The following is a 144,179-nucleotide window of genomic DNA, read 5'->3' as shown; positions in this document are numbered from 1 at the left end:
TTTTAAGGTTCATGTAACCCATACCTTAAGGAGCTAACCCCTTGATGGGAGGAGCTTATTCCTTTGAAGGAGGATTCTATCCCTTCATAGGTGGAGCTGTAACCTCCTCCTCTGCAGTATAAAAAGAAGCATTGAGATGGTTAACTATAAAAAGTTAGAAGCTTAGTATTTTTTGAGGTGAAATGTTGTTGGAACTTAGTCTTCTTTAGTTGAGTTTTTATGAGGAGAGATTACATACCTCTATGTATCTCATTTGGAAGAGTGCAAGACTTGTCAAAGTAAAGGAAATTCCTGTTTCGGACCCCAGGAAGAACTTGTTCAACATCAAGGCTGAAAAGGTTGTAAAGTTCTTCTACTATTCAAAGTTAATACAAATATATTTGTTTTTCTCAATAAGTTGTTAATTCATTGTTTATTTTATGGATTCCTTGATCACCATAATAGGCATGATTTATAATATTTGCTATGCATGTGCTATTTAATGTTTGCTTATTTGTGATTGCAGGTCTTCAAAGATAACTCTTTCAAACAACTAGAGGATGACTACTACGAACAAGCACTGGATCTAAGGTAGGATCTTAACACCTTCGTAGTATTTACTTATAAATCGCATATGTCTAGAGAAAGATAGGTTTGTTTGGCTGTTTGTTGCTAGACTATCTTTTGATACTAGGGAGATCAGTCTTGTCCGCAAGATCGATTTATCCGGCCAATAACTGCCATTTTTAAAACATGTTCAAAATTGAACCTAAAAAAAACCATCGTTCCAGTATACACACTTTTCATTTTTAGCACTGTTTTTGATGTTTTTCGGGTTTTTTGGCCAGAGTTCCCTTTTGAGTTTATAGTTCCCGTTTCAAAATTTACATTGTTATTAGTGTTTGAAAGGGGGATTGTACAAATTGTTAGGATGTCCAAGAATGTGCCAGATGATCGAAAGAGCTTCTAGTTTAGAGGGAGCAGAAAATCAAACAAAGTGGAAGGAGAAACCTCCTAAGAGGACGTCATGGGTTGAGATAGTTAAACTAGATGCTCAGAGACGCTAGGTCTCTAAGAGTAGTATGACTTCTATGAGGGGACCATGCTATATAGTAGGGTATGTTTCAAAGGGAGCAGAGGTGGTAAGAGGACTTGCTCTGCAATGAAGGGAGCGACCAAGATTATTACAAGAATATCTACTTCAGTATCAAAGGGAGCACACAGTTAGGGTGACTAGAAAGAAATTGTGGTGATGGATCCAGTGAAGGAATATAGTCAGTGTATGGTTGAGCCAAGGCATGCGACAAAACATTTGTTAAGGTACCTATGTGATACAGCTGGATATGGCTTCATGAGATATGTCTCAGGTGATGAAGTAAGGCTGCAAGGATATACCGATTTAGATTGGGCTGGGAATGCAAAGGACAAAAAGAGAACCTTGGGGTGCTACTTCAGCTTTGGATTAACCATGATATCCCGATTTTGTAGGAAGCATAATTTTTTCATATTTAGTACAACAAAGGCAGAGTATATCGCAACCAGTTTTGCAAGTTAGAAAGCAGTGTGGCTTTGGAATCTACTTGCATGGTTATTTGATCAAAGTTGTGTCAAACATTCAGAGAATCTTGTTTTTCATGACAATTGAAGCACATTGAGATCAATTATCACTTCATCCAAGACATGGTGCAGACGGGAGCAGTGAAGCTCTAATTCATATCCACAAATAAGTAGATAGTGGAAATTCTCACCAAACCTTTATCTAGATTGAAGTTTGTGTGATTCAAATACAAGATTAGTGTGATGCAGAATGTCTCCCTCATTGAGAGGGAGTGTTGATATTTCTACAGCTTGCAGAATAGGGCAGAAATTATCCGATGGGGTCATGTTGATTTAACTAGGGGAGAATGATACATTCACCCATTGGGCCATGCTAATTTGGCTAAAGTTGAATGACCCAAAGTATTGATGTAGGCAGGATCTGGCACATATTCTCCCATGGGGTCATGTTGATTTGACTAGTGGAAGAATGATACATTCACCTATGAAGTCGTGTTGATTTGGCTAGGGGTGAATGGCCCAAGGAAACTGCAGCATAGGGCATAGATTCTTCCATTAGAGGCATGTTGATTTGGCATCCATAGGATCATGTTGATTTGACTAGGGTAGAATGATGCATTCACCTAAGAAACCATATTGATTTGGTTGGGCCATGCTGATTGGTTGGGGGTGAATGGCCAAGGGGAAAACCTTCTCCTAAGAAGCCATGTTGATTTAGTTGGGTCATGCTGATTTGATCGAGGGAGATTGATGCATTTACCCATGGAGCCATATTGGTTTGGCTAGGGTAAATGGCCCAAGATACTCACACTGCCTACTCCAGGATGAGGCGATCTATATCTATAAATGTGTATGTGAGGAGACGCTACATCAACATAGCAAGCTCATGAAATTTTCTAGTGGAGGAGGAATTTTGGCTAAGGAGAATATCTGCCTCGCTAAGAGGGAGTGCTGATTTTTGTGCAACTTTAGGATGTATTCCTACATGGATAAAGTGCCTTCAAGTCCGCCCTAGATGCACTATGTAAAGAATTATATTGGAAAAGTCAATTCGGCCTGGGAAAAGTCAAGTTGGATAGCCAGTGAAGGGACGTGTGCCTTGGGTTTTCATAGCCAGTGAAGGGACGTGTGCCTTGGGTTTTCACAACCCCTGGACATGTATAAACAAGATCTTGAGACACCTCATTTGGAGACCAACGAAGAGCAAGTCTAAGCAAAAAGGAAGAAGTGTGATTTTGGAATCTATTTTTTCTTCTCTTCATCATTTGATCTCTCTTGGATAGCCACATGTGTGAAGAAGGAAGATGAATTTGAGCAGCTGCATTGACTAAAGTTGACCAAGCTACAAACTGAGTTGAGCAAGAATTTGACTAATTTTAAAGGTCGCGCGTGCATATTTGACTACAGTTTAACTAGTTGCAGGGTGCACATGCGAAATGTTGACCGCACACTGTGGGGTTAGCCGCAGTTATTTGCAAGGTCGAAATTTTACCAAGCCGAGTTGACCACCATTGAATTTTTTATTTTTTGGTTGGTTTGACCACCAGATGTTTTGACTAGGTTGACTGGTATTTGAATCAGATTATTGGCACAAATTTCTAGACAAATTGATGATTTGTGAACCTTGCTAAAGAATAATTTCTCCTATGAAAATTTGTTGGGTTTTCTCACAAGGTTGGGTTTCTTAGGGTAAAATTATTGTCTCTATTGTGCATGGCTATCTTTTTGTCATCTTTACTATTTTTGATATATTTACTGTTGAAATTTTCTGAAGTGTCATTATTCAATGATAGCAGTGCCATAAAATATTGATTTAAAATCATTAGGAAGTAATTAAATGACAGAAAATTGTATTCTACTGCACTAGCCTTAGATTTCAACGTAATATGCAAGTGTGCTTGGAAATTTGATATATGTAGTGGTATGTACTAGATCAAACATTGCAAATGCAGTGGGAGTTCCAAGTAGGTATATGTCAAAACTAGGGAAGGAACATTAGGCAATGGTAAACAGAGTTTATAGATAGTTTCACGGTACTACTGGTCATGGATTGTGTTACCAAGAAAGACCAAGATTCAATAGAGCGTTAGACATACATGGCTTTGTTGATGTAGATTGGGATAGGGATATGGATCGTTGAATGTCTACAAGTGGGTATATGTTTAACCTATTTGGATAAAATATTAGTTGGATGAGTAATAGATTGTTTGTAGTGGCACTCTCAACTACAAAAGCTAAACACATGGCAGCTACTCATGAAAACAAGGAAGCAATATGGTTACAAATATTTTGTTCAAGTATTGGGTTGTTACAACAAGTTGTAATGATAAATTGTGATATTCAAAGTGCAATATTTCTGGATAAGAACTCAACTTATCATTCTAAGACAAAGCATATTGATGTTCAATATCACTTTGTGAGAGATCAAGTTGAAAACAAGAAGGTAGTGTTGGTAAAGGTGGGCAAATTCGCTAACAAATATGTGAGCATTGAGAAGTTCTCGTGGTGTAGAGAAACAATGGGAATTACTCCCCTAGATTATCGATCATTTACTTCTACACCCCCTATATGCAAAGAAAACAAGCGAGAGAATGTTGGGTATGTCTTATATTCTTTGCATGGCTAGTTGCACACACAATTTGTTGTGTCAGGGGGAGTTGCAGGGGGGATAGAACCCACGAATTTTATTTTTTATTTCCAACCTTTTTTGGAAAATTTTAACACATGGTTTTCACTTTTGCATTTTTGGGATGCATGGTGGTTCAGTCCATGGTTTTGTATTTCAAATTTGAGGAACTACGGTTTTATTCTAACCCATGGTTAATGTATTGAGGGTTTATAGATAACGTGGGATTTACATATTATATTGTAACAATGTAATATGGTCCACCTTAATGCTCTTATAGTTTTTGAGAGATCAGGTTGAAAACAAGAAGGTAGTGTTGGTAAAGGTGGGCAAATTCGCTAACAAATATGTGAGCATTGAGAAGTTCTCGTGGTGTAGAGAAACAATGGGAATTACTCCCCTAGATTATCGATCATTTACTTCTACACCCCCTATATGCAAAGAAAACAAGCGAGAGAATGTTGGGTATGTCTTATATTCTTTGCATGGCTAGTTGCACACACAATTTGTTGTGTCAGGGGGAGTTGCAGGGGGGATAGAACCCACGAATTTTATTTTTTATTTCCAACCTTTTTTGGAAAATTTTAACACATGGTTTTCACTTTTGCATTTTTGGGAAACATGGTGGTTCAGTCCATGGTTTTGTATTTCAAATTTGAGGAACTACGGTTTTATTCTAACCCATGGTTAATGTATTGAGGGTTTATGGATAACGTGGGATTTACATATTATATTGTAACAATGTAATATGGTCCACCTTAATGCTCTTATATTTTTTGTACCCATGACATTGATCTCACTTGGTTCCTTGAGTATGTGTTAGATGATTCTTCCAAGTGCAGCCAGTATCCCTTGAAGGATAAGATGATGCCTCTTCGGCTTTTCATAGATGATGTGCAACCACTTTGACAATGACGTGGAGCACTTTGACAAAGGACGTTAGGCACCTTTTGTTGAACATTGACTTTGACGTTGACTGAGCATAGTTAATGAGACCCTCCCTTAGACTCAAGACCTTGGATGTTGATGATCGAGGCTTGGACACTACTTCGATATCAATTGTACCCATGAGATGACAGGATGCCCCATGTTGGCATTTTACCTTCTTAGTGGATGTTGCTCTGCGCTTGATTATGATTCATGATGATAATGACTTGAGATCCCTTTGGAGGGGATTTTACGCCTTCTACCATATTGACATCATGCCCTAGTATGATGATTTCACCGTTACGGGGCATTTCATGATGATCTGGGATTTCTAGAGGATGACATTGGGCTTGAGAGGGTTTGCCTTGGTGATGAAACGCTATTTGAATGAAGAAACATGAATTATGGATGAGAAAAATTGATCCGTAGACTGTCGTGAATATTCTACTAGATAGATAGTCACAACAGATATGATAAAAATACACTAAAACCTATCTGATGAGGATTAATATCCTTAGATTATATATTTGTTAATTATTATTGTTATGCTTACACATGTAATAGATAAAATGCAGAAAATAGAGAACAATAAAATACAATCACATACCAACTACAATGAACACAAGATATGCTCTAGGAAACCTTTACCAGAGAAAACCCCACCAAAATGTGAAGTTGTTTTGCTCACTCTTTCTTTGAAAGGGAAATAATGCGAGTACAAAAAAGAAGGCACTCTTTGTGGAGTTACTTGAAACCTATTGCTTCATATGCTACTAGAGACATTAAAACTCCTCTATTATGCTCTCCCACTCGCACCCTTTGTTGCTCTACTCTACTATGGAACAAAATACAATTGAAAATGAATAAAACCCATTTTCCTCTGAATGGCCTAGTTATAACATAGTGTGATAGTCAACTAAGGGTTAAATTTGATTCCCTCAAATCTCAACTAGACTTACAACTTTGACCCTTCTAGATTCTTCATCATAATTTTCACGTGGCTAGCCCAATTTCCATGAGTAACGTCGAATGACATGGCATCCTTTCAAATTATGTTGGTCAATTACGATAAGTCAGCTTGTTAGAGGCATAACTTTTGCATACGAACTCCAATTGATGTCTTTATTGCACCATTGGAAAAGTTACTAAGTGTATAATGGTGTTATGGGATCTGACATTTTATAGCGTTAAAGATGGCATTGCCCAAGTTAAAAATACATATTTGTCACATTCTCAATGGTGGATAAAAACTCATAGTTAACCATGGTATACTCTTAATACTTTTAAAGTTATAAAATAAAGTATTCATAATAAAGCTCATTTCACATTTTTTTAATAAAATAATATTATTTTCATTTTCATGTTTTTTTAAAGAAACAATACATATCATTGCACAATCTTTATGTCTTTATACACTTTTCAATAAATATTATATTTGTACATTTTCCTATTTTTATTTTTAAATTATATATTCATCTCATTTTATTTAATATTACAATTTCAAATTAACTATAAATTAATATAAATACATATATACTATACATATAAAATCAAAATAAATGAAAATATGAAATTGTAATTTTAGGATAAATCAAATATATGAATAATATTATTATAATATTAGTAACAATACATGCATATTAAAATTAAGAAAAAATCTATATTAGTTTTGTATGATTTATGATATTTTTTAATAAGTCAAACTTTAAACATTGGCTTATAAATTTTAAACTATAAAATAACTAGTTAATATAATCAAAATTATATGTTTATATTTTTTAATAATTTTATTATAAAAATTCATTTATGCTTAATTTAAATTATAAAATAATATATTAATTATGTTATTATAAATTTTTTAAACTAATAATAATAATAATATTTATTATTATATTGCGAATATAAATAATTGATCCTACAAATTCACAATATCAGTTGAAATTATAAAATATATGCTAATTGTATTATGATGTTTTTCTTAAAAAATCAATAATAGTGATTTTTCATACCTATATTTTGCATTTAAAAATAATAATAAAATGTAAAATACTAATTTAAATAATGTCATAAAATCAACATTCTTTCAGTATATTACCTAAATTATATATTAATTTTACTAGTCATACCTATATTTTGCATTTAAAAATTTAAAAATAATAATAAAATGTAAAATACTAATTTAAATAATGTCATAAAATCAACATTCTTTCAGTATATTACCTAAATTATATGTTAATTTTACTAGTTCTCGGGTGGTTGTAAGTTGTATCATTCATATTATTTTAAAATATGAAATGTGTATTTATTTAGATTATAATATATATTATTTAAGTTAAGAATCATTGACAAAAGATAATGATTTGTATTATAAATTTTGTTATTCATATTATATAAAATATGAAATATTAATTTGTCATTCATATTATATAAAATGTTATTTTAAATATATAAATTTAATGATTTGTATAAAATGTTATTTTAAATAATATAAATTTAATGATTTGTATGGTAATTTTTATCATTTATATTATATAAAATATGAAATAATAATTTAAATAATATAAATATAATCTTAAATTTATAAAAAATGTTGTAAAATATAAGTTCTTAATTTAAATAGTATATTCCGAAAGTAAATAAAAAGTGTCATTAAATAAAGTATTAATTTAAATAACTGTTACATATTAGCTAGTTTTTATAGTTTAGTTTAAATATAGCTAATTTAAAATATATGTCATTGTTAAATATGTTGTTTTTATTATTAATTTGTAAATGTATATGGTGAGATTTTTTAACGATGTAATAAAGATTTGAGTATAGTTAATAAGATATTTATAATGACCATTTTCATATGATGTAAATGTGATTTACTATGATGATTTAATAAATTAAAAATTAAAAGATCAAAATTAACATGGATAAAATTGATATATTTTCTATGACATCTCTCATGAACTTAAATAGTCCACTTAACACTCATTATCAATTAATTCAACATTTTTTAAAAGAAATGATAAAATGTTATTTCAAAAATTATGTCACACACACAGGAAGATAAAAACTCAATAAATGAATTTGTATGTCAAATTGCATGCCGAATTAAAATACCAAAATTTGCAAATCTATCCAAATTCTTCTCTAGATAATATATGACTTTTATCTCTCTAGAGAATATATAAAACAATGTATAAAAACAAAAGGCTTATCACTAAGCCAAATTAACATAAAGATCATTTTCCTAAAATAAATTACAATAATATCTTATGTTATTTTATGTTGGTGAATGGAGGAATCAAACCACTGTTGTTGATATCGTGTTTTTTTTGTTGAGATAGTACCCTTTAAAACATAAGGGCAGAGAGATTTCATTGATCTCCCTAGAATTAAGAAAACAATGCATTTATTAACCAATGACTCTATACTTATGCTTTCCATTGTGTATCATTTATTATTGTGAGCCAAGCGTACATTAGTGGCACATCCAGATTTCAGAATGTTGAAGTTGTGGCTAAGTAAAGATCCAGTAAGCAATTAATTAAAATGCATTTATCTTAACACCATTAAAATGTTAGAAGTGGGTACATTTTAGTAGTGGACGAGGACGACAGGACGTGAACCATCTCATTTAATACTTTTTCCTTGCATTTATATGTTTCTAAATTTTTGTCTTTCTGTCAAACTGAGAAGTTTGATGAGGATTATGTTTTATAGATTTTATGTGCCTGCAACTCTTAAACGTCAAAGTTTGAGGATGGTTTCCATAATTAATGATAGCAATGTTGGCTATGCCATTCAATTCCTCTGTAAATGTTTTACAATGATCTTAATCTTGTACCTTGCTATCAGGTCAGGAGTGATCGAGAGACCGCGATAATAATGGTGATATGACAGTGAGGAGCATAGGTACGAAGAATTGACTACACGTCATGTTGCACACCACGAAAATCACGTGTTACGAGGCATTGGCCAATAAGATCTCCAAATTCACAGCGAATAGCATTAGAATTAAATGACAATAAAAAGGGCAAAAAATAGTAAAATAATTTCTGAAGTTACACTTTGTTAAATTGAAAATTATTTCACATGTTTGACTAGATTAATAGGTGTTCAACCTAATACCCAATGCATAATATGTGTCTCATAGCAAGGATAATAATAAAAATAATATAGCTTTATAGTAAATAACAAGTAAAGTATTAATAAATAGAATGTTTTATCAAATTGAATGAAATAAGTATTAAATAAAAAGTCAATATAAATTACTTTTGAATAAAAATACATATTTTATTATTTAATTTCATCTCTAAGTCCAAGACATATAAATGTTCAAGAACAATATATTTTGGGCATTTAAAATAGATTCTTGAACTTATCAATGTAGTTTTTCTTATTATTATTTTTTCTAGTCAATTCTTAAATAAAACTCAATCATAGTTATTTAGAGTGTACATTCAAAGTAGTATAGGAGGTGATTTGTCAAATATATCTTCCCCATGAAATTCCCAACTCATAGTGTTTATTATATCTTTTAGAAGGCCCGTATTTTATCTCAAAATATCTCTAAAGGAAAATTTCACCCCAAAAAAACTATCATTTAAGGCTTCAAAATGCCCCCAAAAGGTTTTAGACCTCAATTCTCCAAACTAGGTCCTGCCAATAAAATTTCTCTTGTAAATTGATTCCTCTAATTTTCCCACATTGAAAGCATCAAAATGGATGACAAATTATATGGCAATCCAATCTAAATCATAAACCCCTTTGGTCATTCTTGCACCTTTTCATGGAAAAGCATGCCTTTCAGATGATGACATCACCCTTAAAGGCTTTTATACTCATAATTGTGGGTCAAATGAGGCTTATTTTCATGTTATTTCAATATTTTGGTTATCTTTGGGGTTAGCTTGATGACCTATCCACCTTGCATTATGGATAATTGGTTTTTAAGGGCTCTTAGAGAAAATTATATTCAAATCAACATGGTTATCATAGTCTAAATAAAGAATTCAAGTGTCTCTTGGTCCATTGTCACACTTGGATCATGTGTTCAATTGATTAGTGGTTCTTCTCTCTTGTGTGATACGGACGCCTAGTTGAGTCACTTTTTTTGGGTGGATTTGTGATGTAATGTGATCTCTTTTCAAGGATGCTTATGGTGGATCTTGGATTTTGCATGGTGAAATAAGTTTATTTGTTTTTCTTGGTATTATGTTCCATGGGATGAATGTTCTTATGCTAAGTTAGTTTAATTGGTATTTGCTTCATTGCCCCTGGTTGAGTTAAACCTTCAAGTATTTGAGGAATAGATATAGGTTTTTCTTTCCCTTAATCATCCAAAAATTGAGAACCTAAATCTCAGATCCTACGGTAAGTTTATTTACCTTAGTTTGTTTGGATTAGTATCACTCCAAGGAAACCCTAAAATTGTTTGCATCCTAGACTCCATATTACCTATATTGTAAAGACATTAGTCCATCTCTCTTATGCCATTCTTTCAAAATATAAAAATCGTTTTTCTTTTCATTTCATGGTAAACCAACCTAGATCCATCTTAACTCTAGATCTACCAAGCTCCGAGAGAGATCAAATCTCTTTTCACTCTAAAAGAGGTTTGCATCTCAAGAGATTTGATACCTCTTGGTGCTTGGTAGGATCTAGGTTGGTTTAATTTCTCCTTTTATATAGGCTATATTCCACATGAATACCATGGGTTCTCAATACCATGTGTCAATACTATGGGTCATTTTTATTTTTATTTTATTTTTATATTTATATTTTATTTTGACTGAGTTAAAAGGTTTACATTACATTACGTTAATATTTCTATTTTTTTTTTTTTATGTAATGTGACTTGTTCAAAATGTTAATTACATTACAACATCTCTACCATATTGGGTTGAACAGCGCCTCTCGGCTTAATTAGGGTTAAATTACAACAAAATCTTATATTTCCAACAGTTAATGACTTGTTCATGTATGTCCTAGGGTTAGACAATGTGTGAAAGTGCATTAGAGAAGCAAAATTGAAGCTTTTCATGCATGTTTTAGCCTTTTTATAGGGCTGATGTTGAGGTTTTATTTTTTGTTTTATGCCTTATTAACCATCAAAATTTTGTATAACTTTGTCTCTAGTTTGCTACCAAATTAAGCCTTCACTTCACATATGTTATTCGTAATTTTCATGGCTAAAGTAGATGTTGTCATGAACTATTGTTTTCACGCAACCTGTTGATATAAACCCTAGTTTATAACAACCTTGAGCATTTTCTTGATTTGGCATGTTTGAGAAACTTATTGGAGACTCTTTAGGCCAACTATAACTTGTATATTGACCCATAGCTCTCTTGAACCCAAATCTAGAATTTATTATGTCATCCACCTCAAACCCTAATTTGTCACGACTTTATTTGGAGGATTTATGATATAGGATCCTTAGGGGGCACTTAGCTTAAGATATTTGGGCTACTTGATCCCTAAACCCTATCAAGGAAACTTCTTTTGTGTTAGATTGTGTACTTCACTAAAGAGAGGGGAGTAGATGTCGGGGTGATAGTGATGACACTCTCATGTGTTGCACATTGTCTAGGTCACCTGGTGAGGCTTTGTGCTAGGTGTTAGATTTTGTTGTAATAGTCCCAAAAATATCATTCTCCATGATAGAGGTGTACTCCATCATACCCTTTGGTCTGCTACCTCCTAAAAACTAGAATGTAAACTTCTTCGGAAGTATGCTCTATCTAAAAGTGTACCTAGCAGTCTTAACATGTTCTTCAGTATCCCTCAATGTCTGTTTAAACCATCGAGGTCTCCTAACATAGGAAGAAGGGGCTCTCGTCTTCCCCTCTTCACTTAAAGGCTACTGTACTTCCCTGGAAATCATTAGTGACCTTGGCTCTACCATCAAACCTTCCTACTTATCCTTTGTCACTAGAATAGGCTCATAGGACTTCTTAGTTGCAAAGTCTCCCTCAAATTTTACATCACAACTCACTTTTGTCTTCCTTTGCTCTAGAATATAGACCTTATAAGCCTTTTAAGTCTCACTATAACCTACAAATAAATCATTCATGTTGAAGGGCTCCAACTTGGTCCTCTTCTCCACTAGTACAAGGATAAAAAATGGACAACTAAGGATGTGTTGTGCTATATAACAACCCCCCCATTTCAAAATTTTCTTAATTTTATTCTAAGATGCTAAATAGGAAATAGGGTCCCTTTAGTTTGTAAAAAAGCAATAAAACCTTTACATAGAAATCAATTTCTTTGTTTCTTGCTTTTTAAATAGAAGTGTTTCAAAAAACCCTCTAAAAACAACACGCATCGCAAATCGCAATCACTTAAGGTTAAGGAACATACAATCTGTATAATATTGTTGCGATCTGAAAGTCTCAATCTTAGAGCTTCTTAAGCAAATCATTGACAAACATGCGATGCGATAAAGCAATCACATATCGCCTATTGCATCGCAAATTCCAAGTGATAGGTTTAACGGAACATTGAAACTTTGCGATGCAATAAGATTCTCGCGTCTCGCATATCGCCGAAACCAAGAGAAGCCATACCCGAAAACCTACGATGTGATAAGATTCTCGCATCTCACATATCGCAATCCTAGCAGAAATAAGTGATAATCACCCCAGGGACGCACGATGCGATGTTTTAATATAATAAAGTGGTTTAATGATAATACGGAGAAAACATGATACGGGCGATTAAATAAAGATTTTCCCAACTCTATGTGTCAAGTCATCACTGATCGCAATCGCAGAAATTCGAAAAGACTCTTAGAACATGGCGCTTACACCTCCCGATTTGCGATATGCAATGGCTCTTTAAAATAATATATTGAAATCGCTCATCACAAGATCGGAAATTTTACGGCACACATTCTAATTAGGCCTTAAGAAAAATGCAATGTGATCTATTTATTGAAAACTTAAGTTTCACGTCATTAAGTACGGCAAAACATTAAGAACAGTAATGACTTCAATCCTTCAAGATTTCATCGTTCGTGTTAATATTATTTCATAATATGAAATCTTTCACACCAAATACTCCTGCCCTAATTTTCGACTGTACTATTATCACCACTATCTGTTCAAGCATTAGTTGCTCTGAAAGTTTAAGTTTATCGCTCTTCTCTGTTTCATATAATTGCAGTTTGAATCTGGAAGTATGCAGCCAGCTAAAATGACAAAGAAAGCCCAAAAGACGAAAGCTTCCCCTGCAGTAGCCGAAGGAACAAAAAAAGTTGTGTTGATCTCAGATACGACATGCCAAGACTGTGGGAAAATTTCATGGGAAGGCATATATGATATGATGGAAAAGGAAAATCCTAAGGTAACTGAAGGACAGGCAACAGCAGATGGACCTGCAGAATCTGAGAATACACTTGGTGATTTAGCCGACTCTTTTCTTCATAGAATAGCGGCTCGACCAAAGATTTTGCCATACAATGACATGGTAAAATGGGTAGTTGAGGGCATCAATATAACAAACAGGACGCTATTCACAGCCGACGGAAGAATGTTTGGATCCTTCAAGCCTGAAGACTTGAAGAAAATGTATCATTTTCCAGAGCCTCAGAAGTGCTATAACAAATCATTCCTTGAAGCTTTTGCAAAGGAAAACGAAATAGAGTCGGACCCCATCAAACAATGGAGGCACTTCCCTAACAAACACAAGCACAAGTCATCCGATATGTATTCTGTGGACTCTCTAGCATCTCCATATTGTTATGTTGCCGCAATGATGTGTAGACTATTTGGAAGCCCCAATTCTGCTAAGTTTTCCATTGAAATGGTCTCATTAATAGAAGCAGCATTGAATTCTTTTGTGATGGATTGGGCTACTATCCTATTAGACAAAATCACAGTCCAAATACTTGACTATAGGAAAAATAGGTTTGTGACCACTCGAGTTGTTCCCCCATTCTATATGAGTGCCTATCATGGGATGGAAATGCACTGTTCAGGACCCAACCCCTATCCATATTTACCATAAAGACCTGTGGCAGAAACAATATAAGAAGCATTTTACAAGATTTGACATGGCTTCATCCTACCCATTCACGAGCCATTTTTAATAGACCAGCCTCTCGGCTATCTGAGGAAGCTAGCATCGATTTAACTTCAATTGGCAATTGGTTTGGGGAAGAGCTATTTGCATACATTAGGGTTTTTGGCAGCATTACCAACCCGCATGTCCTTCCTCTATATGTCCCAGATAGGTTATTGGCTAGGGAAATAACCTGTCAGACAATTGAAAAAGGGCTTACAAAAAATCTCAAAGATTCCAAGAAACAGTTATGGCCTACCCTTCTGGTTCGTTGCGGCATTTATTCATTACATGATTATAAGCACGCCCAAATTGAAGCCGAGAAAATAGGGAGTTTGAACCTAACGGTTATTCCCAAAAGGCAGTATGACCCGAATAATGTTGCTTTTAATTTCACTACTCAGGTAAAAGTTAAACAATTCATCCATGAGAAAGATGAATTCGATGACTTCTTCATATCACCCGAGACGTTCTCACAAGTTCATCACCTGAGACAAAGATTAAGCTAGGACTAGGGAAAATGGATCAATTCATCCAATACAGGACGCAAAGGCTTCAAACAGTACCACTGGACTTGTTGAGTATTGCACCAGTCATCCAGCAAACAGTGCAAAGCACAGAGCAGGAGAAAAATTTTGAGGCGACCGAGACAAGCGAGAAGGCAATGGAACAGTTGGACACAGATGTTCACATTGATCCGATATTGATCAAAGAATGGGAACAGTTTGATCAATAGATTAAAGGTCAGAGTAATACCCAAACTGTTATCACACCAAAATCTCCCTTAAAACAACAACCCCTGATTCATGAGCCTGTGATTGATAGACCATCTGCATGGACTCACCTCTAAAGGAAATCGAGGTAATCCCTGAGTATCCTTCGTCAGAGATTACACTTAGCATAGAAGAGATTCCACCGTTGGATGTGTTCTATAGCCCTAAACACAAAGTTGTAGTCAAAAGGCAATGAAAAAAGAGAAAGATAGATCAAGTATCAGCGACAGTTCCTCAAAGTGAATCCATGAATATCATTTGGAGAGACTCAAAAGTTAATCCCTCTGAGGACTTGACCAAATTATCTCAGTTTGCAGGAGCATATACAGCTGCCACAATTGATAAAGCAACCAAAGTTAATCAATTGCTCAAGGAAAAGGATCAGAGGATTAAACAACTGGAAGAACAGTTAAGGGAGGAAAAACAGAGGATTGATCAACAAGCTATTGAAAGACAACAACACCTATCTCAGGAATTCGAACAGCTAAAACTGGCACATCATGAAGAGATCAAGTCTAAGGATGAGCAAATAAAGCAGCTACAACTCTCAATGGATCAATTTAAAGACAATCCCAAAATTGAAGAGTTTATAAAGGAAGCCTTAGAAGTAAATAATTTCTTGTCTCAACAGCTAACCCAACTCTGCCAAAAGATAGCTCTCATTCATCCGCTATGTATCAAAACCAACATGCTGATAGATCAAGCAGTCAATTCTAGGTTGGAATTCGAAGATGCAGATGACAAGATTATAGATTACATCTCTTGGCAGAACACAGGAAAGGGAAGGGCTACTAAATCACCAGTAATTGAAGAATCTCACAAAGAGATATTATTTTCAAAATGGGAGACACAACTGATCAAAGCAGAAAGAGCAACTTCCAGGGCCAGGGCAGTGAGGAATAATATCATTGAACTGATTAATGATAACTTACACAGTGCCAATTTAATTTTTGAATGTTCCCCAAAAAACCTTCCAAAAGCAAAAGTGTTGGAAAAACAATGGAAGCAAGATTTGAATACCAGGGAGGAGCAAATCAAAAAATTAAAAAGACTCAATTGGGATGCACATTGGTTCTACTTGGTCAAACCGCATAGTCAACAAATGACAATCAAATGTCTTGCTAATGCAGCCGATCGCATGATGCCAAAACTCTCGGATGCAGTGTACACAGGTCAGTTGCATGCTAGGATGAGTCATCCACCAAAAGTCCAAACTATGCTCGAGATTTGTCAATTAAAGCTGCAGGAGGAATGATAGATGCGATGCATCTTTTTAGAGTTATTGCAATTCCATTTTTATCATGAAATCCCATATTTTGAGAGAGGTTGTTCCAACCACTTCAAGTATTTTTTACGAACAATTTGTTTTATTTTTACTATAAAGACCCTTTCATGTCATTTTAGAAAGGTACCTGAAATCGTATTAAATTAGATTTAAAATGATAACACTTCTGCTCTTCTGGATTTATTTTTGTAGAAAATAAGGATCAAGGTTCAAACTTGTTATAAAGGAGAATTCAAGAAGACTTGCATTTCTGTATCTTTTTGGGAGTTTTCGGAAATAAGAAGAATGAGCCAGACTGTTATTCTCATAGCATGATTCAAATATATATGGTACTTTTATCAAATGTCTCTTTGTTACATGTTATGCAAATAAACAGTGTTTTGATTCGATATTGGTATTATATGTGAATGTTCATACAGTTCTGCATTACATCACTGTTGAGTAAGTTGGAATTGGTATTCTATAAGCACATATGCTGACAATTGATTTTATTATGAAATGCGATATGTTTTATATCACTTTGTGATCATCATTCATGCTTAACTTTCTGTAGTCAAGTGACTGATATTTATCAGCATTTGATTACCAGGAATCATTATAAATCGCATTGATATTGTATTACCCGGGTTATTTATATATAGATTTATTTGTATATTTTCGTAAATTTGCAACTCAAACCATCTATCATCTTGTTATATACTCAAAACACTCATTCATCAAAACACATTTGATTGGGAAACTGGTCCCATATTATCCAGTCGAAGCCACCATCCCAAACGGAAAAGGAATTGTATTAAGGGTCGGACCGGGTGGTTATCCCCAATGCTGGTGCAACGATTTTAGAGGCATCAACAAGATGCGAAAATTAATCACCTTTGGCTCCACACCAATGAATGCCTACACTAGTGTCTTATCCTGTAAGATCATGTGAGGGCACTGGTTTTGGATGTAGACTATTGTGTTGCATGCCTCTACCCAAGAAAACATTGGCCATGTATCATAGCTTTAATAGCCCCTATGATGGATTAATTCTTCTACTTTGCAACCCCACTTTGTTGTGACTTGTATCAAATTGTTAGCTCCCTCTCGATTCCTACCTCCTTCCAAAAACCCTCGAACTCCTTGGAGGTATATTATCCACCATTGTTTGATCTTAAGACTTTGATCTTCTTTCTTTTCTGGTTTTCAACTAGAGCCTTGAACTCCTAAAAATTGCTAAAGACCTCATCCTTTGTTGTTAAAAAGTAGATTTAATTATTGCAAGAGAAATTATCAATATAGGAAACATAATGCATGTTTCTTGTTATTGATGCTACTAACATCGATCCACAAACATCTAAATGTATTAGATCTAGAACCCCCTTAAACCTTCAAATGTTTGTCAAGCATGCACCCTTTGCAATATGCATACACCATGTTGCTCAGTATTGAACTCCAAAATACCTGTGACTATCTCCCTCAAAATAGGAAATGTCCTATGATGCAGGTGTTGAAAAATGTGTAAATAGTTTCGAGCTTCATAAATATGAAATGTACTTTTTATTCCTGTATTTGTAAAATGAAAGAAAAAATGTTATTGTTATTTTTGGAGCATGGGTTGTATGTTCAAGGTCTTTTATTTTAGAGGTCAAGCACCCATTAAGTGCTTCTAGGGTTTGTCCTAGGTCAAGAAGTCAAAAGGGTCATTGTCATAAGTTGAAGACCCCATCGGGTACATTGTAACTTGTAAAGAAAATTATTTTTGTAATTAAAAGTGTCAAAATACCCTTCAAGACCAAGTCGACTTGGAAATTGAGAAGTCGGCCTATTTTGAGGAACCACGTCCACCTTAAGAAGCCTATATAAAGGAGGAAACTCGACCTCCTTGAGACACATTCAATTCTCATCTCATTCAAGCGAAGGAGAAGCAGAAAAAGGCTAGCAAAGAAGGAAGAGGACGAAGGAAAACGTTTCTAGGCTAATTCTATCTAACATGTATGAAGAAGTTAGGCTAGGGTTTGCTACTTCAAGGTCGAGATTCTCTATTTGCTGAAAGAGGATCAAAGTTGTTGGAAGAAGGGCTTATTAGGTCAACTTCTGGCCCTAGATAAGGAAGCAAAGCAAGCGAAGTTGTTGGGAGGCCTTGAAAGGCTAAGCTTTGCTCACATGTGTAGATGCAGTAGCAATTGTAAGGGGGTGAATATTTTAGACCTGCAGTAGAGGACAAAATTCTGAAGTTGGGGGTCGAAGTTGTGATGCTAGAAAAGATTTGACTGGGTTTTACTTGGACAAAGGAAGCACATCATCAAGAGCGGTCGGACTTGGTCTTGGAAGGGTATTGGTCTTGGTCTAGAGGTCTTGAAATTCATTAATCGAAGAATCTATAAGAAGAGATGAGATTTACGGGTTTTTCTCTTAAGTGGAGAGGTTTTGGCCCTGCCTTGCAGCCTATATCTTGTGTACTTGTATATTATTGTTCTTCTTGTTTCGGTAGTTGTTTGATGATAAACGAACATAATAATAAGAGAAGAAGCTAATAAGTAAGAGAATATATATATATATATATATATATATATATATATATCACAAGCAGTGATCATAAAAAGAGAAATCATCCTAACTACTACCCTCTAGATTTCTCAACATGGTCTTAAAGCGAAGGTTGGGTAAGGGCATGATGAAGATCTATACTTACATTGAAGAAGTTTCTAAAGAAGTGTACGAAGTTGGCAAATCAACTCAAGAAGGGCATCAAAGAAGTATGGGATCTCTTATTTTCTTCTAAGAAGGAAGTGACCAAGACATCTACACAAAATGACATTAGGGGAATTTTGACATCTAAAATGGGCCTCCTAAGGAAATTATAAAATAATAGTGGAAATAATAAGATTAGATTACATCATCAAATTTTAGAGGGAAAAAAAAAAAACACTATTTTTTCAATTCGTATTTTCAAATTATCTCCCTATGGGTTTACTCAAATTTCGATCGGAAACACTCATTGGATGAAAAATTTAATTCCTCATCCAATGAGTACCCATGTTGCATACTTTTAATGGACCCTACTACACGAAAATGAGATATACATGAAAAACGTGATTGCAATCACGTTTTTTCATGTATTTCTCATTTTTCGTGTAGCAGGATCCATCGAAAGTATGCAACATGGGTACTCCTTGGATGAGAAATTAAATTTTGCATCCAATGAGTACTCCTGCTCGAAACTTGAGCAAATCTTTAAGGAGATAAGTTGAAAATACAAGTTGAAAAAATGGTTTTATTATTTTATTATTCTTTAATCTTTATATTTTTTTACTCCAAAAATGGTGAATCGTCCCCCATGGTTGACATCGTCATCTTGAATCATATTGGTCCTTATAAAGTTTATTTTGGTTGTACATTTTTCTTAGGAGGCTTATTTTAGACCTCAAAATTCCCCTAATGAGGACTATTCTCAGCACTCACTGACACATTTCAAGATGAGAATATTTGGGTGATCAAGAATGGAGCATCAATACATATGATTAGTCAGCAATTAAAGACATTATCAAAAGGAAAGTTATCTTACTCTGTATAGCTTGGTGACAATAAAAGCTACCCTGTGAGAGGTATTGGAACAACTTTAAGGGAGTTGGAGAATGGAGGAAACATTCATCTCAACAATATCTTATTTGTTCCAGGTTTGCACAAGAATTTGCTTTCCATTTCATGTCTAGAATACAAGGGTGATAGAGTTGTTTTCATTGATGGAAAGGTTGTAGTATGTGGTAAAAACTCAAGCATAGAAGATGCAAGAATGATTGGGATCCGTGAAGGAAGACTTTAAAAATTATTAACTCCCCTCGCTCAAGCTTTGGCTCACATTGAAGTTAACCCATGTGAGCTTTGGCATAGAAGATTTGATCATATTCACCACAAAATCTTACCAACCCTAAATTCAATAGCGAACGGAATCCCTGAACTGAAAGAAGATCATGAAGGAGTATGTAAGGGATGTGCATTAGGTAAGAACACCAAGAGACCACTTGGAAGCAATGCTTCAAGGTCAAAAGAAATCTTGGCTCTTATTCATTCCGATGTTTGTGGGCATATGACTCTAAATTCACTTGGAGGTCATCTATATTATGTCACATTCATAGATGACATTCAAGGAAAACTTGTGCTTACTTAATGAAATCCAAGAACGAAGTATTTATCAAATTTCAAGAATTTAAAGTTGAAGTATAGAACCTTACAGAAAGGAGAATCAAGATATTAAGGTCTGATAATGGAGGAGAATAGACATCCAAGGAAATTATAGCCTTTTGTAAGGAGTCTGAGATTAAGAGGGAGTTGATAGTCCCATATAATCCCGTGAAAAATGGAGTTGCAAAACGAAAGAATCAATCCATTGAAGAAAGTGTAAAAGCTATGCTACATGATCAAGATTTGCTGAAAATTCTATGGGTTAAAGCTACGAAGACATTGTATACATACAAAATCGAAGTCCCCATAGATCACTAGATAACATGACTCCTGAAGAAGCATTCACTGGGAAAAAACCAAGAGTGGATCATCTTTGAATTTTTGGGTGTTCTATATATATTCATATACCAAAGGACAAGAGAAAGAAGTTGGATCCATCAGACATGAAGGGAATATTTGTCGGTTACAGTAATTATTCTAGGGCCTATAGGATCTACATAAAAGAAGGACATCGAATAAAACTCAATCGAGATGTGATATTTGACGAAAGTATTGCATTCAAGAAATCAAAGGATCTCCCTATGGACTCTGATGATGAAGAACTTCCAGTATTTGAAGAGGAAGTTACTAGGGAGGAAGAAGAATCAAATCATGAAGATGAAGGTCCCAGTGAACCTATACAACCTGTGGTAATCCTCGAGACTAGAAAGAGACCTAACTAGTTGAAATCTACTCTATTAGATGCAGAGGGTCATGGAGCAGCTAAAGGCACATTTAGAGAAAGCAAGAAGCCCAAAAGATATTCAGGGTATGCAGCATATATGACAAAGTTAATAGAAGCAGAGCCATCCACTTTTGAAGAAGTTATCAATCATCAAGAATGGAAAGATGCCATGAATGAAGAATATCAATCGATAATGAAGAATGGGGTATGGGAGATCATACCTAGGGCTGAAGACAAGTTTGTGGTAACTTCCAAGTGACTTTACAAGATTAAACATGCGGCAGATGGAAGTATAAACAAGTATAAGGCAAGATTTGTGGCTAGGGGCTTCTCTCAACAAGAAGGCATCGATTATGAAGATACATTTGCTCCAACATCAAGGTATACAACTATACACTCGCTAGTCTCTCTGGAAGCATCGATGGGATGGAATATTCATCAAACAAATGTCAAGACTGCATTCCTAAAGGGCACAATTGATGAGGAAGTCTAATAGAGCAACCCTTGGGATTTGAAGTCAAAGATAAAGAAGCTTATGTTTACAGGTTGAAGAAGGCACTATATGGACTTAAGCAAGCACCAAGAGCATGGTATGCAAAGATGGATACATACCTACAAAGATTGGGCTTCACAAAGAGCTATGTTGATCTGAATCTCTATATCAAGGTCCTGAAGGATGAGTCTGTAATCATTCTTCTATATGTGGTTGATCTTCTCTTGACGTGTAGAAGATCAAATCCAAGAATGCAAGAAGCAGCTAGCAGTAGAATTTTATATGAAGGATCTTGGGCTAATTCACTACTATTTGGGACTGGAAGTTTGGCAGAGACCTGGTGAGATCAATCTAGGTCAATGGACGTATGTGATGAAGATGTTGAAGAGGTTTGACATGATGGATTGCAAACCTATGACAACCCCCATGATCACAAATTTGAAGAGGTTAAGGAGTTCTAAATCGAGTCTGGTGGATCCAACCAGGTATAGATAATTGATTGGCTCACTGATGTGCTTGGTGAATACTCAACCAGACATATGTTTTGCAGTGAATGTTCTCAGTCAGTTCCAAGTTGAGTCAAAGCATGATCATTGGATAGCAGCTAAGCACATTTTGAGATATCTACAAGGAACAACCCACTACTGCCTAAATTTTAGGAGGAATGATGTTCACTTGATTGGATATACAGATTCTGACTGGGGAGGTAGTGAGCAAGATGGAAGGAGCACTACAGGAGGATGTTTTAGTTTGGGATCCTCCATGGTCTCATGGATGAGAAAAAAGCAAGATACGGTTGCTTTGAGCAATGTTGAGGCTGAATATATTGCAGCCAGTGAAGTAAGCAGAGAAGTTGTCTGGTTAAGGAAGTTCTTGTCTGACTTGTTTGAAGGACCAATGGACCCTACAGTGATACGTTGTGATAATACAAGTTGCACAAGATTGTCTGAAGATCCAGTGTTTCATGGAAAGACAAAGCATATAAACAATAAGTATCACTACATTCGGAAGTTGGTACAGGATGGTGTGTTGCAACTACAGTATATCTCCACTGAAGAGCAAGTTGCTGACATATTGACAATGAAGAGCAAGTTGTTGACATATTGACAAAACATCTTCCTAATAAGAAGCTTGTATATTTGAGAGACAATCTTGGTCTAGTTGATATATCCTCCCTAGTTCAGAGAGAGATAGACACATCATTCTTGTCTTCACTTGGGAAGAAAGAATGGAGGATTGGGTAAACATCTGGCATCTGATACTCTTTGAGGATGAGGTAGGGCATCCAAGATAAGAGTAGTCGAGGACCGATATTCTTTGAGGACTAGTTATCCAAGATAAGAATAGTCCAAGAAGGACATACTCTGTGAACACCTGGGTGGGGTATGTGCCTTGAGAGACAATGATGATGGTGTCTATAAATCATTGGTCTCGCCAGCATTGTGCTCTGATCTTGTGGAGAGATAGAGTTGTTAGTCAAGGCCTTGCTATGTGACAATGTTGGTTGTTATGATGCTAAACAAATGGGTTACCAATTTGACTCTTCTTATGAGATCTCTTCAGATTGAGAATGTCCATGTACCATTTATGAATACCTCCCTAGTTAAGAGGGAATGTTGAAAAATGTGTAACTAGGTTCAGCCTTCATAAATATGAAATGTACTTTTGATTCTTGTATTTTGTAAAATGAAAGAAAAATTATTATTGTTATTTTTGGAGCATGGGTTTTATGCTCAAGGTATTTTATTTTAGAGGTCAAGCACCTATTGAGTGCTTCTAGGGTTTTTCCTAGGACAAGAAGTCAAAAGGGTCATTGTCATAAGTTGAAGACCCCATCGGGCACATTATAACTTGTAAAGAAAATTATTTTTGTAATTAAAAGTGTCAAAATACCCTCCAAGACCAATACGGCCTAGCAGCTAAGAAGTCCTATTTTGAGGAGCCACGTCCACCTTAAGAAGCCTATATAAAGGAGGAAAATCGACATCCTTGAGACACATTCACTTCTCGTCTCATTCAAGCGAACAAGAAGCATAAAAAGGCTAGCGAAGAAGGAAGAGGACGAAGGAAAAGTTTTATGGGCTAATTCTATCTCACACATGCGAAGAAGGCTAGGGTTTGCTACTTCAAGGTCAAAATTCTCTATTTGTTGAAAGAGGATCAAAGTTGTTGGAAGAAGGGTATACTAGGTCACCTTCTAGCCCTAGACAAGGAAGAAAAGAAAACGAAGTTGTTGGGAGACCTTGGAAGACTAAACTTCGCTTACACGTGTGGATGCGGTAGCAGTTGCAGGAGGGTGAAAATTTCAAACCTGCAATAGAGGCCGAAATTCTGAAGCTGGGAGTCGAAGTTGTGCTACTAGAAGAGATTTGACTGGGTTTGACTTGGACAAAGAAATCACATCATTAGGAGAGGTCAAACTTGGACTTGGAAGGGTATTGGTCTTAGTCTACAGGTCTTGGAATTTGTCAATTGAAGAATCTATAAGAAGAAAAGAGATTTACAAGTTTCCCTCTCAAGTGGAGACGTTTTGGCCCTGGCTTGCAACCTATATCCTGTGTACTTGTGTACTATTGTTCTTCTCGTGCTGGTAGTTGTTTGATGATAAATGAACATAATAATAACAGTAGAAACTAATAAGTAAGAAAAAGTAAAAAGATATCACAAGCAATTATCATAGAAAGAGAAATCATTCCAACTATTGCTCTCTAAATTTCTCAACAGCAAGCACCCCATCCTCTTGTGACACAACTCATAGAAGTTGTCACTATTATGCACCAAAGCTCGAATAGATTCACTCTACAACCCATACAAATCACCTTCTCTAACCCCTATTACTTGATTTGCATATGGGATAGAATCCTTTAACCACTTGAACTTCACTACAAAGCCCTTATCCTTTATGACCGAAACTAAAAGCAAACTCTTCTTGAGACATGGAACAAACAAGACATTGTCAAAATCTAAAGAATTACCTAACTCAAGCTAGAAGGGAATAGTACCAACTATTGTTATTTAGTACTAGGCACCATCATTGATCCAAATTGGATCATCATATCATTTGTCATCTATCTTAGTACACTTTAGGTAGACAAATTGGAGGAATCAACTTGCAAAACCATTTTCGCAACAAGTCCCACTTTAGAAAATTGGGGTTGGAAACGATCCAAAACCTATTGTAGCCATTTTGAAGCCTCAAACGACATTTTTTTGTCAGAAAACTCCTTGAATGCCACCAACAATATTCTATACATCAAGACCTTCTAATGGTGCAAGAATTACTTTAATCAAAGAACATATATGAAAGACATTCCTCCCACAAGTTGACCTACTTCGTTGACCACCCTAGTATGAGTGGATGCCACATCAACCCACATTACTCAAACATGAGGGGCTACCCATGTGTGAACATGCAAGAAGATTCTAGCAAGTGCAAGACCTTAACACAGTTATGGGTGAAGGAAGTCAAAACCTTGCCCCTATATGGCTATCAGGTGATGCCAAATATCGAGCTGCTAGTAGGAGATGGGGTTCTAGTTCCATTCTTTAGCATTGTACCTTGTTCTATCGTTGAGCAAAACATCTGAGTGGTATTTTGTAAGCATAGCAAAGGAGGAGGATTATGTAGCGGTCGTTCAAGCCATGACGTCAAAAGGTAACTCCATAGTGAGCTCCCATTCCTTTGTATGTGCATTTTACATTTGAAGCAAAGAAAGCAGAGCATAGACCTCACCTTCTAGTTGGGTTTCCATGATAAATCTTCTGTTTATTTGTGTAGATGGTGTATACTTGTGCCTATTCTTTTGTTTTCGTATTTCAAATATTTCATAAAAGTCAAGCAAAGCTAGTGATTAATTAATCTAGGATCCAAGGAAAATTTAATTTTCATAGTCAATGATTTCAACATATTATAATATTTGTTACAATGAACTATTCTAGTGGGATATCCATGACAACTTATGAATCAATCACCAAGCTCAACCTATACTCCTAAGTCACGCTTCGTCAAAATAGAAAACAATTGTCAAGTTGATGTCATATGTCAAGATGCCCCACTATCCAGATACCATGCATCCCTCAGAATTGCATCAGTAGAAAGGAAAGATATCATCAAAAGAAATTTCTTGAACTTGGTAACAAACTCGTTCATCTAAGTTTTTGCACAGACTATTGCCTGGTTCTACTACTGCCTCCCTTTACCCTTCTTCTTCTTTAGACACAATGATGTATAATGATCATGCTTACAACAAATGCATCACTTGATTTTACTCAATTCCTCTTTTATTGGCTAAGATTGACTCCTCACTCTTTGCGTTACCCTTTTTGGGTCATTTACCTTTTGTCTTATTTGACTGACCAAATATAACTAGGTTCTCATCACCACCCTTCTTGTTGGCCTTTGACTCCATCTGAGTCTCCTCCTAGATACAATCATCCCAAAGCCTCTCAAAGTCAGGAAGGTTTTCCTAAGTGCAAATACCTTTGACAAATGGTTCTCATGAAGTCGGGAAACCATTCAATACCATGTTCACTAGCTCTGCATCTAAAACCTTCTCCCCAACTGCTGTAAGTTGATCATAAATTTATGTGATCTTCATAAGGTAACTGGGGACTGTCTAATCTGGTCATCTCTATGGATCTGAAATTTTTCTTTGATTTCATCTTCATGTTTATGTTTAGACTTTGGAAAAGACTAACCAGGGCATCGAACTTCCTTTTTGTTGTGAACTTCCAAGTCCTATGGATCTGTAGGCAAATTCACAATGCCCTCGACAATATCCCAAAGATTATTGTCTTTTAGTAAGAGTGTAACCCTCACTTTCCATGCTAAGAAATTCAAGGCGCCATTCAATCTATCCTCAAACAGAAGGCATGTTGCTGCCATGTTTGAGACCTATTGCACAAACTCACAAATCAAAAAATATAACTTTGAAATTCTCTTACTGCTGATCTTTCTTCCCTGCAATAGATCTGCTGCTACAAATCCTTGAGAATCTCAAACAGAGATCAAACTCTGATACCATGTTAAAATTTCAAGCCCTAAGTGACTAATGTCCTTATGATCTCAATCAAACAAGTAGATTATTGAATTTAATTAATGCTGAAATTAAATTTCAAACCAAAGCATCAATCACACAATAGTTAGAAATTAAACAATGAAATCATAAAAAATAATTTCTCACACACACAGGGAAGTACTTCAAATCGTTTTGTTGCTCCTTTGAAAAACAACTTACAAGGAAACCTGCACACGCTGCCCAAAAAACAACATTGCACAGATACCAAAAGCACCTTGAACTGAGCTTGTACTGCCTAAGAAAACCGAAAACAACAAACAACTATTGTACAACCTGTGGACCAGACTGTATGGCCCTTCCTGTATGACTATTTGGATTTGTAACGATCTGTCCATATGACCATACAGACCGTTCTCTCAAATTTTGTGCTACCTAGGAATGTCTCTTCCATGGCTGCCTGCACTCTCTCCTTGTTTTGTTCAACTGCTCAAGTGTGTGTGTGTGTGTGTTAAAAGCCTCTACCCTGCCCTGTCTTTATAGTTTCAGGGGAGAATCTACCTTAATATTTCTCCAAGTCTACATCATGCATGAGATACAATTTTAGACTCATCTGCTAAATATAAGACTTTCACTTCTTTGCTAAAGTGAATAAAAAAAAATAGAATAATTTTCTGAAAACAATTTTTGAAAATATCTTGAACTACTTCTCGCATATTCACACTAAACATGTGCAGAAGTTCCTGTCGAAGCTATAATTGTCAACAGGAGCTACCTGTCTTAACTCATCCAACAGTTGGAGATAAATCTATTTGGCTAGGGAAATGATATCCAATAATGGCAGTCTATAAGGTTATGGTACTATCCTATGGAGTAGAATATCTATAAGGAGGTTTGGGTGCAGGCCATAGAGGACTATTATGGAACAAAATTTCACATAGGGATAGAACTTCCCCTCATGCTGTGAGAACATTCACTGAACAGACAAAGCACTGGTTTAATAACAACACACCCTATAGATAAGTAAGAAGGTTTAGCTCAATCAGTTGAACCATGCACCCAAGGCATGTTGGCAACAGGGAGACCATAGGTCACACAGGTCCAAATCTGGTCCATTCCCTCTGAGTTACCAATTACTACTGTCACTAGTGATTGAACCACCCTCCATCCAGAATTTCCAGGGAAGAGGGGGAGATCCCACAAGGTTTTCCTTGGGAAAAAAAAAGTGAGAAGGGATGTATTACTTGCTAAGCCCATTTTACCATTTGCTTCTGTTTGCTAGATGTTTCAAATGTGGAGAACCAAGACTAATGTTTTGTGTACAACAATGGATATATAAAGCAAAAGTATCTTTGAAAAGTCTATTTCCTTGTCAGCAGATACCAGGACCCCAAAAAAATGCACTGGTTGACAAATCTGCAGATAAAAGTTTAATAATTCTTGTTCAAAGAGAAAATATTTTGATGTAATTTCAAATTATAGATGTAGCGTTCTTGAAACTGTTTTGATAAATATTTCAGATGACATATTCTGTTGGTGAGTCACTGGGTTCCGTACTATTCTGTTTTGATAAATTTGGACAACTAGGTCCAAACTCCATGTTCTGATGCTCAGATTAAGAGGCTAATATTTTTGTTGGATTCCTCTTTTTGAGAGGTGTAAAATCCATATAAAAATAGTCTTAATCCGATGAGCAGAACTTATATTTTGAATTTATTATTCTTAATAAATTATATGTGCAAAGGTCAGCCAGTTTTGTAATGTAGGCTCACATGCCCAACAGATGTGTCACACACCCTCATTGATGGATATATATATACAGGAAAAGTTGGAGAGAATTTGAACACAACACAACACAACTCACATCTTCCTCTCTCATCCTAAAAAGTACAAGCTACCTGGAGGACGAATTTCAGCCACACGTGGGAAGGACGAAGAGGATTTTTCTGCTGCTAGGGTTTCTGCTGCTAGGGTTTCGCAGAAGTTTGACCAGCGTTGACTTTGGTCAACGCTTGGTCCAAACAAGCTGAAAACTTGTGGGAAGTTCGATTTTTGAAGGCCATACTACCTGGCACAAAAATCGAGGTCAAAGGGTTGACCGTTTTGCTGCTGCGTTGACTTTTAGCTTGCTGCCCCTGCGTTGACTTTTCAGGACAGCGTTGACTTTTGTAGAACTGACTTGGGTTGACTCATCTACTGGTTGGAGGGTTGTTGTGACACATGCTGGGCTAGCTGACCAAAGGAGACTTTGCTGGTTGAAGCATCCTGTTGACCGCCGAAACAATCACATACATTTTTCTTGTTTCTGATTTGTCTTCTGTAAGATCTGCTTATATGTTCTATCTGCATTTTGCTTATCTACTTGTATGATTGCTGTGAGAAAAGTGAAATTGCTCTTAGCATAGAACATCTACAAAACTTTACATGGTATCAGAGCTGAGGTGAAGACAAACTCTATCTATAGCAATCATCATCGAAGGAAATGGATTCCTCTAAGCTTGAATTCAGGGAGAATGACAAGCTGACTGGAAGTGATGACTTCCATGCCTGGAAGATGTTATTAGATCTCAAATTAGAAGATCATGATCTCCTAGATCATGTGACAGGGAAGATTCAAGAACCTCCATCAAATGCCTCTGCTGCTGTTAAACACATTCTTGAGTAGTCTCCTCCTCTCCACGTCTGGGATTTTGGTGAAGGTGAGAGATATCATGAATGATAGGCTGGTCACTAAAGTAATGCCCTCGCTGCTGTACGTTGCCCCAGCTGTAGATACCTAGCCACAGGTGATACCCTAGATGCAGTGATGCCCTAGCCGCAGTAAGCAACAGGCTTATGAAGAAATATAAACGCAGTCAATGGGTCAATAAAACGTAGTCAACGAGACCTGTTCACGCAACAGAACTTTGCATTCCTCTCTGCCATTCTACGTGAACTTGGGATACATATATACGCTATACAGGTATGGCCATTCTACGTGAAGTTTGGATACATATACATGATATATATATATATATATATATATATATATATATATATATATATATATATATATATATATATACGCCATACAAGTGTGACAATTATAGCCGCAGTTGAGGAATAATGAATCCGCAAGAAATGAAGGAGTCGCAGTAGGGTTTGACTGCACTTTGTTTCGGTTTTAGATACAGTTATGATCTCGGCTGTATGGAGCAGTAATGACTTCGATGAGGACACAACAGTGAGGCAAGTTCTGGGCTAAATACATTCTCAAATTGCAGGTGCAAATCTCGGATAGATGGACCAGAGAAGATCTCAGATGAGGATGCAGTTTTGGCATGAAGTCTGGGCTAATCATATTCACGGCCTAGTAGAGATCACAGTGATCCTGAAGATACTGTCTCAGTCTCGGCATATAATCTCGTTGAAGAGAATTTTAATGATGACTGTGTCTACTACAATCTAAGCAGTGACAATCAAATCAAGAGCTACAGTCTCGGTATACTCAAACGGAGCAGTGACGGATCAACGAAGGTCATCTTGAATATTATCTCTATTTCATATATATTACTGTCTCAGCATAACCAGATTAATGAAGTATGTTTAGGTGATGACATTGATTCTCGGCATCCCTGAAAAAGGAGATATATCATATCAATAGTCTCCATTGTATTCGGATCTAGTGATCTCGACATGAATATGATCTCAGAAGCAGTCACAATGACAAGGGTCACAAGAAGTAGTAACATGATTATTACAGTTGAAGTATAATGAAAGAAGCAATACAGTGAAGTGTTGTCGTGGTCTTTATGGTGCAGAGATCCTAAGGGCAACCATTCTCAACAATAATACCATCCCTAACTTTGATGAGCTTCTGTCTAGATGTATGCAAGAAGAAACAAGGATGAAGGAATTTGATAATGAAAGAAATGCTGCCTATGTTGCTCATTCCCGAAAGAAGAACTCTGGTGGTTCCAAGGACAAAGGAAGGACTAAGACTCAAAAGAAGAAGGGTAAATGTTTCACCTGCCATAGGACTGGACACTATGCTAGAGAATGCCCCTTCCAGAAGAATTCTCCCGATAGTGACGACAATAACAACAACCGAAGGAATGGGAATCAAAGAAATGACAAATCCAAAGGAAAGAGGAAGGCTCACTTTGAAGGAAACCATCCACCTTCTAAAAGGACCAGAAATACCAGGTATGAGGAGTCTAATGTTGTTGATAAAAGAAATGAGTATATTCTAATATCTGCTCTCTCAGCTGCATCTCCGCCCGACACTATGGATGTCTGGCTAATCGATAGTGGTGCCTCAAGACACATCACCGGATTCAAGGAAGCACTTTCTGACATGGTTGAAAGGGATACTAATCTAGAAATTATCCTTGGGGATAATGCCACTTATCCTGTGAAAGGGACCGGGACTGTGACCCTCCACTTGTCTCAAGGACAAGTCCTCCATCTACAAGATGTACTCTATGTACCCAAATTGAAGAAGAACCTTGTGTCTGTATCTACCATGGAAGACAAAGGATTCAATGTAACCTTCTCTGATGGAAAGGTACTCATGTGGAAGAAGAGCTTCAAGGAAGCTATCTCAATTGGTTTTAGAGTTGGTACACTCTACCAGGTTGGAGGGAGTTCGTTGGGAACTATGACTTGTGATACTATCCGTCAAACCGAACTATGGCACCGAAGATTTGGACACCTTCATTACAAGGCTCTTCCCGAAGCAAGGAAGGTGGTGACAGGGATGCCTGATTTTGGAAATAATCATAAAGGTGTATGTAAGGGCTGTGCTGAAGGAAAACATACAAGGGGACCTTTCCCCTCCAGTGTCACAAAGACATCTGAGATATTGCAACTGGTCCATTCTGATCTTTCCGGTATGTTGCCTGTAACATCCCTGGGGGATGTTCTTACTATATGACATTTACTGATGACTTCTCTCGCAAAACCTGGATATACTTCTTGAAGAAGAAGGATGAGGCTTTCATGTGGTTCCGTACCTTCAAAGCCTTGGTGGAAAATATGACCGGAAAGAAGATCAAGATTTTGAGGACTGACAATGGCACTGAATATGAGTCAAATGAGTTCAAAGACTTTTGCAGAGAAGCTGGCATTAAGAGGGAGACTACCACTGCATATACTCCTGAGCAGAATGGTGTTGCTGAACGCAAGAATAGGACTATTGCGGAAGCTGCCCGTGCCATGCTATGTGACCAGGGTCTTCCAAAGTTTCTGTGGGGAGAAGCTGCAAATACTGTTGTGTACATTCAAAACCGATGCCCTCATTCCGCTTTGGACTCCAAAACTCCCGAAGAGGTTTTCTCTGGTAAGAAACCTGATGTCTCACATTTTAGAATTTTTGGATGTCCTATCTATTTTCATGTGCCGAAAGAAAAGAGAAGTAAGTTGGATGCTACTGGGAAGAAAGGAATATTTGTGGGCTACAGTGAGACTTCTAAGGCATATAGAGTCTATGTACCTGGTCAAAGGGAAGTAGAGATAAGCCATGATGTCACTTTTGACGAAGATGCTTCCCTGAAGAAAGTAGTAGATCTTCCTAGATCTAAAGGAAAGCCTCTCATTCTAGTGATGTATGTGGACGACCTCTTCCTGACAGGTGATGACCCTCTCATTCATCAATGTAAGAGGGAGCTTGCTGTTGAGTTCGAGATGAAAGACCTAGGACTGATGCACTATTTCCTAGGCCTGGAGGTCTGGCAGAGACCTGGAAAGATTTTCCTTTCTCAAGGAAAGTATATTGTGAAGCTTCTAGAAAGATTTGGGATGGTGGACTGTAAGTCCGTGTCGACACCAATGGAACTCAACTTTAAGAAGTTGAGTGGCAGCGCTGCAGGGCCTATCTTGGCCAATCCTACTGAGTATCGTCAACTCATAGGAGCTTTGATGTTCTTAGTGAACACCCGTCCGAACATATGTTTTGCAGTGAATACTTTGAGTCAACAGATGGTTGAGCCTCATCATTTTCACTGGGTTGGTGCCAAGAATCTTTTGAGATATCTTCGGGGCACGATAAACCATGGGTTGAGATACACTGCCGGGAGTGTGATACTCCGGGGATATACTGATGCCGATTGGGCTGGCAGTGTGGTGGATCGTAAGAGCACATCTGGATGCTGTTTCAATCTTGGTTCTGCTTCGATCTCATGGATGAGCAGGAAGCAGAAGTCGGTGGCTTTGAGCACCGCGGAGGCCGAATACATTGCTGCTAGTATGGCCTGTTGTGAAGCAGTTTGGTTGAGGAAGCTCTTTAGTGAGCTGTTCCAACATGTGCTAGATACCACTGTAATACTCTGTGATAATCAGAGTGGGATTCGTATGACTGAGAATCCTGTGTTCCACGACCGATCCAAGCATATTGATATCAAGTACCACTTTATCCGGGATATGGTACAGCGAGGCGCCGTAAGGCTCGATCATATAGGAACTGATGAGCAGGTCGCGGATATTCTCACTAAGCCCCTGGGGAAGGTCAAGTTCCTAACCTTCCGTGAGAGTCTTGGTGTCGTGGAAAGACCCTATGATGTGGGTCTTGTTGGACGATGAGCTCTGGGAGCTCTGGGGGGGTTTGGGGATAGCTTCTCGGAGCTATAAGCACTCATAATGCTTCTGCCCCACCCTTGTGATTATTGAGCTGGTTCGCCACTCATTTAATCTGTGCCCCGTATGCATCCTACCCATTGAGTTCAGGGCTCATGGGAAGTACCTCTCATTTGGCCAATGAGGTGTGGAAAAGCTAGAGACTATTAGCAAAGACTGATGGACGCATCAGAGATTGCCGTACTCTCTATCTAGGATGGCATGGTCCAACCACTTGATCTGGGATCAAGATTTGTGAGGTCTGGGACCTCTGGACTGATTATGTCAGTCGGGAATGATGTCTTTGTGACTGACCCACTTCTGTTCTGAAATAAAGAAGCCAGCAAAGCAAGTTTCGGCAGGATGACTCACGATGTTAATTGCACTAATAGATGGAGTTCTCCCTAGTTGAGAGGGAGTGTTAAATTTGGACAACTAGGTCCAAACTCCATGTTCTGATGCTCAGATTAAGAGGCTAATATTTTTGTTGGATTCCTCTTTCTGAGAGGTGTAAAATCCATATAAAAATAGTCTTAATCCGATGAGCAGAACTTATATTTTGAATTTATTATTCTTAATAAATTATATGTGCAAAGGTCAGCCAGTTTTGTAATGTAGGCTCACATGCCCAACAGATGTGTCACACACCCTCATTGATGGATATATATATACAGGAAAAGTTGGAGAGAATTTGAACACAACACAACACAACTCACATCTTCCTCTCTCATCCTAAAAAGTACAAGCTACTTGGAGGACGAATTTCAGCCACACGTGGGAAGGACGAAGAGGATTTTTCTGCTGCTAGGGTTTCGCAGAAGTTTGACCAGCGTTGACTTTGGTCAACGCTTGGTCCAAACAAGCTGAAAACTTGTGGGAAGTTCGATTTTTGAAGGCCATACTACCTGGCACAAAAATCGAGGTCAAAGGGTTGACCGTTTTGCTGCTGCGTTGACTTTTAGCTTGCTGCCCCTGCGTTGACTTTTCAGGACAGCGTTGACTTTTGTAGAACTGACTTGGGTTGACTCATCTACTGGTTGGAGGGTTGTTGTGACACATGCTGGGCTGGCTGACCAAAGGAGACTTTGCTGGTTGAAGCATCCTGTTGACCGCCGAAACAATCACATACATTTTTCTTGTTTCTGATTTGTCTTCTGTAAGATCTGCTTATATGTTCTATCTGCATTTTGCTTATCTACTTGTATGATTGCTGTGAGAAAAGTGAAATTGCTCTTAGCATAGAACATCTACAAAACTTTACATCTTTTGTAGTAGAAATACTAAATTTAGCAATCTTGTGGAAACTTGCCATGCAAGTACTGGAAAAAATGATAATAAACTACAAACTGTGCAAAAAACTTTACACTGTTGAGCTTCTGCCCTTAAAGAGATATAGATAATAGTATATAACAAAAATATTTATGTTACTATTTTTGGTGGGTAGCATCAATGATGACCTTTCATCATAACTTAGCATGTACTTCTAAATAAAATTACCAATGCAGTTCTTACCATAAACAATCTGTGATGTATTTTTGCATGTCTCAGATAGATCAAAAATCTGACAACATTAACATTTTCTTGCGTGATAATCCTTGTGCTGCAGAGCATATTTGTTGTATTAATTTTTCAATAGACATTAGATATCCAGATTTTCCAGGGAAGAGGGGGAGATCCCACAATGTTTTCCTTGGGAAAAAAAAAGTGAGAAGGGATGCATTACTTGCTAAGCCCATTTTACCATTTGCTTCTGTTTGCTAGATGTTTCAAATGTAGAGAACCAAGACTAATGTTTTCTGTACAACAATGGATATATAAAGCAAAAGTATCTTTGAAAAGTCTATTTCCTTGTCAGCAGATAACAGGACCCCAAAACAATGCACTGGTTGACAAATCTGCAGATAAAAGTTTAATAATTCTTGTTCAAAGAGAAAATATTTTGATGTAATTGCAAATTATAGATTCAGCGTTCTTGAAACTGTTTTGATAAATATTTCAGATGACAGATTATGTTTGTGAGTCACTGGGTTCCATACTATAGCTGTGGTCTTTTGTAGTAGAAATACTAAATTTAGCAATCTTGTGGAAACTTACCATGCAAGTACTGGAAAAAATCATAATAAACTACAAACTGTGCAAAAACCTTTACATTGTTGAACTTCTGCCCTTAAAGAGATATAGATAATAGTATATAACAAAAATATTTATGTTACTATTTTTGGTGGGTGGCATCAATGATGACCTTTCATCATAACTTAGCATGTACTTCTAAATAAAATGACCAATGCAATTCTTACCATAAACAATCTATGATGTATTCTTACCATAAACAAAAATCTGGCAACATTAATATTTTCTTGCGTGATAATCCTTGTGCTGCAGAACATATTTGTTGTATTAATTTTTCAATAGACATTAGATATCCACAGCTTTGTCCCCAAGTAAAAAATTCAACACTTGACAATTAGCCTAATCATTTGTAGTCTTCTTTAAGTGAACTATGGTAAAAGAAAGAACTGAGACAGTAATTTGGCTTAACTGACAGGATTTTGGAAATTAGTCTTTTGTGATGGTCAAGCATTGCTGATGTAATTCAAATCTTTGGTCTTCCAAACTGCTAAGGCCAACAGGAGTGGTACTGGCCAAACAAACCCTGGAGAAGAAAGAACCACCTTTGCACCATATGCACAAACTAGGGCTTTGCTTTGCTGTCCAAAACAATAGTACACACAAATAAATGAATAAAGTTATAAACAGAGAGAAAATATTTTAAATTTCTAATTACATAAATGAAACGAATTCCTTAATCTTACTCCCACCATCTGATTCTTAAATAATCAATGACCAAACAAATAAAAGGTATAATGACCACAAAACCTTACCTTCCAATGACTCCATAGAATTAAAAAGCATACTCCTATGAGTGCCTTCCTAATCCAGCGGTTGCAATGTATACAAGATGCAGTGCAAGCCTTTGCACAATGCTCAGAAGACAATGTTGAAAGTCGATTGATATTTACATTATCCAGTTTCAGTGATAGAGGTTTTGGATCATTCAGTTGTGAATTTGTTGTAACACGGTCTTCAGAAGCCCTTGTATCAACTGTCCTTTTCACTAGAACCTCAACTTCTTTCTTTTCTGATTTAAGTAAATAGTGCATTTGACAAGCTACTTTCTCAGCTGCAAGAGATGATACAACACAAAGAAGAGGAAACACTACTAGATAAAGGTGAGGCAAAACAATCACCAATACATCAGGCACACCAATACCAGATTGGGGAATCATAAACTCTGGAAGAATAACTGTCCAACCCTTATGGGACATATAGCCATTTCTGGAATCCTCCACTAGAACCTGTCCGTGGAACCAAGGAAAGAAGATCAAGTAAAATAAATGTAGCAGCTGACTCCACCAGATAGGACGATTTCTAGATGCTTCTAACATGATCCATGATGGGATTTTAAACAAAAAGTTACCAAAACCTTTGCAGTTCATGATATTCGAAGCCCATCTGTTGAACTGATTCTCATTTCCTACATAAAAAATTAACAATTTTGGAACAAGAAGCAAAGCTAGCAGAAAAACAAAAATAAACCAGAGCAGCGGTTGATATAGTGAACCCCAGTGACATCCCATCACCCAAAATTCTTGCCATGTCCATTTCAATGGAGCTGCTTTTAAATTTACAGAGAATGGCCTTATTTGGCTATATGCATGTTTTCCAGAATCCTCAACTGCCTCAATTTGCAACCAATATCGGTTAGGAGATGGATCCATAAACATTTTCCAGTCCCAGTTTGCTATGTATAAATCACCTCTTTCTATTGAATCTGAATGTTTCATCATTTTCATCTCCATAGCCAAATCAAGCTTTCCAGATATGGAATCATAGAGTTTAGCTTTGACAGAGATGATCGAATTTGCCGAAAATACCAAAGCTCGTATTGATCCATGAAGGGATAGATTATTAAATCTGCATTCCTGTGCAACTAAGGAAGACATTCTTTGCATCATGCGTGAGTCTAAAGGAAATGTTGGAACTATGATAGTTGGTGTGGTTACAGATGTATTATCAAGAGGCCAGCTCATCATTTTGTAGTCAACATCAATAAATGACGCATGCCCCTCATCGATGGCAATGATTCGCATTATCCTGCTTTTCTTCCAATCACCCATTTCCCACTCCCAAAACTCTTTAATGGATGAGTTATCCAAGCTACAGAGCTGTTTTTCATTATTGCTGATGGCTATATCATGTGCATTAAGCTGAAAATACTGTTGAAAAGATTTAGAAGTAGGGGTTAACTGAATATGGTGCCTCTGTAAATTTCTCCCAAACTCTGTATGCAAATGCCCACAGAGATATGTTGATACTGCATGCTTAGCAAACAGATCTTCCAGACGTTTTCCTGTCTCTGTAGCTGCGGTGAATGACAATGGGAAGTGCCCAAAGGCAATTTTGCTCACTGGCTCTGATAGTTGCATGTCCCATTGACTGAGCTCTACATCAAGCTCTGATATCAATTTATCTGTGGGATGTCCAAACAGGTTTGTAGGCCCACGCAGACCAATGGTCATAGAACTATCAAACCCAACAAAAAGGTGCTTCCAGCCATTGTTCTAGATGAAAAAAGTATGAATAGATACTGTCAACTTCTTATCATAACTGAGATTCAAGGAACTCAATACATAATCATCAAACAAATTACAAAAGCCTTTGCAGAACAGAATTAATCAATTAAATGATAACAACACTGGAAAGGAAAAACAAAATATTTATTTTTACGATTAAATCTTATCCTGGTAGAATACATGCCATTACATTTCAAATTCCAATAAGAAATTAAGTGTTCAAATCGATCTGTTATCAATCTGATGCAATATTGGGTCTAAAACCATCTAGAGGAACACTTCGTGTGCGCTCCAAATATTCTATGTTTTTAGCTTTCAAGTACCCAAGTTTCTAAATGAATATTTGAAAAAAACTTCACAATTCAAAAATAATAACAGGGAAATTCAAATAAGTAGTTCATGTGCTAGGAAATTCTTAGTGATTTGTAGCATACAGTCATAAGCATAGGAAGCAGAATATATTCTTAAGTTTCATTTGAAATAACATTAGCAATCCAAGTTCTTTGATCGTTTTCTTAGTCTAGGATGTGCATACAATCAGGCTCAGATTTAAAAGATAAGTTGATGACAATTTACTATTAAGAAAGCATGTTTAGAACTAATGAAACTGAATTTGTGCTTATTTTATGCTCGATGCCTTTATATCTGTTCCAATTCATTTGAGAATGCCACCATGAAACAGTGTGTGATACTGTGAATTTTTCCACGGAGTTTGAATAAATTATATGGATTCACTCACCAGAAGTGTGATGCTTTTAACATTTCCTGTGCGATTTAAATATGCACTTATGCTGTACTGAGAAAAGAAATCAAAACTACCATTAGGAAATGGTACTCCAAATTTATCATGGTTACCACGCAGATCATAAAATATATCCTCTGGAAGTCCACTCTTTGCTATGGTATCCTTCATTGTGTCATGATACTCTCTCCACTCATTCTCATCTTGTCTCATGGTAAGATGATCCTTGCTTTTTCCATCTGTGGTCCAGGCATAATGATCCAAGCATAGCAAAAGGGTTCCCAATGAGACAACCAAAATTACTCAGAAATATGAGTGAAACTAACATAATACAAGTCTATTCATGTCCACAAGACCAAAAAAGTAGATCAATGGGACCCAAAAATACAACAAGAAATATAACTGAAACTAACTTAAGATAATTTTATTCATGTCCATTGTCCACACATGACCAAATAAGTAGGTCAACAGGACTCAAAAGGGCAACCAGTAACAACATGCCGTAATCTGTAGGAACACAAGGCTACTCCAGACGACTAGAAGAATAAAGATAAAGATACCAATGATTACAAAAAGTACAAGTAAACAGAAAAAAGACAAAAACCTACTCATCATTAGGCATAACTGTAGAAGTAGATAGAGGAGGAAGAGAAAGAATCTGTTGATGCGTCAACTACTATGGAAGTAGAGGAAGAAGGAGCATCTGCTTCGGCTTCAACCACTTGGAAGGTGATGATTATATTTAAATTGTTCCCCTTGAGTATCTTGGTAATTGTAATTTTTTCCATCATAACGATGAATCCCTATTCAATGATTAGTGAAATTCTTTAGTCAATAAATGTAAGAATATAAGGCTTACATGTGTAGTAAAGTCGCCATAGTGACTTGAACTAAAATATACGTTTTCTGGTTATTATTAGTGTTTGGGGTTTTGGACAAACTTGACCTTTCAAACTCTACATAGGAGACATGAATCTCATTGTAACGGTGTAAAGAATTTTCATAATATAATCTTGTGTTTGTGTTAGATTAGTATCAGAGTGGAGAGATCCTAATAGCCAAGTTCGAAACACCGAGTTAGAGAGTTGATGTTTGCTTATAGCTGTCATTCATGAAATAGCGACCAACCGTAAAGAAGCCACCAGTCTTTAGAGAGAAACATATCAAGGAATAAAATCGTTTCCAATATTAAAGAGCCATCATTTCCAATATGAGAGAGCCACCATACTATTCATCATGATGGATTTATCTGCTAGAGTTTGAAGCCAGTCGTCATACAGAAGCCTGTATGTCATAGTATCATTCACTGTCATATGGAAGTCTTTCCGCCACACACTATTGTACAGAAGCCATTACATTAGCCCATCATACAAAGCCATTAAGTGTTAAATTGCAGAGGTGTTTATCAGTATTAAATTTCAAGCAAAATTTTCTGAAAATGAAAACACTTCTAGAGAAAGTCATTACTTGGAAAGTGAAAATTCAGATGCAATTGACGAACAAAAACCTATGGGGAATAGTAAAAGGGACTCAGCAATTGCCTAGAAATCCAAATAAATTATTGGAATAGTGGAGCATAAATGATAAAGCTAAAGCTATTAGTAGGCTTGCTCCCAGACTTTGAGTTGTATAACGTAGATCTAGAAAAATCATCCAAGGAAATCTAGGATAATCCGAATAAGTTGTTTGGAACAAAAGTGATGAATGCAAAGTTTTTCCTGAAGCTAAACAATCTGAGATCTCTCATCAAACAACTAGCTAAAGTCAAAGCTACAGTAGAGGAATAGGATGCTAAAGCCATTTTTAAAAAATCTTCCCTCTTAATACAACAATATCATCTTTACTCTCAATCAGATGTCTTTACACACTCTAGAAAACATAAATCATCTATCTTAGCTGAAGAAATGAGAACTATTGTACGAGATTCAAAAGGAGATTTTCAGCTAGAGACAACACTACTCAAAGAAAAGGATGGGAAAGAGAATGACAGGTAAGAGTAGGATTGAATGTTGGAATTGAATGTTACTGCTATGGAAAAATAGATCATAGAATAGTTAGTTGCAAAACCCATGCCAATGCCCTTCTCAAAGGAAAGCTTAAAGAATCAACAAATGTGGCAATTGCTAAAGATCCTCGAGATCCTAATACCAGTGATGACCCCACTGTAGAATTAGCATTGTTCACATTTTAAGAGGCCCACACTTTGAAGACAGGGAGTGATACAGTGGAGGAGAGACAGTTGTTCAGTAGTATGGGATGCACAAGCATGAGGAGATTGGCATTCTATAGTTCATGGGATATTCAGGATCTAGAAGTTCAACATGATACCCTTATGAGGGTTATGAGAAATTTCAGGTGCAAATGATGTTCAATGATACCAGGAACTTGGATTACAACAAGGAGACTATAGCTTTTAAAGGAATAGGGAGCATCTTGAAGGAGTTTCACTGGTTCAAGAATTCTTTTGAACTAAGTGTTTGAAAAATGTTTAACTTTGTTGTTTTAGTTTTCAATAAATGTGTTTGCAGTCAAAGTGTGTTTGCTTTCAGTTATTTTTGTTTTCATTACTATAAACCTAGAGAGAATGTTAGAATGTAAGTCTTACATGTGTAATAAAGTCACCATATTGACTTAAGCTAAAAGATTGGTTTTCTTCTTATTATTAGCGTTTAGAGTTCTGTACATATATGACCTCTTGAGCTCTATATAAGAGAGATGAATCTCATTGTAATGGTGTTAAGTGTTTTTGTAATATAATATCATGCTCATGTTTGATTACATATCTCCATTTCAAGTTCAACCCTATCTAGGGTTGCAGCATTACATTTCAAAGTATTAAAAACATAGAAAGGAAAAATATCAATAATAGGTATTAGGCTAAGTTGGACAAGAAGTATGCCTCAGCATGACAGTTATCTTGGATGATTATGATATGTACACAACAAAGGTCTAGAAAGACCCTTGACATAATACTTGCTGCTAAGTCAATTCCAGCTATAATAAACACTTTGAACACCTGAATGCTAAAAACTCAACTGTTTGTGTTATTTGTGTTGAAAATGCAGCATGTATTACATTAGAAATCAATATACATGTACATCAAAATTGACACATTTGGGAGTTGTGGAGCAAGCAGACCATATTCCCTTTAAGAAAGGAGAGATACATATCTACTTTGGCTCCAACTTGAAAAGTATCTATATCTTTCCTAAAACAGCCTTAAACAGATACGCATGTTTTGTGGAATTGTAAAGCTGCCAACTTGCCAGAATGTTTTTGGACTGAACTATGTTTCTCCTCTTTGTTTGAAAGGGTTGTGTTTGGGGACAAGTAGATGATTTGGCAAGATGAAACTCAACCTTTAAAGCACTCCAAATATTTAACTAAATTTAGGATTGTCATAAAGTTAAGTCTAGTAATATTTAGCATGTGTGCTGCTACTCGTTGATATCCTAACTCTATATAAAATTGACATGGTTAATCTCTAACATATCAATCGTCCAAACTTGCATGGACGTTTTCCTATGTTTTCACTTCAATGGAACATGTATTTGAATATTTTTATTAAACTATAATATTCCATATTTCAAGGTTTTATCATAACTATTTATCTAAGTTGTGGCTCCTTTCATGAACATAACTGAAACGTGTATTTCTAGGTTTGTCATTCCAATTAATCATATGGAATCATTTTAAAATTGGCAACTAGGGCCAAATTCCACTTTGGACAGCTCATTTGATGGAGATGATGATTGCAATGAATTCCTCTTTCCGAGAGGACCAAAATTGACCTAAAGATCACTAAAATTGGATAAGGAAAAATATATTTTTGAAAGCAAGCCCACTCATGTGTAACTCATCAAGGTCAGCTTGGGGTTAATTAACCAAGTTAAACCCCTCCATCTCCTATAAAAGTACATGGCCTCCAACCTCATTAGACATCCATATCTCATTCTTCTTCTCTCTAAAATAGCCGCAGAAGAAAGTTCTCCAACGACGGTGATAAGGGAAAGGTTGGCATCATTTTAGACTCCTTCATTGGTCGAGTTCCACAAGCAAGAGACCAAGGTTATTTGGAGAAAGTCTAGGCTTATTTGTGAATTGTTCTAGGCTTATTTATCTTCTATTACAGGTCCGAGTTTGGAGCAGAGGTTGCTGCTTTGCATGAGGACTGATCTAATGGTGTTTTGGGCATAACCCTTGGGGTAAATATCTCCTAGAAGCAGGCCGCATTTGACTAGGTCACCTATAGTCAAGCCGCAGGCCTTGAGTGTTGATTTCTCTAGCATTAGATGTGTTCTTGCCTCGAGATTTTGCAGAGAGGCTAAGACACATGCATTCTCCAAAACCCAGAAATTGTTTTGGAAAATCACCTAGAGATGGTTTAATTAAAATAATTAACTTTTTTAAATGGTTTCCTAAGTCTAGACTTAGGAAATCTGGTTAATTAAAGGGTATTAATTAAATCAAGTGTGAATCTTCTAGAAGAAGAGGAGGATCAACTCCCAGTTAATCCTAGCCCTTGATTATGTTTTAATCTTGGTCGTTAGAGCTCCAACGAGAGATTATAAGGAGTTCGATGGGCACTTGGAGAACACATAGAGTGGGAGATCAGAGATCGAATTTCGCAAGAGTAGCAATATTGAGTTGCCGAAGTAAGATCGAATGATCTTCTTGTAGTGAGGGGCAGGGGTAGTAGTCTGGAGGAGAGTTTTCCAGATCCAAAGAGTGCAAAGCAGAGAAAGCTCTAAGCAGTTTAGAGAGGCAACGCAGTGCCATGCAGAGGAAGCGCAGAGCTTCAGAGGGAGTTTGAAATCCAGCTGGGAGAGTCGAGATCCAGTGCCAAAAGCCGGGGTGTGAGACCGGAGGGCCAAAAGGTCGAATTTCCAGATAGCAAAAGATCAGCAAAGGAGGTGACGCAGAGCCCAGCAGTTGTGATGCAGACGCTGCACAAAGGCAACATGGGGCCAATCAACCAGCCCCTGATCAGTGTCGGATCTCCCGGATCAATGTGACATTTTTCTCACTAACTTTTTGCCAGTCATTCTCTGTATCGGATAGCCAGTTTTGGCATCCAACGATTTGTACTCAGATTTACCACTACATAATAATTAAAACTCTCAGTTGTTGCTCCGGTTTCCCCACATTGGGTTTTTCCGGGGACATTCGTCCAAAAACAATAGTGTAATGTGTGTGTATCTATTTCTCTCCTGCACAGTATTTAGTTTCCACAGTATTTATTTTGTGTAGGCTGCAATGTATGTATTTCGATATTTGTTGTAGAAAACTGCAAGTAATTTGTTAAAGGAAATTAACAAATAGGAGAAATATCATCAGTTTGCTGCAGTAGGAATCGGGTAACCGATTTTTCACATGGTATCAGAGCTCAGTTGCAGAAAGGAAGAGGGAGTTTGAAATTACTGTGGTGGCAGCAATTCGAAACCCCAAAGGCAGTGCAATCCTTGGGCCAAGGAGGTCGAAGTTTTGAGAAATCGATTTCTCTGAGTGAGTCAACAGAGAAATTCGATCTCCGGATAGAAGCTTTCCTGAGGCAGAAGGGAGGAGTGTATTTTTCCTTTCAGAGTAGATCTTTAACTGGGACGCAGATATTTTGCAGCAGTTGCTGGCAGAATAGCGTTAGTGGGAGAGAAGAGCACATACGGAGGGAATTTCTTCCTCAAAGGACTTCCAGCCACGAAGTCCGAATTTTTTCTAGCAGAGCAGTAGTAGTTGTGTGCAAGATTTCTCACTCCAGAAGGGAGTGCGAATAGATGGGCAGTAGCTGCGCAGAGGAGAAGAGGGAGCAGTTCAACTTTTTTGAGGAGAAATGGCATCAGCTGGGTTGAGAGATCAAGATCGCTTGGATGGAGCATCCAACTATGTGATCTGGAATGCTAAGATCTCCTGCCTTCTAGATGAGCATGATCTCAAGATGTATGTCGATAGTGTGGTTGTACCTACCAATGCAGATCCGCTCAAGAAGTACAAGACTGAGATGGCGAAGACTAAGAGGATCATTCTCGACGGGGTTCAAGATCGTGTAGTATCCCATATAGCCGGCAAGGACACTGCCCGGCAGATGTGGAAAGCCTTAGCTATGCTATACGAAGGATCTTCCAAGCAGTGGAAGATGTACTTAGAGGAGAAGTTGAGATGCACAAGGATGCAGAAAGGGGAGCGAGTAGACCCTTTCCTCACGAGGCTTCAGGATGTCCGAGATTAGCTGGCTTTAGTAGGGTCAACGCCCCAGCCCTCAGAGTTTGTACGATTAGTGCTGAATAACGTTTCTGAAGAATGGAAAGTTTTTGTCCAGAGTATCCTAGGCAGAAAGAAACTGCCAAATTGGGAACGTGTGTGGGTTGATCTGCAGCAGGAGGAGATGAGGTGTGATTTGGTGAAGGCCACCATCAGTGGCAATAGCAGCAATGGGACGAACCAAGTGAAGGAAGAGGAGGACGTGGCCCTTGCATCAAAAGGGTAGCAAGAGCAACGCAGAAGAAAGAAGGGCATTTCGAAGATCAAGTGCTTCAGGTGTGGCGAGTTCGGCCATTACAGCACTCAGTGTCCTCTCAAAAAGAAGGACAAGCAAGTTACCAGAAACGTCCCTCCCAAACCCAAGAAACGTCGTTCGGCTTTTCAGAAACAGGTACGATACAGCATGGAAACGGCACAGAAACGTTTCAGTTTTTTGGAAACGCAAGATCCTAATTCTGAAGCGCTTCCATTTTTTTGGAAACATGGGATCCTATTTTTGAAACGTTTCAGGCATTTTTAAGGGTTTTGGATCTGTTTCCAAAGTTTCTTGACTTGGATATGACGTTGAATGCCATGTCTCATATGATTTTGTTTGATGAGAAGGCACCAATAATTGCATCTGTGGACATGGCAGCAATGCTCCCACTCATGGAGAGGATCCAAATGATGATGTGAATCTTAATTACATGGATGAAAACACATTTGATGATATGTGAATGTAATTTATGATGATGTTTTAAACTTTTGAACAATGGAGATTGAATACCATAATATGTCATATGATAGTAGACTGTCAGTCATAGTTCAATTTTGTAATTTGTACTATGTAGTGTGCATTTAGCATTATTAATTTTGGTGTTGACGTTGATGATTGAAATTGGAAACATAAACTTGATGATATGTTGAATGTTATAATAATCTCTAATGATGATAACGATGCTTAAGCTGAATTGGTGATGATCATTTGTTTGTGTGGAATTCATGATGATGATTATGTATTTTTAAATATAGAATCTAGATTCTAAAAGATGAATGGTAATATGAAAGTTATATGTGTGTGTCTGTGTGTGTGTCGTTTCCTTGCCATATTGTATCCGTATTTTTTGAAAATTTGTCATATCTGTTTCAAACCTCGTTTCTGTATCCGGTTCAATGCAACATAGAGGACAAGGAGGAGAAGAAAGATCAGCACACTACATCTGCTGAGATCAACAGGTGTCCTCCAGACTAGAGGAAGAGTTTTCCATGATTGTCGAGATGCCTCTAGGGGTGAGGTGGGGCGATCTGGAGTTGATTTGGAGTTCTAGCCCTAGAGAGCTACAGGATGGGCAGGATCCTTGAGGAGTCCACCTCTTGGATCAAGACCTTGCTACGGGAGCCCATAATCAACAGTAGCAGGATGGACCAGTGTCAGTTGGTGCAGTCAGGTGCCAGAGTGAGATGTAGTGGCTAGTAGCGGTCAGACACTCAGGAGGGCAGAGTGTGAAAATTCCTAAATAGAAATCCTACTACAGTGATTAATATTATTTCTTCTACTTATTACCTCATGATTAATTTTCTACAGTATTCTTACAGCAAATATCGAAATATATTCTACTGCAACCTTCACAATTAGAACATTACAGAAAGTAAATGTAAGGAAATGCATTGGCACAAATACAACCACAATGACAGTTATTTTTGGACAATCGTCCCCAGAAAACCTAATGTGGGAAAAACAGTGCAGCAGATAACCGTTTTTATTATTCTTCAACAAATTCTCTTATACAAATTACAGCCAGCAAAATAGGAACGAGAAATTTCACAGAGACTTCTTGACCAAGTTCTACCCCAGATGAAGCACTTCTTCTTCTCCGAAATCCTTCTGATCCTCTCTGCGTCAAATTGCTCTCCCAGGCTCAGCGTCAAGCTGCCCATTCAGGCTCTACGTCAAACTGCCTTTGTGTTGCCTCTTTCTGCATCACCCTGTTCCTGCTCTGCATCTTGCTGCCTTGCACTCTCTGACTGTGTTGATGCCCTCTCTCTCTGTCTCACCCGCAACTCTCCCTCCAAATCGATCTTCTCTTGTCAAGCTTCTACCAGTGAGAAAATCGATTTTACTTGGGTAATTGAGTATCTACCTCTGGCGTGTTTTCCAAATGACCCTGAAGCCCCTTCTTATATCTTCCTGTTGGACAACCAAGGGCCTAGATTAAGTCCTAATCAAAGGCTCAGATCGTTTTGAATTGATCTCTGTCTTTTTCTAGAAGATTCACCCACAATTAGATTAATACCCATTGATATTTTAATTTTCCTAAGTTTAGACTTATGAGCCCCATTAAAAATATTAATTATTTTAATATAATAGTCTCTGGGTGGAATTTCCCAAAACGGTTTCTGGGTTCTTTGGAATGCATGTGCCCAAGCCTCCCTGCAAAATTTGAGACTTAAATCACATCCGATGCTACCTCAAATCAACACTCCCTCTTAGCGAGGAATGTGAACTAGAAATATACTGCCATTGTATACTGCTTTGACTCTAAAGTATCATCCTATGCGCTACTGATGTCTGACATGCGGTCCACCAACGACTGCATTGCTAGTGCAACTGTACTGCTGCCTTTGACACTGCCACTGCCAATGCTACATCTGTACTATAGCTCCCTTTGAATGTCTGCATCTATGCTGTTGCTGGCACTACCACTACCAACTGTCCCTGCACTGCAAACTGTTGCTGCTATTGAAATGAATTTTCAACCATACCCATCTGCTCTCTGAACTGAGTGAACTTAGCTCTTCTGAGAGCCTTTGTGAGTATATCAACCACTTTCTCTCCTGTGGGGACATATTGTAGCTGTACTGCCCCACGCTGAACACAGTCTTTGATAAAGTGACAACGGATATCTATATGTTTCGACCGATCATGAAATACTGGATTCTCAGAGAGTTTGATACAACTTTGATTATCGCAGTAAACCTTGGTCGCTTCCATCCTTTTTCTGAATAAGCTCACAAGCAATTTTCTGAGCCATATGGCTTTGCACGTAGCTGTGTTGGTTGCCATATATTATGCTTTTGCTGAACTTAGTGCTATTGATTTCTACTTCCTGCTGCACCAAGATATCATCCCTGATCCAACACTGAAGCAGTACCCTGAGGTACTTTTTCAGTCTATTGAATTACCTGCCCAATCTACATCAGTGAACCCATTCAAACTGACGTCCTCCCCTCTGGACGTCCAATTGTTCCACGTACATACCTAAGAATGTGTCTTGCTGCTGCCCAATGCACCCTTTTTGGTTCCACCATGAACTGACTAAGAGTGTTGACAGCAAAACAAATGTCTAGCCTAGTGTTGACCAGATACATAAGCAACCCAATGAGTTGCCTGTACAAGGTGGGATCTACTTCTTTGTCTTCTGATGCATCTATTTTCTTCTAGTTGGTGATCATGGGAGTAGCCATGGGTCGGCAATCCTACATTCTGAATCTCTTTAGAATTTTTGTAGCGTACCTTCCTTGTCCAAGGAAGATCTCCCCATTCTTCTACCAAACTTCCAACCCCAGAAAATAATGCATCAATCCCAAGTCCTTCATGTCGAATTCAGCTTCAAGATTCTTCTTGCAATCCTAGATGACCCAGTTAGGAACAAGTCATCTATATATAACACCAGAATAAGTGGTTCATTCTCTACCAACAAATAGTAAAGATTGGGATCAGCATCACTCTTGAAAAATCCCAATTGTTGTAAGTAACTATCAATCCGACCATACCATGCTCTGGGTGCCTGCTTGAGCCCGTACAGGGCTTTCTTTAACCTGCAAACATGAGTTTTCTTCTCATGAGTTTCAAAGCCTTTGGGCTGTTCTATATACACCTCCTCTTCTATCACTTCGTTCAAGAATGTTGTCTTGACATCCATCTGGTGAATCTCCCATCCCATTTGAGTTGCTAGGGATATAACAGATCTGATAGAGGTGTGTCAAGCAACTGGGGCGAAGGTCTCTTCATAGTCTATTCCTTCTCTCCAATGTTGTGAAAGCGCGAGCGGGATTAAATCGGCGCCGGGAATGAAGCGGAAAAAATCGGAAAAATCGGAAAAATCGGGAAAAAGCGGAAAAAAGCGGAAAAAGCGGGAAAAAAGCGTTTGGTACAAAAATATTCATTTTTTTCATTTTTTTTCAATTTTTTTAATATCTAAACCATCTACAACATAAAATAAATACATTGACACATAAATATGATAAGAAAACTAATATATAAGTTATTTAATATCATTTCTAGCGCTAAAATCACACATAACATTGAATCATGTCCTGAATAGTAAGTCCTGACTCCTGAGTCCCAGCTCAGCCTCAAAATATCAACAAAAAATATGATAATGTATGTCATCATGTCATAATGTCATAGACTCATATACAATAAAATGAAAGTCTAATCCTATTGATTTCCTCTGCCCCTCTTGCGAGAAAATGTCACAGCTTTCTCTTTCCCTCTAGATGTAGACGTTGGTGCCTGTGCTGGTGGAAATGGAAATGGAGTCTGATGTGCTCTAGAAGCTGAAGAACTAGAAGTATGAGCTACAGTAGGTAGACCACGTCCTCTACTGGTCCTAGTGGTAGCCCGGGTAGGCAGTGTCACCTCCTCCTCCTGCTCCTCCTCCTCCTCCTCCTCCTCCTGCTCCTCCTCCCCCTCCACTACATCCTGCAGTAACCAATCATCAGCAGAATCCATGAGAGGCCTCTCGGCCTCAACCCTCCATGCAGCAGTGGTGTCAATCCCATCCAATGAGATGGCATCCACATCAGGTGTCCTCTCAAGTTGCCTCACCCACAATCGAAGATTGTAGTAGACATAGACCATGTCATTAAGTCGCTGGGACTCCAACCTGTACAAAGATCATGAAATAATAATTAATATTATAAAAAAATATTGTTTAATGAATTCAAAAATTTATTTGGAAATTTGCAATATTTTAAATGTTTAAGTGTTAACCTGTTGCGCTTCTTGTTGTGTATTTTTTCAAATACACTCCAGTTGCGCTCACATCCTGAGGAGCTACATGTTTGGCTGAGGATGCGTACGGCAAGCTTTTGCAAAAGGGGTACTCTGCCACCATACATCTTCCACCATGCATCTACAACAAAATTACAAATAAAATTTTACATAAACATAAGAAAAAAATGGAATTTGAAGAGACAATGAAATTTGAAACAAAGTTACATACTAAAAAATACCTGGCATTTTAATCGTCCTATCAGTGACAGCCATCTCAAAGCCAAATGTGCCACCTGCCATCTTATATGTCTCAATTTGTTTAGAGATCTCTATACGTTGTTCTGGAGATCGCACCATCTTCTGGACACAGGATAAGAATCCATCCATGATCTCAGCATCAAAATCAAACCCACATGCATAAGAAAATGCAGGGTTCAGGAAAAGCCCAGCAGCATGAATGGGACGATGGAGTGTGTTGTTCCATCGCTCGTCAATCACTCCCCATAAAAGGAGTTGTTTCTGAAACCCATCATCTCCCTTATCATCATAGTAGGCCCGAATGGCTTCTTTGGCCTTGTCCATGGCTTCATACAAATAGCCCATTGCAGGCTTCTCACCATCAACCAACCGAAGAACCTTTACCAAAGGTTCAGTAACGGCGCACACCTCCTGCACTCCCGCCCAGAAGTCTTCCTGGTATGAAACTAGTCTGCATACGGCCTCTCCTTCTGGTTTGCGGCTCATTGACATAGCACGCCACTCCTCTGAAAGAAACATTCTCTTCAAATCCCACATAGAATTCAGGAGGGATTGAAGAGATATGAAACTCGTGGCAAACCGTGTAATGGCGGGGCGCACCAACTCTTTGTTGTTGGTGAATCTTCTCATCAAGCTAAGCACAGATGTATGATTATATATAAATTTTGTGATGCTTTTTGATGAGTCAACAATATCTTTGACAAAGGGAATTTTCCCTATGTCCTCTAACATCAAATCAATACAATGGGCAGCACAAGGTGTCCAAAATAAAGTAGGATGCCTGTCCATAAGCATTCTACCAGCAGCAACATAATTTGCAGCATTGTCCGTTATGACTTGGACAACATGTTGTTCACCCACCTCCAAAATAAACACATCCAGCAAATCACATAAAGTTCTTGCATCTTTGATTTGATGAGATGCATCAACAGATTTGATAAACATAGTCCCCTTGGGACAACTAACCAAGAAGTTTATAAGGGTTCTCCCCTTTTGGTCAGTCCAACCATCTGACATAACAGTGCATCCTGTTTGTGCCCATGATGCCCTAAAATCCTCCAATCTTTGGGTGCAGTCACGCTTTTCATCTTGAAGAATCCGGCCTCTGAAATCATGATAAGAAGGGATTTTGTACCCCGGGCCAACACTGGCAATAGCATCAACAGTAGGTTGGAAAAATGGATTATTCCTTACAATGCTGAAAGGAATATCACTCCAGAGGAGAAATTTTGCCATCAACCTGTCAGCTTGTTCTTTTTCAGTTCTTTTTAGCATTGAACCGATAGATGGTTGTGAACCAGGTGTGGTTCGAGGAACAAAAAATGATGATGCAGCTACTGGATTGACTGATGCTGCAGTAGAACCAGTGCCACTTGGCCCACTTCCTTCAGCTGACCTTTTTAGTTGCCTTTTGAGTTCTTCTTTGGCCTCTCTAGTGTGCTCTAATTCTCCCAATGCTCTCATGGCTCTTTGGATAAGTTCAGGATTTGTATTTATACAGGGCCCCACATCATGTCCAGGGATTTGTGCAAGGTGAAATTTCAACCTGTACACCCCCCCGCGTATGTCCTTTCCACACAACTTGCAATTCAAGTTTTGCCTATCATTCGGAGCTTTAGGTTCACCATATTCCGAGAAAGGATCCAATTTCCTTGGCATGTTTGTTTTTGAATTTTGAATTTGCAAACCTATGGGAAAACAAGGATTAGGAAATAGGAATTTAAGATTACAATTTAGCATTTACAAAATTACAAGTTACAAATTTCCAGAATCCAAAGTTCCAAACCCAAGTTACCCAACCAAATGGCAAATGCCAAAAACAATGAAAAAACATAAACAATGTTTAAAAAAAATGAAAAAATAAAAATAAAAAATTGGTTCCCATAGTCATACCAATTTACCCATCCCAAATCAATGAAAAAATACAAAAAATTCTTTAAAAACAATGAAAACAAAAGGAAAATGGTGCCCATATGAAGTTTCCCAACCAAAAACAGTGAAAAAAAATGTTTTTAAACAAGGAAAACAAAAAAAAATTAATCTACATACCGTTTTTATGGAGAAATTGGTGGTCTCCTCTTGAATTTGTCCGACAATCCCTTAGATTTCCTCACAAACCCTCCAGCTCCTCTCTCCAACACCTTCTCCTCCTCCTACGCGCGCCCACAGTGCAAATGAACAAAAAAAAATGAAATTCTCATTATAAAACCCGCTGCCGCCGCCCCCCGCGCTTTTTTGCGAAAAAATCGTGCTTTTTTCGAAAAAAGCGCGCTTTTTTCAAAAAAACTCTATTTTTTCGAAAAAAAAGTGCCAAAAAAAATGCCGCTTTTTACCCATAAAAAGCGCGATTAAATCGCCAGAGGGAAAAAAACGCGATTAAATCGCGCTTTTAACAACACTGCTCTCTAAGCATACCCCTTTGCCACGAACCTTGCCTTGTACTTCTCTATTCTGTCGTTTGCAGCATACTTGATCTTGTAGATCCATCATGATCCCAAATATCATTCGTCATGATGGAGTTGTATTCTTCCACCATGGCATCCACCCATACTTGGTGTTGAACAACTTCCTAAAAGCTAGAGAGTTCTTCCACCTGAGCTACTAATGCTTGGTATCTATCTGGTTGTCTACGTTGCCTCTTCTCGACTCTAGGAGCTCCAACAAACTCCTCTGTGTCCCTCAGTGTTTGTCGTACTTCTCTGTTAGTTCTACCACTGGTGGTGGGAGGCTCAACCAACTCTTCCTCTTGATCTTATTGTTCCCTCTATTGAGAATCATCTGCATTTCCTCCTTCTGAGGAGATACTGGTGCTAGTCACTGTACTTGATCCAGGTGTATGTCCTCCTGCCTGTCCTTCTTGCTGCCCCTACTGCTCTTGGACTAACGGAACATCTCCTGACTGATCTTCTATAGGCATCTCACGAGATTTCCTGAAAGCTTTGTCTTCCATGAACTTTGCATCCCGTCTTACTACAATCTTCATGCTGCCAGGAATGTAGATTCTATATGCCTTTGAGGTCTCGTTGTATCCTACAAGATACCCCTTTTCTGCAGTCTGATCTAGTTTACTACGCTTCTCGTCTGGAATGTGACAATAAGCCACACTTCTGAATATCCTGAGATGACTGACTTTCGACTTCTTCCCAGTGAAAACTCCTTTGGGCGTTCTCTTCCCCAATGCTCTATGAGGAGTTTTGTTCTGGATATATACTGCTGTGTTGCAAGCTTCTGCCCATGGATACCTAGGTAGATCGTAATCATACAACATAGCTTTGGATGCCCCAACAATAGTTTTGTTCTTCCATTTTGCTACTCCATTCTGCGCCGGATTATATGGAACTGTCCACTCTCTTTTGATGCCCTCATTTGCGCAGAAGTCTATGAAGTCTTTGTCTGTATATTCTCCACCATTATCTGATTGCAACACCTTTATCTTTTTCCCTATCATATTTTCAACAAAAGCCTTAAACTCTTGGAAACGATCAAAGACATCATCCTTGGTCTTTATGAAAGAGATCCAAGTTTTTCTACAGTGATCATCGATAAAGGTGACGAAGTATTCGCCACCACTAAGAGCCCTTGTGGACATAGGACCGCAGATATCTGAGTGTATTAATCCTAATACACACTCTGCTCTATTGTTACTTCTGGAAAAAGTTGCTTTAGCATACTTTCCTAGCACACATCCTCTGCACAAGTCATCATGTTCACTACTAAGGATTGGTACCCCTGTAACAGTCTCTCTGAGCATCCTCAGTGCTCCATGGTGTAAGTGCCCCATTCGCCTATGCCATAATTCATTTCGCTCCTTCTCACCATTACAGTTGTTGCCTATCAGTGCCATTGGTGATTTGAGCTGCAACCTATACAACTTGTTGCTTCGAACCCCAATTTGCTTTTTCTTCTTCCAGCTTGGATGCTTGACATATACCTTCTTTCCTATGAAGTATACATCATATCCCTTGTCCTATAACTGGGACATTGAAATTAAGTTCATTCCTAATCCTGGCACATGCAAAACATCGGTGGCTCGAATGTTGGTCCATGCTTCCATCTGAATAGCTATGGTGCCTCTCCCTACTGGAGTACATTTCGTTCTGTTTCTCATAGTTATTTGGAAGTCCATCTGTGCTTCTTGATAGCTTGAGAAATGTTTTCATACTCCAGTCATATGAGTTGAAGCCCTGTTATAAATGTACCAAACATCTGCTGACGCTGAATTTGCTAGGCATGTGAATTCTTCATCTAATCTGATAGATAAATATGAGACACTTTGAGTATCCATATTGTGCCAATTTATGACACTAACTTGTCCCAGCAACTGTTGCAGGAAAAACTGCGTCCCACCTGAGACAACCCTCCTCTGTATTTACAATGTAAATACTGAAAATAAACACTAGTGCATGCTCAACATATTATAGATCAACAACTGAAGGAAACAGAAACAATCACACCACATAACACTGTTATTTTTGGACCAATGTCCTCGGAAAAACCCAATGTGGGAAATCGGTGCAACGGTCTGAGGGTTTTCTTATTAAACAATATCAAAGTACAATCTGGGTGCCAAATCCGGCTTACCCAACAAAGAATTTCCTTGGCAGTAATACCTCCCAATTTGAGACAAGTCCTGGTTGAAACCCCGGATAAACCTTCCGACAACTCCTCAACTCCAATTTGCCCCAGAAACCCCAGCGTTTGCCTTTCTGGACTGCGTCAACCCCTCTCTACCCAGCGCTGGCCCTGAATGGGTCTGCGTCAGCCATAGGAGGCCCTACGTCAGCCTTTTGGCCCTCTACGTCAGCAACGTTGGCCTCTCTGAAGCTCTACGTAGCTCCCAACTGCCTCTACGTGGCCCTGCGTGATCCCTGGCTGCTATTGCGTCACTCTCTTTGGCTATTGCGCTACTCTTCCGACACTAACTCTGCCTCTCTGTCTCTCTGTACTCAATGCCCCTCAGCTGTAACTCCGATCACTGATTCTATCTCTCTTAGCAAACCCCGCTCTAGAGAATAGAATGACTGATCATCTGGTGTATTCTCCAAGTGACCCTCAAGCCTCTTCTTATACTTTTCTCGTTGACATATCAATGGCCGAGATTAAGTCCCTAATCAACGACTGAGATTAGATCTGGCTTGATCCATGTCTTTTGGACCATTCTAACACAGTTTCATATTAATCCACATTAATATTTTAATTTCCCTAAGTTTAGACTTAGGGACTCCATTAAAATATTAATTATTTTAATATCTCTTGAACTGTTTAGAATCTGCCCAAACCCTTTCTCGGTATTGGAAATCTCATGTGCCCCAACCTCTCCACCAAATTTTGTGGCTAGAGCACATCCGATGCTACCCCAAATCAACACTCCCTCTTAGCGAGGACTGTGCTCTAGCAACACTCTTCACTGAGTATTACTTTGATCATCCGGCATCAGTCCCTATGCTAATGCTAGGCTTGTTGCCCACCATCCTCTGCACTGTTGTATCCTGTATTGCTGCCCATGGTTCTGCCATTGCCATTGTTGCATCTGTACAATAGCTCCCTCTGCATCCATGCTGCTACTGGTCCTTTCTCCCAACACTGCATCCGCACTGCAAGTCCTCTCATCATGTTGCATCGTACTGCCCACTATTGCACTGCAACTCATTTACTGAGAAGTAAGTAACTGATCTCCCAACTCTAACTTCTCTGTTGGGTTAGAGACCCTCCTGATGCTAAAGCTCCCTCTGCCGCTGACAAGTGCTCCCTCTCTGACCTCTGCACTGCTGCAACAGCTCCCTGCATCTCGCACCATTGCACCCCTCTTTGTGCCATCCTGCACTGGTGCAACACTCCTGTGCCTCTCGCACTGCTACACCCTGCTAGCCTAGCGTTGTCTCAGGACTCCTGCACTGTAGCTCTCTCTACGCTTCATCCGCATCCGTCTCTACCCACATTAGCCAGTCCTCCTATTCCTCTTCGGGGCTCCCGTAGCAAGGTCTAATCCAAGAGGTTGGGTACCTCGAGGATCCTGCCCCTCATCCCCTGTAGTCTGCCTGACTAGAGCTCGATGTCCCCCCACTTTCACTCAAGTGGTGCGTGTGCACTCATGGCACAGTCATCGTCTACCGACACTTCCTTCTCTACCCGTGTTGGCATACCTTAGTCTCGGAAGACTCTCCCTTACTCTTCTTCCTTCGACACTGGGTTGCATAATGACCCAGCTCCCCACAGTGGAAGCACTTGATCTTGGAGAGATCTTTCTTCTGCTTTTCTTGCTTTCCCTCAGATGCTAGGGCAACATCTTCCTCCTCCTATTTGACTTTGATCCCCTTACTGTTGCTTCCCGCCTTTAACTGTCGTCTGATCTCTTCTTGGTGAAAAAGCGCCCACATCTCATCCCAAGGTGGAAGTGTCCCTCTGCCCAGTATACTCTGGACAAATACCTCCCAGTGTTCTGAGACAGCATTTAGGGTTGTCCTCACCGTCAATTCCTGAACCGGTGTGACTTCTATAGCAGTCAATTGATCTCGAATCTCATTCAATCCTCCGAGGAAGGTGTCAATCGGTTCTCCCTTCTTCATCTGATACGACCTCAGTTGATTTTCTAGTAACATTCTTCTCTGCACAGAAGTATGCTGGTACAATTTCTTGAGGGCCTCCCACATCTCATATGTCGTTTCCTTCTCGGCAATGTGTGGTACTACATGGTCCTTGACCCCATCAAGGATGATGCTCTTGGCCCTTGCCATTGCCTCCTCGTACTTGTCGTTATCATTTGGGTCGACTGGGATAGCTATAATCTTCAACGCGAAGTTCTTGATACGATTTCTGTCAAGTACGGATAAGATTCTGACCTTCCAGACTATGAAGTTCAACACTCCGTCCAGCCCGTCCTAGTCTCTTACTCCATGTAGTGCCATGATGCTCTTCCACTTCCCTCCTGGAAGTTCTCGATCTGACTCCCTCTGAGGCTTGATTTCCCTCCTCGAAATCCTTCTACCAATGTCGAGATGCCCCCTACTCTGATCCTTTGTGTAACCGCACCACTGATCCGGGTTTCTCGGCTAGAAACCCTCAGTAGCAACTCCCCCTTGGCCTTGCCCTGTCAGGTATTGTTCTGACTACAGTGCTCACCAACTCTACTCTGCAATGTTCCCACAGTCTTCTAAACCCCAGCAACCTGAAGGTGAGAGCTCCTAGGCTATGCGCAATCCCGACATTGTTGGAAATACTGAGAGGGGGGTGAATCAATATTTCTCTTCAATTGTTAACTTTACCAATTAGATCACTTATATTTAGAACACAAAATGAACAATAGAAATAAATGTTTTTATTAATATAATATTTATAATGAATCAAGTACAATATAGGTAGGGCTCCGACCCTAGATGAAGACACCCAGGCTCCAACCTGGAATGTGCCAAGCACCTACTTGGACTTTAGTGAGGCTCCGACCTCTAGGGCTTCAACCCTATCTTATCCAAGGCACCAACCTTGAGTTTAGGAGCACCAACTCCAAGGACACCAATCCTATAGCTTCACTTTGTCAAGATATGTTTAGTTGTGCTTCATGGCTCCCAAAGTCTTCTTCACCGAGCCCTGTCAATCTTCAGTTTCACTGTAGTCTCCACGCAACATCATCAATGACAACCTTGTCAATTAGAAGGTATCGCCACTGCACTTCATCGTACCCAAACAAGTTCTTCAAGTCACCTCATGATGTCTCATGCATCACGGTGTCCAATAATGTCTTCTTCAAGATGTCTTCACAAGGTACTTCTAGGATGATACTCCAAGGTCACCTCATGATGACATTCAATGCATCATGATATTCAATAAGGCTTCTCAACAAGATGTCTTCAAAACGTTGTCCCAAGAATTCTCCAACCAAGGGTGTCTTATAAGTCCTTCAATCAATTGCACAAGTTCTGCACAAGGTCTTCAAAACAACTTCAAGTACAAGGACTACTGCAAACTCTTCTTCAAGGCTTCAAATCTGTTCAACAAGTATGCTCTAGCAAGGTTTAAGTCTCCACAAAAGATTTTCCAAGAGCTGTCCCAATAATGGCTTCCAAGACACTTCAACCAAGTAGCCTCAAGGTGTCTTCACAACGGTTCCTCAAAATACTTCAAGATCTGGTACAATATCTCTTTGAATAGTCTTTAAGATGTTCCTTAAATTCTCTTCTAAGGCTGCTCAATGCCCTTCTTTAATAGCCTCTTCAAATTCTGCAGCCAAGTGTTTCCAAGTCTTCTCCACACTTCAGCTCCAAGGATATCTTCAAGGTGTCTTCCAAATGAGCCCAAAAATACCTTCAATCTTTTCCAGGATTGTCTTCAATCTAGCTTCGGTAAGTTCTTAACAAGCTTTCCTCCACTGGTAGCTTTCCACTGTTCTCTTTTTTCAGGCTTCAATAGATGACTGTCCTCCACAGTTCTGGCCTCAGGTCAGCAATCTGTCTGGGTGCGAGTTTTGTGACAGCATAAGTATAGGTCTCAAAAATCACCACACAAAACACTTGTCTGAGCCTTCTGCAACTGTTTTGAGCCCTCCACACAAGACTGTCATCCACAGGCAGAGTTACCAACACACTTGTCACAAAAACCAAGCCTCACAAACACAGTCACTAGTCTGCTGTAATGTAGTCTGTTGTAATGTGGTCTGCTGTAATGTAGTCTGTTGTAATGTGGTCTGCTGTAATGTATTCCTCCATGTTTTCCTTAAAAATTGCCCAAAACAATAAACTTCAATGCCTCCTTGGCCTCTTATTTGCCTCTGAGTTCTCCACCGAATTCTCTGTTTTCTTGACCGAAAAATTGATGGTTAAAATGAGGTCTGAAATCCTTATATATAGTGTTTTTCGCACAGCAAAACGAAAAGACACGTCCCTGTTTGGAGGCCGACTTGTGTCGGCTGCTCAGGTCGGCTCCATGTCCAAATTTAATAGATTAACTTAAAAAATTCATAACTTTCAAACCGCTTGGAGTTTCGGGTTGTGTAATAGCTCATTGGAAAGGAAAAATTGTGCTCTAAAATGTGGTCTAGGAATCACATTGATAGGCTGCCTCTAAGGTAGTGAAAATTAATTTTCTTTGTGACTGTCCTTAAATTTCTGTGCATAGAATATTTGGAACAGTTTTGGGACAGCATGGCTTCTCCATTGTTTTGCACCAATAATATCATCATGATAGTATCCAGCATCATGATGAAGGTATAGCATCATGTATTCAATGATAGTGCAGTGATACATCATAGTGCAGCCTTCATTAAGTTGTCAAAGACATCAAAGCAGTCTTCCAATTATGTCAAATTGTGGTCATTCTTTAAAGAGTATGACATCATCAAGTGTATGACTCCATATGTCATCAAGGGTTAAGGTCTAGATCATCAAGGCACATGCAACATTATAGTTAGTTCAAGGGCTCCTTAGGACTTCTTCATTAATGGTTTGACATCTTCGTGGCTTGACATCTTCATTGATGGTATCCTTGTCAAACAAGAGTCCTGACATCATCATCTAGGACCAAGCATCTCAAGAATATTGACATCTCGGTCAATGCCATATTGACATCAATGACAACCTTGATTAACAGGCACCAGCAACCCGGCCTCCTCAGCGAACTGCGTCATCCCTCCTAGCTTCTGCGTGGCTCTGAGTGAGGCTCCCTTTGCCTCCCTTAGCCTCCGCGCTGCCACTTCCTAGCTCACCCTTGATGATGCAGGCACTGCGTCACCCTTCCCTTGTTGTTGCTCTGCTAGAAACAACTTCTATCACCTCGGGACAGCGGTTTTCTATTGTTATTGCTCCACTCGGCTGATGTCCTCAGTTCTCCTATGATCTGCAATCATGCTCTGATACCATGTTGAAGTTTGTACATCTACCAATTAGAAACCCTCCATGCACTTTATCTGATTTATTCCTACCTACTTGTTCCGTTACCTAACAAGTTATTTACAATGTAAATACTGAAAATAAACACTAGTGCATGCTCAACATATTACAGGTCAACAATTGAAGGAAACAGAAACAATCACACCCAGTGACACTGTTATTTTTGGACCAATGTCCCCGGAAAAACCCAATGTGAGAAAACCGATGCAGCTATTTGAGGGTTTTCATATTAAGCAATATCAGAGTACAATCTGGGTGCCAAATCTGACTTACCCAACAGAGAATTCCCTTGGCAGTAATACCTCTCAATTTGAGACAAATGTCCTGGCTGAAACCCCGAATAAACCTTCCGGCAGGTCCTCATCTCCAATCTGCCCCAGAAATCCCAGCGTCTGCGTTTCTGGACTACGTCAGCCCCTCTCTGCCCAGCGCTGGCCCTACGTCACCCTGAATGGGTCTGAGTCAGCCTTCTAGCCCTCTGCGTCAACAACGTTGGCCTCTCTGAAGCTCTACGCAGCTCCCGGCTGCCTCTGCGTGGCCCTGCATGAGCCCTGGTTGCTACTGCATCACCCTCTCTGGCTACTGCACTGCTCTTCCAGCACTATCTCTGCCTCTCTGTCTCTCTATACTCAATGCCCCTCAGCTGCAACTCCGATCACTGATTCTATCTCTCTTAGCAAACCCCACTCTAGAGAATAAAATGACTGGTCATCTGGTGTATTCTCCAAGTGACCCTCAAGCCTCCTCTTATACTTTTTCTCGTTGACATATCAAGGGCTGAGATTAAGTCCCTAATCAACGACTAAAATTAGATCTGGATTGATCCATATCGTTTGGACCATGCTAACACAGTTTCATATTAATCCACATTAATATTTTAATTTCCCTAAGTTTAGACTTAGGGACTCCATTAAAAATATTAATTATTTTAATATCCCCTGAACGGTTTAGAATCTGCCCAAACCCTTTCTAGGTATTGGAGATCTCATGTGCCCCAACCTCTCCACCAAATTTCATGGCTAGAGCACATCTGATGCTACCCCAAATCAACATTCTGTTGCACTGTACCTTCTACCACTAATAAATTTCGATTGGAAAGACTTACCTCTCTGTCAACTCATTCAAAGAGTTTTCCCACGAAATCAAATCTCCTTGGCTTGAACCGCGTAATCCTCTAGGAGTTTCGAATTTCTGCCCCTGCAGGAATTTCGAATTCCCTTCTCCTTTCAACGATGGGTCCTCTAGCATCTCTCTTCTACTTCCCTGTAGCTCTAATACCATGTGAAAATTCCTAAATAGAAATCCTACTACAGTGATTAATATTATTTCTTCTACTTATTACCTCAAAAATAAGTTATCTACAGTATTCTTACGACAAATATCAAAATATATCCCACTGCAGCCTTACAATTAGAACATTGGAGAAAGTAAATGTAAAGAAATACACTGGCACAAATACAACCACAATGACACAGTTATTTTTGGACAATCGTCCCTAGAAAAACCCAATGTGGGAAAACCGGTGCAGCAAATGAGGGTTTTTATTATTCTTTAGCAAATTCTCTTGTACAAATTACAACCAGCAAAATAGGAATGAGAAATTTTACAGACACTTCTTGACCAAGTTCTACCCCAAATGAAGCACTTCTTCTTCCTCGAAATCCTTCTGATCCTCTCTGCATCAAACTGCTCTCCCAGGCTCAGCGTCAAGCTACCCACACAAGCTCTGCGTCAAACTGCCTCTGCACTGCCTCTTTCTGCGTCACCCTGTTCCTGCTCTGCGTCTTGCTGCCTTGCACTCTTTGAATGTGTTGATGCCCTCTCTCTCTCTCACCTGCAACTCTCCCTCTGAATCGATTTTCCCTTGCCAAATTTCGACCAGTGAGAAAATCAATCTTACTCGAGTAACTGAGTATCTACCTCTGGTGTGTTTTCCAAATGACCCTCAAGCCCCTTCTTATATCTTCCCGTTGGACAACCAACAACCTAGATTAACTCCTAATCAAAAGCTTGGATCGTTTTGATTTGATCTCCGTCTTTTTCTAGAAGATTCACCCACAATTAGATTAATACCCATTAATATTTTAATTTTCCTAAGTTTAGACTTAGGAACCCCATTAAAAATATTAATTATTTTAATATAATCGTCTCTGGGTGGAATTTCCCAAAATGGTTTCTGGGTTCTTTGGAATGCATGTGCCCAAGCCTCCCTACAAAATTTGAGGCTTAAAGCACATCCAATGCTCCTCCAAATCAACACAAAGTAGAGTTGGCAGCAGTGCAAATGGCACAGTGCAAAGTCAGTAGTAGTGCAGAGGCTTCAGTGATAATGCAGAGGCTAGCAGCAGTCAAATCTCGGACAACTGATGCATCATACTGAACAGAGTTAGTTCAATATTTTGGATTCTTTTTCATTGCAGATGTTGATTTGGGGTAGCATCGGATGTGCTCTAGCCATGAAAATTGGTGGAGAGGCTAAAGCACATGAGATCTCCAAGACCCAGAAATGGTTTGGGCAGATTCTAACCGGTTTGGGAGATTTTAAAATAATTAATATTTTTAATGGAGTTCCTAAGTCTAAATTTAGGAAAAATAAAATATTAATGGGTATTAATATAAAACTGGGTTAGAAGGTTCCAAAAGTCGTGAATCAAGCCAAATCTAATCTTAGACGTTGATTAGAGATTTAATCTCGGTCGTTGAAGGACCAACAAGAAAAGTACAAGAAGAGGCTTGAGGGTCAGTTGGAGAAAACAATGAGGGAGACCAGTTAGTTCGATTTTTAGAGCGGGGTTAGCTGAGAAATTCGAACTAGTGGTCTGGAGAGCAGCAGAAGGCAGCAAGTACGGAACATGGAGTCAGGATTAGCACTAGAAAACCAGTGCAGATGCAGAAGAGGCAGATGCAGAGCCTCTCAGGCAGACGCAAAGGAAGCAACAGACTATGCAGTCACGAGAGGGTCTGCGTGGATGATGTAGAGAGGCCTAGGGCTGACGTGGAGTGACAGGGAGCTACGCAGAGGTCATCCAAGCTGACGTTGGGACTGGGAGAAGTGCTAGAGAATTTTTCTCTCTATTGGGTAAGCCAGTTTGGCACCCTGTTGTATGAAAGAATTGTTGAATAATAAAATCCTCCCTTGCTGCACCGGTTTTCCCACATTGGGTTTTTCCGGGGACTATTGTCCAAAATAACTGTGTCGATGTGTTGATTCTTGTGCATGTGTTTGTTTCTGAATTATGGTGTGATATCTGCAGTAGAATTTATTTTAATGTTTATTGAAGGAATTTCATAAATAACTTATTGGAAATAAGTAGGCAAAGTAAATCAGATGTTGCAGTGATAGAATTTTCACATGGTATCAGAGGAAGTAATCAGAGACAGGAAGGGAAAATCAGTTATGGGTCGAGACCATGATGCGGAGGCATCCACGTCAGGAGACTCACATAGATTTTCAGAAATCTACACAAGAGAAAGTGATTTCGATTTCTCTATGTTGGCTTCCAAGCTGGAAGAAGAAGTGGCTTGTATGACTAGTTCTGCATCATCAGAAGTATGGTATATAGACAGTGGAGCCTCTTGGCATATGACGGGAATCAGGGAATGTTTCTCAGATTATCGAGAAGAGAAGATGAACTTTCAGATCACCATGGGGAACAAGGCAAAGTGTACTCCAGTAGGGAGGGGTACCATAGTTTTTCAAACAGAATCAGGAGAATGATTCCATGCTACCAATGTGTTGCATGTACCAGGATTGGGGATGAACTTACTTTCTGTGTCGCAACTTCAAGGCAAGGGCTATGACATCTTCTTCATCAAGGAGAAAGTATACGTCAAACACCCGAGCTGGAAAATGAAAGTGCAAATCGGGATCAAAAGTAACAAGTTGTACAGATTACAACTAGAATCGACAATGGCACTAATAGGCAGTCATGGAGACAAGGACTTGAACGAACTATGGCACAGAAGAATGGGACATTTGCACCATGGGGCTCTGAAAATTCTGAGGAGCATTGTAACAGGAGTTCCGGATCTCTATATGGAACGAGATGATGTATGCAGAGGATGTGCTCTAGGATGAATGCAGAGGATGATCGCACATGCTATATGTCAGGCCATAAAATCAATAGAAAATAGAATCTGCAGATATGTACCTATTTACCATGAAAAATATCATATGATGTTATTTCTAATGCAAAAATCATAATGTAATGCATCCTACTCTACCATGCATATGACGAAGCTATTATTAAGTGTAATCATAAAGCCAGTGCAACCAACATATCATCAAGTCAATATAAATATGCATGCGGCCTGCTTATATGATTACTCATGCAGCAAATCCTAAAGCAAATGCAACCTAGACACATGGAGGATGTTGTGGGTGGGAGTTGGGAAAATATGATGCCCTCACATGGATGATTATGTGAGAAGAGGTAAGAAAAGGATGTAATCTAGTCCATGAGATCTTCTCTTGCAACCAAAATATAAAGATGTCAACAACCAAGTTCATAAACTGTTGATGGATGGCAACCTCTGACATATTACTTCCCCCATTGTCCTTATTATTTTGTCATGGCTTATGGCCTTCATTGGGTTCTGATTAGTGGGAAAGGGAGACCGACAAGATGGAGAAACACAAGTAGGTTTCACATAATGATTACACTGGAGAGGGGAGACTATGGAGTGATAAAAACCCCGAGGGTGCGTCCAAGGAGGAAAAGTATAATCAATGAATGGCTTCTCCTTTACACTATACTCGGGAGGGAGGAAGGGCTCACAGTTACTTGAGATCATATGACCAAGGGTGAGGGAATTGTGAAAATTCGAGAATCCCACCCGAATCAACTACTGCAGCAACTGATTAAACTTCTCCTATCTATTAATTACTGAAACAAATTATTTATTGTTTCCTACAGCAAATAGCGAAGCTAATACAACTACAGCCTTCACTTAATTGATTAATTTGCCCAAAACAAGAATAGAACAATAGAGAAAGATACACAAGTGACACAGTATTTTTTGGACAAATGTCTCCAGAAAAACCCAATGTGGGAAAACTAGTGCAGCAGAACTGAGGATTTTTATTATTATGTAGAAGTATTATGAATACAACTTTGGATGCCCTTCTAGCAATCCTGTTACAGAGAAAATAAACTGGCAGAAAAACTTAGTGAGATTACCTCACTCTACCCAGAAAATCCCTACTGTTCCGGTAGCTGAACCAACTACCCCCGGCTATCTCTACGCTAGCCATGTGTAGGCCTTGCGCCAGTCTCAAAAGGCTTTGCGTCAGCTCAACTAGGAAACGTTTTCCCTCTGGAGTAGTTTCCAGCCCTCCCATCTCATAAATGTCAGCTCCCTCAGCAAACTCGGACTTCTGCTGGAAGACTGCGCTGCTTCTGCGTGAACCCTCCTGGCTTAGCATCAAGTTCTGCATGGGCCCTTCTGGCCCTGCGTCAACCCCTTTTGGGTCTGCGTTGCCTCCTTCTGGTGTCTCTCTGCCTCCCTGCTGAGTATTCTTGGCTCCGAAGAAGATCCTCTGGCGAAAACTCTCTCTACCCCTCTCTTCAATAGCGCACTATCGAAAATCTTCCGACAGTAGCTCTGCTCTTTCCATGTGACCCTCAAGCCTCCTTAAATAATCTCCTCGTAGACATTCAACGGCCCAGATTAGAAGCTAATCAATGGCTAAGATAATTTATGCTTGATCCTCGTCTTCTTCTAGAAGTTACACCCACAGTTTATATTAATACCCTTTAATTATTTTATTTTCCTAAGTTTAGACTTAGGGTCCCATTAAAAATAATTAATTATTTTAATAAAATTGTTTCTGGGTGGAATTTCCCAAAACGCTTTCTAGATTCGTTAGAATACATGTGCCTAAGCCTCCCTGCAAAATTTGAGACTTAGAGCACATCCAATGCTACCAAAAATCAACACTCCCTCTTAGCGACGAATGTGCTCTAGCAATGCATCGTGCTAAAGGATTACTCTGTTTTGTAACATATCCCTTTGTGGTGTTGATGTCTGATATGTTGTCCACCAACCACTGCGCAAAATGTTGCATCTGTACTACTGCTGAGCCTGCCACTATCAACACTGCATCCGTACTGCAACTCCCTCTGAAATTTTGCGTCCGTGCTGCTGTTGGCACTGCCACTACACTGCAAACTATTGCTGCTACTCCATCAACAATGGGAAAACATTCCAGATTACCAAACTAACTGTGTTCACTATGATACCAAGTGAAGGTTGGAGCCTGACTGCTGCTAGTCTCTGCGATGACCCTCTAAATCTACTACGTTGTCGCTGACCTCTGATCTATGCCATCTACACTGCACCAACTCTGCTCAGTCTGGGACTCCTAGCCACTGCAACTGTCTCTCCGACACTCCTCGGCACCGTCCGACACTAGTTCATCCTGCTACTTCTAATCTGGGCTCCTGTAGCAAGGAATTGATCCGAGAGGTGGGCTCCTCAAGGATCCTGCCCATCTATAGCTCTTTCGAACTACAACTCTAAATCAGCCGACCTCCCTCCTAGAGGTATCTCGGCTGTCATGGCGAACTCCTCTTCCTCGATCTTCATGGGCATAGCCTTCGAATCGTGCTTCTCATCTTTGTCCTTCTTCTTAAGACGACACTGTGTTGCATAGTGACCCATCTCACCACACCTAAAGCACTTTATCTTTGATACGTCCCTCTTACGTCTCCGCTGCTCCTGTTGTCCCTTCGATGCAAGGGCTGCATTATCCTCCTCCTCCTTGGGCTTCCACCCACCGCTGCTGCTTCCATCAAGCTTACACTTGACCAAGTCTCTCCTCAGCTCCTCTTGCTTGAGAGGTGCCCACATCTCATCCCAATTTAGCAAAGTCGCCTGACCCAGGATACTCTGGACAAAGACTTGCCACTCATCTGAGACTAAATTGAGGGCCAATCTAACCAACTCTGAGTTTTGAGGTGTTGGCCCCACAACAAATAACTCATCACGGGTCTCCTGAAGCTTCGTGAGGAATGGATCCACATGCTCCCCCTTCTGCATATGAGCAGATCTCAGCGTCTGCTCCAAGAACATCTTCCGCTACTCGAAAGATCCCTGACATAGTGTAGACAACGCATCCCACATCTCCTTAGCAGTCCCTCTGCTAGCGATGTGACAGACAACATGATCCTTTACTCCGTTGAGGATCATTCTTTTTTCCTTTGCCATTTCAGCTCGGTACTTCTTCAACGGATATGCATCTGCAGGCACAGCGACGACACTATCGTCATATGTTTTGAGGGCATGCTCATCTAGAAGGAACGACATTCTAGCCTTACAGATGACATAGTTGGATGCTCCGTCCAACCTATCCTGATCCCTCAAGCCACTGGTTTCCATCTCTGCCACAAACGTCGAAAAACTCCTCTCTGCTTCTCACTATTGCTGCTCAGTCAATGAGGAAACAAACTCTTAGTGGGAAGTCTTCTGAGGAAAAATTCCCTCACTGTGCTTCTCTTCTCTTCTAACGTCTTTCTGCCCAGCAAAACGGCTTGCAGAAAAGACTACGTCCCACCAACTTCTCCTCACGCTGAGGCTTCAACGTTGATCCCTCTACCACAGCAAGATCTCAAACCATAAGTCCTTCTCTCTGTCGACTCACTTAGAGAGAGATTACCTCGAAATTCAGCCCTCCGGCTAGAACTGCGCAAACCCTCTGGGGTTTTGAACTGCTGCCTCCTGCAGCTTTTTCGATCTCCCTCTTCTGCTCAGCGCTGGGTTCTCTGGCACTGTTCTTCTTGCTTCACCTGCACTAGCTCTGATACCATGTGAAAATTCCACCCAAATCAACTACTGCAGCAACTAATTAAACTTCTCCCATTTGTTAATTACTGAAACAAATTATTTACTGTTTCCTACAGCAAATATCGAAGCTAATACAACTGCAGCCTTCACTTAATTGATTAATTTGCCCAAACAAGAACAAAACAATAGAGAAAGATACACACAAGTGACAGTATTTTTTGGACAAATTTCCCCAGAAAAACCCAATGTGGGAAAACCGGTGCAACAAAGGGTTTTTATTATTATTCAAAAGTATTCTAAATACGACTCTGGATGCCCTTTCGGCAGTCCAGTTACAAAGAAAATAAACTAGCAGAAAAACTTAGTGAGACTACCTCACTCTACCCAGCAAGTCCCGGTTGTTCCAACAGTTGAACCAACTGTCCCCGGCTATCTTTGCGTAGGCCCTCCTGCGTCAACTCAACTGGGAAACGTTTTCCCTCTGGAGTAGTTTCCAGCCCTCCCGTCTCAGAAATGTCAGCTCCCTCAGCAAACTCGGACTTCTGTTGGAAGACTGTGCTGCTTTTGCGTGAGCCCTCCTAGCTCAACGTAAAGTTTTGTGTGGGCCCTTCTGGCCCTGCTTCAACCCCTCCTAGGTCTGCGTTGCCTCCTTCTGGTGTCTCGACTCTCTCTACCTCTCTGCTGAGTATTCTTGAATCTGGAGAATATCCTCCAGCCAAAACTCCCTCTGCCCCTCTCTGCAACAGCTCACTATCGAAAATCTCCCGACAACTACTCTGCTTCAGAAAATCGATTCTCTGAACTCTCTATGTGTTTTTCCAAGTGACCCTCAAGCCTTCTTAAATAATCTCCTCGTCGACATTCAATGACCCAGATTAGAAGTTAATCAATGGTTAAAGATCATTTATGCTTGATCCTCGTCTTCTTCTAGAAGTTACACCCACAGTTTATATTAATACCCTTTAATTATTTTATTTTCCTAAATTTAGACTTAGAGTCCCATTAAACTTTTAATAAAATTGTTTTTGGGTGAAATTTCCCAAAACGTTTTCTAGGTTCTTTGGAATACATGTTCCTAAGCCTACCTGCAAAATTTCAAACTTAGAGCACATCCAATGCTACCAGAAATCAATAGGAATCACTTGATGAAGCCTCGAGATGATGGCTGATAGGAAAAAGGGAGAAAGAAGTATTGTATTCAACGGGTTGTGCTTTCCCAAAATCATAATCTAAAGGCTCAGTGATTTGAACATAGAATCATACTCGGGATAAGTGGGAGCCTTATCAATTTCCTTAGTATCAAAAATTGGGTCTTTCCTAAAGCAAAAATTGATCACTTCCAACTGCCCCTTCTTTATGCAAAGGAAAATGAAGATTCTCCTTCCCAAGGGTATCGACGGGTATGTCATCATAAATAGTGCCTAAGGGGAAGGGAAGACCAATCTTACCTTCATCCTCCTTGTCAGTGTCATAAATGGGTGCACAGTCAAATTGAGGACCAGAAATTTCCCATTTCTCCTTTTCAATGTGGAAATAATCTTCAATGTTATCTTCCAAGGGGCTAATGGGATCATCTTTCTCAAGGATTTCAAGAGAGGATTCATCGAGTAATATCCTTGAAAAAGGTAAGGTTGGTCTCAATTTCACTTTCCATAAATTCATCCTTCCTAGCACGTGTCCTCAAAATCATCATTTTCACCATGTGGACCCAAGGAGGACTCGTCTTCTTGCTCATTACCTAGATTCTTAATGTCTTGATGATGCTCGGTGAAGGCTTCCTCTTGGATGCTTAATGCAGGGTGTACTTGAAAATGTCCAATAAAGTCATCAATGAACTCTTTAACAGATGAGATGCTCCTAGGTTCATGATCATGCAGCCCTGAGTTATGAACATCTAGAGATCTCATGTACAATAACATAAGGACATCTTGGTGGACAACCTTCTCTCTTGAAGCATGTGCATTGAATCTTTCTATGTGGTCAATTGTGGAGAGTGGATCACCATCAAACACGAGCACCGCACATACCATCCTTCCCGCAACATGATTAGGATGCCCAGGGATGCTAGCAATGTCCAAAGCGGGAAATTTATCAAAGAAAGACAACCTATTTGAGGTATACATGGAAAATATGTAGGAGTCGCCAAGGTGAAATTAAAGATGCCGATAAAAATGCTTGCTTCATCCTACAAGCATCGACCTTAAAGTTCAATGAAGAACTAGGGCTTCATTCTTCTAATAGAGTCGCCAATAATGATATGTCAATATGTCGTATGGGGAACAACGCACGTTTCACGTCCCCGGCAACGGCACCAAAATGTTACCACTCAAACTAGCACAGGAACTAAAGGGCAAATGTTAGGCCAAGAGCAACAAATGGAGACTTAGCCCATTGTAACCTCAGTTAAGGCTCCCTTCTATTTAAGGACTTTCACCGACGGGAGGAGACCTAGTCTGTTATGGAGTCATCGATGAAGGATTAATCAATGAATGGATATGAGTGACCCAAATAAACCTCTTCCCATAAGAGTTTGAAGAATGGAGCTTGCTTGCTTTCTAAACAAGGTACAATGTCTTCTAGGGAAGGAAGGGAGGATTTGAGGGTTAGGTTTATGGGATATAACTTGTGAAGGAGTTTCCCAATCCCTAAAATCCTTATTGAAATTGGTGTCCCAGATGGTTCTTGAAGAATTGTCTTTTCAAAGGAATGGGACCACACGGGGCCAAGTGGACCTAGTCTAGGGTAGGAGGAAAGAGTATGGGAACCAATGATGTTCTTACCCTAGACAAGGTGGTGGAAAGGATCAAAGAAGGAATTTTCACCTAAAGGTGTTGAATTGATCCTATGAGGCGCTAGCCTTGGAGATGCTATGGCAAAGTTTGATCCTGGAGCTAGGGCTTGGTTTTTCTCTCAACTCTACCATCGGAATGGCCTCAAATTTGGAGGAAGTCTTGAGGAAACACCAGGGCAAGAGGACCTAGGAGATTGAAATTTTTGGATGGCTAGTTCATCGGGAAAGTGATGCCCTAGGTGACCCAATTTGGCTAGACCTAGAAGAAGGTGAAAAAGGTATGATTTTAGGTGATCACCTCTTGGTAGATCAATGCCTTAGTCTTGGGAGAATGGAGTCTATGATGAATATGAGTGAGGACCTTTGGTTCTTGGTCAAGGAGGCCTCAAGACTACTTCACTAGCCTTCTAGGTCAAAGGGAAACAGTCTTGCAGCTTTTATACTTCGATGTGCAAAGGAGATGGTTTATCAAGGTCAATTCATTAATGGAATTACCCCTAGGAGATTTCATTCGCATTACATGGCCCATACATTGAGAAATGCTATAATAGAGACAAAATTCCACAATTTAAAACAATAAATGCGTATAACAATTAGCCCTAAAAATAGCGAAAATCCCAGTCCAATGCAGTGTTGATAATATCGCCGAGATATCGGCGATATTCGGAAATATCGCGATATTTTCGGCGAGCCGGTATATCGCCGACAAAATATCGCGATATTTTCGGCTTTTGAAAATATTGCGCGATTTTCGAAATATCGCCGATATTTCGGAAAGTATCGCGCGACAATCGAAAATATCACCCGGTGACTGTAAAAAATTTCTGCACGGCCTATAAAAATCCGATTTTGGCTTTTTTTCATATCATTTTCATTTCTGATTGCTGGAGAAGGAAGGGGAGAGCTATGTGGTTGCTGCCAAGGAGGGTTTGAGCGTTCTAGGTCCTAGTATTGATATGCTATTCATGGTAATGTTAAATTCTTAAAGTAAAAGTGATATTCTCCTTAATCTTCATTTTCATCCTTTTACTTAAATTTTTAACATTACCATGAAATGACTCAGGATGTTTGAGAGTGGTTCCGGCCTCATTGGATTTCATATGGAGAAAGTAGAATTTTAGATTTCATTCACAATGCAGCAGACTTATCAGTTTTTTAGGATTTCAGGATTGGGAGATTGTAATGTTTCCAGGTGACACCACCTGCCCGGGCTACCCCTGCCACCAGTAGAGGACGTGGTCTACCTCCTATAGCTCCCACTTCTAGTTCTTCAGCTTCTAGAGCATAGCAAACTCCACTACCAACTCCACCAGCACCAACATCTACATCTAGAGGGAAAGGGAACGCTGTGGCATTTTCTCGCAAGAGGGGCAGAGGAAATCAATAGGATTAGACTTTAGTTATTTTCTTATGTGCTTGTAAGTTGTACATGAACAATGAACATTGAATATTCAAGAATCAAGACCAAGCATATCACATTCTAATTTCTAAATAGTAAATTTTGATTCTATTTATTATCTTAAAGTGAACTATGAACTTTGAGAAGTAATTATATTTTAATTTGATTAGATAAGCTGCAACCTGCAATTTAATATGGATAAAAAACTATATTTTGGTGTATATATATATATATATATATATAACGTGTCCACCGTGTCTTGTTTCCAGGTCGTTGTGTTTCGTATTGAATACTTGTATTTACGTGTCCTCCGTGTCTCGTGTCCTTGTGTCATGTGACTTAGCTTAGACAATATTGATGTATTGTCTCCATGGAGGGTGGAGTCTGAGGAGCCCCTCTTGGAGGAGTCACCTTCATGGTTAGAGCCAGTGGCAGATGATCCATTAGAGCAGGGGCAGCAAGAGGAGGACTCGGAGTCAGAGGAGTAGCAGCACTCAGAGGAGGAGGAGGAGGACACTGCGGGAGCATCAACATCAACACCATTTGCTATAGATATAGGAGAGCATAGCCCCATACCTAGCACTCATTATTTGACATTAGGTGCAGAGGCAGGGTCAGGGCCTCCTACTACTAGGGGCAGGCCTGGCAAATAGCCCATCATGTTTTCCCGTAAAAGGGGGAGAGGGCAGTGATTTCAGATAGATAGCTGCTAGTTTTATTTCTTGTGCTACATATAACTCATGATGATGAAATACTTTCATATATGTGATGTTATTTTGTATTGGTTCTCCACATTTGAGTCCTTGAATGGACAATTATCAGGGATCAACAGGATTTGGTATCGCCTTTGATGTATCATTTCTATTTGACATCATATATATCAGTGTTTTCTTCATATTTATGTGCCAATGTGTTTATTTCATGTTGTTATTGCTTTATATGTTTAAAAATCTGAAAAAAAATGAATATATTATGCATTTTTTATGCTTGCCGATATTTGCCGATATTTTGCCGATATTTTCGCGATATTGCCGATAAGATATTTTCTGGACCCTCGCCGATATTTTCCCGATACCGATATTATCAACACTGGTCCAATGTATATGACAAAGTAAAACAAGAATAACATTATTTATATGTAACAGAATATATCCAACCATCCAAAATTGACAAGAGAGAAGCTCCAAGATAAGATAGACCAATATCCACACATCAAAATTCATCCATAAAGCTCCAATTCATCCTCTAGAAAAAGTGTGAAATTCTCAAGAGAGAGAAAAGATCCAATCCAAAGTGATGATGAGCAAATGAACTCATCTCACTTGTATTTATACACTAATGAGGAGTTCGAATTAGCCTCCTTGGCCTACATAAGCCCCAAAAATAAAATAATGTTCTAATAATCCAACTTTTGGTGACAAGCCCACCAAACTAGCTCATAAATGAAAGAATAAGCCTCTCAAGAGGTCAAATAATAATCTATGCATGTCGTAGGGCCCTCTAAGAGGCCTAATGAGGTCCATGGGTGCCATAATGAAGAGTAGGACCCTCAAAAGCAGTGGACAAGGGGTTGGCCCCTTGTAATAACTCGTGGTGCTCCAAATGACATGTGGGGGCACACAAGTGTCCTCATGGGTCTCTAAACAAATCGAAGATGCTTGCAAATCACCTGCAAGGGCTAAGATGATGGTGTAGACGATGTCACATCATCATGCAAGTCCTGAATCATCTGCCAAGTGTATGGTGCAAATTTGGGGCCAGTTGGGCATGATAGACCACGTGCATCTTCCTCATCCAATAAGTGAACCACGAGCAATCTCTAAATGGCTGTGGGGATCCATGGAGTGTTGTCTGCTACTGTGGAGGCTCATAGTTCTCAATGCACACCCTACATGTGCCAATGTAGAACTTTGGAGGATTAGGACCTCGTATAAGGAGACCAAACCCAAGATGGAGATCATTTGCAATCCTGCATAAGATCCAATGCATCCCTTAGCCTTCCAGTACAACAAGTCATCGGAGAAATAGAGTAAATGAGGTTACCAATCACGGACCACAGGTGGGGACTTCAATATGGCCTGCCCTTCCATAATGGGCTTCGGGATGTGCCAATGTCTCCTAAACTCCAAATGGGGTTAACCAAGAATCCTATTAGGTGGTTTCTACTTCTGGAGGGGATAATATATTCAAGGTACATCCTTCAAAAGGTGGTGGCATGTGACAGATAGGTGATTGAAGTAGGGGATGAGAAGGGGCAGCCTTGGGTCACATGTTGGGTTACAAGTGTAGCTAATACGAGGGAAGCCCACACTTGGGTTTATAATGTATAGGAGGGAGAAATCGTGGTACATGAGGTGCCCCAGCCTTGATTTTTCCACCCATCTTTATATTCCTTTTGTCTTTTTATGATTTTTTTTTAATTAACTGCTCGGGGCTCAAGGGGTAAGAGCATGATGTATAAGATATAACAGTGAAAACCCCCTTTTTAAGGTAGAGCGGTTCATTGCCCACGAGGGGTTAAGACAATCATGGGTTCCTATATGATGAAGGAGGTTCATAGAACCTGTAGGAACCAGGGTGATGGCCATGATGATGGGGTAGAGCTCATGTATTGGCTTTTTCCCACGTGCTAAATGTGTTTGTCCCAGCCATCTTTTGCATTTTGTGGTACATTTTCCTATTGAATGTGGCCAAATATGCTTTTATCTTTCTTTTTAGCTGCATCAACCTCTAAGCTTCATTCCAGGCCATGACCCAAGGTGTGGGCAAGGGGAAGGGGCAAGCTAACCCTATGTGGACCCAATGGAGGAATGTGGACCTAGGTGGGAGAAATGATGAATGGGGTAATAATGAGTGGAAAGAGGGTAATATAAGCGAATAAGGGAGTGGGACCATGCAACCAAAATTGGGGTTTCCCATGAAATACCATCCCTAAAGCCAAATGATCAATAAAAGAGATCCCACGGGACTAGAATGCAAGGCTAATATCCAAAAGGGGTCTAGGGGACAAGGGCACATACCTAACCCATTCTTTCCGCCGAACACCCCCATTAATCCATGTCCAGAAGTGTCCATGATAAGCAAACTACAATACTCAATTACCAAATGACAAGGCATACCTTTAGGTTCAGAAGGCCAACCTTCAAACATACGATCATAGCAAATGGGCGAGGGACCACATGGTTGGCTCAGGTGGCAGAGAAATGGCACAATGAGCTAGCTGGTGGTTGCAAGGGGTTGCTGGCTATCGGCTGAGAACCATCTTGGAGAAAAAAATTCTCCTAGGGATATCACCCACAAAATGTTGGGTAACAGGGTGTTACAATCATGCTCAAACTAGGCCAAGGAATTACTTCAAATTGCATAAAATTATGGGGGGGCCTTCCGAAGGTGCTTCTCACAACAGATCCAAAATATGAATAGCCAGGATGTGTTTACTATGAGCAAAAAAAACAGCAGCAGGCTCTGAATGAAATTACAACAGCAGAATCTTTATTCGATTTATGATAAATTAGGAAAGGCAAGGGAGGGTTACAGCTACAACATTGGCCCTTTTTTGGGAGCAAACTTGCCTATTATACAAAGATCCTTCTAGCAGATTTATACTGGATATTTAACGCAATCAAGTATCCTGTTGTCGCTCAAATTGTACACTAGATTGTGACAACGCTCAGGGTAGGCTCTCTCACTTTGATCCCTACCCTCTCCGTTTAAGTTGTCTCCTAACTACAGACTTAAGGGGGTAGTCCCTATGGATAAGATGATGGGCAACCTATTGGGAGCCAACAAGTTAAGGAGACACAAGTGAATGGCCTAGCAACTTGGATGGAATTAAGAAGCAAGTATGATTATTAAGCACACTTTGATTAGATTTCTTAAGATTTTAACTTAGAGACCAGTGCCTTAGGAGTTTATTACTTGCTCAATTAAAATTAGAGTCCAAGCTACCGGATGAACAATTGCTACAGTATGCAAGTTTTATCCTATATGAAATGCAAAACTTAAAGCTATGTGAGATGCAAGCTCTTGGTTAATTTTAATTATATGCCTAATCTAAGTGATTCCTTCTCCTCAATTCTTTTGAAGCTAGTCTCGAACACAAGTTGTAGAGAGAAGTCCAAAGGAAGGAGCCTAGGGCCTCATTAATGATACCTCCCATGGAGTTTTAACCACCCGAGTGCCTTCGTTCCGACAAGGGATTGCCCACAAGAGAACTACAAGGTCACCATTTAACTGCGGATGAGGCTCTAAACTTCGCAAATTGTTTGAAGAAGGTGGTCCTATCTTCTTACAACCAAGCTTATGCTTGGAGGTATATTATAGATGTGCAATTTTATCGTAGGATGAAACGCAAGATATGAGTGGTAACTTCAATGAGGTTATTAAATGTACTAAGTGCTCAAATCAAGATTAAATCACTTGAGACAAGATGCTTTTAATGATGCTCAACACAAGATAACAAGAACAGGTAAATGAAGCACTTTATAGCAATTTAGCAATTATCTCAATGAAGCAACACAAGATTAGCAATTCCAATTATTAACAAGATTAATTCAAGCTCAACCTTTAGAGCACTTTATCACAATGAAGCAAGGCTAGTAATTTCAAATACTGAAGATACTTATTAGATGTTCTCAATGTATTACTTATGTCAAAGTTTGACTAGCAATTAGGCACAAGAAACAACGTTATATCACAATGATGAGAACAACATATGTTTGCCACTTAGATCATGAATCAATTAGGCACAGTATAATAGCAAAATAGAGATAAGCACAATGAGAGATGAGATTGCTAACGGTGATGAAGCCAACGAGTGCATCTAATTACCAATGGATGCTAGAAAGAGGCCATGCAAGGATGCAAGACGCAATAGACAAGTTAATGCAAGACTTATATGGTTAGTTCACCAATGGATTTCTCACAATGTTATCACTTTAAAAATGCACCAGACTTGAGCAAATCAGATCAGCGAGCTATATTTGTGAAGCAGTCCCAAAAATGACAAGAAAACAATAAAGATTAAGCCCTTAAGAAATGAATGTTACTTCTTATAGCTATTAAGCTTGTTTAGAGTTGTTTTTAGGGTTCTTTAGAATGATTATTACTTGATTATGCCACTGCAATAGAATAGCTCCAGATCTGATATGTTATGACAGTCAAAAGAATAGAGGAAGGGATGGAGGATCAAACCCTTAAGGCCCTAGAGCCTTGCTTCACTAGCAAGTTTGCCAAATTTAGCCAAGCTTGAGGCATCAAAGGAAGAGTCTTGACAATGATTCAGCCTTTGAACACCTGCAACCACAAATTGTTAGCTTGCAAAACAAGGAAGAGGGTCACCAAAACCCCACAGCAAAAACAAGATGAGCCTTTTACACTAGAAGCTAAGCTAAATGACTTGAAAAATGGTGTTGTGAGACTTCCAAAAGGTATAATTCCCTTGCAAACTGTGGTGACCTCACCAAATTAAAATCCCTAAATTCTAACAGTTGTAAATCAAACAGGAATCTATCAATTAAATAACACAGATACATACCTGGCTTCCGCGTTTGAAGTCGATCCCGAACTGTCATAGCTCCAAATTTGTTCCCGCTATGAAAATGACCAAATCCTCCCTGCCAAACTGGGCACAATCTCAGTACCCAGCTCTTGAATTCTTCAAAATTGAAGCACTCTGGCCCCCGTGCCCAAAAGCTTCAACAACAGTTGTTCAATTCTCCAATTTTGATTGAATTCTCCTCCGAACCGTACTTCACCCTTCTAGCCGACCAAATTTTCCCCCCTCTGCATTCCTCCTTTGCCTTTCTTATATAGAATTTCTCTTTTGTCTCACCAAACGGTGGCCACTTTGCCTCTTTGTTCAATCAATAATCGGATAAGGGATAAAGGTAGTCGGTTCCAAGCATGCATCCACCACCTGTGCTCAAGGTTCACAACAGAGTCGTATGTAGTTTATTCGTGAGGCTAGGTTGGGTTTATATTTTGAAGTTTTGAAACAAATATAATATTTTCTTATAACTTTTTTTATTTGTATTACTTTATTATGTTTATGAATTTCTAATATTTGTTTGAAAATATAATTTAATTATATTTCTTTAGTAATTTAGTTATAATTATGATTTTATAACATTTGTTTATAAATATAATTTATTTATGTTATTTTATTAATTTACTCATAAATATAGCTTAAATTTTCTTTTGAGTTAGGTATTCAATTAGTATGCATACTAATGCAATACATGTGATGCATGCATATGTAGCTATCATACACATGCCTCGTATACATGCTAATATTCCATTTTTCACGTAATTCGAGATGGGTCATTACATAACACAAAATTTAGCCTCAAAAAATAATTTTAAGCACCAAGTTAAGCAAACGACTAGGGTTTAGAGGCCCTAAAGGGCTGCGGCTAGGGCTAGGAGCCCTAGAAACTCTTGCAGCCAAGCCTAGAAGCAGTCTTTGGGCTAGCGGCTAGGCTTCCAAGGCCTAAAATGATGTGGCAAATGGAATTTCAGCCCTTGAAACCCTTCTGCAATGGATGAGAAACCTACAAAACCAAGATCAGTCCACTAGATGAAAAAAATGTGATGAGAAATCACTGCAAACCCTTGCCACAATTTGTTTCAAGCTTGCAAACAAAAATTATCCCTTAAAATCACTTAAAAAGACAATTTTGAGCCCTCCTAGGGCTATGGCTAAGCCTTAGACGCCTAATTAGGCTTGCGACCCTCTTGGGTAGGTTCAATAGAGGCCACAGAAAGGGCTTTTAGCCCTCCAATCCCTTGCGGCTAGGCCAATCTAGCCTTTCAAACCCTGAAAATGCTTAAAAGTGCCCACAAATTTGAGAATCCACCTGCAAACAACTTTAGAAATCAATTGCTTAAGAAAAACCCCAGTTGCAGTAGTAGAAAATGTTGAAAAATGTGTAACTAGGTTCGGCCTTCATAAATATGAAATGTACTTTTGATCAGTGTTGAAAATATTGGTATCGGAAAAATATCGGCGAGGGTCCAGAAAACATCTTCTCGGCGATATCGGCGAAAATATCAACAAATATCGGCAAGCATAAAAAATAATTTTTTCAAATTTTTAAAGATAGTCGATATTTTGCCGATATTTTGTCGATATTTTGAAAATATTGCGATATTTTCTCGGCGATATATCGTTTTGCCGAAAATATTGCGATATTTTCGAATATCGCCGATATTATCAACAGTGCTTTTGATTCTAGTATTTTGTAAAATAAAAGAAAAAAATTACTAATGTTATTTTTGAGCATGGGTTTCATGCTCAAGGTCTTTTATTTTAGAGGTCAAGCACCCATTAAGTGCTTCTAAGGTTTGTCCTAGGTCAAGAAGTCAAAAAAATCATTATCATAAGTTGAAGACCCCATCGGGCATATTGTAACTTGTAAATAAAATTATTTTTGTCATTAAAAGTGCCAAAATACCCTTCAAGACCAAATCGGCCTAGCAGTTAGGAAGTCGGCCTATTTTGAGGAGCCAAGTCCACCTCAGAAGCCTATATAAAGGAGGGAACTCAATCTCATTTGTTGACTCACTCACTTCTCATCATTTACTTAAGGGAGAAGAACAAGAAGGCTAGAGAAGAAGAGGACGAAGAAGAAGTGTTTTTGGGCTAATTCTCTCTCATACATGCAAAGGAAGGCTAGGGTTTTTACTGCTGGACTAGGGCTTTGCTGCTGCAAGATCGAATTTGAAGAAAGAAGGTCAGCGAAGGTCACATTAGGTCATCCTCAAGCACCAGAATAAGGAGAAATCCATGTGAAGGTCTGAAGAAGCCTTGGGAGGCCAGAATAAGCTCACACGTGTGGCAGTAGTTGCTGCTTGGAGGGTCAGAAATTTCAGACCTGTAGTAGAGGCCAAAATTCTGAAGTTGGGGGGTCGAAGTTGTGCTGCTGGAAGAGATTTTACTAGGTTTGGCTTCGACAAAGGAAGCACATCATCCGGAACGGTTGGACTTGGTCTTGCAGAGTATTGGTCTTGGTCTAGAGGTTTTCGAATTCGTCAATTGAAGAAACTAAAAGAAGAGAAGAGATTTGCGAGTTTTCCTCTCAGGTGGAGAGGTTTTGGCCCTAGCTTGTAGCCTTCTTGCGTACTATTGTTCTTCTTGTTTTGGTAGTTGTTTGATGATATGAGAACATAATAATAAGTCAAGAAGCTAATAAGTAAGAAAAAGTAAAAAGACATCACAAGCAATTATCAAGTAAAGAGAAATCATTCTATCCACTGCCCTATAGATTTATCAACATGGTATCAGAGCTAAGGTTGGCTAAGGGCATGATGAAGATATCAACTACGTGGAAGAAGTTCTTGAAGAAGTGTGCAAAGGTAGCAAGTCATCTCAAGAAGGGCATCAAAGAAGTATGGGATCTCCTATTCTCTCTTAAGAAGGAAGTGATCAAGACATCTATGAAGGAAGAAGGTCTTCTCAGCACTCACTGGTACATTTCCAGATGAGAATATTCGGGTAATTGACAGTGGAGCATCAAGGCATATGACTGGTCAACACAAGCAACTAAAGACATTATCAAAAAGGAAAGTCCTCTTACTCCATATAACTTGGTGATAATAAAAGCTACCCTGTAAGAGGAATAGGATCAACTTCATTGGAGCTAGATAATGGAGGAAATATTTATTGCAATGATATCCTATTTGTTCTAGGTTTGCACAAGAATTTACTTTCCATTCCATGTCTAGAAGATAAGGGTGATAGAATTGTTTTCACTGATGGAAACGTTGTAGTATGGAGTAAAAACTCAAGTATAGAAGATACAAGGGTAATATGAAGGAAGACTTTACAGATTGATAACTCCCCTCGCTCAAGCTTTGGTTCACATTGAAGTTAGCCCATGTGAACTTTGGCATAGAAGATTTGGTCATCTTCACTACAAAATTCTATCTTCTCTAAATACTATCATCAATGGCGTCCCCGAACTAAAAGAAGATCATGAAGGAATATGCAAGGGATGTGCATTGGGTAAGTGTTGATTTCTATAGCATCGGATGTGCTCTAGCCTCGAGATTTTGCAGAGAGGTTAAGATAAATGCATTCTCCAAGACCCAGAAATCGTTTGGAAAAATTCCACCTAAAGATGGTTTAATTAAAATAATTAATCATTTTTAATGTATTCCTAAGTCTAAACTTAGGAAATGTGATTAATTAAAGGGTGTTAATTAAATCTGGTCTGAATCTTCTAGAAAAAGACGAGGATCAACTCCTAGTTAATCTTAGCCTTTGATTATGTTTTAATCTTGGCCATTGGTGCTCCAACGAGAGATTATAAGGAGTTCGATGGGCACTTGAAGAACACATCGAGAGAGTGAGATCTAGAGATCAAATTTCTCAAGAGTAGCAACGTTGAGTTGTCGGAGAGAGATCGAGTGATCTTCTTGCAGTGAGGGGCAAGGATAGTAGACCGGAGAGGATTTTTCCAGTTCCAAAGAGTGCAAGGCAGAGAAGGCAATGAGAGGTTCAGAGAGGCAGCACAGTGCTTAAGAGGGAGTTTGTAATTCAATTGGGAAAGTCGAGTTCCAGAGCTAACAGTCATGGTGTGAGTCGGGAGGGTCAGAGGATCGATTTCCAGTCAGCAAAAGGTCAGAGGAGAAGGGTGATGCAGTTCCTAGAGGCTGTGATGCAAATTTGCGTAGGTTGCCTCAGAGATTGCGTAGAGGTAGCATGGGGCTAGCCATCCAGAGCCCGAATCAAATTCGGATCACCAGTGACAATGTGAGAATATTTCTCACTACTTCTTTGCCAGTTTATTCTCTGTATCAGATTGCCAATTTGGGCATCTGAATATTTGTACTCAGAAACTACTACATAATAATTAAAACCCTCGGTTGCTGCACCAGTTTTCCCACATTGGGTTTTTCCGGGGACGCTTGTCCAAAAACAACTGTGTATATGTGTGTATGTTTATTTCTTTCCTGCGCAGTATTTTGTTTCCACATTATTTTATGTTGTGAAGGTTGCAGTTGATTTTATTTTGATGTTTACTATGTAACACTCTAAATAACTTAATTCAGAAATTAACAAGTAGGAGAAATTTAATCAGGTGTTGCAGTAGGGAATCGGGTGACCGATTTTTCACATGGTATCAGAGCGCAAGTGAAGCAGAGAAGAGCTCAGTTGGAGGCCAAAGAGGGAGTTAGAAATCATTGCGTAGGAATCCTTTCGAAACCCCAGAGTGACTGCGCAGTCCATTGGCCGGAGGGCTAATTTTCGTGGAAAATTACTTCTCTGAATGAGTCGACAGAGAGTAAATTTTCTGGATCAAAGATTCGCAGAGGCAGAGGGAGCAGCCCAGCAGTTTCCACGCAGAGCAGATCTTCAGGGCACTTCTAGTCAAGAAGTTCGAATTTTTTCAATAGGGTAACAGTAGTTGTGTTCAAGATTTCTCACTCCAAAAGGGAGTGTGAATAGCTAGGCAGCAACTGCGCAGAAGAGAAGAGGAAGAAATTCGACTTTTTCTGAGATATGGCATCAACTGGTTTGAGAGATCAAGATCGGTTGGAGGGAGCCTCCAACTATGTGATCTGGAAGGGTAGGATTTCCTGCCTTCTAGATGAGCATGATCTCAAAACTTATATCAATAGTGTGGTAGTTGTACCTGTCGATGCAGATCCACTTAAGAAATAAAAGGAGTTGGCAAAAGCTAAGAGGTTGATCCTCGATGGAGTTTGAGATCACATAGTTTCTCACATATCTTGCAAAGACACTGCCCGGCAGATGTGGGAGGCCCTAGCTACGTTGTACGAAGGATCTTCAGAGCAGCTGAAGATGTATCTTGAGGAGAAGTTGAGATGCATGAGGATGAAAAAAGGGGAGCGTATAGACCCCTTCCTTACTAGGCTTCAGGATGTCTGAGATCAGCTAGCTTCAGTAGGGTCAGAGCCCCAACCTATGGAATTTGTACAATTAACTCTAAATAGCGTTTTCAAAGAATGACAAGTTTTCGTCCAGAGTATCTTGGCAAAGAAAAACTGTTGAATTGGGAGCATGTGTGGGCTAATCTGCAACAAGAGGAGATGAGGCGAGAGCTAGTGAAGAGCACCATTAGTAGTAGTAGCAACAGTGGGACGAGAGGGAGAATGCAGCCCTTGCAACACAGGAGCAGCGCAGGAGAAAGAAGGACATTTCGAAGATCAAGTGCTTCAGATGTGGTGAGCTTGGTCACTACAACTCTCAATGTCCTCTTCGAAAGAAGGGCAAGGAGGGGAAGCAGGATCAGCAGGCTGCATCCGTTGAGATCGACAAGTTGTCCTCCAGATTGGAGAAAAAGTTTTCTTGATCACCAAGATGCCTCCAGGGGTGAGGTGGGGTGATATGGATTTGTAGCCCCAGAGAGCTACATGATGGGCAGGATCCTTGAGGAGTCCACTTCTTAGATCAAGACCTTGCTATGGGAGCCCATAATCAGCAATAGTAGGATGGACTAGTGGCAGTAGGTGCAGTCAAGTGCCAAAGTGATAGATGTAGTAGCTAGTAGCCGTCTGAGACTAAGCAGCGCAGAGTAGAGTTGGCAGCAGTGCAGATGGCACAGTACAGAGTCAGCAATAGCGCAATGGCTTCAATGACAGCGCAGAGTCTAGCAGCAGTCAAAACTTGAAAAACGGATGCATCAAACTGACCACAGTTGGTTCAATATTTTGGATGCTTTTCCGTTGTAGTTGTTGTAGTTGCAGCAGCAACAATTGGAGAGGGTTGCAGTGCAGATACAGTGTTGGCAGCAATTCAACAGGGCCAGCAGCAGCACAGATGCAACATTCAAAGTAGTGCAGTAGTTGGTGGGCAGTGGGGTCAAACATCAGCAGCGCAGCAGGAGATGGTGCATTGACAGAGTGATGCTTCAGTGGGTTGCAGCACTAGAGTACATTCCTCGCTAAGAGGGAGTGTTGATTTCTGTAGCATCAAATGTGCTCTAGCCTCGATATTTTGCAGAGAGGCTAAGACACATGCATTCTCCAAGACCTAAAAAACGTTTGGGGAAATTCCACCTAGAGATGGTTTAATCAAAATAATTAATCAATTTTAATGTATTCCTAAGTCTAATCAACAGGAGGTTTGATCAACAGGCTATATTCAAGGCCCGTTTTTCCTCTATCCCTGAAGATCTTTCCACTTCGCGTAGCTCCAAACATCAAGGTAACTGCATAACCCTCTTTTCACACAAGAGCATCTTAATCCAAGTATTTAAAGACCTTAAATACTTACCTCGTGGTCCCTTGAAGAAGCGGCGCTCTGCTTCACTGTAACTGACCGAAGTATCGACCGCGAACTCTGTCACAAATCCTCCTATGATACGATCGAGCTAGTGATCAACAACATGTGCGATCTTATCTTCCGAGGCTTCCAATCTCTGCACTAACTCCGGGGTCCACACTATCGGATCGTCAAGCCTCCACCTTCCTTGGTCGTCTGCCAATTTAGCGATCCACTCGTATAATTCAACCGGGAAGGAACAAAAGAAGATTTTGTGTATCTCTGTGTACAGATATCTATCCAACCACTGTTCTTTCGTCAATCGCGGATTTTTGTTTTCTTGCGCCACGAATTCGTGGATCTTCCTATCCAACCAACCTTCAGTTTCCTTCTTATTCGGATTCCAGTGTTGCGACATCACACATCTCTTTATGCAAATCCCGGTCCCAGTAACAGAACCATTTGTTGGCTTAGTGGTCCCTGACCCAGGTTCAGCATTAATTAGCCTAACAAATCCCTACACTACTGGCCCTTTCGACATCAACCCTCAGAGTGCGAGCTGAAGTCTCACCCAAAGCAGTATGGGGAGATGCAGGAACCAAGTTTCGCACCCAGAGATGGTAGTGATGTCGTTTTGTGCCCTAACTCTGCCTTCGCGCAGATCGATAAGCCTTTTAGGGCTTATCGATATACTTCCCTTAATCGGCCCCTAGACGTTCGCGAAGGTCTACGACTATTGTTCGCAGACCCTAAACATGTGGTTTATCTACTTAGGTGCTTTTGTAATTACCCTTACCTCTGTATTTACCCAGATCAGCTTAGTATCTGATATCTTCAACAGGCATTAAGATATTCTTCGCATAAACAAATATTATTATTTGCGGACAGATAACAATGTAAACATATAGATTCGCGCATCAATGTAGCATTAAGTCATAAACCCATCATTCAGCATAACATAATCGCATTCATTCATAACATAAGTAAATAGACCAAACACAGATAATGCCAGAATAATCTTCTTTATTAATGCTTCAGATCTTCTTACAGACTCTAACTACCCTACGCACTCACAGCTGCAGGTGTCTGTGCACTCAGCTGCAGACTTCTACCCTAGGCCTCTACGCACACAACTACAGAGCCTCTCTTCTACTCTAAGACTCTTCACTCTTTTCGCCAATGACCCATTACATTCATCAATTGCTTTCACTACTAAAAAATGCCTTAAGACTCTTCTAAGACTCTTCTTTTTATACAATCCCATGGTTCACGGACCATGGGTGGATCTTCTAAAGCCGACACAACTTACATAAAAGAAGGGCAGAAACCCTTTATAACACTTTACATCTTCGCGCTCCGCAACCACAAATTGCGGAGACTCTACGCTTTTTATACAAAAACTTGGGCTTTCTGCCCCAAAACTTGGGCTTTTAACCCCAAAAATGACCCTAGAGGACCCTGTCCCAACACTAGGATTGCCAGGATCCTGGCCTTCCAGATGACAAAATTAAGAGCCTCGTCCAATCTGTCCTGATCCCTCAATCCATTCACTGCCATCTCTGCTCCTCTTCTCTAGACTCCCTCTGAGTCCTTATTTCCTTCTCGAAAATCCTCCGACCAACTGTCGAATCACTCCTTTCCAATACTCCTTTGCCGTTGCAACCTGGATCTAGATTTCGTGGCTAGAAATCTATCAAGGTAGTGATTCCCTCTACCTTCGTTCAATCTCCTTAGACATTGTTCTGCACTCACAGAAACAACGTCCCACCAGCGCCACAAATCAAAATCTACTCAGCTCCCTTAGCCCCAGCAACTGAAGAATTTGAGCCCTTCTAGCTTTGCGCAATCACAATGAGAGTTGGATCAGTTCCTCCTAGCCACTGCGTCAATTCTTCCTAGCTGAGAAAGATGACTTGGCATTGCGTAGGTCTAATCTGTCCCCCCTTTGTCTTTGCACTGGCCTAGATAGTTGACGCAGCTACACGTGGGCTCCTCCCAGTGACGAAGCCACCTTCACCTGGCTCAGAGTGCTGACACAGGCACTACGTGAGCCTCTGCGTCACCTTCTCTGCACTGCGCCCCTCCTCCTTCTGCGTCTTTGGCTCTGGAACAGCATTGTCTCTTGGGACAGCTGCTTCTCGGCTGCAAATTCTCAGATTTTCTCTGTTGGTGTCTTCAGTCGCCTCTGATTTGCAATCGCTTTGATACCATGTGAAAATTTTTGAATCTAACACATCAGAAACCCCTACTGCAATATCTGGTTTACTATCTCCTACATCGAAGTAAACACAATTGCAACCTTCACAAATATACAGATCAACAACTGAAATAAACTCGGACAACACAAGGGACATCGTTATTTTTGGACAATCGTTCCCAGAAAAACCGAATGCAGGAAAATCGGTGTAGCATATATGAGGGTTTTGTTATTAAGCAGATTCTGAATACAACTAGGGTGCTAGAAATGGCTCACCCTTCAAAGAGTATCCTTAGCAGCAATACCTCTATCCGAAGACGGATATTCCGGCTGATCAGCGACCGGATGAACAATCTCACAGTGACTCCGGTTGTTCCTTGTGCTGGACAGCGAAAGATGCTCCACGCACTCCTCTGGAACCAATGTTCCACCAAGACTCTGGTGCGGGGAGACGCGGGTGCGGGGAGACGCACAGGGGGGACGTGTGGGAGTACCCTCAAATTTTAGGGAAATTTCGGGGGTGCGGGGAGTCGTCGAGGTATATATATATATATATATATATATATATATATATATATATATATAATTCACGTTCATATTCATTGTTCACTGTTCAATAATGAAAGCATAAAAATATTAAATAGACAATTGAAATTTGAATCATTGATCCATCCTCATCATTCATTTTGATACATACATCATTCATATGACATACTCAAGTGACAAGTCTCATTATTGAATTAATTATTATTCATACATACCATGAGATTCGAAAAGCAAAAATAAAAATCAATAATAAAATATTCAATTACATTGATCAATATCATTCATCATTCAATGGTTCATCATTCTACAATCTACATTGATTTAAAAACTAAATTCATCATTCATCATTCTAGAATCTAAATTGAAAGCAAAACATACTAGTATATTTTCAAAGTTTGAACACTAAATCTATATAACTCAAAGTTTCAAAGTTCAAACTCAAAAATAGTTAAGAGTGAAATGGAAATGACTTTGGGTTGAAATGAAATGAGCTTTTAACTTTAAGTTTTAGGCTTTTAAGTTTTAGTTATTTAGTTTTAATTTTAATTTTTTCTTTAGAATTTTAAGTTTTAGTTATTTAGTTTTAATTTTAGTTTAAAAAAAAATTAATGGTTTTGATTTTTGAATTTTTGATTTTGAATTTTGAATTTTTAAGTCTTATTAGACAAATTTAAAGGGGGACGCCCAGGGGCACCCTTTTTGGGGAGTCTAGACTCCCACACTGAAGGGGGACGCCCAGAAGCACCCTTTTTGGGGAGTCTAGACTCCCACACTGGGGAAACGCACCCCCTTGCGTCTCCCCAAGACTCCCCGTCCCGGGTGCGTGGGGAAACGCACCCCCAAGAGACTCCCCGTCCCGGGTGCGTGGGGTGCGAGGGGTGCGCGCACCCGACCCTGGGGGACGCGTCCCCGTGGAACACTGTCTGGAACTGCATCACCCTCTTCGGAACTGCGTCACCCTCTCTAGCTCTGCGTCAACCAAGTAGCTCTCAGTCTATCCCACAGAATCACCTCAGCGTAGTCCCTGAAGCTCTCTACGTCCTCTGTGTCAGCCTCTACGGCCTCTGCGTCAGATTCTTTAGCCCTCTGCGTCCTCTGCGCTGGCCTCCTTAACCTCTGCGTCAACCCTTGTTGCCTCTACGTCAGCCCTCCTAGGCTTTGTGTTGCCTCTTTCGGTACTCTTCTGCCTCTCTAATATGTATCCTTCAGCCTTGGATGGAAATCCCTTGTTGAACTGCCCCTTGCTGCCACTGATCACTCACTCGATTTCCTTAGCAAACCCTGCCTCAGAAAATCGAATTCTTGATCTCTCTTAGTGTATCTCCAACTGACCCTCAAGCCTCCTCTTATACTTTTTCCTATTGACAATTCAACGGCCGAGATTAAGTCCCTAATCAATGGCTAAGATTAGATCTGGCTTGATCCTCATAATTTAGAACTTTCTCACCCATATTATATTAATACACATTAATATTTTAATTTTCCTAAGTTTAGACGTAACTCATTAAAAATATTGATTATTTTAATATCTCTTCATCCGGGTGGAATTTCCCCAAACGATTTCGGGGTCTTGGAGATCTCATGTGCCTTAGCCTCTCCACCAATTTTCATGGCTAGAGCACATCCAATGCTACCTAAAATCAACAAAGCTGCCAACACTGCACTGTATGTTCAAAATAGGAGCCTGCATCAAGCATTGGATTTCAAGACACCGGAGGAAGTTTTCACTGGTAAGAAACCTAATGTTTCTCATTTTAGAATATTTGGTTGTCCCGTGTATTTTCATGTGCCTAAAGAGAAAAAAAACAAGTTGGAAGCATTTGGGAAGAAAGGTATATTTGTGGGCTACAGTGAAAATTCAAAGGCATATAGAATCTATGTGCCTGGTCAAAGAGACGTGGAAATAAGCCATGATGTCACCTTCGATGAAGACACTGCCCTTGGGAAAGCCAGAGATCTCCCCATTCCAAGGAAGGACAATGATGATGCTGCAAAAAAACAGGATGAACCTCTGACAGATGAGCCTATGCCTGATGTTGAAGGCCTAATGGATCCCATTGATCCACCTCCTGGTGATCCCTCTACCTCAAGGAAAAGACCTTTGTGGCTCAAAGATACTCTCGAAGATGTTGAAAGACATATTGCTCCAAGAGGGACATTCCATGAAAGTAAGAAGCCAAACAGGTATCAAGGGTACTTAGCTGCTATGAGTACTATTGTTCAAACTGAGCCATGTACGTTCGAAGAAGCTGTAAAGCACCAAGTCTGGAAGGATGCGATGAATGAGGAGTATGAATCTATCATGAAAAATGATGTTTGGGATGTGGTGCCTAAACTGAAGGACAAGTCCATAGTCACCTCAAAATGGCTATACAAAATCAAACATGGAGCAAATGGAAGTGCTAAGAAATACAAGGTAGGTTCATTGCTTGAGGCTTCTCTCAAAAGGAAGGAGTGGACTATAATGAGATATTTGCACCGATTGCCCGATATACCACTATCCGATCTATTATTGCTCTTGTTGTTGCCACTCAAGGATGGAGCCTACATCAAATGGACGTTAAAACTTAAGACTGCTTTCTTGCATGGCTCGTTTAAGGAGGAAGTCTACTTGGAACAACCTCAGGGGTTCGAAGTACAAGATCGAAGCACACATGTATACAAGTTGAAGAAAGCCCTCTATGGGTTGAAGCAAGCCTCTAGGGCTTGGTATGAGAGGATTGATAACTATCTTATGAAGCTGGGATTTACAAGGAGCGATGTTGATCCTAACCTATACTTCAAGGTTGAAAAGGACAAGCCTCTCATTTTGGTCCTTTATGTAGATGATCTCTTTCTGACAGGTGCAGACCCTCTCATTTATCAATGCAAGATGGATTTGGCTTCCAAATTCGAGATGAAGGACCTAGGATTGATGCACTACTTCTTAGGCCTGGAGGTCTAGAAAAAGCCAAGTGAGATTTTCCTTTCTCAAGGAAAATACATTGTGAAGCTGCTCGAGAGATGTGGGATGGTGGATTGCAAGTCTATGTCTACTCCAATGGAACTCAACTTCAAGAAGTTGTGTTGTAGCGTTGTTGGGCCCAAATTGGCAAACCCTTCCGAGTATCAACAACTTGTGGGGGCCCTGATGTTCTTAGTAAACTCCTATCCAGACATATGCTTCGTTGTGAATACGTTGAGTCAATTTATGGTCGAGCCTCATCACATACATTAGATTGCTGCTAAGAATCTCTTGAGATATCTTCGTGGCACAATCAACTATGGACTGAGATACACTATCGGGAATTTGAAGCTACATGGATATACTGATGCTGACTGGGTTGGCAGTGTGGTGGATCGAAAGAGCACATCAGGATGTTGCTTCTCATTGGGGTCTGCTTCAATTTCTTGGATGAGCAGGAAGCAGAAATCGATTGCTTTAAGCACTGTCGAGGCCAAATATATTGCAACTAGTATGGCCTGTTGTGAAGTTGTTTGGTTGAAGAAGCTCTTCAGTGAGCTATTCGAGCACGTGCTGGATAACACCGTGATCTTTAGCGACAACCAAAGTGGGATTCGCCTTTCAAAGAATCTTGTGTTCCACCACCACTCCAAGCACATTGATATCAGGTACCACTTTATCAGAGATATGGTACAACGCGGAGCAATAAGACTCCAACACATCAAGACTGGTGAAAGGTCACAGACATCCTCACGAAGCCCTTAGGGAAGGTCAAATTCTTAGCCTTCCAAGAGAGACTTAGAGTCGCGGAAAGACTATTGATTTGGGGTAGCATCGGATGTGCTCTAGCCACGAAATTTGGTGGAGAGGTTGGGGCACATAAGATCTCCAATACAAAGAAAGGGTAGAGACGAATGCAGATGGATCGGCAGAGAGAGCTACAGTGCAGGAGACCCCAGACAGAGCGCGGCTAGCAGGCTGCAGTAGTGCGAGAGGCACAGGAGTGTTGCACTAGTGCAGGATGGCACAGAGAAGTGTGCAACGGTGCGAGATGCAGGGAGTTGTTGCAGCAGTGCAGAGATGAGAGAGGGAGCACTTATTAGCGGCAGAGGGAGCTTCAGCATCAGTGGGTATCTCTAGCCCAACAGGGAGGTCAGATTGGGAGATCAGTTACTTACTTCTCAGTAACTGAGTTGCAGTGCAGCAGTGGGCAACACGATGCAGCATGATGAGAGGAGGTGCAGTGTGGATGCAGTGTTGGGAGAAAGGACCAGAAGCAACACAGATGCAGAGGGAGCTGTCGTACAGATGCAACAGTGGAAGTGGCAGAACCATGGGCAGCAGTGCAGAGGATGTTGGGCAGGAAGACCTAGCATTAGCACGAGTACCGATGCCGGATGATCAGAGTAATACTCAGTAAGGAGTATTGCTAGAGCACAGTCCTCGCTAAGAGGGAGTGTTGACTTGGGCTAGCATCAGATGTGCTCTAGCCACGAAATTTGGTGGAGAGGTTGGGGCACATAAGATCTCCAATACCCAGAAAGGGTTTGGCTAGATTCTAAACAGTTCAGGAGATATTAAATTAATTAATATTTTAATGGAGTCCCTAAGTCTAAACTTAGGGAAAATAAAATATTAATGGGAATTAATATGAAATTGTGTTAGAATGGTCCAAAAGACATGGATCAAGCTAGATCTAATCTTAGCCGTTGATTAGGGACTTAATCTCGGCTGTTGATATGTCAACAGGAAAAGTATAAGAGGAGGCTTGAGGGTCACTTGGAGAGGACACCAGAGTGATCAATCATTCTATTCTCTAGAGCGGGGTTTGCTAAGAGAGATAGAATTAGTGATCGGGAGTTGCAATTGAGGGGCATTGAGTACAGAAAGACAGAGAGGCAGAGATAGTGTCGGGAGAGCAGTGCAGTAGTCGGGAGAGTGACGCAGAGCCATCCAGGGCTCACATAGGGCCACGCAGAGGCAACCGGGAGCTGCGCAGAGCCTCAGAGAGGCTAGCATTGCTAACGCAGAGGGCCAGAGGGCTGACGCAGGGCCTCCTAAGGCTGACGCAGACCCATCCAAGGTGATGCAAGGCCAGCGCTGGGTAGAGAGGGGCTGACGCAGTCTAGAGAGAGGCTGACGCTGGGGTTTCTGGGGAAGATTGGTGTTGAGGAGCTGCCAGAAGGATTATCCGGGTTTTAGGGAGGAGATTTGTCAGAAACAAAGAGGTATTACTGCCAAGGAAATTCTTTGTTGGGTAGGCCAGTTTCGGCACCTAGATTGTACTCTGATATTGCTTAATAAGAAAACCCTCAGATAGCTGCACCGGTTTTCCCACATTGGGTTTTTCCGGGGACATTGGTCCAAAAATAATGGTGTCATATGGTGTGATTGTTTCTGTTTCCTTTAGTTGTTGATCTGTAATATGTTGAGCATGCACTAGTGTTTATTTTTAGTATTTACATTGTAAATAACTTGTTAAGTAAAATAACAAGTAGGTAGGAATAAATCAGATAAAGTGCATGGAGGGTTTCTAACTAAGTAAACTTAAAAACTTCAACAAAGACCGTCCCATGAGGCTACCACTTGAGTTGGACATTGAGCTCTGGGAGCTCCTGGGGGCTTGGGGTACTTCTTGGAGCTATGAGCGACCATAAGGTGAGTGGTTCACCTTTCCCTATTAAGTGTGTTGTGTACAGGGTGAGTGGTTCACCTTCCCCTATTAAGTGTGTTGTGTACAGGGTGAGTGGTTCACCTTCCCCTGTGATACCCCATGATGGTTAACATGTGTGTAGGGTGAGTGGTTCACCTTCTCCTATGGCATATGAGCAAGATGAGTGGTTCACCTTCTCCTGTTGATGCCCCAACATACATCCTACCCATGTAGTCCGGGACTCATGGGAATTACCTCTCATCTGGCGAATGAGTTGGGAAAAGTGGATAGGGACCATAGCACTACCAATGGACGCATTGTGTATTGTCGTACTCTCTATGTCTAGGATGAATGGTGTTCAACAACTTGATCTGCAATCAAGTCTGATTGAGCTTCTACCTCTGGACTGACTTTCGTCAGTGGAGAGTGGTAAAGTCTTGTGACTCACTATTGATCAATTCTTTTTCATTATTCATATCAGTGTTCAGCAAAGCATAGATGAGATGAGATACAGAGATGGTCCATGACAACAGGATGGCATGATCATCGATGATGATGGATGGATTGGCAGGTGGAATTCTCCCTAGTTGAGAGGGAGTGTTAAAATTGGCAACTAGGGCCAAATTCCACCTTGGGACAGCACATTTGATGGAGATGACGATTGCATTGAATTCCTCTTTTCAAGAGGACCAAAATTGATACAAAGATCATCTAATTTTGACAAGCAGAAGTGTGTTTTTGAATTTATGCCCACACAAGTGCAAATTGTTCAGGTCGGCCACATCATCATGTAGGCTCATAAAGCCCAATGGACATGTCACTTTACCCTCAACGACTTTTATAAATACAAGTGTCCTCTCACCTAATTTGGCATCATCATCACTCACACGTTCTCTCTCTTTCTCTCATTGGTTTGTACAGCTATTGGGCATTCTCTCTCTCTCACGCGTGTGGCAATGAGGACGAATTTCAAGATAGAATTGCAAGGCCAAAAATTTCAGAATTTCCTATAATTTGACCAGGGTTTGACCAGCATTGACTTTGAATTTCTAGGCATCCTTTGACTTCGATTTTCAGGGTGAATTTCTATCTCAGCAAGCCGCATTTTTGGGCATAAGAACCGAGGCAAAAGGAGGACTTTGACCAGCGTTGACCGCAAGCCTATTTGATCGCAAGTTTGACTTCAAGTTGACCAAGTTTGACTGCAGATTTTGTCACTGCTTTGGGCTGAATTTGACCAGCAAGGAAGGACGAATTTGACTTGGTTTGATCGAGCTCCAAGTGGATTGTTTGTTGCTGCATTGACCACTGTTGACTTCCTGGTTAGGGCTGATTTCACTATTGTTTATTGAGAGCAATATTGCAAATTTTACAAGACTGTTTTGGACAGTGATTTGGAAAGTCAATTTTGAATTTGACTTTGTATTATTGTACTCTCTCTCTGTTGAACATTTGATATAATAATAAGAAGAATTGATCAAAGGGCTTTCCCCACATTGGGGTTTTTCCCTGGCATCCACCAAATCTGGTGTCCTCTTGTCTTGGCTTGTCTTTTGCATTTTATTTTATGTTCTATCTACACTTACTGATAATTTGATTTATGGTTAATGTGATTGCTACTAGACACTAGTTTGGAAATTGTCAATGGGTTGCTTGCATAGAACATACCATTGTTATCTAAATTTAACAACTAATCATATTGATTATGTCTTTGTCCTCAAGACGAGACAAATGCATTATAGCACATATCCATGCAATATGATAGACTTATAAGATTATAAATCTTTGAGATCATACTCTAAATGAACTTAGAAGTCATTAGTTGCAAGAAAACTTGAAATGGACTTACAGTCAAGATATATGCCTAGTTCATGATATATGATAACAAGAGATTATGCGTACCTCTTCAACCTTACCTGATCATCATTACTTGTTCTCCATTTTTGCCTTCAAGTATGATACCATATTATAGCTTCCTTTGGTTGCTTCAAAGGGATATGCTCACAGCAAATTTGGACTTCTCATCATGAGAGCTCAAGTCAACTTCTTCAATTCTGTCCATTTATGGTCTCCAAGAGGTTCGAACATTGACTTCTCTTTGCTTCATAGATGCAAACTTCAGCCTTTAGATCAGGTGCTTTTATTTTTGTGAGAAGAAATATTTCACATAGCATATCTTGTGTCATATGATTGCAATGAGATGATTTCAAACCATTAGTCTTCTAAGATCGAACTTATTCATTTAGATCAAATAACCCTTTATTGGTCCTTTGTATTTCTAATGCCCCTTACTTTACATCAGTTTCTTCCTTTGGTGACATCAAGTATTTCTATGAATTACTTATATCAAATCAGCCTTTTGCATTTTGGATTTCATAACCCTTCATTATGTATAGGGATGCAGCCTCTGAAGTTTGCTCGCTTAGTTTATGGAGATCAAAAATGGATTGTGAGCACTTCTACTAACTAGGTGATATAACTTTGACTCTGTTGGAAATACTAAGAGGGGGGTGAATCGGTATTTCTTATAAAAATTAGTATTTATAAAATTTTAGAGCATTAACAACAAACATAAAACATCAATACATCGAGAACAATGCACCAGAAATTTTAGGTAGAAACCCTTCTAGGAGTAAAACCAATGAACACTTCTCTAATATGATTTATGAGTACAATACATCAACTCTAACTGAGAGGGAAGCACCAACTCCCTAGTACTCTAGAAAAGTGTTCTAGTTTTATCAGGCAACTCCAACTCCTGAAAGGATAATTCTACACCCTATTTTACCAGCACCCACTGGAAGGACGCTCCAACACCCTGCAAGCTTCAACTTGCCCTAACACCACTCTGCCACCCTAAAGTGTTTTTCATGATACAACCTGAAGGTGACTTCAACCACCTGCCTAGCACCACCCAACCACACTGAAAATGATATTAAAATAGACACAATTGTGGGCTCCCATACCAGGGATAATGACCCACTTACAATGATCTTTAACAACAAAACCCTTACTATGAATTTATTTCAAATGTACAATAATGCTCAGACAATGAAACCCTTACAAATAACAAAACCCTTTCTGCAAAACCCGACCTAAAATTCATATGACTCTTTTTGCCGTACTATTGTGAAGTACCAAAGCGTTGAACAAGTGTACCTTTATCAAATAGAAGCTCTAGGATATCTTGAAGCAATTCCTTTGGAACCAAGAGAATGATGAAGCTATTGTGCAATAATTACCATGGCCAAAAAGATGATATCCTTATTGATCTGTCTTTAGCAACCCTTAGTGTGTGTGTGTGTATATATATATATATATATAGAGAGAGAGAGAGAGAGATATTGAACTGCTCAAATACTAATCAATGTACCTCTGATGCCTGAAGATGTACGTTGTACTTTATGATATTTTCAACTCCTGATACAAGATGTTCACACGTCGTTCAGACCTTCAAGACTACAACTGTTGATTTGGGCTAGCATCAGATGTGCTCTAGCCATGAAAATTGGTGGAGAGGCTAAAGCAAATGAGATCTCCAAGACCCAGAAATCGTTTTGGAAAATTTCATCCAGATAAAGAGTTATTAAAATAACTAATATTTTTAATGAGTTCCTAAGTCTCAACTTAGGAAAATAAAAATATTAATGGGTATTAATAAAGATAAGGATGAGAAGGTTCTAAAAGATAAGGATCAAGTCTATTTTAATCTTAACCGTTGATTAGGGACTTAATCTCGGTCGTTGATTCATCAACAGGAAAAGTATAAAAGAAGACTTGAGGGTCAGTTGGATATACACTGAGGGAGACCAATCAGTTCGATTTTTGGAGCAGGGCTTGCTACGAAATTCGAACTAGAAGACTGGATTGCGGCAAGAGGTAACGAGTACGTAACAGAGAGGCAGGGATAGTGTCGGAGGACCAACGCAGAGATTAGAGAGGCAGACGCAAAGGCAGCTGGACTGCGCAGTCACTAGAGGGCCTACGTGGGTGACACAAAGAGGCCAAGTGATGACGCATTGAGGCAGAGTGTTGACGCAGAGGGTCTGGGAGCTGCGTAGAGGCTAGCTGGACTGACGTTGAGCCTAGGAGAAACGTCAGAGGATTTGTCTCTGTTGGGTAAGCCAGTTTGGCACTCTAGTTGTACTCAAGAAAAGCTGATTAATAAAATCCTCCTCTACTACATCGGTTTTCCCGCATTGGGTTTTCCAGGGACAATTGTCCAAAAACAACTGTGTTGATGTGTTTGATTCTTATGCATGTATTTTTATAATGGTGTGATATCTGCAGTAGAATTTGTTTTAATATTTACTGAAGGGATTTCGTAAATAACTTAATGGAAAATAAGTAGGTAAAATAAATCAGTTGTTGTAGTAATAGAATTTTCACATGGTATCAAAGAAAGGAATAAGAGACAGGAAGGGAAAATCAATTATGGGTCGAGATCATGATGCGGAGGCATCTACGTCAGGAGACTCGTGCAGATTTTCAGAAAATTGCACAAGAGATAGTAATTTCGATTTCTCTATGTTGGCTTCCAGATTGGAAGAAAAAGTTGCTTGCGTGACAAGCTCAGCATCATCAGAGGTATGGTATATAGATAGTGGAGCCTCCTGGCATATGACAGGAATCCAGGAATGTTTCTCAGATTATTAGGAGGAAAGGATGAATTTTCAAATCACCATGGGGAATAAGGCAAAGTGTACTCCAGTAGGGAAGGGTAACATAGTTTTTCAAACATAAACGAGAGAGCAATTTCGTGCTACCGATGTGCTGCATGTGCCAGGGCTGGGGATGAACTTACTTTCCGTATCACAACTTCAAAGCAAGGGCTATGACGTTTTCTTCATTAAGGAGAAAGTATATGTCAAACACCCAAGTTGGAAAAAGAAAGTACAGATCAAAATCAGAAGTAACAGGTTGTACAGGTTACAGCTAGAATCACCAATGGCACTGATAGGCAGTAATGGAGACAAGGACTTGAATGAACTATGGCATAGAAGAATGGGACATTTGCACCATGGGGCTCTGAGAATTCTCAGGAAAATTGTAACAGGAGTTCCAAATCTTAGTACAGAACGAGATGATGTATGCAGAGGATGTGCTCTGGGAAAGTATGCCAAAGCAGCGTTTCCTAGAAGTAAAAACAGGGCCAAGAGTGTACTAGGATTGATACACTCAGATATCTGCGGACCAATGTCCACTAAAGCTCTTAGTGGTGCCGAATACTTTGTCACCTTCATTGATGACCACTCCAGGAAACTTGGATTTATTTTTTGAAAATCAAGGGCAAGGTTTTCTGTCGATTCAAAGAGTTCAAGGCTCTGGCGGAATTTAACGGGGAAGAAAATAAAAGTTTTGTGCTCAGATAATGGTGGAGAATATGTCGATAAGGACTTCACCGATTTTTGCGCTAGGCAGGGCATCAGAAGAGAGTGGACAGCTCCTTACAATCCGGAGCAGAATGGAGTAGCAGAAATGAAGAACGGGGCTATCGTGGACACAACTAGGGCCATGATGTATGATCAGGATATGCCAAAATTCCTGTGGGCAGAAGCATGCAACACAGCAGTCTACGTCCAAAATAGAACTCCTCATAGGGCACTGGGCAAGATTACTCCAAAGAAAGTCTTCACCAGGAATACACCTGAAGTCGGCCATTTCAGGATATTTGGGAGTTTAGCATATTGTTGTATACCCGAGGAGAAAAGGAAGAAGTTAGATCAAACTGCAGAGAAAGGATATCTAGTCGGATATAGCGAGAATGCTAAGGCATATAGAATCTATCTTCTAGGGAGGAGGAAGGTAGTAGTTCGACGAGATGTGAAGTTCATGGAAGATAAGGCCTTCAGAAAATCTCAAGAAATGCCTTCCAATGAGCAGTCAAAAGATGAGCCGTTGGTCAAACCACTTCAACCAGCGAAAGCCAAGAATTCTCCTTTCGAGGAGGAAGAATCACAGGAAGAGGAGGAGCTAACAGATGCACCTGCTACCAAAGGAAGAACGAGTCGAGAACTTCGACAGATTCTGCGGGATGCAGAAGATTTCATCGTTGCACCAAGAAACAATAAAAGGGAGTGACGACAGCCGAATAGATATCAGGCCTTAGTAGCTCAGGATGGGGAACCTTCCAGTTTTCAGGAGGTCGCTCAACATCAAGTTTGGATGGATGCTATGGTAGAGGAATACAGCTCTATAATGGTGAACGATGTCTAGGAAGTAGTGCCTAGGCCTCAAGACAGATCGGTGGTAGGTTCGAGATGGATCTGCAAGATTAAATACGCTGCAGATGGCAGTGTGGAAAAATACAAAGCCATGTTTGTGGCTAAGGGGTATGCTCAGAAGGAAGGAATTGACTACAAAGAGACCTTCGCCCCAATAGCCAGGTATACATCTATTAGAACCGCGATACCCCTTGCAGCACAGATGGCATGGGAGATTCATCAGATGGATGTCAAAACGACATTCTTGAACGGGGTAATAGAAGAGGAAGTATACATTGAACAGTGAAAAGGCTTTGAGACACATGAGAAGAAGTCTCATGTATGCAGATTGAAGAAAGCCTTGTATGGGCTCAAACAGGCACCTAGAGCATGGTATGGGCGAATTGATGGCTACTTGCAGAAGATGGGATTCGTCAAGAGTGACGCAGATCCAAATCTCTACTATTTGGTTGTTGAGAATGAGCCTCTAATCCTAGTATTATATGTGGATGATCTCTTCCTGACAAGATCATCTAGGCTCATCGAGGACTGCAAGAAGAATCTAGCCATAGAATTCGACATGAAGGATTTGGGACAGATGCATTATTTCCTAGGGTTGGAAGTTTGGCAGCAGAAGGGGGAGATCTTCCTTGGACAAGGGAGATACGCTACAGAAATTCTGAAGAGATTCAAGATGCAGGACTGTAGGCCTATGGCTACTCCAATGATCACCAACTAGAAGAAAATTGATGCATCAGAAGACAAGGATGTTGATCACACCTTATACAGGCAGCTTGTAGGGTCCCTGATGTATCTGGTCAATACCAGTCCAGACATTTGTTACGTTGTCAACACCCTCAGTCAGTTCATGGTGGAACCAAAGAGGGTGCACTGGGCAGCAGCCAAACATGTTCTCAGATATATATAAGGAACAGTCGATTATGGACTCTTGTACACCAGAAGAAATGATATCAGACTGAGTGGGTTTACTGATTCAGATTGCGCAGGAAGTTCAATAGATTGGAAAAGTACCTCTGGGTACTGTTTCAACATTGGATCGGGGATGACCTCCTGGTGCAGTAGGAAACAGAAATCCGTAGCTCTGAGCTCATTCGAAGCAGAATATATGGCCGCCAGCACAGCTTCGTGCAAAGCCATATAGCTTAGAAAATTGCTTGTAAACCTGTTCAGAAGAAGGATGGAAGCGACCAGGATCATGTGTGAGAATTAGAGTTGCATCAAGCTCTCTGAGAATCTAGTATTTCATGATCGGTCAAAGCACATTGATATTCGGTGTCACTTTGTCAAACACTGTGTCCAATGAGGAGCTGTGCAGTTGAGTTACACTCCTACAAGAGAACAAGTGGCGTACATCCTTACTAAGGCCCTTGGAAGAACCAAGTGCGCTTATTTTAGGGAGAAGACGGGGATGGTAAAGAATCCATTTCAGTAACAGAAATGGATAAGTATCAGGTGTTGCAGTGCTATGAGCAGCATGATGCAGCATTTGAGAGAGAGTTGTAGTGCAAATGCAGTGTTGGGAAGAAGGACCAGCAGTAGCACGGATGCAGAGGGAGCTGCAGTACAGATGTAGCAGTGGCAGTGGTAGAGTCATGGGCAGTAGTAAAGGATGTAGCAGTGCAGAGGATGTTGGCTAGCAAGGCCAAACATCAGCATAGGTACCGATGCCGGATGATGCTCAGTGGTGGAGTATTACTAGAGCACATTCCTCGCTAAGAGGGAGTGTTGATTTGCGGTAGCATCAAATGTGCTCTAGCCATGAAAATTGGTGGAGAGGCTAAAGCACATTAGATCTCGAAGACACAGAAATCGTTTTGGAAAATTTCATCCGGATGAAGAGTTACTAAAATAATTATTATTTTTAATGAGTGCCTAAGTCTCAACTTAGGAAAATAAAAATATTAATGGATATTAATAAAGATAAGGATGAGAAGCTTCTAAAAGATAAGGATCAAGTCTATTTTAATCTTAGCCGTTGATTAGGGACTTAATCTCGGCCGTTGATTCATCAACAAGAAAAGTATAAGAGAAGACTTGAGGGTCAGTTGGAGATATACAGAGGGAGACCAGTCAATTTGATTTCTGGGGCGGGGCTTGCTGAGAAATTCGAACTAGAAGACTGGATTGCAGCAAGAGGTAACGAGTACGTAACAGAGAGGCAGGGACAGTGCCGAGGATCAGCGCAGAGATTAGAGAGGCAGACGCAGAGGCAGTTGGACTGCGCAGTCACTAGAGGGCCTGCGTGGGTGACGCAGAGAGGCCAAGTGCTGACGCAGTGAGGCAGAGTGCTGACATAGAGGGTCTGGGAGTTGCGCAGAGGCTAGCTAGACTGACGCTGAGCCTAGGGGAAACGCCAGAGGATTTATCTCTGTTGGGTGAGCCAGTTTGGCACCCTAGTTGTACTCAAGAAAAGCTGATTAATAAAATCCTCCTCTGCTACATCGATTTTCTCGCATTGGGTTTTTCCAGGGACAATTGTCCAAAAATAACTGTGTTGATGTGTTTGGTTCTTGTGCATGTATTTGTATAATGGTGTGATATCTGCAGTAGAATTTATTTTAATATTTACTGAAGGGATTTCGTAAATAACTTATTGGAAAATAAGTAGGTAAAATAAATCAATTGCTGCAGTAATAGAATTTTCACAGCAAGAAGATAACCAACACTATGAAATATGCCCTAACTGGGCCGAGGCTTTTTCAAATCTATAGCAACTAATGATGATGCCATATTTGCTCTCCAACAGACATCAACGATTGACAAGTCACTACACTTTAGAGTACCTTAGACCGCACACCACTTTAGAGATTAGTTGTTGGTGTTAAATCCTGATCAGATTCTTGATACCGCAGATAAGATTATTCATTATGTATAAGGGTTTGTCCTACTAAAAGACCGATTCTATGCAATGAATGCCCTAGATCAGATGTAGGGTTCACAAAATTAAGGCCGAACTATGCTCAACGTGCAAAGAAGTCACAAACAATCCTAGATCTACTTCAAAAAGGGAAGGTCAGATGCTCCAAATACATTATCCTTTGTTGATCTTCAAGGCCGCAAGTACAGGGCTTATGCAAAGTCTAGTTACTCAATATTTAATTCAAAACATGAGTATAGAAAGCCTATTAGGTGTTATTCATCTAGCAAAATCGAGGCCGCGGGTACTAAATATATCTGAACTTTAGAGATGGATCAGAACTGGAGACCGATCTATTCAAAATGCAGTGACATAGTTTCTCACAAATCTTGAAGATAATCCAAGCTAAAAAGGAATGAGACTTTAATACAGGCCGAGACTACTGCAATGACCTTTCAGAGTTACTTACTATGTCCACCACAAAAGTCTGCCCTAACAGAATATCATACGCTAGAAACTTCAAGCCACCACATAACTTGAATTTAGTCCAAGGACGCAGGTGCTTCAAGCATATCCTAACCTTGGCATTTAGACCCAAAACGCTCAAAAGTAAAGAAGGTCGAGACAAACATATTGGACACTTGAAACTGCAAAAAATTGTCTTGAAATTGAAGGTCGCAGAGAGAATAATGCTCAGAAAATTGAGGCTGAAAACTTCAAACACCTTCCACTGCTTCAGATGTGATCAAGGACATTTCAAGTTTGAACACAAACAGTTTGACTTCCAACATGGAGTAGATCTGCCTGCAAAGATGAGGAAACCCACAATGTCGTTAAACCAAACCATGAACCATAAACCCTTGCGACTTCAAGCCTCTCTTCAGATCCATCTCTTCTCCACAAGGCCAAATATTTCAAAGCAAGACCACTTGATTACATGTGCATCAATGCTTGCTCTAGCGATGGCGATGAGGAGCCTTTATATAGAATTTTGGATGTGACTTATGAGAATTAGTCAACATGGGAATTGAAGGGAAAAAACCTTATTTCAAAATTTTGAATTTTGAAATTTGGAGCCCAAATGAGGTCGTCTGCCTTTAGGGGTCAAGATTTGAATTTTATTTGAAATTAAAACCTCTTCATAAGCTTGAAACCCTCCATGAATTATTTTAGCCATAGGTAATTGAAGAAAATCCTACTTTCATGAGCTAGCTAATGATAGGGTGCCACATCATCTCCCTTTGGGGTTTTTGCGCACAAGTTGGGGCTTTCAACTTCAAACAAGCATAATTCTCAAACTATGAAGGCTCTCATAGCGTGCCATATACCACTGGAATCGGCTTGACAAGGAGAACCCAACAAGGATGGTTTTGACTTGAAAAACCCTAATTTTCCAAGTCATTTTGGTCAACAGAGGTGAAGCATCTTTTGGTGCTGCTTGGGTTGACATCAATGGCAACCTAGTTCATCTGACTCCTCAAAAGAGTTTGGATGAGTATTATATAGGAGAGAGCTTCGAATGTCTTAGCACAGACTTTTATTCAACCATAAATATGAATTTTTCTATTGAGTATTGCTTCAAACATGGTGATAAAATGCTTCAAGTCCGCATCCTTAGATCTGCAAAGTAGCTCATATAAAGGAGGAATGATGCCACAAGTATGCACTGTACCACTTAGTCTTTTATTCAGTCTTTTAGGACTGCTTAAGCAAGAGAGGTGTATTAATCAATACTGCTTTTCAATCTTGCTCCATATATTGGTGCTCAAACATTAGTTTTTGGCCTCAAGGGCTCGGTTCTTTTGCATGGGGAATTTGGATCACAATTCTTCAATAGATCACAGACTTGGATTTTTTATACCTTTCATCTTAGCTCCTTTCACAATCTTATTATAGAGGCTCGAAATTCCTTCTACTTCAGACTTGATTTGTGATGGATGCTAGAGCGAGAGGTAGAGATGTTCATGAGTTTTGCCTTGTCATCTTTTCTTTACACTGTTGTTTGATCAACCTGGCTCTGATACCATCTTGAAATTCGAGTGGAATATAGAATTTCTTAACATGATAATTACTTGTGACTTGTTTCTATATGTTTTTCCTTTAGCATTTTTCTTTTTCATTAGGTCATCAAGAAATTATACAAATACAATGCACAAAAGACAAGAAACACCAAAAATTAGGCTAGAGGCCATGGAAAAACCCACAAGGCGAAAACCCATCAATCCTTTCCTTATAGATTCTTCGTCAACAAGAGAAATCCAAATCAAACTAGCCAATGCCAAGTCAACTCTCCAAACTCTGCCTTCTTGTAGCTTCCATCATCAGAGATAGTAGCCTTCCCGTAGCTTGCATTACATAGAGATCTAGTCCCTCAAATAACTCACACGTCATAGAGATTTGGTCCAACAGAAAGCTCGCATGTCATAGAGGTCTCAGGAAAAACTCTCACTGTCACAAAGATATTACGTCAGGAAAACTCACACTGTCACAGAGATGATACTTCAGGAAAACTCGCATTGTTTGCAGAGAAGATGCCTCAGAAACTCACACTATTTACAGAGAGAAGATATCACAAGTAGCTCGCTTTACTTTAGAAGTTTATGCCTCAGATTTCCGTGCCACGGACCCAAATTACTCTTCCACAGGATGATCACCAAATTGGTTGCCAAATGGTGAAGGATAGGTGCCAATATATAGTTGCTTCCCTATCCAAAAAGGTGCCTCTATGAGCAGAGCTGACTTGATGGTTAGGAGGGCCGAATTCACAAATTGGAGGAACTAATGACACTTAAAAAATTCAAAATTTCTTCTTTTCATAGGGTCACGAAGAACATGCCCTTTTTCTTTTTCTTTTGACCAAAATAAAGCATGAAGAACATGCTAGAAAATAATAATAATTTTCTTCTTTTGCTTTTACATAAAATACATACTGATACAATGACATTTATGAAAACCGAACCTAGTTACAATTCCAACACTTTGCTATTCCCATTTCTGTTAAACACACACAAGGCAGCAAGAGAATCTGAAGGATAAAACATGAGAATACATTTTTATTAACAAATGATATACATTTATAGTGCATGGTTTGACCATTGGGTTCCACATTCCAAGGTCTCTTGGACTCCTTTTGTCTATTCGGCTTCCACACTAACCCATTGAGGATTATGTGTCCAACATTCCCCCCCTTAATCCGAAGGGTTATGTATGAGTCCAAGAACAGAGCTGTAATACAAAATGTGCAAAAATGCATGGCAGCACTAGGTTGAATGTGCTCTCTGAAATGTTGGTATAAAGGGCGGTGGTTTAAGGATGACCACCAACACTGGAACGCTTAGTGCGGTTCCCGGAACTCTTCCAAAACTAGCAAGACGCTGAAGTCTTCTGCTAGAGGAAGTGCTCCTATTGTTTTGAAGAGGGAAACCTTCAACCATGAAAGGGAGGTCTCACCCCGCATAAAAGGGAGAACTTCAACCTGAAAAGGGAAGTCTCAACCTGTGATGGTTTAAGGATGACCAACAACTCTGGAATGCTTAATGCAATTCCTGGAACTCTTCCAAAACTGGCAAGAAGATGAAGTCTTTTGCTAGAGGAAGTGTTCTCAATTTTGTTCCTGGAATTCTTCCGAAACTGGCAAGAAGCTGAAGTCTTCTGCTAGAGGAAGTGTCCCAGATTACCAACTGAAGGCATGTTCAGGGGCATCTTTGTTTTTGGCTACAACTCTGAAACTGGTGTGGTAGGTTGTGGCTCAGGCTCGCTTAATGTGACTTTGAAGCTTGTAGATGACCATCATTTCCCCCCCTGTCGGATACAAGGTGAGATGATAGAGAAAACTCAAATGCAAGACTGTTCAATACTCTGGAACAAGTTCTGACATGTGATTGGAATATCTTCTTAGCTGTTGATGCCCATTGCCAAGAAGCGATCCATGCAAGATGAACCTTTGTTCTTGCAGGACGTTTGTTTCTGAAGCATCTGTGTGAAGAATGGGTAGTTTTATGACAGTGCTTACATGAATGAAGATCAAAACAGTGATCTTTCAAATGGCCAACTCGGTCACAGTGTTGGCATTTTACAATCTATTGTTGTTGTTGTTGTGGAAGAGGGGCAGAATCTGGAACAGCTGGAGGTGAACTGTCATGAAGGAATCCAGCACTCTGAAACTGAATGGGCTTTGAGTAGTCTGGAATATGAAAGGACAAGTCCTTCTCATATCCAAGACCAGTTCTGTGCTTGTTGTGGACAAGTTGTTCCCAAGGTCTGATGATGGGCTTGGGAAGTGTAGACTGAGTTTCTGCATCTGCATGTACAACTGCTGCTTTATTGGGTACTAAATCTGAACCAACTGTAACATTATTGACTTGCTTCTGATGGGTTGCAGTCTCAATGTTCTGAACAGAAACATGTTCAGAATGACTCCTCTGTTTTAATTCTTCTTGCTGTAGCTGAGATTCGAGCTGCAAAAAATCAATTTTCTCTTGTGCATTTTGTAGACAGACTTGAATGTCTGTGAGAGAAACTTTGCTGACTTTTAATGTATCATGAGTAGTAGACAATATGAGAGTTTTGAGGAACTCTAATATTTCATTGATTCTGGCCATTTTTTCTTCAATGTCAGATTTACACCTTAAAAACTGATCACAACTACTACTCAATGCAGAAAAGTAATACCCACTCACAATACACAGCAATATCCTTTATAAATGTGCAGCAAATGATCAGTGTGCAACCAACAAGCACCAATTACAATCCATTACATAAAAAATAAGAGTTTACTTATGACCAGCATTATGTTCTGACAATACAACCGACTAACTTTTCTCCGCAAAAGATTACTTTTATTTGTACAATCACAGCCTTTATACAGCCCACCAAACTCTTATGCAGCAGTCGAATCAAGGAATCAGTAGACAAAAACTATAGTGAGTTTTAAATACAATGCCACAACTGGGGTAGCAGCAACTGCAAACTTGCTTGGATCCTTCAAATACTCCTTCACTTTCAAAGAAGAAATGATGGCTATCAAAACTTCAACAACTATAGCACCATGTCATGGACAGGACTTGAATGCTCATATATAAATACTTTAACTAGGGTACGAATCAATATTCTCTGATCTTGCCACTTTCTTCAAAGAAAACAATAGTCCATTGTAAGAAACCCAACTGGAATAACTAAGAGAAAACCACAAAGAGTCCTGAGTTTGTATGGTTTGGTCCACTGTAGTATTTTAACAAACAGTTTGTGTATCAAATGTTGTAGGTGCATTCCTTGTTGTTGGCTCATGTAAATACATAATATGTTGGGACAAATACTTGTGGAAGAACTTCAAAATATTAATTTAATATCAACTTTAGACCCAGCAAGCATAAATAATACTAATAACAAGTGTAGCAACCACAAACTTCTTCACTCTTCACTGAAATACATGTTCAGAATTTACACAATGATGTTGTAGATGCTAGCAGCCATTTAACTATTTTAATAGATAAAGGGGAGAGCTAGTACACAAACAAAATCTGATATATATATGCACTGTCTATGATGGCATTAACTCACGGTTTGCTTCAGCATTGGAGATACCAGATTTGAGTAAGTTACTGGCGGATTTTTGGCTACCTCTTCAACATATATCCGCACCTCAGTATAACCAACACATCCTCTTCTGAAATAGTGACCATGTTCAGAAAAGCCATGCAATATTGTTGAAGTTCATTCATCGGCAACTTCATCAATCACTCATGCCCAAAACTCATCTCATCATTCAATGCAGAGATACCATAGAGGCATACGGGCCTCCAAAAGCTCCTGCCATTGCTGACAGTTCCTGCTATTCCAAATCTTCCAACGATGATCCTTGAAAGCTTACAATACTTCTACTTGCTCCTAACTCGAAGGAAGAAGACACCTATGCAAACAGAATCCTCTTAACTCCCTCCCTTGACAATCGCATTAACCAAGGACCACAACCTTCAACGAGTTATCTCTTTCAAATTGCCAATAGTGAAATTCAAGCAATAGTCACTCCCCAACCATATCCAGAACCAGACCAAGAAGTCACAACGAACCAGTCCACGGAAGTCTATATCTATGCTTTCTTTAACGAAAGACAAAACTATTGGCTCTTCTGTAGGCAAGTCACTAAAATTTCTCTGTGGTTTAATATCGTTCTTCCTGAAAAAGGTTCAGGCAACGAAATATGTTGCAGCGACTGCGAAACCACGAAGAAGCCTAAACGAAGCACAAACCCGCTGAATCCATGGCAGGAGGCGCCACAGGACTCGATCTTGACACCTGTTCGAAGCTCGAGAGAAAACCAGTAGATTGGTATCGATGGATTGTAGTTTACATTGACTTTCGGCCGAGAAAATGGGTTTATCTAAATTGTGGGATGCCCGGACAGTGGGTGACCCTCTCCGCAAGCAAGCTTTGGTGCGATATGCATTACGCTCCCCCCACAGAAAGCTCAATGGGCTTTTACAATCAACTCGTTTTAACAATTTTTGGAATTCAAAAATAGTGAAACTCAATAATATCCCAACGAGATGGGGGGAGATTGGACTAATCCGAGCAGGCAGTTTAATAACTGAAGACTTCCGAGCAGCCATTGAAGCATACAAAGATAGATCACCATAGTTACCAACCACATTACTTACTTCACACTATTCAAAATGCATCTTTGGAATGTGATACGACAATAAAGCTAATGCATCAACACCATACACATAACACTCACCAAATGCGGGATATTCAAGATTGCTTCAGCGGCTTGATGACATTCAACGCACAGTCATTCAAACGAGAGTGATTCCAGGCATTGTCAGTAATCGAAGGCTTGTAACAGTCCCTTTGTATAGCAGATGCAATAACATGAATTATGATTGATTACAGTGAGGTAGATTTTCCTCAGTAGACTTAGAGGCAGAGAATCGACAGAGTATATGGGCAGAGATCCAGGCATTAAGCAGGCAGAGAGACAAATGATACCAGGAACGTTCGCGCTGACATTTTCTGCAACTAGAAGAGGTGGACAATGTAACTGTTATGATAGCGGACAGTGGGCAGCGTAGTTGTCTAACACACAAGACTAGAGTAACGGTGCGTAGAAATCAAATGAAATTGTGCCATTCAATGACAAGTCAGAGGTGCGTTCTTGCTAGGGCAGAGATGGTAGGTCTGAGCAAGGAGCGTTTTTTTTAGAAGGCAAGTGAATAAAAATGGCGCTGGAGAAATAACAGGTTGCCACTAAAATTTAGCTGAGACAATATTCATGAGAAAATATTCATGAAATGCAGAATTGATGGTAGAAATGATCTGTACATAAAGGCCATAAAACAAATGGCTCAAAGTAATTATGCAGGGGAGGAATATGCCTACTCTGATACCATGTTAAACACACACATGGCAGCAAGAGAATCTGAAGGGTAAAACATGAGAATACATTTTTATTAACAAATGATATACATTTATAGTACATGGTTTGAACGTTGGGTTCCACATCCCAAGGTCTCTTGGACTCCTTTTGTCTATTCGGCTTCCACACTAACCCATTGAGGATTAGGTGTCCAACAATTTCAATTACAATTTATGAATCAACAAATTTCATTACTAAATTTGAATCTAAATCATGTTTACAACATTTACAAATTTGAATTTAATATTATTTTATGTTAAGGTTTTACGTTACACCAAAACCCACAGGCTTTAGTAAACTTCCAAACCATGTTCCTAAGGTGGTCGTTAGTCCGCGTAATTGATTCCCAATGAGGTGAGTGTGACAATTACTCGAACACACCCCCTCAAATGCAATTCGGGGAATCGAACCTAGGCCAAAGCTCTTATACCATGTTGGGGTTTGCCATTACACCAAAATCCACGGGCCTTAAAAATCTTCCAAACCCTTACCATTACCTTGAGTGAGTGGTTAGTCCCATGTTCCCAGGGTGGCAGTTAGTCCACATAATTGATTCCTAATGAGGTGAGCATGACAATAACTCCAACACACCCCCCCCCTCAAATGCAACTTGGGGAATCAAACCTAGGCCAAGGCTCGAATACCATGCTGAGGTTTTCTGTTACATCACTACCATTAGTAAACTTCCAAAACATGTTCCCAAGGTTGCAGTTAGTCCACATAATTGATTCCCAACGAAATGAGCATGACAATTACTCCAACATTTTACTGTTTACTATTTAGTATTACATTGCACAATGATAAATTTGCATGGGATGAATTGTTATTGTTGAGATCTTATGATTTTATTTTTATTTTTATATTTTTAGAGAAGAGGACCCTATGCTAATGACCTCAACATCCCCACATCCCCACTGAATTTCCCAAAAATTTGGGAGTGCTTCTATATGTCCCTCATGTGCATCTCCCTGCTCCGTCACTCCCCCACCCTGGAAACTTGGTGGAACATTGCAAATACCTATTACTAGACTGATCCTTGTGACAACTCCCTCTACACATAGAATGTGATCTTCAATGCCGGAGCATAATTGTCTTCCTAGTTGGGAAATCAGGGTCTTCCACTTGACTTAACCATGATTGCCATACTATCAAACAAAACATATTCACTAGCCCAAGAGTGAATTATACCTGTCAATCCTACTCGAGGTTATTTCCCAAAAAGCGCCATGTTAAAGAAACATAGTTCTCTTGCTATGAAAGGGAACCCATCTCTACTCTCTTAACAGTGACTGTTATGGTGTACGCCTGTCAATATTGTCCAAGGCTCCAAACCCATGGCAAAACCCTATACAAGGTTAATCCACAGTCCATACATTAAGCAACTATGCTTTCCCTGTTATGAATTAAACCAACTTACTAACATAACGCAGATTACTCACTGTGAATCCGACTAAGTTTAATTCCCGGTCCATACTCATGTTAATCGCATTGGGCAACACTAACCCATTAATTCCTCGTGCATTCGTTTAAACTGATGAAATTATGACAAAGTTATATGCAATACAGGGAATGTGCAGAACAAGTTGAAAGCCATAACATACAACCAATTTGTTATTTCCACATATATCTCGCCTAGTGTCTGTAAACACGTAACTATAGCTAAAGAGGGATCAATAAAATACCTGTAAGATCTCCTGTTATCAGCACCAAGGCAGGATTGATCATGGCCAGAGTTTTTCCAACAAACTCTCTAAACGAGAGAGCTCTCTCTGGATAATGAACACTGAAGTGGAGATCCGAAAGCTGAACAACCCATACAACACCATGAGGCCCCTTTTCCAGCTCTATAGTCCTCCTAGAGTTGGGATCAGCAGTGGTGGCTATCAGATGCATAGATCCTAGTAAGAGGAATGCCACGCAGAAATCAGCTAGAGAACCCATCTCCTGAACCTTACAAATAATTCATTCCCTGCCTGGCAGGCATATAGTTTATGAAGGATTGTGGTGATATTACGTAGTTCTAACTTCTGTTTGACCTCCTTTTAAAAAATTTATGGTTGCGCTTGAGTGTCATGTTTGGTAGTGGCTGAGGGTAAATTTAGTCCAGAAAATCATTAAAGATTTATGACCCTTACCACATACCTTAGTCAAATTCATTCTATCTATTATTGTGATTAGGATTACGGTAGCTTAAATTATTGAGATATTAATATAGGTTAAATTATTAAGATATTAATGTAATTATCTTAATAGATATGTTTATTTTGAAATATTGTTTTTCGAATTTTAATTTAATTATCAACACTTATTAAATGAATGGGGGATTTAAATTTAATGAAATATTCCAGAATATTTTTAATAGCAATTGAGTGTTATTTCTTATTATTTTAATTAAATTGATTATTTTAAAAATAAATATCATATAAACAATTGAGTTATAGTTTTTTGGGCATGTGGTATTGATAAGCCATAGTATTGAACCATGGTATTGTCATAAAGTTTATTGCAAATTAAGAATCTCCATAACAAAGTAATGATAAATGTTATTGGATAAAAATCTTATTCCATGTTTTTTTGAATGTATATATATTTAATTTATATATTAATTTTTTAACTAATAATAATAATAATTTAAATTAAAGTTATAATTTTGTTAGTTTTATGTTTTTGCGTGGAGAGATGCACTACACCTGAGTTTAGGGTGGATGGGTGAGTGTTAAATATGTGAGGGTTAGATGTGAGATGTGAGATATTTTTTAAATTCATTTTTTTATTGTAACTTTGTTTTTTATTAATAAAATTACGAACAATTTTTGAGACAAAAGAAAGTATAATATACATATCACATTAAATATATAACATATAAATAGTACTTATAAATTAACATCTATTTTACCATATAAATTAAAATAATGATTGCATAACCATTTTTAAATTTAATTAACCTATAAAAAATTAATATTTACAATATAACAAGATTTTTAATCATGAATATTTACCATGGATATTATTAAAATTAGTTAAAGAACAATTAAAGACAAAATCTCAAATTCAAACAACTTATCTCATTGAAAGAATAAGGGTAGGAAAGATACTTGAGCATAAACATAGACTAATATGTGTCAAGGTCAGTTGTAATGACCATAAATTAGATATACTTAGGAAATCCCCAAGCCTAAAAGGAACGAGAATCTTTATAAATGAAGACCTCATTCCAGAAGACCAAGCTGAACTTAGGAAAGAAGTACAAAAGGTCAAGGAGGCAAGAAAAGAAGGGAAATGGGCAATCATTAGGAATAGAAAAGCTATTATTAGAGACAGAGTCCCAAACACGAATGATAAATAGGGAATAGCATCACTCTGGATCCTCTTTTGGAACTGTCGTGGTTTTCCATGGTGTAAAGGTCCTATGTTAAGTTGGATCCCGAGTGATATTGATCTTATTCTTTTAGTTGAAACTTGGGAGCATGATGAATCTAGGGTCCCTCACCTTGACGGGTTCACTCTTTGGTCTGCCTGGAATAAGAAATCCTCTAGGAGAGGTTTTGGTGGTATTGCCTGTTATATTAGGAACAATGTTTCCTCTCACATTCATCTTCATAAAACCGACCCCTTCAATCAATACATTTGGATCGAGATCTCTGATTCTACAACCAATAGGATCTTCCTTGCAATTTGTTATTTCACCCCTATCAACTCTACATCCTATAAGAAAAACAACCTGGATAAGGATTTTCCTTTCAATACCTTAGAAAAAGACATCTACAACCTAAGGAATGAAGGAAATATCATTTTTCTTGGGGACTTTAATGCTCAGACTGCTACTAACCAAGTTATTATGTTAAGTAACAAATATAACCCCGACCCCTTGTGGCTTGATGAGGATGGTCACTTAGCTAATAGATTCATGAGAAAATCTGAAGACATAATCGAGAACCTATTTGGCACGGAGCTCCTCAAACTTTGTAGTTCCCAAGACTTAATCATTTGCAATGGTATTAATAAATGGCCTCTCTCCAGTCAGATGACATGTTCCATGGGCTAGGTAGCAGCGTCGTGGATTATGCGATCTCTGACATCCATGTCCTCAACCATATTACAAACTTTGAGCTTCTTAACGGGTACGAGCCTGACTCTGACCACAGACCTTTGTCTTTATCCCTCAATCTTGCTATGCATACCACCCACATGCAAGAGAACAATGAAAGCAAAAGTCACATTCACTTCGATAGAAGTAAGGTCGACCTTTTCTTAAGGGATTTGGAAAGGAATTTAGGCTCCCTGACTTATAATAACAACATTGATCAAATCTATTACCATTTTACTACTACCCTTTCCACCACCATTAACAAATTCTCTAATAAGACTTTGTATAAGAAAAATAATAGAACTTCCAATCCTTGGTATGACAAAGACTGTAAAATTGTCAGGAAAGCAATCAGAGACGCCCCTAATGAAAGCATTAAGCTCCAGAATATAAGTATATACAAAGCTCTCATTAAGAGGAAGAAGAGGTCATATATTAATAAGAGACAAGAGCATCTTCTCCACCTTTCTAAAGTTGTGCCCAGAAAGTTTTGGCGAAATGTGCTTGTTCGTAAAACTAAAGATAATCATTCTATCCCCCTAGAAAATTGGGATAACTATCTTAAGAAGTTGTATGACTCTCTGAACACCATGGGCACCATCTTAAACACTCTTATTAAGGATGATATTTTTTCTCTGGAAGACGTTGAGTCTAGGATTAATAAGCTCGCTAATGGGAAAGCCAAAGATATTAAAGGTTACCAAGATGAGATCTTTAAAATGGGAAAATCTATCCTCATTCCTCATCTCCACAAGCTTCTCAATTTGGCTGTAAAGCATGGCTTCCCTAAGCTTTGGATGCAAAAGCCTTATTGTGCCTATCTTCAAAAATGGGAACGAAAGAGTTCCCTCTAACTAGAGGACCATTATGATTAGCCAAGCTTTATGGGCTCATTCTGGAAAAAAAACTTAGCCTTTAGCTTGAGAACCAGGGTAAAAGAGCTAAAGGGCTAGTTGGTTTTAGGAGGCATCACTCGACCATCGACCACCTTGTCACCCTTAGGATCATCGCAGAGGAATGTCGCAATAGTAAAATCGATCTCTTTTGTTGTTTTGTGGACTTTAGAAAAGCTTTCGACACGGTCCCCTGAGATAAGATTTGGGAGAGGCTTGAAGAGATCATGGTTCCTCATGAACTGAGGATTGATGTGATCCGCCTCTATGAGACTGTCATTACCAAGCTTAAGACCAATGAAGGGTGGTCTAAAGATATTAAATGTAATATCGGGGTTAAGAAAGTTTGTCTCCTTTCCCCTATCTTTTTTGGTATTTACATTGATAAGCTAGAGGAGTGTCTAGAAACTGCGGGCTGCAAAGGCACCAAGCTCGTTGGTATTATCATTACTCTTCTCCTTTATGTTGATGATATCATTCTTCTTGCAAGGAGCCACGGTAACCTAAACAAGCAGCTTAATACTCTCCATGTCTATTGCTCTAAGATGGGTATGACAATTAATACCGACAAGACTAAAATCATGATCATTAAATCCAAAAAGATCACCCATGGTAGTTTCATCGATGATAACCATTGTATTGAGTAGGTTTCTTCTTATAAATAAGGGTATTGACTTTCCTCATCATCTCAACTGGAATTATAGCATCGAGAAAATAATTATTAGAGGTCGGAAAGCTTATTATGAGCTTGAAAACAATTGTAAGTCAGCCAATCTTTACATTTGGAGTAAAAAAAGGTTCCTCTTTGAGACTCTTGTCACCCATGTTATCTTATACGGATGTGAAGTTTGGGGGTGCAATATATCTAGGGATAAGTGGAGAAATATTGAGATGATCCAAAAGCAATTCATAACCTATAACCTCAAGATAAAGGGAAATACTCCCTATCTTATCCTCTTCATCGAAACTGGAATGTCCCCCATTTAAAGTACGACCATGTTTAGATATTTGATGTATAAGAAGAAGCTTCACAATATGGAATCCAAGAGGCTCCCAAAAATTGCTTCTAACTTTAGTCAAAACCCCCACCTACACCTTAAGCGTGGGTGGCATTAGGATGCTTAGTCTTGGCTCAATCTTTGGGGGATTAAGGAGATCATCATGGGAAGCAAGGACAGTATTAAAGATATTATTACCTCCAGTTTTAAGGACAAGATGTGGGATGATAAGGAGTTGGAGGGGAAAAGGAAGCTAAGTTACTATAAGGAGGTGATCAACCCCACCCTCGATAACCAGAATTATCTCTCTATGTTGACTAGCACTAAGAAGAAAATGAGCATCGCTAGGATTAGAACTAACTCTCATGAGCTTCAAAGTGAGACCGGGCGGTGGTCTACTCCCAAGACTCCCTAGGACGATATAATTTGTCATATTTGTGATACTAAGAAGGTGGAAGATGAAAATCACTTCCTTTTAGACTGCCCGACTCTTGCCCACATCCGCTCTCAATTCCCTATCATCAGTCACACCTCTAATCTTCTTGACTTATTAAGCCAACCCAACTATAGCGATCTTGGAATGCTTCTTTCCCTGCTTTTTGATCACAAAAACAAGATTTTGAAGAATGACAATTAGACTCTATTTTATTAAGGTCCGATAGAGCACATTGGTCTTAGTGGACGTTAATCATCATCATTAACTTCTAAATAGGATTTTTTACAATACCATGGGCCAATACCCAAAAGAGAAAGATAGAGAGAGGGAGGGAGAGAGGGAGAGGAGGGAAGAAAATCATAATACCAGGGGCTAGTACCATGGTTTATCAATACCATGGGACATTTATGCTTTTGATTATTATGTTATGGATCTAGGCTTTTAATTATTATGTTACAATACCATGGGCCAATACCATGGCTTATCAATACCACATGCCCAAAAACCATAACTTATTTCAAAATCAAAATATTTTACAAATACTTTATTTTAATTTAATTTTATAACATTTTTTAATTAAATCTAAAAGCAAAAAAACTATAATTACTTTTGAGGTCTAAACCCTCCATCCTCACGAGTACTAAAAATATTCCCATATAGATTAAATCGAGGATAGATGCATTTTAACCAAGGATCCAAGCAAAGAGAGAAAACAAAGTGACTAACAATGATAGAGGAAAGATAGTGCATGATTCTTTTAAGTTTTTTATTATTGTATTTTCTTTGACATGATTGATCTAAAATATAGGTTTAATATTTTACAATCAATTTTATATTTTTTTAATTTAGATACTTTCTTAAATACAATACAATGGGATCATATTTAAGAGAAATAGTGAGATGGAGGGGGAATAAAGTGGGGGAGAGAGACATAGAGGTGGGAGAGACACGGAGAGAGATGAAGGAAGAGAGAGAGGAGGATAGAGGGAGGGAGGGAGAGATGGATTTGGATGGGGAAAGAGAGGGAGGGAAGAACAAATACATTGAGAGAGAGAGGTGGAGAGAGAGAGGGAATGATCAGGAAGAGATGAAGATGGAATGAGGGAGAGAGGAGACGAGGGAAGGGAGAGAAAATGAGAGGATAGAGATAGGGAATGAAGGGGAAGAGAGAGATAGGGAGACATAGATATGGAGGGGGGAGAGAGGGGGAGAGAGAGAAGGGGAGAGAGGGGGAGATAGTGACAGAGTTGGAGGGTGGAGAGAGAGAGTGTGTGTATGCTGGGGGGGAGACAGATGGAGGTGGGAGAGGAAGGAAGAGAGAGAGGACTTGAGAGAGAAGAGAGAGAGTGGGAGAGAGAGATGGAGTTGGAAGGGGGAAAGAGAGGGAGGGAAGAACAAAGACATTAAGAGATAGAAGCAGAGAGAGAGAGAGAGGGAGTGATGAGGAAGAGATGAAGATGGAATGAGGGAGAGAGGAGATGAGCGAAGAGATAGAAAAGGAGAGGATAGAGATAAGGAAAGAAGGGGAAGAGAGAGTCAGTGAGACATAGATATGGAGGGCAAGAGACGGGTAGAGTGAGAAGGGGAGAGAGAGGGATATAGTGACAGAGTTGGAGGGTGGATAGAGAGAGTGTGTGTGATGGCGGGGGAGAGACAGAGGGAGGTTGGAGAGAAAGAGAGAGAGAGTAAAGAAGAGAGAGAGGACTTGAGAGAGAGGAGAGAGAGATGGAGTTGGAAGGCGAAGAAATACATAGAGAGAGAAAGGCGGAGAGGGAGAGGGAGTGACAAGGGAGAGATGGTGAGACTATGAGGGAGAGAGGAGAGCAAGAGGGAAGAGAGGGGGGGGGGGAGACAAGGGGGAGAGAGAGAGAGGGGGGGGAGACAAGGGGGAGAGAGAGAGAGGGGGGGGAGACAAGGGGGAGAGAGAGAGAGAGGAGGGGAAGAGAGAGAGATAGAGAGAAGAAGAGGAAGGGAGAGAGAGATAGATACATATGGAGAGAGAGTGTATATTTTTGGGGTGAGAAGGAGAGACAAGGGGAGATAGAGATATAGATGGAGGGGGGAGAGAGGCAGAAGAGAGAGGAAAAGAGAGGGAGGGATGAAGATACATATATATAGAGAGAGAGAGAGAGAGAGAGAATGTATGTCTGGGGGCTGATATATATATATATATATATAGAGAGAGAGAGAGAGAGAGAGAGAGTATGTGGGTTGATATAGAGAGATAAAGAAGGGGAGATAGAGATATAGATGGAGGGGGAAAGAGGGAAGAAGAGGGAGACAAAGAAAGAGAGAGAGAGAGAGTAACATGTGTTCATGGGGCTAAGATAGAGAGACAAATAAGGAGAGATGGAGGGACGTATAGATATAGATGGCATGGAGGGAGAGGGAAGAAGAGAAAGATAAAGAAAGGGAGAGAGAGGTGGAGAGAGAGAGATAGGGGAGATAGAGAAGGAGAGAGGGAGGGAGATAAACACCGGAATGGAAGGTGGAGAGAGAGGGAAGAAGAAAGAGACACACAAAGACAAATACAGACATAGAAGTCAAATCTAGAAAGTCATGAATATTTTATTTTTCCACTAAAATACATGTATTGATTTTAGTGTAGTTGTTGATTTCTAATCCTATTTGATCGCTTGCACTAGCTGCATTTATTTAAGTGGAGATGTCGATTTCTAATCCTCTTTAATACCGTATACTAGATGCATTTTTTTCAGTGTAGATGTTGATTTCTACTCCTATTTTATTGCTTGCACTAGATTCATTGATTTAGTGTAGATATTGATTTATAATCCTATATGATCACTTGCACTAGATGCATTGATTTCAGTGTAGATGTTGATTTATAATCATATTTAATGTCTTACACTAGATGCATTGATTTCAATGTAGATGTTGATTTCTAATCATATTTAATGTCTTACACTAGATGCATTGATTTCAATGTAGATGTTGATTTCTAATCCTATTTGATTGCTTGCGCTGGATGCAGTGGTTTCAGTGTAGATATTGATTTCTAATCCTATTTGATTGCCTGCCCTAGATGCATTGATTTTAGTGTAGATGTTTATTTCTAATCTTATTTGATTGTTTGCACTAGATGCATTTATTTTAGTGTAGATTTTGATTTCTAATCCTATTTGATTGTTTGCACGAGATGCATTGATTTCAGTGTAGATATTGATTTTTGATTTGATGCAACTAGATGTATGATGTACATTAATTTCAAAGTAATTAGATTAATATTGATCATTAATTTTAGTGTAAGCATATATATGCCCCCTCCATCTATATCTATATCTCCCATTGTCTCTCCTTCTTTATCTCTCTATCTCACCCCCCAAACATACACATTGTCTCTCTCTCTCCCTTTTCCACTCCCTCTCCCTCTCTCTTTCCCTTCTCTCTCTCTCTCTAACACTTCTCTCTCCATATCTATATCTCTTCCTCCCTCCATGTCTTTGCCTCTCTCTTCTTCCCTCTCTCCCCCCCTCCATTTATATCTCTATCTCACCCCCAAAACATACAAAATCTCTCTCAGTGTGCACACATAAACATTATTCATGACGTGAATTGACTTCTTTGTTACAATAATTCAACCATAAATACAATACTTGAATTTTCATCCTAAATAAAATGTTCACTTACCTTAAATGTCTTCTTCTTAAAACTGTAAACTATTTGTAATTGGCTACATTCTTATTATTCCCATTTTCCATCATTCAACATTGTTAATCACTTTGCATTCAAACACGATAATAGAAAATAACTAATAGGTGTGACAATAAGAATAGTAGAAGAAAATAGTTTCAGATTGATCGCAATGAAGATTGTTTATAATTCACTATATTTTTATTATTCACATTTTCTATCATTCAGTATTGTTACATTGTCACTTTGCACTTAAAAATTTTATTTCATCATTTTTCATCATTCAAGTTACTAATAGCCTCTCTCATCTCAACAAATTGAGGTAACCAAGAAAATTTAAAGTTAAATTGTCCAAATTAATATTAGACATATTTAGCATATTTAAAATGATCAGAATAATTATATGTTCAACAAATTTTGTATGACTGCACACGACTGAAACCAGCCTAGATCCATCTTAACCTCGGATCTATCAAGCACCGAGAGGGATCAAATCTCTCGAAGTGCAAACCTTTCTGAAGGTTTTGCACTCAAAAAAGAGGTTTACACCTCGAGAGATTTGATCCCTCTCGACGCTTGATAGATCTCAGGTTAACATGGATCAAGGTTGGTTTTAATTTTAACAACTTGAGATGTATTATGAAGAAAGTGCTTTGATGTTTATTATAGATTGATGTCTTTTGCCATTTACCAACGATTTAATTTATATGGTTGTGCCAGTATGTGCCTAATGTGAATATATCATGATATATCTCACAAATTAAGATCAAAATTTTTATTTTTATTTTTTAATGTATTTGATAAATATAGAAATAATTAAAATTAAAATATCAATAATAATAATAATTTATATCAATAATTTTAAATCTTAAATTATAATTAGATTATATTTATCATTAATTCATTAAAAAATAAAGACATAAATAAATATAATTAAATTTTGGTATTTTTAAAAACTATACTAATTATTATGGAGTGATTGCATAACTTTACAAACTAACAAGTCATCTCTATGGGATCAACTCAATCAAACATGCGATCAATTCTATTGTCATTAGCAAGTCGTCACCATTTACAAGTGAGTAAGAAGCTTAATGATGAACATTTCCTTCATATGGCATGTTACATGTTACGCCTTTTCCCTAAAATATATTTCTCAATCAAATCTCACAATTTAAAGAAGGTTTGTGGTTTTCCATCTCTATTTCATCTTCTTCCACTATAAAGTTTGGTGTCTTCCCCCATACACAACATCCCACTATACATTTTGGTGTCTTATCTCATATGCAACTTCCACAACGGAGTTATGATGAAACCACAAGAGGTTATCAATCTTAAAAAGGTATCTAATCGCAGTTATCAAGCTTTAAGTAGAGATTAGCAAGATTAGTGAGACACACCTCAAAGATAGAGGGGCATTCATATGGTTCAATCATTGCTTCCTCCTACAACCAAAACAAGAACTTTAGTCTTAATCTCACTTTTGAAAACTGCATGGGCTCAATTTGTAATGTAATTGAGTTGAATCAAGAGGTTTATATGAGTACCATTAAAGACTTTATGCAATCTCTAGCAATAAAGCTTTTTGTTCCCAACAATAAGGGTTTCACCTTTGGACCAATAGAAGTTGATCCTTCTAATCAAACCATCTATGGGATCATGTAGTGCTTATAATTGTCTTCCTTCAATTACTCCCAATATGTCTTTGATGCCATCTTTGAAACACCCAAAAATTATTTCACAAAGAGTGAAGGGGGAGTAGCAATCATCAAACCCATTTTGCAAGAGACAAATTTTACAATTTATAGTTTTCATCATATCAAATAACTTATGTTCAAAAGCCTTCCTCTTTCTCCAAAGCTAATAACAATAATAATATGTTATATTATTAGTCTTTTTTAGATTATTTGTTTTGCTAAAGTGTTATACATTAAATTCAGTTACGAAATGCATCTTCTGAAATGTCAAGGAGAATAACATTAAAACTAGTTATAAACTTTATTGTTCTTGGAGTATCTCTTTTGGCATTAGTGACCTAGTTATTTAAGTTTTCTACGAGTAATAAAATTAGCGAAGCATCATTTATCAAGGCCCTTAAATATGATAAATATGTAAAACGATAAGAATATTTAGACCCTTACATAGTAAGAAGTTACGAGAAAAAAAAGAGCAAATGATAAGAAGATTTATTTAACCATAGGAGAAATATTCTGTTGCATCTTTTTCAACATTTTGTGGGTTTTGTGTTTTACATGAATAAACTAGAATTCAAGAAGATGGTGTTGTTGGACATGTTGTCTTATGGTGTTGGCATTGATGTTAACCTAGTAGTGGTGGTCCTCATGATGTTATCCTAGTAGTAGTGGTCCTCATGGTCCTATTGGTTCACAAAGTCTCATGGTGATGGTATTGATGTGATGGCCCTCATGATCGTGTTGTTTTACAAAGTTGGCTGGCTATGGACTCATTTGTAGATTCAATTATTAATGGAATTCAACTTAGGATGTCAACCTAGATATCTACCTGAGAAGTCAGTGTTAATTTTCCATTGTTCTATGCTTAGTACAATCACTTAGCCCAATTCTTTCTTCAATTAGAAATCACTTTCAAATCAATTCAATCTTCCAATAACAAATATCAATTGTAGATAGAACAATAAATCCAATGTACAATATAAGACATCCAAGAGAAAATAACAAGAGACACAAGATTTGGTCAAAGACCAGGGGAAAACCCCACAAGGGGGAAAACCCTTTCCAAATTCTTCTTCTATTAGATTGTCATCAAATGCTCAGTAGAGAGATACAATGATCCAATTCAACAATAATGAGTCAAATGTCAATAGATTTCACTATCCAAATCAACTAACCAATATCCAATGAGAGATGATTCCAAAAGGCAAATATGATCCAAAGTCAAAGTTTGCAATTTTTTGTCAAAGTCAATGATCCGGATTTAAACATGAACGCAACAAATTATAGAGATAACCATAAACACAGAGATGCAGCGGAAATAATACTTCATTTCATTAATGTAAATACTGAAATATGCTTACAAACATCAATGGAAATAAACCAGCTAAGGCAATGGTAGCTTATCTCTAAGAAGAGATGTGGCGGCTACATGCCTCTGAACTCTGTTACAATGAGTCTCGAAGGCCTATTTATTGTTGAGAAACAATGGAAAACCCTAAACATCAAAAACCCTAACCCTAGAAGATGAAACGCCAAACTGTGGGCCCCATTTGGGTAAATTAGTACATCAACTTCCCGAGGGCGTAACTTTGGCATACGATCTCTGTTTGATGCGCACAGTATCTCGTTAGAAATATCTATCTGAGAACTACAACTTTGCGAAGAGAAACATAGGTCCACAGACCCATGTTGCTCCCAGTTTTCCCAAAAAACGTTGTTTAGGGCCTCAAAACGGCTCCGGAAGTTCAGGACCCGAAAAACTGCTAAAAATAGTAAACTGTGCTACAATTAAGGAAACTGAAAAGCTGAAACAACCAGTGGTGGGGGTCCAAGTGGACTTGACAGGTGGCCACCAATATCCACCTGGATCAGTCAACAACGGTCAAATATTCCCTAACCAATGAACGTTCATCAATCAAATCAGCTCCAAATTGACTCGGTCAATAGTCAAAATATTGGGCCTCCTTTGCTATTCAAACTTTAGTCAAAATAGTCCCAAAAAGTCTCGGTTAAAGGAAAGAGAATGTTGCAGTCAAACTTTAGATTCCTGTGGTCAAAATTTAGTCAACAAATTTGCAGTCAACGCAAGTTAAAGTGTCTAGAAAAATTTGGTTTCTCCAAAGAAAAATTCAGCCTCCAAAAATAAAAAATTTGCAATTCAAACCAAGTCAAAATGTCAAGTCAAAGTTGGTCAACAGTTGCCCAAATAAAAATTCAACACATAAAATCATAATTTCGTCCTTTCCTTCGCACATGTGAGCTTAGACTCATTAATTACAGACATGTACGAACCAATCACAAGAAGAGAGAGAAAACTAGTTGAGTTGATGTGAAGTCCAAATGAGGTAGCCTTGATGTGCATTTATACATGACTTTGGAGACCCAATTTGTCCTTTAGGTCAACCTATACTTTTGTACACTTGTGGATTTTCCATTAAAAATAATATTTTTCCTTGACCAAATTAAATCCTTCCAAGGGAAAAGAGGGTCTTTTATAGATGAGGAATGTTGTCCAAATGAGGGAATTTGTCCCTGAGTGATGAGGCTCATCAATGGGTAAATTATATGGACCTTAATGTACCTCCAGCTTACTAAAATCAACTTTTCTCATAATTCTTTACATGTTTTAATTATATTTTGCTTAATGAGAAGAGTAAAGATGAGATATCATGTCTAGTGCTCTAATGTGCATTGATTATAGGTTTTTGAGCAAATTTTGGATAATTAAAGTGTAGGAACTCAAATGAGCCAAGCAAGAGGGATTCTAGGAGATATGATCTCCCTCCTTAACTCATCACTCACTTGAAGATTCCTCAATCAAATCTCATCAACTTGGGGTTGCAAGCAGCTGAGTCATGAGGTTCATTCATAACCAAGCTAGTAACAGTTGAAGACCAGTGGATCGCGAGATTCGGAGCCAAGCCTCCCTAAATTTAAGGAAGTTGTTGGTAATTTCAATTGTATAAATAAAGAGGCCTAGAGCCTCATTAGGATTCAGATTTTTGTGCAAGATAGCTAAGAAACATTTTTCGAATAGAAGCATTGTAGCCAACCACTCTTGTGTATTTTTGATATTTTAATGAAAATGAGAATCATTCCCTTGATCCAACACTGATTTGACCCAGAGGGCTAAATTTCTTGGGTTAGGGCCCAACCCTAGCAGCAGAGGTTCCTATTGTTGTATATGTATGCTTAGATTATGCTCATAGCTAGTTGTTGAACTGTGTAGGGTTAATTAATTTGCTTCCATTTGTGGATAGTTCTAAGAGTAGCATCGTAGTGACAAGGAGGTATTCCAGAAAGGCTGACAACAAGTGGTTTTCACCTCATTTCTCCCTTTCAGGGATCATGGCTTAAGGAACACTTCCCATACAACAAAAAAACAAAATTCTTGCTTTTTGCGTAATCTAGGGTTTCCTGTTAATTGGATCATTGTCTTTCAGTTTCATAAGATAAGATGAAATTGGAATTTATGACCTCTTAGGTTTTGTACTGATTTCATAGCGCTTTTGTACTAGTTTCAAGCACTTCCATGCATGAACTTAACAAACAAATGGTGACAACTCTGTTTTCTTCTATTTGAATAAACCCTTCTTATTTTTAGATGAATCTATGTATAAATGCCAACAATGATGTGTGTTGTTTCATGAATTTCTACATTGTAGGGAGACCTCATCTCATTAACCTCATCCAAACCATATCCACCTATGATTTCCAAAAGTCACTAAGGCCTCAATTCGAATTCTTGTTTTATAAGGAAAAATTTCCATTTCCATTGAGCAAATCCAACCATCTTAAAGCTTTTGCATGAGTTCTGAGTATTTCCTACCACTTCCATGCCTTATTCCCTCCTTATTCACCTTTTCCAAGCTCCATTACACCTTCTAGACCACTCCCTAAGCTTTCGGCCTATTCCTGTAGTAAAACAAGGGATCCTGTAGGAGAACTAGTACATCTTGTAGACATCTTGTAGGAAAACCTGTAGCAGCCTGTTTTGAGCCCGAATTGAGAAAAATCATCACTAAAGCCAAGATTAGGCCCCTACTTGACCTCCAAGCCATAAAAAACATTGTACCCCTCTTCCTCCACACCTGTCTCCCCTGTCAAAGAACAAGGACAAATTAGCATTTACATTTTCAAGCAAAAAGATAAAGAAAAAGAGTTCTTTTATATTTATTCATGCACGTAGCAGTTAGTACTCTCTAGATCAGATTTCATGCTTAGATTAGTTAAAACCTCACATGTGTTAAAGTAGGGTTCTTTTGCAAGAATTTTTTCAGTCTTTCATTCTTGCAATAGGCAACATTTCTTTTCTCCCAATTAGGGTAAATTTCCCCTCTCCAGTTGGTAATCAGACTTCTTCTAGTCAATAGAAAGATGGTTTGAGAAACCCTAGTGGTCTATTGCCCCAACTCAGTAGTGACAAAGAGTATACCAACTACATCTATTTGTGTATACAACATTGTCACCTCCAAGTTTGTACGAACCTTGAGTTGATGAAGTAAAGTTGGTAGCCCCAGGAGTTGCAACATCCTTGCTGCAATAGTGGTGCTCATCACTTTTTGGCGTCGTTGCCTCGAAGGTGTCTGAGTAGATGTGATTTTTGCTTTCTTTCTTCCTTTTCTTATCTCTTTCATTCTGCAATTAGTTCCATTCAGCAAATAGTTGCAATTTAGTTATGTTTTCTTTCAATTCTGCAAGCAGTTTAAAATTCTAAAGAAAAAAAACACTCCTTTCATGCCTCATAGGAATAGGGATAACTTAGGAAAATTTATGTTAAATACCCCCACCACTTCAAACATCCAACCTTCCCTCTTCTTCGGTGGTTGTGAGTTAGAGGACCCCTTAGGCGAATAACTCGAAATTTTTGAAGAGCCTATAGGGAAGAAGAAGAAATCATTCCACCAACTGACACAATGGCTAAAAATAGAAATGAAAGGGGAGACAGGGAAAGAGTTGAGGGTGATTTTCCCATCAGAGAAACTAATGGGGATGCTAAGATGAAAAACATAAGCCCCTCTGCTCTTCCTCACTTCCATGGCCTGACCTTAGAAGATCCAGATACTTTTTTGTTTGAATTTGTTGTCATATGCAGAACTTATGATTACACCTCTGATGATCAGAAGTTGAAATTATTCCCATCCACTCTCAAGGATGTAGCCCTACACTGGTTCATGGGTTTACCTGGGGATAGTATCACCACTTGGGCTTAGATGCAACAAGCTTTCAACAACAAGTATAGGGACTACTGCAGGTCCAAAGATACCAAAGAGGAAATTTTTAGAATGACCTTGGGACATGATGAGTCCTTAGAGGATTATGAGGAAAGATTCCAACTCAGCTACAAAAGGGCCAGGTGCACCCTTGATCCTGAATCACTTAAGTTAGTCCTTCTCAGGGGGATCAGGGAAGATATCCTAGAAACCCTAAACTTGTTGTCAGGAGGGGACATCTACCAGTTACCCTATGATGATATCAAGACAGTTTTCAAGAATCATTCTAGGGTAGCTAGAAAGAAGGGTAGGGCTAGTCAAGCGGTGGCCAGTTCATCCTCTTCCAATACATCCATAAAAAGTGAAATTGGGAATATGTTGGAAGACTTTAAGAGTGAAATGTTGCAAACCCTTGCTTTGCAAATGGACACTATGCAGATCAAAAGGAAGCAGGAGGAAGCAGAGAGAGAATTAGCCATCTTCTGCCCTAGATGCATAAGGAGGCACCCTAGGAATGAATATCCATTGAACCTGATATAAATCTTCTTGGTCTGTGAGGAAAATCACTCCACAGACAAGTGCCCTTCTCTGCCTGGATTAAAAGCTGTGTATGAGGGAACCGAACAGGTGACTGAACAACTCTGCTACATAAATCAAAGGAGGTCTCATGGACCTCGACCATACCAACAGGGCATGCAAGGGTCATCCTATTCATATTACAATCCTAATCAAAACACATCAATTCCCCCTTGGTGCCCCCCTGGTCTACACCTTATCCCTGGTCTTTTTCACCTAAATACCATTCCCAATTGGCCAACCAACCATTTCAACCATATGCTCCTCCACAAACTCAGTGGAATGCACCACCCCAGGGGTGGAGGCCCCCATACAACCAAGCTCCAACTTCATTGCCTTCACCTCCATCTCAACCACAACTCCTATAGCCTGCTCCACCTAAACAACATCAAATGCCTGTCCAACCAAACCTGAACCCGAACAACAGACAGGCACAACAAGTTTACAGTGGAGAAACATCCTACCCTGCCCATGCTATGGAAATTCATGAAATTAACCTTAGGTCTGGGAGGGTGATTCCAGATAACCAACCTCCATATCCACCTAGGGAGAGTGAGGAGGAAAGAGAGGAAAGTGTACCTAGAGTGAATCCACCCCCCTTTCCTAAAAGGTTAACCCATCCTATCCAGCACACCCCAGAAGAGACTGAACTTCTGGGTGAGTTGAAAAATCTGTGTCAAAATCCCACTTCTCCAAGCTATCAAAGATGTCCCCATCTACAACAATTTGATCAAAGAGAAGTGTTTCAAACATCCAGGAAGGCGAAAGAAAGACACCCCTACCATTAATTTCATTGGACAGTTGTCTGACTTAATGCTGGGGCGGGTAATTTGCCCAAAGTATCTAGATCCTGGGAGTCCTGTAGTAGATGTACACATCGATGGCACCATTGTTCCCCATACCTTGATTGATCTTGGGGCTACCATCAATGTGATGACTAAGGACACTATGCTCAAGCTGAATCTCCAGGGATCATTAAGGAAGACCATGACAGTCTTGCAGCTTGCAGACCAATCCACAATAGCTCCTAAGGAATTGTTGAGGATGTGATGGTCTCCATTGATTCCTGGGAATACCTTGTTGACTTCTTAGTTCTCCAACCTAAGACCAAATTCAATGGTTATCCTCTCATCCTTGGGAGGCCTTGGTTAGCCATTGTTGATGCCTACATAATTTGCAGAGCTGGAAATATGACCATAAAAATTGGGCATCTGTCCAAACAATCGGTCTTTTACCCTCCTGCTCAACCATCCCTAAAGCATGACTTACCTTTATGGCTCAAATAGGAGGAAGAAGATTAATTCTACTCTTCCCAAATCTATACCCTAGAAACTACCATAGGAGGGGGACAACCTGATGAAGATGACCTGATTGAACACATCCTCCAAAATCAATCTCCCAACACCATGTCTCTGGAGGAAATAGTGAAGGAATCCAAGGACAACCATCGGATTGACCTATTCTCAGTTGAATCAAACCCTACTTATGTCAAGACAATAGAATTCAGCCCTAAAAGAGCATTGAAAATCAATTCCTCTCTCTTTGTACACCAAGAAGAGGAGTTATGTAACATGCTAAGAGAGAATTTGGATGCCTTTGCTTGGAATTACAAAGAAATGAAGGGAGTGCACCCTTCGGTGTGTACTCACCACATTAACATTAAGGAAGGTTTCAAGCCAACCTATCAACCCCAAGGGAGAATGAATCCAACCATCAAGGATATAGTCAAAGAGGAACTGCAGAAGTTGTTAGATGTAAGATTCATTTACCCCATCTCAGACAGTGAGTGTGTGTCTCCTCTGGTGTTGGTTCCAAAGAAAATAGAAAATGGAGGATATGTGTGGATTACCGAGAGCTAAACAAAGCCACAAAGAAGGACGATTTCCCTCTGCCTTTCATTTTCCAAGTATTAGATGGTTTGGCAGGAAAGAAGTTCTTCTCTTTCCTGGATGGATTCAATGGTTACAATCAAATCCAGATCAGCCCAGAGGGCTAGGATAAAACCACCTTCACCTATCCTTGGGGTACTTTTTCTCATAGGGTCCTTCCTTTTGGTTTATGCAATGCCCCTTCCCATTTCCATAGAGCAATCCTGAGCATCTTTGCAGAGCTAATCCATGATGCAGTAGAAATTTATATGGATGATTTCACCCCCTACGGGTGTGATTTCCAGGAGGCTCTCTCTAACCTAAGAAAGGTGTTAAACAAATGCATTGAAATGAACTTATCCCTTAGTCCTGAAAAATATGAATTCTTAATGGCTACAGGGATTGTTCTAGGTCACTTAATATCCCAGGAAGGACTGCAAGTAAACCCAAATAAGATAGCCATCATAAAAAGGGTCTCCACAGAAGCAGAGGGATGTTAGAAGTTTCTTAAGGTTAGTTGATATTATAGGAGATTTATAAAATATTTTAGTAAGGTAGCCTCTCCCTTATTTAGATTATTGGCCAAATACTCCAAATTTTTATGGTCAGAAAACTGCCAAGAGGCCCTAGAAACGCTAAAGGAGAAATTGACTACAACACCTATTCTCTGAGGCCCAAATTGGGCTCTTCCTTTTCACATTCATGTTGATGCCTCTCACAAAGCTATAGGAGCAACTCTAGGCTAGATGGATGACAAGCTATCTTATGCCATTTACTTCATCGGTAATAATTTGTCGAAAGCCGAGTTAAACTACATAGTAACTGAAAAAGAGCTCCTAGTTGTTGTCCATTCCTTGAATAAATTTAAGCATTACATTACTGGTTACCAAAAATTTGCACATACCGACCATGCTACAATTAAGTATTTGATGAAAATACTTGATGTAAATGCCCAGATTATTATATGGTTACTTTTATTACAATAATTTTATCTAACTATTATTGATCAGCCTGACAAAGAGAATGTAGTTGCAGATTTTTTATCCAGATTGACTTTGCCTGCAGGTTAGGAAGGAATGGTTGATGATCAGCTACCAGATGAACATTTTTCGCCTTTTCAGTTCTCTCTCCATGGTTTGCTGACATTGAAGACTTCTTGGTATCTACACAGTTCCCTCCAAATTTTTCCTCTAAGGAAAAGAGGAGAATCATAAGAAAAAGCGCCCCATTCACTTGGATTGGGGGAAATCTCTTCAAGATGGGTCCAAATCAAATTCTAAGAAGATGTGTTAGGGAAGAGGAGCTTTTTGACATCCTTCTGGCCTATCATTATGGGCCTTGTGGAGGTCACTTTGCAGCCAAAATAACATCATTCAAGGTACTACAAGCCGGCTATTACTGGCCCACTCTCCACTAAGATGTAAAAAAGTATACCAGCCAGTGTGATCGGTGCCAAAGGATGGGGAAGCCTAACCCAGGGGATGAAATTCCTCTGCAACCTCAAATGAATTTCGATCCATTTCATAAGTGGGGCATGGATTTGATCGGGCCCATTGACTCTCCATCCAGATAGAAGAAGTACATCATTGTGTGCACTAACTACTTAACAAAGTGGGCTGAAGCCAAAGCTGTCAAGGTATCCAGAGAAGAAAAAGTGGTTGAATTCTTGAGGGAGAATGTGTTTTATAAGTTTGGATACCCTAAAGAGTTGGTCATTGATCAAGGCAGTCAATTTACATCCCATATGATTGAGAATATGTTAATCCAGAATAAGATCACGCATAGAAAGTTCACCCCTTACCACCCACAAGCTAATGGGCAATTGGAAGTCACCAACCGAGCATTGGAAAGCATTCTTACTAAAGTGATTAGCAGTAGCAGAAAGGACTGGGTAGACAGATTGGTGGAGGCCACCTGGACCTATAATACTACTCGAAAGACCACCATTGGCTTCACTCCTTATGAGCTGGCCTATGGAAAGAAAGCCCCGTTGTCCATTGAATTTGAATACGCCACCTTAAGGATGGCAGCAAAATTGGATCTAAATGACACAAGGGCACAATAAGAAAGATTGCTCCAGCTGAATGGGTTAGATGAATTTAGGATGCAGGCCCTCCTGCACATAGAAGTGACTCAAGTACAAAGGAAAATATGGCATGACAAAAATATCAAGGAAAAACTGTTTCAAGAAGGTGATTGGGCCTTGCTGTATGATTCCCGGTATAAATATTTTAAGGGAAAGTTAATGACCAGATGGTTGGGATCATATGTAATAGAAAAGTGCCATGATAATGGCGTTGTTCAAATAAGAACCATTGATGCAAAAGGTATCCCTTTTCTTGTCAATGGGTATAGGTTAAAAGTCTACAAAAATCCCTTATCAAAGTAGGAATTCATCAGTAGCATCAACAAGGCAATGATGGTGATTGAAGGAGTCTCGACTTCCACCTCACCAAGTTCTTAGAAAAAAAGAAGTGCGAGGTGAAAGCCTCCATGAGGCACCTGAGTCCAACTTTTGGGGTGAAAACCTATGATAGAAAAGTGCCATGATAATGGTGTTGTTCAAGTAAGAACCATTGATGCAGAAGGTATCCCTTTGCTTGTCAATGGGTACAGGGTAAAAGTCTACAAAAAGCCCTTATCAAAGCAGAAATTCATCAGTAGCATCAGCAAGGCAGTGATGGTGGTTGAAGGAGTCTTGGCTTCCACCTCACCAAGTTCTTAGAAAAAGAAAAAAAAACAGGTGAAAGCCTCCATGAGGCACCTAAGTCCAACTTTTGGGGTGAAAACCTCTCGAGGCAACCCAAGAGTATTGAAAAAATGAAATAAAGATCTCTGGGTGAAAACCTTTTTTGAGGCACGCAGGGTAGGCAACAAGGATGAAAACGTCCTTCGAGGCAGCCTAGCTGTCTTTCAAACAAACAAACAAAAAAAAAAGAGAAAAAAAACATACAAAAATAATGGCAAGGACCTCACACCTGCCACTCATAACAATTTTGTTTTTGTAGGTTTGCAAGAAGATGATGAGCACAGGATACAGAGGACAGCAGGCCCTACAACACACTATGTTTTCCTTCATCCATTTCATCTCCTCCATAATCCCCATGTTCTTCCATCCATACTCAACTCCAGATTCCAATTCCAAGCAATTCTGTGTTTTCTACAGGATTTCCTGTAATTACTACAGGAGTTTCCTGTAGGTATTACAGGAGGTTTTGAAAAAGGCAGTTCAGTGGAAAATGGTGACACATACCTGTTTTGGAATATTAAAAGAGACATTGACATCACCACACGTCAGCCAACACCCTTCATGATCATGTCACCCCGATGTCCATCAGGAAAAAATCAAGTTAGAAAATATGAAAAAAAGGGAGAAGAAAAAGAACATCAAAAAGGGGCATGCCAACAGCAGCCTACTTCACCTGCCACTCCATAACCACATCTTCCACTCATTCCAATACCCATTCAACTCCAAAGCAAAGAAAATATGCGGAAGTTCAAGAAAAAGGCAGCTACAGGACATCCTATAGACATCCTATAGGAGCCTATTCCACAAAAAAAAGACAACAACAACTCCAACACACTTCCAACACAAGACTACAAGACTAAGGAAGCTCCTCCAGATCTCAACAACAACAAAATCCAACACCTGTACATCATCAAAGGAACAAACCATTAGCAAAAGAAGAAAAAAAAATTGAGAATATGCAACTAGCTCAAGAACAAAAAATTGACACCACTCTCCAACATGCATCAACAAGGCAAAGGACCAACAGGTATGTCATCTCACCAATACTCCCTCATGGGTACGAACATAATTAAACTGTAGGAATATGTAGAAAGTTGATTTTATAAGCAAAGGTGGCTAGTTAACTTGGCCACCCTCGGTCTAATAACGAAAAGTAAAGGGTTAGTCAAATTGCACACGTGTCAAGGTCACATAAAAAAAGAGAGGAATGAGTCGAAAAAGTGGTTAAGCTATGGTGAATAGAAGTGGGATATGATTACGAGGAAATGTGATATGATGAACTAGTAGTAGGACCAACGGTCCAAGAGGAGGTATTCGTACTTGGCCAACCAACACATCACTCAACGAAATCATCCACAAATAGAAATAATCACTAACTCCCATGCGAAGTATTGGTTATTTCAAAAATCTGAAGGTAGAGGCAACCACGAGGAGTCATCAAAGGAAAAATTTACTCTCGGCCTCCCTGTAGTGGGCACCTACAGGAAACGGTCAACACCTAAAACAAACAAGAGCACCTACATGAAAGCTACAGGATACAGGGAGAATTATCACACAGTGTTGTAAGTGGACATCGAGGGCCATCAATTCAAGAGTTCTCATCACCAGAGCATAGCAAAGGAAGGTAGGTGCCATACCTTCTGTGTTTCTCATTGGTAGAAATAAAAAGTGAAGAAATCCTCATTTCTTTTAAGTATTTGCAATACGTATAAAGGTAAACAAATTTCTGTGAAATTCAATGAAGGATCAACTCCGAAACCTCGTCACCTACAATATTTCTTAAACTATAGCCACCCAAACCTCATTTAGACAAAAAAATTGCCGGAAAAATATGACAGAAGGTTTCAACAAAAGAGAGCCCACCATCACAACTAGAATACACCAACATCCTCCTATGATCGAAATCTTTACAAGGCATCAATGGATGGGGTTCTTTGAGCTAATGAGGGGATATGATGATGATGTGGCTAAATAACTTTCAATGTCACTCATACCTCTAACTAGAGCCAGTGCCACTGCTGTAGTGAAGGGTTTTTCAGTAGCAATTACCCCTGAGAGTATTAGCAGGATAACTACACTCCCCCTAGGGTTGCAGTGGAGAAAAGAGGACAAGACTAACAACACTCTTGCCAAGAAGGGTTTTTTCTTGGAAGGAGAAGAACCAATTGAAGACAAAAATGGGGTTAGAAGGGAAAGCATTCCATATCCTTGGAATGAAGTAAGTTACCACATCATCAAGTATATTTCCTGTGAAGGTAGATACAGTGTAGTGTATGGGTACCACTTTAGACTCCTCCATGAGCTAAGATTTGGAGGGGAGACACCTCCTCATAACAGACTTAGTGTACCTTATTTTTTGTTACAATCAATAATAGACATGAGAATCAAGGTACAAGAAGGGAAACATCAACAACTAGCACATCATGGGTTGATCAAACTCATCTTGGAAGATGCTCTAAACAATTTAAGAATCCCTATTCCATGGTCAACATTTTCAGACATGCAAGAAGAAGGTGAAATTCAAGCCATAGAGTATGAAAGAAGCCCTACTCCTAGTGAGGGAGAAGAAGAAAAAGAGGATGAATTACATAAGGATGAACAAAATTTTGAAAAACAGAGCAGGGGAGAAGAGGAATCACCAAGGGTGTCTCCAGAGCCTACAGAGAAGGAGGCAACAACTACTCTAACTTCCCTAAGTACACCTGTCAAATCAAAGGGAAAGAGATAGAGGTAAACTCCCCTTTACTTCAAAACAAGTAAGAGCACTCGGATTAAACAAGGGAGACCTCAAACCCCTACCAAGATTCCAATTATCATAGAGGACTCACCAAAAGAACAAAAGGAAGTAGTCCCTCTAGAGAAGAAGGCAGAAGAAGAAACATCAAAAAAAGCTTCTCCTAGGTCACCAATCACCTATGTTAGGAGACCTGTCACCAGGTTGGCCTCAACAAAACAAGTTAAACAACCTTTGACCCCTTCACAAAAAGGGAAAGGTCTACAGAAAACACAAATAGAACTATAGGAAGCAAAAACGGTCCTAGAGGAAACCCTGTCAAAGTTGTAGGAAACACAGAAAAAAGATCAGGGAAGGCTGCAAGGGTGAAGGGAAGGTAAAGAGGTAGAAAGTACTCAAGAAACAATAGAGGAAGAATCTCAGGGGCTGAAGGATCCTAGCCCACAACCTAACCTAAGCTCCTACTACAGATTCATTGAAGTAGGTAGGGTGATACCACAAAAATATTCCATTCCTCTATTCTTTGAACTTGAAAAAGAGAGAGCAAGGACACATTGGTGGATGCAAATTGTTAAATCAAAAGGGGTGGAGGATGTAGGCCACATGGAAGAGAAGTTGCAAGAAATGGGCAGAGAATTAAGTAGCATAAGAGACATGGAAAAAATGGTGAAATCTTAATTAGAGGTTGAGAACACATGGCTAAGAAAGCAACTACAGGAAAAGGAAGGCCAATTGGCAACTATGGCAAGTCTATCCATGGAGGAAATTCAATGCAGGATGCCAGCAAAATCATATGCCTTATACCTCAAAGAAAAATGGTTGCAGTTTCAGATAAAAACCCTAGCACAAAGAGGAACTATGCCTTTCCAAGACTACAGGCAATTCATTGACCTCTATGACCAAAGCACCTTGGAGGATAGAGCAAAGATATCTGAATTCTACCTACACAATTTAGCTATGACAAATTTAAATGTGTGGGACCCCAATCCAAAGCTAGGGAACTTACAACTAATGGCCTTGGGATCTTCGATGAGTCATGAGGAAGCCAGAGCTACAGAAATGAAAAGGGTATTAGAAAGAGAAGAAGCAGATTCCCTTTTCATCAGGACATAGAACAACCTAACTCAATGGTTGTCATCGACACCCACAACCTCATTGCAAATGATCCCAAGCTTGTACCACAATACCTTGTTAAGAACAATCAGTCCCTCCATGGTTTGCTGACATAGAAGACTTCTTGGTATCTACACAGTTCCCTCCAAATTTTTCCTCTAAGGAAAAGAGGAGAATCATAAGAAAAAGCGCCCCATTCACTTGGATTGGAGGAAATCTCTTCAAGATGGGTCCAAATCAAATTCTAAGAAGATGTGTTAGGGAAGAGGAGCTTTTTGACATCCTTCTGGCCTATCATTATGGGCCTTGTGGAGGTCACTTTGCAGCCAAAATAACATCATTCAAGGTACTACAAGCCGGCTATTATTGGCCCACTCTCCACTAAGATGTAAAAAAGTATACCAGCCAGTGTGATCGGTGCCAAAGGATGGGGAAGCCTACCCCAGGGGATGAAATTCCTCTACAACCTCAAGTGAATTTCGATCCATTTGATAAGTGGGGCATGGATTTGATCGGGCCCATTGACTCTCCATCCAGATAGAAGAAGTACATCATTGTGTGCACTGACTACTTAACAAAGTGGGCTGAAGCCAAAGCTGTCAAGGTATCCAGAGAAGAAAAAGTGGTTGAATTCTTGAGGGAGAATGTGTTTTATAAGTTTGGATACCCTAAAGAGTTGGTCACTGATCAAGGCAGTCAATTTACACCCCGTATGATTGAGAATATGTTAATCCAGAATAAGATCAAGCATAGAAAGTTCACTCCTTACCGCCCACAAGCTAATGGGCAATTGGAAGTCACCAACCGAGCATTGGAAAGCATTCTTACTAAAGTGATTAGAAGTAGCAGAAAGGACTGGGTAGACAGAATGGTGGAGGCCACCTGGACCTATAATACTACTCGAAGACCACCACTGGCTTCACTTCTTATGAGCTGGCCTATGGAAAGAAAGCCCTGTTGTCCATTGAATTTGAATACGCCACCTTAAGGATGGCAGCACAATTGGATCTAAATGTCACAAGGGCACAATAAGAAAGATTGCTCCAGCTGAATGGGTTAGATGAATTTAGGATGCAGGCCCTCCCGCACATAGAAGTGACTCAAGTACAAAGGAAAATATGGCATGACAAAAATATCAAGGGAAAACTGTTTCAAGAAGGTGATTGGGCCTTGCTGTATGATTCCCGGTATAAATATTTTAAGGGAAAGTTAATGACCAGATGGTTGGGACCATATGTGATAGAAAAGTGCCATGATAATGGCGTTGTTCAAATAAGAACCATTGATGTAGAAGGTATCCCTTTGCTTGTCAATGGGTATAGGTTAAAAGTCTACAAAAATCCCTTATCAAAGTAGGAATTCATCAGTAGCATCAACAAGGCAGTGATGGTGATTGAAGGAGTCTCGACTTCCACCTCACCAAGTTCTTAGAAAAAAAGAAGTGCGAGGTGAAAGCCTCCATGAGGCACCTGAGTCCAACTTTTGGGGTGAAAACCTATGATAGAAAAGTGCCATGATAATGGTGTTGTTCAAGTAAGAACCATTGGTGCAGAAGGTATCCCTTTGCTTGTCAATGGGTACAGGGTAAAAGTCTACAAAAAGCCCTTATCAAAGCAGGAATTCATCAGTAGCATCAGCAAGGCAGTGATGGTGGTTGAAGGAGTCTTGGCTTCCACCTCACCAAGTTCTTAGAAAAAGAAAAAAAACAGGTGAAAGCCTCCATGAGGCACCTGAGTCCAACTTTTGGGGTGAAAACCTTTCGAGGCAACCCAAGAGTATTGAAAAAATGAAATAAAGATCTCTGGGTGAAAACCTTTTTTGAGGCACGCAGGGTAGGCAACAAGGATGAAAACGTCCTTCGAGGCAGCCTAGTTGTCTTTCAAACAAACAAACAAAAAAAAAGAGAAAAAAAACATACAAAAATAATGGCAAGGACCTCACACTTGCCACTCATAACAATTTTGTTTTTGTAGGTTTGCAAGAAGATGATGAGCACATGATACAGAGGACAGCAGGCCCTACAACACACTATGTTTTCCTTCATCCATTTCATCTCCTCCATAATCCCCATGTTCTTCCATCCATACTCAACTCCAGATTCCAATTCCAAGCAATTCTGTGTTTTCTACAGGATTTCCTGTAATTACTACAGGAGTTTCCTGTAGGTATTACAGGAGGTCTTGAAAAAGGCAGTTCAGTGGAAAATGGTGACACATACATGTTTTGGAATATTAAAAGAGACATTGACATCACCACACCTCAGCCAACACCCTTCATGATCATGTCACCCCGATGTCCATCAGGAAAAAATCAAGTTAGAAAATATGAAAAAAAGGGAGAAGAAAAAGAACATCAAAAAGGGGCATGCCAACAACAGCCTACTTCACCTGCCACTCCATAACCACATCTTCCACTCATTCCAATACCCATTCAACTCCAAAGCAAAGAAAATATGCGGAAGTTCAAGAAAAAGGCAGCTACAGGACATCCTATAGACATCCTGTAGGAGCCTATTCCACAAAAAAAAAGACAACAACAACTCCAACACACTTCCAACACAAGACTACAAGACTAAGGAAGCTCCTCCAGATCTCAACAACAACAAAATCCAACACCTGTACATCATCAAAGGAACAAACCAATAGCAAAAGAAGAAAAAAAAAATTGAGAATATGCAACTAGCTCAAGAACAAAAAATTGACACCACTCTCCAACATGCATCAACAAGGCAAAGGACCAACATGTATGAACATAATTAAACTGTAGGAATATGTAGAAAGTTGATTTTATAAGCAAAGGTGGCTAGTTAACTTGGCCACCCTCGGTCTAATAACGAAAGTAAAGGGTTAGTCAAATTGCACACGTGTCAAGGTCACGTAAAAAAAGAGAGGAATGAGTCGAAAAAGTGGTTAAGCTATGGTGAATAGAAGTGGGATATGATTACGAGGAAATGTGATATGATGAACTAGTAGTAGGACCAACGGTCCAAAAGGAGGTATTCGTACTCGGCCAACCAACACATCACTCAACGAAATCATCCACAAATAGAAATAATCACTAACTCCCATGCGAAGTATTGGTTATTTCAAAAATATGAAGGTAGAGGCAACCTCGAGGAGTCATCAAAGGAAAAATTTACTCTCGGCCTCCCTGTAGTGAGCACCTACAGGAAACAGTCAACACCTAAAACAAACAAGAGCACCTACAAGAAACTACATGAAAGCTACAGGATACAGGGAGAATTATCACACAGTGTTGTAAGTGGACATCGAGGGCCATCAATTCAAGAGTTCTCATCACCAGAGCATAGCAAAGGAAGGTAGGTGCCATACCTTCTGTGTTTCTCATTGGTAGAAATAAAAAGTGAAGAAATCCTCATTTCTTTTAAGTATTTGCAGTACGTATAAAGGTAAACAAATTTCTGTGAAATTCAATGAAGGATCAACTCTGAAACCTCATCACCTACAAAATTTCTTAAACTATAGCCACCCAAACCTCATTTAGACAAAAAAATTGCCGGAAAAATATGACAGAAGGTTTCAACAAAAGAGAGCCCACCGTCACAACTAGAATACACCAGCATCCTCCTATGATCGAAATCTTTACAAGGCGTCAATGGATGGGGTTCTTTGAGCTAATGAGGGGATATGATGATGATGTGGCTAAAGAATTTTCAATGTCACTCATACCTCTAACTAGAGCCAGTGCCACTGCTGTAGTGAAGGGTTTTTCAGTAGCAATTACCTCTGAGACTATTAGCAGGATAACTACACTCCCCCTAGGGTTGCAGTGGATAAAAGAGGACAAGACTAACAACACTCTTGCCAAGGAGGGTTTTTTCTAGGAAGGAGAAGAACCAATTGAAGACAAAAATGGGGTTAGAAGGGAAAACATTCCATATCCTTGGCATGAAGTAAGTTACCACATCATCAAGTATATTTCCTGTGAAGGTAGATACAGTGTAGTGTATGGGTACCACTTTAGACTCCTCCATGAGCTAAGATTTGGAGGGGAGACACCTCCTCATAACAGATTTAGTGTACCTTATTTTTTGTTACAATCAATAATAGACATGAGAATCAAGGTACAAGAAGGGAAACATCATCAACTAGAACATCATGGGTTGATCAAACTCATCCTGGAAGATGCTCTAAACAATTTAAGAATCCCTATTCCATGGTCAACATTTTCAGACATGCAAGAAGAAGGTGAAATTCAAGCCATAGAGTATGAAAGAAGCCCTACTCCTAGTGAGGGAGAAGAAGAAAAAGAGGATGAAGTACATAAGGATGAACAAAATTCTGAAAAACAGAGCAGGGAAGAAGAGGAATCACCAAGGGTGTCTCCAGAGCCTACAGAGAAGGAGGCAACAACTGCTCTAACTTCCCTAAGTACACCTGTCAAATCAAAGGGAAAGAGATAGAGGAAAACTCCCCTTTACTTCAAAACAAGGAAGAGCACCCGGATTAAACAAGGGAGACCTCAAACCCCTACCAAGATTCCAATTATCATAGAGGACTCACCAAAAGAACAAGAGGAAGTAGTCCCTCTAGAGAAGAAGGAAGAAGAAGAAACATCAAAACAAGCTTCTCCTAGGTCACCAATCACCTATGTTAGGAGACCTGTCACCAGGTTGGCCTCAACAAAACAAGTTAAACAACCTTTGACCCCTTCACAAAAAGGGAAAGGTCTCCTACAGGAAACACAAATAGAACTACAGGAAGCAAAAACGGTCCTATAGGAAACCCTATCAAAGTTGTAGGAAACACAGAAAAAAGATCAGGGAAGGCTGCAAGGGAAAAGGGAAGGAAAAGAGGTAGAAAATACTCAAGAAACAATAGAGGAAGAGTCTCAGGAGCTGAAGGATCCTAGCCCACAACCAAACCTAAGCTCCTACTACAGATTCATTGAAGGAGGTAGGGTGATACCACAAAAATTTTCCATTCCTCTATTCTTTGAACTTGAAAAAGAGAGAGCAAGGACACATCGATGGATGCAAATTGTTAAATCAAAAGGGGTGGAGGATGTAGGCCACATGGAAGAGAAGTTGCAAGAAATGGGAAGAGAATTAAGTAGCATAAGAGACATGGAAAAATGGTGAAATCTTAATTAGAGGCTGAGAACACATGGCTAAGGAAGCAACTACAGGAAAAGGAAGGCCAATTGGCAACTATGGCAGGTCTATCCATGGAGGAAATTCAATGCAGGATGCCAGCAAAATCATATGCCTTATACCTCAAAGAAAAATGGTTGCAGTTTCAGATAAAAACCCTAGCACAAAGAGGAACTATGCCTTTCCAAGACTACAGGCAATTCATTGACCTCTGTGACCAAAGCACCTTGGAGGATAGAGCAAAGATATCTGAATTCTACCTACACAATTTAGCTATGAAAAATTTAAATGTGTGGGACCCCAATCCAAAGCTAGGGAAGTTACAACTAATGGCCTTGGGATCTTCGATGAGTCATGAGGAAGCCAGAGCTACAAAAATGAAAAGGGTATTAGAAAGAGAAGAAGCAGATTCCCTTTTCATCAGGACATAGAACAACCTAACTCAATGGCTGTCATCGACACCCACAACCTCATTGCAAATGATCCCAAGCTTGTACCACAATACCTTGTTATACAAGAACAAGCAGTCCCTCATTTTGAAGACATGTTGAGATTGATAGGAGATGAGAGCCAGCAAGCTTGCCAAAGGAGATGGAACACCTTACCCTACAACCTAAAGATAAAAGAATATCATTCTCCTAATAGAATGAGGGATGCACTAGAAAGAGTCCCAATGTATAAGAAAACATTACAGAGACTCAAAGTCAACTGGATTGGATTGAAACTTAGCCCACCATTGCTTTTAGGTATGTTAAAGGGGAGAAAGGAAGAAGAAGAAAGAAAGAAGTGGGAGGAGATAGAGAAGAATGCAAGGTTTTATCCACAAGAGGAGGAGACTACAACAGAAGCCTGGAATGTCAGGGAGACCACCAAAACAATGAAAAAAATGGACATAGATTGAGTTGCTCAGAATTTTGAATAGGGGGGTGATGATGAGGCTTATCAATGGGTAAATTATATGGACCTTAATGCACCTCCAGCTTACTAAAATCAACTTTTCTCATAATTCTTTACATGTTTTAATTATATTTTGCTTAATGAGAAGAGTGAAGATGAGATGTCATGTCTAGTGGTCTACTGTGCATTAATTGCAGGTTTTGGAGAAAATTTTGGTTAATTAAAGTGTAGGAACTCAAATGAGACAAGCAATATGGATTCTAGGAGATAGGATCTCCCTCCTTAACTCCTCACTCACTCGAATATTCCTCAATCAAATCTCATCAGATTGAAGTTGCAAGCACCCGAGTCATGAGGTTCATTGGCATCCAAGCCAGTGAAAATTAAAGACCAGTTGATCTCGAGATTGGGAGCCAAGCCTCCCTAAATTTATGGAAGTTGTTGGTAACTTCAGTTGTATAAATAAAGAGGCCTAAAGCCTCATTAGGATTCAGATTTTTTGTGCAAGATAGCTAAGCAACATTTTCAAATTGAAGCATTGTAACCAAGCACTCTTGTGTATTTATGACATTTTAATGAAAATGAGAAGCATTCCCTTGATCCAGCACTGAGTTGACTCATAGGGCTGAAGCTCTTGGGTTAGGGCCCAACCCTAGTAACAGAGGTTCCTCTTGTTGTATATGTATGCTTAGATTATGCTCATAGTTAGTTGTTGAATTGATTTTGGTGTTGTTAATTTGCAAGTATTGGTAGGGTTAATTAGTTTGCTTCCATTTGTGGATAGTTCTAATAGTAGCATCGTAGTGACAAGGAGATATTCCAGAAAGGCTGATAACAAGTGGTTTTCACCTCATTTCTCCCTTTCAGGGATCATGGCTTAAGGAACACTTCCCATACAACCCAAAAAAAAATTCTTGCTTTTTGTGTAATCTAGGGTTTACTGTTAATTAAATCATTGTCTTTCAATTTCATAAGATAAACTGCAATTGGCAGATCTCTTAGGTTTTGTACTGATTTCATAGTTCTTTTGTATTGGTTTCAAGCACTTCCATGCATGAACTTAACAAACAAATGGTGAAAACTCTGTTTTCTTCTATTTGAATAAACCTTCCTGTTTTTAGACGAATCTATGTATAAATGCCAACAATGATGTGTGTTGTTGCAGGAGTTTCTATATTGCAGCAAAACCTCATCTCATTAACCTCATCCAAGCCATATCCACCTATGATTGCCAAAAGTCACTAAGGCCTCAATTCGAATTTTTGTTTTATAAGGAAAACTTGTCATTTCCTTTGAGAAAATCCAACCATCTTAAATATTTTTCTTGAGTTATGAGTAGTGCCTACCACTTCCATGTCTTATTCCCTCCTTATTCACCTTTTCCAAGCTCCATTACACCTTCTATACCACTCCCTAATATTTCGGCATGTTCCTGTAGTAAAACAGGGGATCCTATAGGAGAACTAGTACATCCTGTAGACATCCTATAGGAAAACCTGTAGCAGCCTGTTTTGAGCCTGAATTGAGAAAAATCATCACTAAAGCCAAGATTAGGTCCCTACTTGACCTCCAAGCCATCAAAACCATTGTACCTCTCTTCCTCCACACCTGTCTCCCCTGCCAAAGAACAAGGAAAGATTAGCATTTACATTTTTCAAGCAAAAAGATAAAGAAAAATAGTTCTTTTATATTTATTCATGCACAGAGCAGTTAATACTCTCTAGATCAGATTTCATGCTTAGATTAGTTAAAACCTCACATGTATTAAAGTAGGGTTCTTTTGCAAGAATTTTTTAGTCTTTCATTCTTGCAATAGGCAACATTTCTTTTCTCCCAATTAGGGTAAATTTCCCCTCTCCAGTTGGTAATCAGACTTCTTCTAGTCAATGGAAGGCTGGTTTGATAAACCTTAGTGGCCTATCACCCCAGCTCAACAGTGACAAAGAGTAGACCAATTACATCTATTTGTGTATACAACACTGTCACCTCCAAGTTTGTATGAACCTCTGGTTGATGAAGTAAAGTCGGTAACCCTAGGAGTTGCAGCATCCTTGCTGCAATATTGGTGTTTATCATTGAGCTGCCAAATTAACACTCCCTCTCAGCTAGGGAGAAATTATCGACTGCATTATGAATCTCATCTCAAACATCTCGTCATCATCATCACTAAATCATGTCATGTCTCATCTGTTCTCATTTGATGAACATTCTCGAATCTAAAGAACAAAGAAGAATCATAGGGGAGCTCAAGCTACCACACTCTATCTAAGGACAATATGGAGGATACTACTTACCGTGAGGTAGGAATCACATCGATCACATTGCCTGTTGATCTTCCAAACTTAACCATCAAGAGTCAATAGTAGAACACCTACATCCCCTCACTTGGGCAAGATATTACCCACCATGAATCGTAAGATCAAAAATATCCCATGTCTCCTCACCCATTATCTAGATAAGTGGTAATCCCAACTAGCCCAGCTTGTGGGTAGGATGCCAATTGGGGTATAGTATGTCAAGTCCCAAAGATGAAAATAGGAAGGATACTAATCACCATGTGGTAAGGGTCTCAACTATCCTATTGTTAGTAAATAGACAAGATACTAGTTACCATGAGGTAAGGATCACAATTATCCTATTGTCCAAAGTTCCCTCAACTCTAGGGGCTCTCTGACTCAATTCCTCTCCTTAGGAGCTCAGATAGGGGAGAAGAGCATAGCTCAGTTTCCTCGATCAGCCATGACCCTTACTGAGGAGGGTCACATCCATTAGTCCAAGCTACTCTCTGAATACCAAGAACTTTTGTTTCGGCAAAGCCTTAGTGAGTATGTCTACTATCTACTCATCAATCGAAATGTGATCGAGTCTTACGGCTGCTCTCTACACCATGTTTCAAATGCAGTGATGCATGATCTCAATATGCTTAGGGTTGTTATGAAACATGAGATTCTCTGCCAACCATATCCCACTCTTGTTGTCATAATTTATCACTATCATATCCAGGACCTACTCAAACAACTCTCCAAAGACCTTCCTCAACCATACTGCCTCATAGCTAGCCACACTATCATCAATATACTCTACCTTGGTCGTGCTCAAAGCTACGAACTTTTGTTTCCTTCTCATCCAAGATATCATGGCAAAACCCAAACTAAAGCAGCACCCTAATGTTCTCTTCCTGTCAA

The 144,179-nt window shown here is 39.5% G+C and overlaps 1 protein-coding gene across 1 annotated transcript; it reads right to left on the bottom strand.

Moving 5' to 3' along the window:
* Window positions 1-35,744: 35,744 nt before the first annotated feature.
* On the bottom strand, window positions 35,745-111,075 carry LOC149197349 (putative metallophosphoesterase At3g03305). The gene is made up of 4 exons (XM_089405831.1): window positions 110,655-111,075; window positions 38,562-38,803; window positions 36,071-37,810; window positions 35,745-35,896 (listed from the first exon to the last, which is right to left on the bottom strand). Exons 1-4 carry the CDS (start codon window positions 110,911-110,913, stop codon window positions 35,762-35,764), a joined length of 2,376 nt encoding a protein of 791 aa, XP_089261957.1. The 5' UTR covers window positions 110,914-111,075; the 3' UTR covers window positions 35,745-35,761.
* Between the last annotated feature and the right edge of the window lie 33,104 nt (window positions 111,076-144,179).

This window comes from Pinus tabuliformis, chromosome 2_2 (assembly GCF_031772625.1).
Source record: "Pinus tabuliformis cultivar Carrire ecotype Pingquan chromosome 2_2, CPIR1, whole genome shotgun sequence".
In the NCBI taxonomy this organism is placed as follows: domain Eukaryota; kingdom Viridiplantae; phylum Streptophyta; class Pinopsida; order Pinales; family Pinaceae; genus Pinus; species Pinus tabuliformis.
The sequence above is the reverse complement of the archived record's forward strand: the minus strand, read 5'-3'. Positions and strand labels throughout refer to the sequence as shown.

What these genes read in the sequence shown, in the direction of transcription:
- LOC149197349 (XM_089405831.1), bottom strand. Translation starts at nt 110,913, where the DNA reads ATGGGTTCTCTAGCTGATTTCTGCGTGGCATTCCTCTTACTAGGATCT. An exon ending in TTAAAAGCATCACACTTCTG is followed by an intron (nt 37,811 to 38,561) that starts GTGAGTGAATCC and finishes TTTTTCATCTAG; the next exon opens with AACAATGGCTGGAAGCACCT. An exon ending in TTCTATGGAGTCATTGGAAG is followed by an intron (nt 35,897 to 36,070) that starts GTAAGGTTTTGT and finishes TGTTTTGGACAG; the next exon opens with CAAAGCAAAGCCCTAGTTTG.